This window comes from Desmodus rotundus, chromosome 1 (genome assembly GCF_022682495.2).
Source record: "Desmodus rotundus isolate HL8 chromosome 1, HLdesRot8A.1, whole genome shotgun sequence".
NCBI lineage: Eukaryota > Metazoa > Chordata > Mammalia > Chiroptera > Phyllostomidae > Desmodus > Desmodus rotundus.
Window position 1 is genome coordinate 200,815,501 of NC_071387.1, and position 144,179 is coordinate 200,959,679.

Genomic DNA, 144,179 nt, shown 5'->3' on the forward strand with positions numbered 1-144,179 from the left:
TTTTTACAGGTACTTTTTCCCCCCCCAGAGTACTTTCTTCAACAAATATTTTTACAGGATAAAATTTAATTTAAAAGCCATCCTTTTTATGATTCTTCTAAATGTTTAATCAAGTTGAGATTATGTAACATCACAGGCCTTCTCAATCTCAATCCATTCCAAAATGGAATATAAGCTTATCAAATTAAAAATAAAATCTTTATCAAAAGACTTTTTTCCACATGTTGAGCTATTTCACCATTTGAGCTCTCATTAATTTGTTCACTTCTTCCCTTGCTTTTGTGCGAATGAATAGCAATGCCTCCCTGTTTATAAGCTTTGGTTTTAATAATTGCAGTTTGCCATAAACTTTAAAAGCTGACAGTTTTGGTTGCTCCCTTTGTTGAATAATTTGATTAAATATTTCCAGCTAACTTTTCAAAAATGCGATAAAAATTTAGAGGATTTCTTTCCCATCATTGACATTTAAGTTGATTTTCCATGTAATTCTTCAAACATTTATAAGATGTTAAAAGCTCAAACATTTATAAGATCCCATTGATAGTGCAGAGAAAGTACATACTGCCAAGCTAAGTTTTTGTTTGTTTTTTAAGATCAGTTTCATCACACAAACCCACAAAAATTATAATTCAGTTACTCTGTGTACTTACAAAAATATGTGCAATATTTAACCACTATCAGCTTCTATTGTAATTGGCAAAATTTGTTTGGATGCAATTAGGACTTGTAAGTGCACCAAAATCAATTCTAAGTATATTTCTGCTCCACAGATTTGATTACAACATAGTCTTTACCACGGTTCCAGGCTTTGCCAAAATCGGTATTCATAATAGCACCACTGCAACAATTTCATCTTCAATGTTGAATTTTTTAAAAGATTTTATTTATTTATTTTTAGAAAGAGGGGAAAGGAAGGAGAAAGCGAGGGAGAGAAACATTTATCAGTTGCCTTTCGCACTCGCACTCCGCCAAGCGGGGACCCAGCCCGCAACACAGGTATGTGCCCTGACCGGGGTGGAATCTGCAAGCTCTTGGTCTGCAGGCCCACGCTCAATCCACTGAGCCACACCAGCCAGGGCTTCAATGTTGAATTTTTAACTGAATTTATCACAGTATTACAATGATGTCAATAGAAGTTCAATGACTTCTGAAAGCTTTACTTTGACTCACGAAATTTTCAGATGGAAAAAGAATTTAATCATTAACTGGAATTAACTTGACTGATTTTCTACTTGAAGTATCTGATGACCTTGACATAAAACTGGAATTATTTAACTGTTTGCAAAATTCTTCTATCACTAATGAATCCAACACTTTAACATTGCTTTGTACATGAGTAAGAAATCTTGAAATTGAAAGTGATTGAAATTAATTTAGAAGAACCAACACTCGATCTAAATGAAAAGTCACACTTCAAAGAGTAATGTGTAAACGTTACCTTTCCACAGCTGCATTAAGTTAAATTGTTTTCTTTGGCCACAATCCTCTTAAAATAACTTTTAACTTTGAAGTAGGTGCTGTTGCTTCTTCAGCAGATGTGTGTTCTCTGCTTTTTGTATGTTTAGTGATACCACTAAAACCCTGGATGGCCACAAACATTTGTGCAAGTTTTGTATTTATAATCAACTATCTTGAGAAAGGAAGGTTCAGGACATTATTTTTCATGAAATATGCTCTTTCAAGTCTTTGGTTTCACTTTGTTGTTGCAGCTTGTGCTTCTGAGCTTGTTCAGGCTGAAAGTACTCATTGCACATTTTGAAGTAGCATTCCCTTTATGGCAGGAGAGTTCGTACTATTTTCTGTATATCGATCTGTCTCAGGACTGTCCAGCCCTTATACCCAACACATACTTTGTATATACCTAACCTGTAATTTCCTATGTTTCCCATTGATGGACCGTCATGTGGTTTTGTGAATCTCTCTGGCCATGCTACGTGCTTGGGCGTAACTGGCTGGTTGGCCAAGTGGCCAGCAGAGGCATCCACTTGTCAAAGAGCAGAAGGAGTTAGCTCAGGTGGGGACGACTTTCCTTTCCACAGCTAGCCCTCTGCATGCTGTTCTTGACCAGAGGTTAATTGCATTGTACCTGGAAACAGCTGGGAAAAGAGACATCCGTTATCATTGGGCCTCTTTCAGACTTAGCCTCATGTCAAGTGAAAACTGTTCACTATGCATGTGTCTGAAAATGTGACATGGCAGAAGCTCAAAGCACAAGGCCAAGGGCTACTCTATTTGCTATCTATGCTGCATAACAAAGTTTCCTCATCCATGGAATGGGAGTAATAATAGATCTACTCATGAGGGTGTCGTACGGAATAAAAGAGTTAATACACATAAATATGCCGGGGGGAAAGGATACTGTTTTATCAGAATTAGGTATTATTATCATCATTATTACTGCTTTCTAGGAAAAAGAAAAAAAAAAACACTATGATTCCTTCAACAATTCCTCATTGTTGAGATTGTTAGAAACCAGCACAGTTTCCTGACCCTCCGCTGCCATGAATGCTCCCTTAGTGTTCTCTGGGCCAAGTCCTGCCCTCTGACAGTTGTATTTCTGCAGATAATACTCCTATTGCTGCAACCACAGGAATTAGCTTTCATGGGGAGCCCTGTTACATATTTGCTGGCTCGTATTAAACCTAAATTTTTTTTGAAAAGCAAGTGTATTTCACATAAACTGTTATAAGCCATAGTTTCTCTGCTTCAAACTCCAACAGCTGGTTTTATGAAGGTACACTCAGAACTTTCTATCTACCCCTGAATTTTCCATTTTATCCGATCTTCTTCGTTTCAGTCCATACCTCTAGTTCTTTCTAGCTCTTTGTGATCATCCAATTATTAGCTTTGGATTCTTTGTCATCAAGAACATAGGTTTTGATTCAAATAGTTGTAGGCTTAGATACCAGCTCTACCTTTCACTATGTGGACTTGGGCAGTTTCAACCTAAGTCTCAGTTTTCTCAACTGTCAGAGAGGAATAATAATATTTTTGCATCACAGGGTTCTTGGGATGACTAAATGACAAAATAGCTGGTATATCTCTTGATATCTTACTATAGAAATAAGTATTGCTATAAATATGTTTACAACAGTAACATAACATTAAATGTTTTATTATTATAATAATTAATAAAATATTATGATGGAGTGCTATTCGCCAGGCTAAGGGTGATCCCTCTGATGTTCTAATAGAGACTGTCTTCCAGGGAGGCAGGTGATGGTTGCATAGCTACCCATTGACCTATCAACCAATTTCAAAACCCTACCGGTAAGAAATAAGATCACTCTGTTACAAGAGTCAACACAAATTTTGGTTGGCGTTAATGCTCAGCTTTCATTTTTGAGGTGTTATTTTTGTATGCTTTATTCCCATTTTATTCTTTAACTCTTTGTGTCCAAATCAGTGCATCCACCCCAGAAAGTAAGTTCCTGGGCAGAAAACCTGTCTTCGGGCCAGCACCATAAATAAGCACAGGATGGGTGTTCAGGAAGTATTTGATACGATGATTTTCTCGACAGCAGTTAACATTTACTGAATTCCATCTACGAACCAGATGCGCAATAATAATGTCAGCACTTACACAGTTCTTGCTCTATGCCAGGCAGACGTCTCAGTGCTCCACATAAACCTGTCGGATCCTCTAACAATCCTACAGCTGACACTCCTCTTACCCCATTTTACAAATGAGGAAAGTAAGTTCCAGGAAAGTTCAGTTTTTGTCCAAGTGGCAGAGCTGGGTCACAACCAGAGACTGTGGGTACAGAGTCCATGTTTTTCGCATCTAACTAGACAGGCCTCCTACTGGCACGGACACAGTGCCTCACCCAGTGAGCTCACCAGGCATGGACGATACACTGGAGGGAGCACACCAGGACAGAAACCTGCGGTATGGAAAGAATACATAGTAAACACATTGCAAATGCTGCAAATACTATTCCAGTCAAAAATTAAAAAGCCCCCTATTTCAGCTGCACACAGAGAGCAGGCATTCCATACACTCAGAGACAGCATTCACTGCCTTGCTGGGCTGGCAGATTTCCTCCCCCGCTGGGGAGCCCTGTGAAAGTACCCTAGGATACCCCACACATTCCATCTCTCGGAGCCCACTTTCTCTCTCGTCTACATTGTTTTCAAAGCACCCCACACAAGTGAATCCTTGCTCCCAATGTCTGGGTGGACTTTGGGGGTGGTGGGAAGGAGGGTGGTGGGGAAGGTCACACTGGATCTTGTACACTATGTCTGGATGTACAAAGCACAGCACTTCTCGGGGCATTTCTCCCTCACTGCACAGGCCAAAACACTCAACGCAGTTGTCCCGTTCACTACTGTCCTGGCAACCCCTGCTTCGTTTATCTTTCCCTTGCCCTACTTTTTTTTTTTTCCAAAACCCTTTCAACACAGCTTTTCCCATTGCAACATAACGAGGAGGGACAAAGGTAGAGGAGAGATGACTGTGCTTGTCACATTCTCCACGGTGCTAGGTGGCCTGCACCTCATGAGCAGCCACCCCCATCCCTAGACCCCGTGCTGCCTGACTACCCTCCCCCGCTGGCACTGGGCCAGTGAGACTGCAGCAGACGCCATCCCCTTCCCCTTTGCTCCATTTCCCTTCCCTCTGAGTGCTTTCACCACCGCCCCCACAGCTTCGGGCCCTGTTCCAGCAACTGCCATGGATGGTGCCCTTCTGCCAGTGAGCCACAATGCCCGGTGAATGCTAGAATCTTCCTTAAAATGCCTACTGGGGAAGTCTGTTCTTTAGGATCCCAAGTCATACCTCCTCCCTGCAGAACCACAGCAATGCTCTGGCAGTGCCAGCACCCCATACGTATGACTGCAGCTGCACCCCTTCAAGGAGAAACACAGTACAATTCAGACCTTGGGGTGTGTAGCCTGAGACTGAAAGATCAGTAACTGGAGGAAGGGAGGAAGGACCATCTTCTTCAAGCATCTCATAGATACTCCAGCTCTCCCTGCGTTATCTCCAGGCAAGTGCTGCTCAGCTGTTGACTGAAGCCCACAGCTATGAACCTGGTACCTCCAACTCCAAACCCAGCATTCTTTCCACCAAGCCAGAAAGAATACTTTCCCAGATCTCTCAGGAAGAAAATCGGTTCCTCCTCAACTCTCCCAGAGCACATTGTGGAAACACTCCCACCTCTCACAACCTCAATTACTGTCATAGCTGCCTTTCTTCATTGCTCTCTGGGAGAGGAAGGCCAATGTCTTGTACATCTTTACAGACAACCCCCTCTCTCCCATCCTGGAGGTCCTCAACAGTATTTGCTATGTGGATATATAGTAAGACAGACAAGAAAGCTTCTATTAATATTCAGGACCAGACTCAGACATAAGCGGGTTGGGGACAGCTCGCCTTTTTTCCAAGGTGATCTGGTACCAATATGACCCACCCACCCAGCACCACTAAAAACGTAACAGGTATCTCTTCCTTCTGTCCTTCCATGGGATTTAGTAACAGCCTCTATTATAGTACTTATCACAATATGTCAATACGATTTTTGTCCTATTTCCATATTAGACTGTGACTTCATCAAGGATAGGAGAGCATGTGAGTCCTGTGTGATAAGTGAATAATAGTGCTGGATAAATGCTTCTTGAATGAATGAACGAACTGAAGATCGCGTAAATGAGATTCTCCACTTTCAATAGGAAGTAGCGTGGGTTGGTATTGGAGGGTGTCAGAGTCTTAGATCTGTAGAACCCTGGCGTTTAAAGGCACTTCAGAAGTGAAGCCCAGCTCCTCATTTTACTCAGGGGGACGCCCAGGGAAATTGAGCAATTTGCCCAAAGTCACACAGTTAGTCATGAGAAAGGAACCACAGGCCTTCCCAATTCAGTGAATCCCTTTGAGAATTTGAACAAAAAAAAAAAAGGGAAGATTTAGGAAGCTCCCAAAGTGACCTCCTTTCTCCATCAGGCCAAGCTTCCCTAGAAGCCAGCCCTAAGCTGCTGTCCTTTCCCAGAGGCCAGGCGTGGGAGGCAGCCCCAAGAAGTAGAAAGGGTCTGAGCTAAGATGGAAGAGGAAAACTACCCCACTGAAGTCCTCTTCCTTTTCCCCAATAATTCCTTCCACTCTCGAGATTCTTCCTGCACATGAAAGGTGGACGAAGTTTTTTAGTCAAGGAAGTTTCATCACAAAATTATTTACAATAGCCAAAATTTTACCCAATATAAATGTCCAAAGTAGGGGAACAGTTAAGTAAATCATGATACATTGTACAATGACATATTATTTCCTTATTGAAATATCATATTTGGATAATATAATGAATTCATGCCTGACATGAAAAATATTAATATTAGCTAACATGTAATGAGTGATAAGTCTATGCTGGACACGAACTAAGATATGTCTATATCTAGTCTTACAGGCATATATGTTATATAGAGATATGCATAATCTTATTTAGTCCTGACAGAAATCTAATGAGGGAGACACTGTTAGTACCTCCATTTTATAAATGCAGACACTGATTTTTACTTGCCCAAGCTAATACAACAAGTAAAAGCAGAGCTAGAGATTTTAGAAAATGTATTTATTATAATGCTAGGTTTTTAAAATCAGATGCACAACTTTATGTATTATATTATTCCAACCACCTATGTTATTAAAAGGAAATACCATCAAAGGTAATTGTCCGTGGCTAGCAGGAGTATATGTAGCTTTTGTTTTCTAAGTGTGCTCAACTTGTTCCAAGTATTCTACAATGAATACATGTGTTCTATTATTTGTTTGTCGTTTATTTATTTAAAGACACAATAAAAACTTTTGTAAAAGTATTGCTCCTAGGGAAAGGGCAGGTGCACCACCAGAATTTGAGAGGAAGAAAAGGGAAAATACCTCAGAGAAAGCACATGGGAAAGTGAGAGGCTGGGCCACTCTGGCTGCCTGTACCCCACACTCATCTCTGTCCCAAGATCAAGTTCAGGCCCTGCCCTCACCAATAAGAACTATCCCAACTTGGGACCTAGGGGAGGCAGACAGAAAACCTACACAAAATAATCAATATCATAAGTGGTAAATATGGAGATAGATATAAAAGACATTTTTAATATTTTAAGTTTTTAAATGATAATTGACTTTTAAAACAAGCCAAAAAAAAAAAGTACTGTGATGTTTATACCATATGGAGAAGTAAAATCCATCGCAATAAGAACAAAGAAGGGCAGGGGAAAGAGGAAGTAGTATATTGCTGTAAAGTTTTTAAATTTTATGGGAAGTAGTATAAAATCACCTTCTTACCTAACCCTCTAACCCTATACTTTCTTATTCCGTCAGGTCCCAATGAACTCAATCTTTGTCCTCATCATCACTTCCATTCCCTGTGCTTCAACTCTGCTAGAACTAAATCCCAGTTCAGCAGGTCCCTGTGACCACAACATAGAACCACAGATGCCGCAGTGCTAGGGCTGGACATTATCCACTGCAAAACCTCACCTGTAGATAAAGAAGGAGAATTCACACCCTCAGCTCCTTCCCCTGCAATGATGCTCTTCCCATGACCCTTTGCCTCCATGGCCAAGGCTCCACTTGCCTTGCCAATCCCTGTGCTATACAAGCATCTCCATTCACTTTCTCCAACTTCATCTTTTTATACTTACTGCTGCCATTAATTGCTTAAGAAATTCGCTAATAACATCATGAACCTCTATTGACATTTTCTACATCTGACCTTAGCCAAGCTTTTGAGCATTGCTTCACATTCCTTTTGTTCACCTCTACTTAACTTCTTTGTGGAATTTATAACTTCAGTCTCAGATGCTTGCCTTTCAGTTTTCCTGTATCTTCCCTTATCCTCTTTCCTCCTGCAGCAGACTTTTGTAAAGTTTTTGTTTTCTGACATTGGAATCTTCCATACACCCTTCTATGTTGGGGATTTTCCCATCGTGGTAGGCAGACTTCTAAAATAGCCTCCAAGATTCCTAGCCCCCGATGCACACACACCTTCTCCCAGTTGTTTAGACACAAAAGCTGTGACCTCCCAGTTATTCCAACACCAATTTCAGTTGTAATTAAATTCCCATGCCAATTGACTTTAAAATAGGGAGGTTATCCAGGTCAGCCTGACCTAATCATGGTCTAGACCCTTTAAACCTGGGTCGAGAGATCAGAGACAGAGAGAGTCAGGGAAATTTAAACCACTGAGAGGTTTTCAATGGTAGAGATACTCTCCATTGCTGGCCTTGATGGTGCCGGTAGCCTCTGCTCTCAGGGTGGTCGCTAGCTGACAGCCAGCAAGGAAACGAAGACCTCACTATCACAACCACAACAAACTGGACCTTTTGCACAACCATGTGAGTTTGGAAGAGGACCCCAAGCTCTAGATGAGAAATCAGTCTGGCCAATACCTAGGTTTGAGTAAAACCCAAAGCAGAGGACCCAAGGATTCTGACCTACAGAACCGTGTTGTTTTCAGCCACTAAGTTTGCAGTAGTTGGTTACACAGCAGAGAAAACTACGCCCACTTATTTCCTTTGGGTGAGAGCAGAACCCAGTCCTCTGTAGGATGTAAGCATGTGGTGCGGGTTATGTCTCTGTTAAAAACAAGTCAACGGGCCCAAAGTAGAGTCCCTTATGCTAAGCCTCATGTCACCAAACTAAGACTTAATTAGTTTCGTGTCTCCCAGAAATGGAATCTTAAATCAATCAGAAATTGCCTGATAAACACGAGTTAAGGTTCTCTACCTGATAGGCCCCCACCATCCCCTAAAAATAAAGTAAATTTGCAATAACCAACCTGCTTTTTTGCCTCATATAACTTTATTGCGTCCGTTCTCTTCCGCCTCTAAGTCTTTTGTTTTGTACAGCCCCTCGGAGCTCCTTTCTATCTGCTAGATAGGATACTACCAGAGGCAAATTGATTTTTGCTCAAATAAACTCTTAAATTTTTAAATAGGCCTCCGTTCGTCTTCTAACAATTCCAGCGTCAGAAGAGGGAACTGAAGGAGACTCCTGCGGCCCCAAGGACCAATGAGCAACCAGGCAGAGATACCTGTGGAGCCCCTTCCGCTCGCTGCTTTCTCTCTCTGCATCTGCAGCCAGTGGGGAAGTCCCTCTCGGACCCTAGCTCTGCAGCTTTTGCATTAGGAAATCTCAGACTTTATTTGAGCATTTCTTTTCCCAGACTGGTTCCGGAAACTGGCCAGAGTCAGATTGGGTCCGACTTAGAAACCAGTCCGGGTAGGACTGGGTTCTACTTAGAGACCAGGCTGGGTCCAGTGTGAGGCCTCAGGTGAACAAAATTTTAAGGCTGAACAATAGGTTGATGGTCCTCAATTGGTTTTGCTGGCTAGGATGTGGTAAGGGCTGGATCAACTATCTTGATTTTAGAGATGAATCTACATGCTGAAAAGGAAAGAGATACAGTCTGACCTCCTACCTCTGGATAGATGAAATAAGCTTCTACTATGCTATGCTACCGGTTCTGGGGTCTCTTTGCTATAGTAGTTTAGTCTATATCCTAGCTAATATTATGGCTAATCTTCATATCAAGAGTTTGTTGTGTGGAAGACATTGTGAGTCATATCCTTTAATCCTCTGAACAGTATTATGAGGAAGATAATATTAGAGATGAGGAAACTGAAGCTCAGAAAGGGTTTGCAACTTACCTAAGGCCATACAGCTAGTAGGTAGTGAAATTAGAACCCAAGTATAGGACCGTTGACTTTAGAAACTATGCTTTTAATAAGTACTTGTTCCTTTGCTCTGATCCACAGCCATAAAGGCATAGACAGACCTCACTGTGGTTAGCCAAATGTCCTCATAAATACTTGGGAAAATGGGTTGTATATAATGGATACTCAGTATATGTTTGTTGGATGCATGATTGATTGGTGTTAGGACAACAGTCTTTTTAGAAGTGTCTAACTATAATATGATACAGTTGTTTCTGGCTAGCCAGCAGCCCTGAATCCCTATTTTATACAACACTCTCAGAGAGAAAATTTTCTCTCTGAAGAATACCATGTTTGCAGCACCTTTGGTCCATATCGTTATCCATTCTATACACAATTAATAAAGAACCGCTGTGATTGTAGCAGGCAGTTGGGGGAAGCATTCAGCCTGTTGCAGTCATCTGTATTTATTTACACAGCTGTTCTTCCCCTTGTTCAAGCAGAAGACTCTGGCTCAGAAATCAGAGATGGAAATAAAATTAGGGGGCTTTTTGAAGACTGCTGTGCAGTATCCTACATCCTGGGCTCTCAGCAGGGATGTGGGGTTCAGGGACTTTCAAAGTCTTCCTTTGTGCTGTGTTAAGGGTACCAGTACAAAGTGAATAGTGCTGAGAGCTTGGGGCTGTGGGAGAGGTTATTATGAAGTACTGATGTCCTGCTGAGAGGGCTGAATGTGTTCCCTTCTTCAGGGCTCTTATCTGGAGCCCTTCGATAGAAAGGGAACAGACCAGAATGCCTGAACTGTTCTAGCATTGCCTTCAGGCCTCTCCTGGGAAAACTTGTAGCAATAAACACAAATCAAGAGGAAAGTAAAGAATGATTTTTTTAAAAGGTCTTCAAACAGCCAGGCTTTATTTTTTCAAGTGGGGCACTAAAAGAAGAATTTAGAGCCAACTTTCTTTCTAATTAAGTTCCACGGACCTCCCAAAATACAACGCAGATGCTGCAATGAACATGGACAAGCTCTTCAGTGGAGTGTGCTTGAACTCTGTAGCACTGAGAGAATGGTTTTTAAAACTAAAAACAAAAACAAAAGGAACATAAAAACCAGCACACACACAGAGTGAGAGAAGGACCATAAAAGCTTGTTGTAATCACAACTTGCATTAGTTCTCTGGGAAGTTATGCAATAAAGCTGACCTGCTTTTCATCAGTACATTCAAAGATAAATTCCCTCTTCTCTTTTGACTCTAATGATGTATAATTAAGATTGTTCTTTCTTTTCTAGGAGCACCTGCTGTATTAAGATATCAGTTTAAAAGTAAGCATTATTTTGTTTCAGAACATATGCTTGAGAATAAGGCCCCTGCCCTGGAACTCCATAGGCCCTGTGCCTCAGGACCGAGGAGCTCGGTTTGGAGGGGTACCAGGGATCTACCACCGAGAGGAACATGGGGCTTAGGAGGAGCTAGATGATTATTGAAGAGGCATGTTTGACCAACTGGTAGGCAGTTTTAGTGCAGCCAGATCTCCTGAGATAGGAGTAGAATGGATAGAGGGTAGACGACTGGCCCTGACTTCAAGTTCAAATTATCAGAGGGGAAACTGGGTCTCTCCCCCAACCAGTTTAGGATCCACAGCAATAATCCCAGAGATACCACCAAGGACATGGAAAACACACTGTGTAGAGCAAAGCATGCATGCAAGTTGGTATTGTTTGGGGGTCAATTAATCTGAGGTAAGAGGGTGGGAAGAATCAAGCTATGTGATAGATGCCAAGAAAGATAGATGATGCTGCCTTGAAATGAGCACCCTGGAAAAAGTCTAACTCAATGTCCGAGTCCTAGCGGGAAGAAGTTGAAGTTAGGACTGAGGATTATTTGCCTGTGAGATTGTATTCAGACATTTGTAAATCATTTCAATGAAGAAAAACAGTCAGTGGAGAAATGCATCTTTATGAGTTCTCTCAGGTTCACATTGGGCTAAGAGAATATACCGCCATAATTAATGCAGAAATTTGTAGAAGGCAACATAGGCTTTGCATGTGGAATGAACTGAGGTAGAAGATGTCTCTTCTTAACCTCTCAGGGTATTATGTCTCTCCTCTTAAAAAATGAAATAATTTACTCCTATTGGCATCAAACTATCAGAAGGGAAAAACATGTTTCCTTTTCTATGAAAAATAACTTTCAAGGGCTCTTTCCAACCCCTCACTCACTCCTCCTCTTCCTCTTCCCCATCCTCCACCTCCTCCGCCTCCTTTGGAAAATTTGGGAAAAATAAAGTAGACCTTATTGACTCCATTTTTCCTTGTTCTTGGAAGCGAGCGGGCCAGGAGGAGCCCTAATTCCAGAAGTCTTACCTGACAGCTGCCACGTCAAGAGGCTGTCCCCAGGCCAAGGTTGTACGTGACTCAGGCAGGAGGCAGGGGGTGCGGGGTATCTGCTGAAATATGAGTGTCAGCTCATAAGCCTGTGTGAAGGTCATTCTTAGCTATCCAACTCAACCTTGTTCTCTAATAAAGGTTATAGTTTGATTTCTCATATGCCTAATTCTTTAGATTTTTTTTTCTCAATTTGTTCAGAACCTGGACACAGAAAAGAAGTGATATATTGTATATTGGAATATTGGAATGTATAAGTTGATTTGGTATAAGTACATGTGGAAAAATAACAAAGCAAAAATAGCCAAGACAATTTAAAAAGCAAGAGTAGTTAAAGAAGGTCTTTAAAAAAAGGATGTCATGTTCTCTGCCATTCGGTGTGGCAATCATGGTTTCCTGTTGATTTCCACTATAATCTCAATAATCATGTCCTAATTTTTTTAAAGATTTCATTTCCTTTTCAGGGGGGAAAGGGAGAGAGAAAGAGAGGGAGAGAAGCAATTGATGAGTGAGAGAAACATCGATCAGTTGCCTCTCTCATGCTCCCAACTGGGAACCTGGCCTGCAACCCAGGCATGTGTTCTGATCGCAAATCGAACCAGTGACCTGTCGGTTTGCAGACCAGCACTCAACCCACTAAGCCACACAAGACAGGACCATGTCCTCATTCTTAATTGCTCTATAATTGACCACTTTAATTCATTATAACAAAACTAAAAAAAGTCTTTAGAAGTATTTATATTACAAATATAAATATATAGCATATATTGTATTTATATTATAAATATATATTATATAATATGTTATATTATATATTATTTATATTTATAATATTTATATAATATTAAAATATTATATAATATAAATTAATATAAAGCTATAATAATTTAAATTATGTAGCTTTAAATTAATTTAAATTAGTTTATATTATATTAAAATATTTATATATTTTGTGTCATATAATATATTAAAATATTTATTTATACAATATTAAAATGCTTATGTAATATTTATATTATATATTATATGATATGGCATATCATATTATATTTATATTATATTTATTTTATATTATGCATTATAATATGATATTTATATTATAAATATAATATAAAGCTACAATAATTTAAATTATGATATTGGCATATTGAATATGTGGATAGATCAATGGATTCGAGTGAAAAGTCAAAAAATAGACCTAAATATATGTGGAAATTGAATAGTTATAAAAAGTGGCATTTAAATTAAATTTAGAAAAGGAAGGTTATTTAACAAGTTGTATTGGGGCAACTGAGAGGAAAAATTAAGTTGGGCCCTTACTTTATGGACAGATAACTCCAGATAGATTAAATGTTTAAATTCAAGAAGTAAAATAATAAAAATTCAAGAAGAAACCACTGCAGTCTTTTTTATTATCCTGCAGCAGAAAATTTTTCTAAATACCTACAACTTCTCAGAAACCACAAAAATAAAGATTGATCATTTCAATTAAATAAAAATCAAAATGTATATGTAGCAAAGTCCTTCATAACCAAAACCAAAAGAGAAATGACAAACTGGTGGAAATATTAGAAATTCAAATCACAAAATAAAGGCCAAAATTCTCTAATACATCCATTCTATAAAACAGTGTGGGGGCTAAAATAATATTAATTCTTTTCCTCCCACATTCTGAATTCCCCTGGCTGGGCTAATCATCAAATTAACAGAGACAGATTAATAAGAGAAGACCAAGGTTTTAATACATGAGCACGGGGAATTCACATGAGCATGAAAATTCCAAAGACAGTGAGACAACATTGGGTATATAAGGAGTTTTGGACAGAAGAGAAAAGGTGGGACGAAGTATTCGATTTCAGAAGTGAGAGTGAGTGATTTACAGGTAGTTGAGGAAGAGGGGACCACACATGGCAGGAAAATTCTTGCTTGGCAACTCGGAGACAGTGGGACTGGGGTACCTAACAAACAGGCCCCCAGACTGAAGCCTCCTATTTACCATATTTAATTCAAGTGAGGCTAAGGCAGGCGGCATCCTAAGTTCTCCTTCCTCAAGCAGGTTTCTTTTTCTTTTTTTTTTTTTTTATCATTTTTAAAATTAATGTTCGAATACAATTATTTCCATTTCCCCACCACCACTCCCTCCCCCACCTCCCACCCTGAATCCGACTCCCCTTTGGTGAAGCAGGTTTCTTTGTCTAAACCTTTTGGGCAGGAAATGGGGGTGGGGGGGGCAGGTCAAAATTTCTTTCTTAGTTTTGTTTCTTAAACAACTTAAAATCAATATCCCAAAAAGGCAGGTTCAGGGTGGCAAAATTTTAATTCCATTCAACATAAAAAACAACAACAAAAACCCCCCTAACAATTCAGTGGACAAACAGGCAAATGACATGAAATAGAAATGGCTCTTAAAGATAGGAAAAGATGTCCAGCATCATTCACCAGAAGAAACATATAAGTAACTCTACAGTGACTTGGGGGTTTTTTGCCTGTTAAATTTTTGCCTATTAAATTGGCAAAAATTAAAAAACCTGCGTAGAACAGCGTGTGGAGGAACCAGCACTACCCACGTGTCATGGGCTGGAGCATAAATTGACACATCCTCTGCAAGAATAATTGGACCATATCGGTTATAAATGTGCATATCCTTTGAGCCAGAAACTTCTCTTCTGGATTGTATTCTACCAATGTATTTGGATGTGTGCAAAATAATAAGGTATTCACTACAGCACTATTATAAGAGCAAAAGATTGCAAACTATCAAAATATTCATTATTAGGAAACTGATTAAATAAATTATGATAATTCTCAATAAACCATAAGCTCTATGTGGAAAGGAATTTTTGTTTGTTTTGTTCACTGATATATCAGAGCTTAGAAAAGTGCTTCACACATGGTATTTCAATAAATATTTGTTGACTATATCCATACAATAGAATTCTAAGAAATAAAAGAGAATAAGGAACCTTCTAAATACGGATATGAAATGATGTCAAAAATACATTAGGGAAGAATAGGAAGGTGAAAAACAATGTATATAATATACTATTTTGTATGTGTGTATATACAGTGAACATATTTGCTTGTATATACATAAATATTTCCATTTTTGATTACTCAGCCTCTTGTTTACCATATTTTAGCAGCTTTGTATCTTTAAATTGATTTTGTTTTCCTCCCCAGAGGGCATGTTTATTGATTTTAGAGAGGGGGGAAGGAAGGGAAAGAGAAACGGCGAGAGAAACATCAATGGAGAGAGAAACATTGACCAGTTGCCTCGCATACAAGCCCCGATGGGGGACTGAGCTCACAACCCAGGCATGTGTCCCAACCAGGAATGGAACCCGCAACCTTTCGGCTTACAAGACAACACTCCAACCAACTGAGCCACACCATCCAGGGCTGTGTCTTTACATTGTGAACCGTGTGAACACAGTCACTACTCAGAAGACAAATACAATTTAAGCTCCTAAAAAAATAAAAAACAGTTCACCATCTTGATTGTGGTCGTGGTTCCATGGGTGTGTACAGATATCAAAACTTATCAGATTGTACAATTTCAATGTGAAGTTTACTGTGTATCAATTATATTTCAGTAGAGCTGTTGTAACAATATGGTAAATGAGGAAAACATTGACCATTCAATGAACGGTGTTGGAATATTTGGCTACCATTTTAGGAGATCGATTTAAAGTTAGATCCTTACAGCACAGTAGTCATGAAAACAAGTCCAACCGGATTAAAGTGCTAGATGAAAAACACAAACAAAACCCTATAAAAAATGTTAGAAGATGTCAATGTAAGAAACCTCCAAACCTGTGAGAATTTTTATGAGTTTACTTGAGCCAAATTGACAATTGCCGGGAAGCAAAATCTCAACGGACAGAGAACGTGCCCCACAGAATGGAAGTTTTGCACCTTATTTTATACATCACAATCACAGGAGGAGGCGTAAGGGGATTACATGAAGTTTGTTAGTGACAGATTAGGGAGGTGGGAGAAAGCAAAAAAAGGGAAAATTTCTGGGAGTGGATAAAAAGTAAAACAAATAGACACTACTTCTCTTACAAAGGTGGGCACCGTATAGTTAACAGTTAACAATTAACACGATAACAGTAACAAAGAAGGGCTTTGTGGTCTCCTGCTCTGGTGGGAGATTGTGCTCTGAGGGGTCTGGAAAAAGGAAATTACCCTGACATTCCAAAGGTATGTTATCATACATGCAAAAAGACAATAGATAGGCTCCGTTAAAGTAAAGATTGACCTTTGTCAAGAAACTCCCAGCCCAGGACAGGACTACCTGCCACATTCTGTTTCATTATGTTGCCAGTGGACATGGAGTGCTTCTACAGAGTCACAAGAAAAACATTTCCAGAGGCCTACACATGGGAGGATGAGGGGTGGTAGCAAGGCTCACTGAAGCTGCGGGCAACACAAAGGACTGCCCTCAGGTGCCTGGAATCTGCGTCTCCCCCACCACCAGGTGATTCAGCACTGGCCTGCTGTGGAATAAGTCCAGTCTTGTCTTCGCCAAGCCCAGAATAAGGGCCAGGGTCCAGAGATTCTGTGCCATCAGCCCAGTTTCGGTCCCTATCTGGTCAGCTTGGTCTCTGTTCCCAGCAGTGCTCTGGCCCTCATTGCTCTGCTGTACCCGGGCCAAGCTCACAGCCCCTGCTCGGGCCCTTGCTGGTGCTAGGGCCATGTGGCTGCTATGGGGAGAGAACACGTGAATGGAGAACGAACACCTGTTACCAAAGAGGGGACTTTGTTAAGCTTTGATTATATTACTTCCAGCTTTCAAACTGACCACTCCCTTTTCCAGTCCTTTGCAGGCTTGTGCTGTGCCCTCCCCCAACCAGTCCAGTCTTTTCCCCACACTAGATACCTCCCCTTTATGGTTGCCATCTTGGCAACTATACAGCACATGCCTCAAAGTAGAAGGACCTCCAACTGAGCCGTCTTGGCTTTTACTGGGCATGCGCCCAGCAAAGGGACCACCTCCTCATTCCCCCCACAGTCTGGGCAGGTGGACCAGTTGTACCCTGGGGAAATTGGAAAGCCAATCCTTCCTCCCTATGGGAGTGGGGATGAGAGAGGGATGTTAATCTCCTTGGCAGAACAACGCTGCTATCCCCCTGAATGATGTGAAGCTGTAGCTTCCAACCTAATTAAACTTAGCCTGTGTTGCTCCCTTCTCTTCTACTAATATCTAGCTACCTATGGTAACAGAAAGTGTTCAGACCATCCTGTGTGGTCAAATTCAGTTTCTGAGTTTGTAAGGCCTCCATGCTGGCCTCCCCTGAGCTTGTCAAGTTTAGTATGTGGCCCTTTTCATCCACAAAGAAAGCACTGGAGAATACAGACTTTTAAAACTTTAAACAGGGGGAGGTCTTTTCAAGAAATACTCAAAACACAGAAGCCATGGAGAAAAAAAATGACAATAGCAGACTTCACTACCTAAAATTGAAACTCTCAGCTGAAAAAGACACCATGAACAAAGATTGCACCATTGACCAAAGCATCAAGACACCCAGTAGAATATCACTGCCCTACCCATGAGAATCAGCTGGTGCCAAGAAGGGAAGTCTGTAGAAAGAAACCAAGAGACAGCGGGCTTTCCATCCTTCTGCACCGTTTTTCCTTTTGGCAGTCTAATGAGGTCTCATTTCAGAATAAAATTAAAAATATAAGTACATAAAAGAAAATGCGGTAGATAACAAAGGGAACCAATTATACTGAAGTACAATTATATTGTATATGTGCTTCTTTACTGGCATAATAAAACATAAGAAGAAAACATAATTAATAAAACATAATAAGACAGTGTCAGGTCTAATAACTACTGCAATTTTAAAGTAGTGAGGAGCACAGGTAACATTTTGAGATCTCTGAAACAATTGGAAGGTGATATAATATCTGTGTTTTTTATAGGTGGCAAAGTCCACAAAATGCTAATACTAATGTGGTTTGTTGCCTACATTCATAATTGAAGGAATTACTGAATTTTGATGAAAAGTTAATGAAAACAAAGTTGTGATACTTTGTCTTACCCAAGTTCACAGACCCCTGGGTGCTCTCCCCGGAAGTCCCTTTAGAGGGCTTCTCCAACCCAAGCTTCAGAATTCCAAGGAAATGTCTTGACAAAACCTCAAAAGATAAAGACATGCAAAGTCCAATCAAATGCTGTAGCTGTCCTATGGTTGCTTAAAAACTCCAACCTGACTTGAATGTTAGGTTTAAAAAAAATAAAAACAGCCCTGGCTGGTGTGGCTCAGTGGATTGAGTGCTGGCCTGCGAAGCAAAAGGTCACCAGTTTGATTCCCATTCAGGGCACGTGCCTGGGTTGCAGACCAGGTCCCCAGTGGGGGGCCCATGAGAGACAACCACACGTTGATGTTTCTCTCCCTCTCTTTCTCCCTCCCTTCCCCTCTCTCTAAAAATAAATAAATAAAATCTTTAAAAACAAATCTCAACTTCTGGGAGTCAAGGTACAAGACCACCCTGCCTCCTACTTTTCAAATTCATGGCACAGAGACTCTAACGAGCCTCTCAGTGTGGCAGGCAGGGGCTGAGAAGCCATGCCTCCTCGTCTGTGACGTCGCATGTCACACCCAGCCAAAATCTCTGGTCCATGGGCAACACCGACTAACTAGAAATGTAGAGCTGGAAACATAACTCCAAAATATTCCTTTGGGAAAGCATCCCCCAAATTATTTGGATGACATGATGATTTTCTTAGTAGACAAGTATGTATGGTCCTGGGGAGGTTTAGAATTAAAGTCAGAGATGATATAAATTAAACCTATGGAACTCTACACTTGTGCTAAGTCTAAAAAGAATCTGTGACTGCTTGATATTTGAAGTCTTTGCCATGTTTAAGATAATTTGACATATTAGGCAACACTTCAGCTTTTTCCTCCCTTACCTCACTGCCTCCCTCCGATTTCTCCTCATCTCTGCGTGGAGACGTTGGAGAGCTCCCAGGCCCAGTCCCTGCTGATCTGACTGTCCTTAATTATCTACTCTATGGCTACACTCACACCCTGTTAAGATGACATCCATGTCATTAATGTCAAGCTGTACAATAGCTTTAAACACTATCTAGATGTTGATAACACTAAATCTAATCTCAAACCAGACCTCTACTCTGAATTTCTTCTCTTATATCTAACAGTCTATTCAACAGCTTTATTTGATTATCTCAAGTTTTGATTTTCTGCCCTGACCACACCCCACGCAAATCTGTCTTGGTCTTCCCCAATCAGTAAATTACAACTATAGTTTTACAATGTATTGGGCAAAAAACCCTTGCTGTCCTTTTTGAGCCAATAAACGGTTATAAAAATTTGGCTAAAACATGAGGCAGACTAATAGAGATTCCATTAGAAATCATTCCAACTTTGTAATAATGTCATAGAACCCTCCTTTGCAATAGTGTATGAGCACGAATAATGTTCAACAAAATCACTGTGACTCTAAGTTTTAGTTATTCCATTCCATTTCCATGATGAATATTTTCTGTCTTTATGTGCTCTCACACATTCCCTTGGCACGCGCATGCGGAGCTGTAGCTTTCAATTCCATGTGTATGAAAAGTCCTAAAACATGGGGTTGCAGAGTCCTCTCCTTGAATGGCCCTGCCACCTCCATGTGGCAACCTGAGAAGGTCCAAAACAGAACTCCTCATTCACCGACCTCTAGCCTGAACCTTTGGCTCTGCACCCCATTTCAGTTAAGCTCTATTCCCCCAGGAGCTCAAGCCTAAAACCTTAATTTTATCTTTCACCACTCTCTTTCTTCCCTACCCTTTCTCCAATTTATTATAAAATCCTGACAGTTGTCTCTCAAACTGTACCCCACTTCTCACCTCTCTGGTTAGTCACCTTAACCCAGGCTACCATCATCTTTCATTGCTGCTTTTTCAGGAACCTCCTAATCTTTCACCCTATGAAGCATCCTTCATGCCACAGCCAGAGTTACCCTTTTATTTTATTCATGCATTATTATTTTGTTGTTGTTGTAGTTGTCGTTCCATTTATTTATGCTTTCATTAGCTGATTCTTGCATGTGCACTGACTGGGGATCAAACCCACTACCTTGGTGCATCAGGATGATGCTCTAACGAACTGAGCTACCCAGCCGGGGCTGTTTCTATCCTTTTGAGGATCATTTGTGCCCTTGCCCACTCTCTTGTTTGTTTTTCCTCCCTTTCTCACCCTAATCACACCATTTTCAATTCGTGCAGCAAACATGAGTTTGCAAATCTTCAGGCAGCCCTCTGCAACTTAAGACAACCTGAAGGAAGGACCTTCTTCCTTAACGCCCCAATAGCTCAAATAATGATTGCGACCTCATCAAGAAGACCCAAACGATATTTCTAAAAGGCCAGCAAGGAAGTAATGAATCCTCTGTGATGACAAGCTGGAAAAACCAGGTAGATGCTCCTGGTGGGTGAAAGGAAAGCCAGAGGTGTAGCTCCAGGACTGACAGTCAGTGGCTCCTGGAACAGGGCCAGTTCCAGGGGCGTGGTCATGTGTAGTTGGTAGTAAAATGTGCAAAGAGTAGTTAACCTGGGCCACACTTACCCTTCAAAGTGCCTCTTTTCCTTAACCCCAGTCCCACACGTTTTAACCTCGGGGCAAACCCTGGGGGCAGATTAGATTGGGACCACTTGCAGTCCCTAAACAGCTCCAGAACAATGGGCTTCACCTGATGGCTCCGATTCCCTGGAAGAAGTTGAAAACAGAACCAGCATTAAAAGTTCTCAGTCCTGTTGGATTTGGTGGAGAAGAGATGCAGGTATAAGCAGCCCTAGAGAAAGGGGAGACTCCGGCCACCAGGTCAAGAATGTGAGGAGTGAGCTCTGTCTTAAACATGACGTTTGAGAATCATGACAGACGTCTAAACCAGGATTCCAGCAGATTACCCAATAAAAGTATTTACTCTCACCCTCGCTACTGTGGACCAGTGGATTGAGTACTGCCCTGCGAACCGAAAGGTCGCAGGTTTGATTCCTAGTCAGGGTACGTGCCAGGGTTGCAGGCCAGGTCCCCAGTCTGGGGTGAGCGAGAAGCAACACATTGATGCATCTCTCACACATTGATGTTTCTCTCCCTCTCTTTCTTCCTCCCTTCTCTTCTCCCTAAAAGTAAATACATATTTTTTTAAGTATTCCCCGTCTCTTATACCTGGTGAAAGTTGCTTTTTCTAATCTTTTCTACCTGCCACACAAATGTTAGCACTTGTTATTGTTACTGGAGCTCTGTTCTCACCGATGCAGTCAAGAATTACAGATCAGCGAGATAAAAGTGGGTAAGAATTTTATTGGTGTGTCCTCATGGGAGAGGACGGGTCTGCTGAGAATGGTGAGAAAGGAGCAACAGGAGAGCCTAGGCTGGGCTGCCTTAGCTCACTGGGAAGTCAGAGAAAAGGGGCCTTCGGATGGGTTCAGAGGAAAAGCTTGGGACAAGTTCCCAGCTGCCCATTGCCTTAGAGTTCAGATGTGTGCCTGTGAAGAAAGGGGACCAAGGTCAGGGGGTGGGGAGGGAGGAGGGGAGAACAGGGAGAACAAAGGAAAGGGGATGGTGCCAGCTGCTCCCCAGAGGGAGAACACACCTGCAAGGGTCCTTTGTCCAAGGGCTCTAATCTCTTTCTTAAGGGCAGGAATCTCAGGAGAGGTCTCAGGGGAGGGTTTCAGTAGCTTATTCATCAGTTCTCCAGGGTAGCCCTTCAGGGTCATGGTCTCCACTGATCTGGCGGTGACAGGGCAGGGAGTCTTTAGTCATTGCAATTGGTTCTGGAGACCCCCCCCCTCACGCTCCCCCACCTGGTTTTGCTGCTTTTCTGGGCCTGGAGCTGAAACACAACAGGCCTAGATGTTATCTCTAGGGAGGAAAGGCCAGGGAAGGAAAGGTTACCCTGGGGGTGAAGTCCTGGTTTTCCCAGTTTGTTCCCCTGCTGGGCACTGGGGGCCTTCGCTCTGGTAACAATCCTCACCTGGCTGTAAATTGTTCGGCCATTGTGTTCAGCTGTCTGTTGAGTTCCCCTATTCTACTTGCAAAGGAATTTCCTAGCTTTTTACTATCCTGTCTCTCCCTTAGTGAATCTGAAACCAGAAAAGTCAGCATTCATGCTGCCTGTCACTACCGGAACTAGTAAGTAGAGACGAGGATTGAATCTTCATGGGTGCCTTATTTAGATGACAGTGATCTGAGAAGATGGTGATTATGTACCTTCAAAAACCAGTGTAACATCTCATTTCACACTGACCTATTTATAAGGAGAAGAAAGGGTAGGTAAGAAGTTTGGGAAAAGTTTAATTGGATAGGAGTTGCTCTCCAGGCAGTGATATTCCTAATATTCCTAGTATTTCTTTGTCTATTCAACAATTCTTTATATGTGTTCAGAAGTGTCCTTCCTGGAGCACAATGGCTCAGATATGGCTCCACCACTTGCAGACTCCCTGGGGCACGAAGGTTGAGTTTCTGGTCGATCACCTGGAGTCAAGTAAGTCATGCCTTCCAGTTCCCGGAATAACAGCTTTCTACCTGCATTAATCACTTAAGCCTATCAAATGAGGCTAAAATCTTTAACTCTTGAGTTCCCCTATCAAATCTATTGCCCCTGAAACGTCTCTTCCTCTAATGGAATAGAAGAAAACCAGGTTTTTTGATGAGAGTGAGGATGGAGGTGGGGGTGGGAAGGGTAAGAAGGCATTCTGTTTGTTTCTGCCGATACAGGTGCTGCCCTATGGACGAGTGATGGCCACCAGGGGATTGCTCCCCTGATGTCTTTGTGACATTTGGATACATTCCTTTTGGCCCATGAAAATTGGGTGGCCCTTGGAAGGTTTTAGGGGCTGATTTTATTGTGGTTGGTGTTATCACTTGTTATGACAGATTCTAGAAAATAGACTGAGTGTTCCACAACATACATTAAAACCAGGCCAGGGTTCACTTTGAAAGTCCCATCTACAGACTTTATCCAACCTAAGAAATGCTGTTTCCAACCTCTCTGCTCGTCCCAAACATCATATGCTGTATCCCTTCGGTCTTTTCTTCCACCTTTGCCAAGTATTCACAGCCAACCTCCCTGCTGGTCCCTCACACACCTCTGCGTCTGGGCTCCCGCTGGCGACTCCGCCTGCAGTGACTCTCCCTCGCTATTTTTAACTGTGGAAAAACTTCCTCATTTTCAAAGCTTCTTCTGAAATGCTGCCTCTTCCATGAAACCCTACCTTCCTCCGCCCCCCGCCAACAACTGCAATGAATCTTTCTCCTTACTGTCTAGAGAGTTTCATTTTTTAATCTCTCATCAGGTTTTATTTCGCCGTATATTTCACATACGTCTTCCCTACCGTATTGTAAGATCCTTGGAGACTGCCACGATTTGGCCCCTTTCTATGTATCCTACCTCCCCTCCGGTGCCTTCAAACCTGTGAGAGTTTGTAGAATTCTGAGAGCGGTTTTTCACGGGGTGTGTGACTTCCAGCTAAGCAGAACTGTGTGGCACTCAAGTGCCTGAGCTTTCCGTGCAAGTGGCCTGAAATGGAATCCTGGTCCAACCACTTAACCAGCTTGTGACCTTGGCTGGTTGCTCAGAACCTCAGTTCCTTCACTGGTAAAGTGGGAATAATAAAACTTAGTAACGATAGGGTTGTTGTGACAAGTAAATGAGGCAAATGTAATGCACTTGGCACAGTGCCTGGCACAGAGAAAAGACTTAATAAATGGTAGCCATTTTTATTATTATTACTCTTATCATTAGCATTAAACCTCTGTACAGAGACCAAAATATTCTCACCACATATTAATCTATTTAAATAAATTAGGAGAGAATTAGCTGGAGAGGGGATTTTGCTAGCTCTGCCAATTCCAAGCATTCCCCTATAAAGAGCAAAGATCTCTAGAAAGAGTAATCACTACATAGTAATGCTATCCAATAGAAATATGAGTCACCTATATAGTTTAAAATTTTCTATTAGTCCCATTAAAAGAAGTAAAAAGAACAGATGGAATTGATTGTATTATATTTTAATAATATATTTTATTTAACCCAATATCTGAAATATTATCATTATACTGTATAATCAATATGAATAATTATTAATGAGATAGCTTACATTTTTTTGGATTAAGTTTTCAAAATCCTGTGTACTTTATACTTACAGCGCATCTTTATTTGCACTAGCCACGTTCAGATGCTTCATAGCCACATATGGCTAGCGGCTACCATGTTGGACAACACAGCTTTACAACCCTGAAACATCAGTCTCGTAAGTGAATCAAATCATACCAGGCTGTCACTGAACATTAGTGGTATTAGAGGACAATGCGTTTCTCCCAAAGTGATTGGGGCTGGAATGAACACTGAGTTCTGGTCTTGACTTTGACATTCGCTTGTTTGACTTTGGGCAAACCATTAAGTGGGCCTGTTCATTTCCCATACCTCTCACGGGGCTTAACTAGGTCACAAAGTCATATAAAATATGACTGGTCCCTCAGTCCTGTCTTTTATCACCACCACCATCCCCACACCCCAGGTCTAGGGCTGAGACCTGAAGCACAGATTACCTGTGGTTGAATTTTCTAAAAGGAGTGACACCTCTGTAAGACTTATTGAGGCATCCACCTGTACTGTGTGGGGTTCTTAGTTTACTTTATGCCTTTTGTCTTTTCCTCAGAGAATGGTATTCTTAGAATCTGAGAACTTTTGAGTTATCTGATCTAGTTGTTTCCATATCTTGCCCCGGGAACCAGCTTCAAATGGAGGTCCAGACGCTGGCAGTGGGAACAAGGAAGAGTGACAGGGGAGGGAGGCCAGGGGAAGGGCGAATCTGGTGGCGCCGGGCTCCCTAGCCTAGGCGTATCCTTGATGTGCCACACTGCCCTTTGTTTCATCGTGAGATTTTATTTGAACAAAGGGTTAAAACCAGTTTGAAACCCAGTTTTTATTTCACCTTTCATTTAGAGGGGAGGACCACAACATTTGCCCAAACTTACACAACACAGTCTCGGTGTATTTTTCTTCAATGCCATAGTACCTCCCCTAATTTCACCTATTGATGTGAAGAGATTTTTGAAGAACTTACCGGACTTACTAATAGAAGCACCCTTTTTCAACCAAGCCCTGTTGACAGGAACGAACTGGCCACCCTGAGTGAATTTCACTTGAGCAGGTGTGATCTTGTGTGGGAAGGCAGGTGGATGAGGAAGAAGGCTTGCCTCTGCCTCCTCTGCGGCCCAGAGGTGACCTGCCTCACCACCTGACAGCAGTTCGCCTGGCCGAGGAAAATGGGATCAATAGGGTTCTAGAGGCTTTCTTCCCTGGTCTTTCTTACTTAGAATCAATCCATAAACACATTAGCAGAAGACGAACATTAACTCAGGAGCACAGCACAAATCTTGAATGTGTGTTTTAAAGCATACAATAACTTTATTCTGACCTTTCCCAAGATGACGATAATAGCATCCAATGACCAAAACTTATTTCAGCCATGAAGGTTGATTTGTGTTCAACGCCTAGACAGTTTCTACCATTCACCCAGTTTTCTTAACTCAAAGCTGCATTTTCTCTTGCTTAAAAATTTGCATATTTTCTCAGTGCCTGTTTCTGACTCACAATAAACAATGCCTAGACTTCCTGCCAAAAAAATGTCCAAATGCGAAATAGTTGCTATAATAGTCGTTTTTGTGATGGCAACTTTGAGCTGTGTGCTTTTAAATTATAATTACTTTTTTCCTTACAAACGATGTGCATCTGTCTTGATTGCTGTAATTATGATTCTATACGAGCAAATGCTTATAACAGATTCATGCCATTGCTGGGCTTCATAAAACCCATGCCCTTGAATAAGCTTCCTCTGGTGACTGTTTATATGTTTGTGTTTAATTTGTGGCAGAGAAATTTCATGAGAAGCTGTTAATCATTGAGTGCGTGTAAAAATTTGTGTCTGTAACTAAACAAACCAAAGTGAATAGGGCAAACCCACTGGTGGCATGACATGATTTAGAATCATAGCATGTTAATAAGGAAAGCAACTTGAGAGAAATAATCTAATCTAACCTCATTTTACAGTAACATTCAAAATGGAGAGGGAGGAGTATGTGGTTTAGTGATAGAAAGCCCAAGCTCTAAACCTGGACCAGGCACTGAGGAATCATAGCACAGGATGTCCTGGCTTCCTCGCTCATCCTTGTTTTCAAGGATGATGAGTTGAATCCACGAATTGATGAAGCCCTCAGGGGCCTCACCTGTGGTTTTGATCCCCACCTTCCACCCATTCAATTAGAGCAGCCTCACTTGTATCTATTTTGTATTATAATGATTGAAAAGGGAATCCCTTGGCTCTCTCTCCCAACCCCCACCTTTTAAAAGTTCGATGTGATTGAGATCCTTTCTCCAAGTCCTAGGACTGGAGATGGATTGATGAACTCTCGTAGTTGTGGTTGTGTTGTGTTCGTTTATTCCTGCAGCAACTCTTCACCGAGTATTGGTGGCTGAGTACGCAGTAGTTACAGACACAAGCTCTGCTCTCACAGACCCCACAGCCTAGGAAGGGAGAGTTTCAGAACAGGGCGGTAGCTCTGGAAATGTAAGTGCAGGGAGCCTTGGGAGCCCACAGGAGGGGCAATCACCTATCACAGATTTGAGGAGGAGGAGTTTCAAACTGACTTCCCAGAAGAAATAATTGATGGCAGGCCCTCCTTTTAATGTTCTTTGCTTTCTTTTCTATCTGTCTTTAGTAAAAGCTACCGGGACTTCTCTTGGAAAATGATGAGAAACTAAAGTTCCAAAAACTGAAAAGATGCTTGTCACTCGCCACCTGGAATCCTGGGCAAATGGCTGAATCCCTGGAAAACTCCATGTACCTCAAAGCATTGTCACAAAGATTAAATTAGATAATATGTGTAAAATTGCTTATAAAACTCTCAGGCCTTATAAAAATCTTGACTGTTACTGTTGCTAGCACTCTGCTGAAGACTTTAACTCTAATTAACCTATATGATCTTTCCTAATTAACCCAAAATTCTGCTCCTTCAGAGTGTTGGCTCATGTTGAGTAACTGGGGAAAATGCCATTTCCCAATGTGAATACCAATAATACCAATAATATACCAATTAAAACCAATAATATTGATACCAATAATATCGTCATTAAAAAAGATACCCTTTTAGTTTTAATATGGAGAAAATGTGTTTAAATTTCTTTAAACCTCCATTATGTCCAACTCTTAGCTAACTTGTGATAAAATGGTTAGTATAACTTCTCACCATTTGCAGATCTATTTAGGGGTTTCTCTTCTTCTTCCCCTTTATGTTGGGGTTTCCCAGGTCCCTGCCCTTGCTCAGACTGCCTCTTAAATTTCACCAGCAGTCACACACTAGAATGTGCTAGGGGAACAGACTGGTCACTGCAATGAATGAACTGGGCTGGCCAAGTGACCTGGTGAGCACACAGCGCATGTAATGGAAGTGGTCTTGACTTCCTGCCAACCTACCCCTTGAAGGGCCTCAATATTGTGAGATTGTCTGCATTTGCCAAAGGAATTTTTTTTAAATAAATAAATTGTCCCAGTGTACAAATACTCCTCCTCTCCCTTGGTTTCCTAACTCAACTCTTACTTGTTTAAAGGGTTTGCATTAACCTACAAGTAAAATGCACTCCTGTGCTTAAATCTTGTGGCTCCCTCTTGCCTAGGAACAGAGTTCAAACTCTTTCCTTTGGTGTTTGAGGTCTTCTGTGTATACAGTGTTGAGCCAGGCACAGTTCCTTCAGGAGCTCTCAGTCTCGAAGGGGACCTGGTATATAGGCCTCAGCACAGAGCACTGCAACTCTCCGTGGGGCCCTCCCACTTCACACTGCATAACAATGTGTTTGTGGGCTCCTTGAGGAAAGGGGCTGATATTTAGTACATGGAGCACAGTACTTGCTTATGGTTTGTTGAATGAATGAATGAAAATGAATGAAATAAAGGTTAATTATAGTTCACCTCTGTTTGGGTTTTTCAGGCTTCACATAGGCTTAAAATAAACCTGGTCAGTTAAAAATCCAACTAACCAGAGTTCACTGCAGATTTTTTTAAATATTCAAACCCAACAAGGAAAGAATTTTAAGACAAAATGAAAAACCAACTACCACAAGCACTACTTCTAGTCTCACTGTTTCTAGTACTTCCACCGAGGTTAAACCTGGCCCCGTCCTCTGTCATAGCAATCTATAACTTCCAACTTCTGGGAGAAATGACATTCTCTATGATGATTCTAAAATGCAATATGATTCAAGAAATGACAAGATCCCTCATGAAATTAAAAATAAAACTGGCAAATATTCGATAAATGTTAGAAGTTGTGCCAATCCATTTTCTTCCTCAAATTCCAGATTTCCCTTATCTTGAATGCTGAAATTTGACTGTTCTTTGCTCTGTTATAGTGTCTACTTGTTAATCATCATCACTCATACTTCAAACTAATGAGTTGGCGGGTCCATTCAGTGATAGGTTGGATTTGGTTATTTCTTGTTAGAGTGACATTTTTTCTCAAAAAAAAATAATAATTTACCTACAACATACTTTATAATAGTATTGACATATTCAAAGAAATTTCTTCAAAGATTTTTTCAAAAGGGGCAGTATTTGCCAACATATTTTTTCACTCTGAAATACCAAAATTAATGATTCCCTGGCTCTGTCTCCTACCCAGAGTAGCTTTAAATGAAATGAAGCATACAGAGGCTTGTTCATAATTTCTCGATCTTTTACTCATTTATTATTTCTGTGAAGGAAAAAAATGTTTCAATGCTCAAGGGCTTTATTTAAAAATAGGGCGGAGGTAGAAATACGTGTTGAGTAAATCCAGGTTGCCCCAAGGGCATTATTTTTAGAGCTTTCCAAAAGAGAAAGTGGAACTTAAGAAAAGTAATTCCCAATATTTCCCCCAGACTAAAACCTTGTAATTCAGATCGACTCTGAATGGAGACTCTTTGCATCTCATTTTCTCATTAGGTTTTATTACAGCCAACAAAACTTTCAGCGATGAATTATTTCCCTTCTCAAGGGTACACCAGACCCCCATAATGTGCAAATTCACATAAAGAAATGGCTTTTAACCGAACATTAGGGATTAGAAAAAAGGAGGAAAAAGGGGGTGCTAGAGCCTTCTCATCTCCGTGCTAACCAACGTGTGTTTTTACTAGTCCCTTTTCTTCCCTATGAAAACACAGAATTAAAAAGCAGAAATGCCATTTGGCTTGAAACTCCAATTAAAATCATTTAAAGATTTCTCTTTTAAATTCCCTTGAAATATAGGTTACATCCACAAGAAAGGTAGACAAATTAGCCTTAAACCCATGGCTCAGGAGGGATTTTGTATAGTGAATAAATGCTTTAAAATGCACACAGTGTTAAGAAACATCTGCGCCACACACCTAGACCAGAAGTGCCAGCATAAAATCCAGTAGTTTTAACACAGAAGGTTGAAAAGCATTTTCTTCTATACCCTTATATTGTGCCATCCATTTATGAGTTATTTAATGTTTATCATATATCAGGCATGACTGGTTCTTGTCCGCAAAGAACTTATAATCTAGGTGAGGAGCCAAAATTTAACAGGATTTTGTAAAGAAAGGAGCAGTAGAAGACTGTATAATTAAGCATTAAACAATGTGGTACGGATGCTAAGTGATCTGGAATATCAGTGGAAGAGAAAGATTGTTGAAGTCTGAGGCTGTCAAGAGTATGTATTTTCAATAAACTCTTAAAATTATGCCACATTTAAAAGTTGTTATATTTGCTGCTAATTTGTTGTTTTAAAGCATTTACTTGATTCACCAATTGCTTTCCAACAAGCAGCTGTTCAAAAGGGACATGGAACAGTGGAAGCAGACAGGAGATGGATCTTTAGAATCTCCCTTGGATTTACTAAGGAAGAAAAAAGCCGTACTTCCTTCTTGGGTAGCAGACACAAAAATTAAGTAGATCTTGCCTGGTGAATATGAGACTAAATGAACAGGAATACAGACCTCTGGCTATAAGTTTTGGTATGGGTTTTTGTTCCTATTAAACTTTTTTCTTCATGTTAAAGTTTTACAGCTGAGTCAGGATAAAAGAAAGTTTTCATCTATTTTCCTTCTTAAGAAATGCATACTAGAAGTGCAAGATATATTCTCAAGGCGATGAGAATTTTCTAGTTCCTAAACATGATGGGAGGGGATACATTGAGCATCCTTTAAAACTGAGGCACCTATCTGCGCAACAACATATCTTTTGAAATCACAAAACTTCAAATGTGTATTTATACTCTTGCTCATAAAATAATTTTGACTACAGTTTAGCAAAGATCCTGGTCTCTGTGTGTCTTAACCATTTTAGTCTTTGCAAACCAGATACCTTGAGCTAAATTAACTTGTTATAATAGAGTTTAAACTGCTTGAAAAGAGGCATGTCTCATCTTGTGTTTTGAGTAACTTTAGGCAACTTTAGAGAATTGTAGTAGGCATTTTCCCTCTCCATACTTGATTGCATTCCGAGTCGTCTCAAGAAATGCCAGTTATTTCCCCAATTCTAAAGAGGGACTCTTTCGTAACAGCTGTACAACCAGGCAAAAGAGCACACTCTCGTGTTTCCTTAAAGGGAGGAAACCTGCAATAATGCGGCATAATTAAATTTAGCCTCAGAAAAGTCTTCTTTGAAATGTTCTAATCAAGACTTGCAGCTTTCTGAGTGTGTGTGTTCGCTTCATTCTTCAATTCTTCCTGGTCCCGGTTTTGCATTTCTAATGAAAGTGAACTGGCAAAGCGTGAAAGTGGTCTAAGGAGCAAAACAAAGCCAGCAAGCATGCTTCTGGTGCGCCAAGATTAATCAATATTCCAGAAACCTCGGACTTCCCGGGTCCGTCCCGGCGGTGTTTTCATTTTTTCCCCACTCCCGCTTCCCGGGCACAGACTCCGCCCCTTTCCTTAAGTTGCCCCGAGAGTAACCAGCGGTCGCAGACCACATGCGCGCCTGGCTCGCGGCGTTGTGTTTCTCCGCTCTTGCCTGCTCCGGAGTTCACCTTGTCGCCGCCTGGGGTACCTCTCCCACCCTTCACCAGACCAGAAAAGGTGAGTCTAACGTCCCGGATTCCTGCTGGCCTGAGTTTCTCGTTCCACGTCTCTGCCCCTGGATTTGGTTGCCCAAGCAGGGGAGCAGCGAGAGTAAAAGCTAGCCATTTTGGTAGAGAATGTCCGTGTTGGCAATTTACTGCCTTGAGCGTGTGGGGTCTCTGTCTGCCGTGTCTTGTGTTAATTTGGAGTTTAGTCACTCGGGGCGATGGGGGGCAGGCAGTGGCTCGAGATCGAGAAAATGATCGAGGCTGAGCTGGTCTGTCTGAAAGCGACGGGCTGGTGAAGGGATCAGAGATTAGGGGGGAAACGCGGCTCTATGCCGTCTTCTCGTCATCACTTCTCCCTAAATTTTTCATCCGCTGTGCGGTGTTAAAAAAAGATTGCAGGTCTTATTATTCGCTGACCCCACCTTGTAACTTTATGTGAAAGCCAAATCTGTTAAGCAAGTCTTTTCCCGAGGAGTGTGCTTTCCAGTTACCTCCCCGAGCGTTGCCCACCACACTCGCGGGCAGCTTGCGCTGCCAGATAACGCGTCGCAGGCACCACTGGCGTTTCTCTCGACTGGATCCGTGGTAGAGATTAAGAATTAGACATCTTGTAAAGCAGCAGGAGGTATCCCTTGATTTTTCAAAACAGGGTTTCCACCTCTGGAAAGAATTACTTGGATATATTTTAATAACCTAGGAACACTTTTAAGAAACGAGAAACCACACACTGTAATGTTTGGAATGAAAACCGGCTTCATCTCACCTATTCTAGAAATCCTAAAATTTAAAATACTTACCCTTCGGTGATAGTTTCCTCAGAAGAGTTCAGTATGTTTGCCACAAAGACCAATACTACTTTGTACTTCCACCTGTAACAAAAAATGAAAATTAATTAAGATTTCCGATAACTTATAAATGTGCCCAGAGTGCTTTTCTTATTTTGCCAGAAAAATAAAATAAAATAAAAAATTAAACAGTTACCCTGTGAAATAGTCAAATGTGTTTCCCAAGTCCTGTGGCTTCTTGTGTCCTTTTCATGACCATATGTGTTAGTTGATATTATCATGATTATTTTAATGGAGAAAACAGTTGTTTTATTATATACGACAGAAAGCTCCAACTGAGGACTATCAATACTCATTTCCATTGACCTGGTTATGCCTCCCCCATGCATACGACAAAAACCATCAAGTAATTATTGAGTGTTTCCTGTGCATTCAATTCAATTGGGTGTTTATTGAGGGTGAATATTGTGCAAAGCATCCAGCTAGGTTCTGGGGGAGGGGGTACTCAGTCCAGCAGCTCTGATGAACCCTTTATAGCCTCCCCAGAGGGGGAAAGACACAATTTTAAAAATAGGGAACAGGTTTCTGCTCATATATTCTAAATTTGTGCACATTTCTCACACGTGGTCTGTAAAATATGCACATTCTAGACATCCTGACTCCAGCCCTTGATTCCTACTGAGATTATGCAGTTCGCCAACAGCTTCTCCTGGTACAGAGGTCACTGACTTCTCAACCCCAGAGGGTTAACTCTTACCTCTTTCTCTCCCCTCTAGCTGTGTTCTCCAACATCGAAGAGGTCTGGCGTTTTGGGGGTGATTCCTAGATATTGAAGTGCAAAGAAGAGACACTCTTAGAGAGGTCAACTATGACTAAAAGCAACGGAGAAGAGCCCAGGATGGGAGGCAGGATGGAGAGATTCCAGCAAGGAGTCCGTAAACGCACACTCTTGGCCAAGAAGAAAGTGCAGAACATCACAAAGGAGGATGTTAAAAATTACCTGTTTCGGAATGCGTTTGTGCTGCTTACTGTCACTGCGGTCATTGTGGGTAAGTCACTGAAAAACAACCGAAAAAACTGGATCTTGTTGCTCTGGGGCCTCTGGCTGCCTGGGAGTGTTATCAGATGGACTGATCGTAGTATTCAAAGTGGTAGCCCAGCCCAGCTTTTCTCTGACTTTCAAGATTTTTTTTTCCCCATTAAGTGACAGTCTGTTAGCATGTTTGGACCAATAAACTCCTGGGAATCTGAAAGAGGCATCATTAGGCATCATGCAAATCAATTGATTGTGTGGAAAGGGAAGTAAATCAAGTGTTTTCCCATCTCTTGTAAGAACAAAAGAGTCATCATTTAATCATTAGGCCTGAGCAGTTAAATAACAATGAAAAAAAAAGCACACTAGATTTGGCCAAAATGTAATTACTATACAATGTCACTTTCAGTTAAAACTAATTTATACAATGAGTACACCCAAAATGAGATACAGGTCCCTGAGAGTAATTATAACCTAACTGGTGCTAACTTGAAGCTGAGAATCCAACGTTTAGTCGTAAAGGCTGAATCTTTCAATGCGCTCGCACTCTCTCAGAAAGTGCCTGGGAAGGGGAAAGTGGGGAAGATATTAGCACAGATTTCCTTCATCGTTGCCTTGAAGGGCCTGCCATAAATAGTTATACCTTTTTTGAAACATTTTATCCTCACAAATTTAGCATGGTTGACAGCAATCTGTACTAATAAAACATTATTGCTTTGTTTGATGTATTGGTGTCTGAAATAATAGTTTATTACGTATGGGTGGCATTGATCCTACTTTATAAGATAGCTTAAAAAATTACTTATATACTTGGAACTTTTGACTGATCCCACATAGAAATCCTTTAGCTGATAAACATGTTAGGTAATGGCAGGATATTACAAAGAATGCCTTAACTTAAATTTCTAATAACCTGTCAGCAAAAATGGCATTTGTGTACAGTTTCGATCTCTACCTTGGTGTTTGCCAAGATCTCCAGCAAATATAAAGAGCAAATGACAATAAAAACTAAGAAAATTCTGTAGCATGTAAATGCATTTATAACTTTACCCCACCTCCCCCCAATAGGATTCTTAAATTGCAATTAAATCAGAATTCAGCAGAAGTGTTTGTCACAAGACTTTAGATACATTCCATTCCAACATATGTGGCTCCTCTTTTAAAAAATTCTTTTTCTAAAGATCTTATTTATTTATTTTTAGAAAGAAGGGAAAGAAGGGAGAAATAAGTGAAGAGAAACACTGATATGTGAGAGAAAGATCAATGGGTTCCCTCTCACACCCCCAACTGGGGACCTGGCCCATAACCCAGGCATGTGCCCTGACTGGGAATCGAACCAGTGACCTTTCAGTTCACAGGCCGGTGCTCAATCCACTGAGCTACACCAGCCAGGGCTTGGCTCCTTTTCTACTGGTTGCTGATGAATGACTTTAGTTCATTTTGGAGAGGTTCAAAGACAAAGTGTCCTGACTGAGTGAGGGAAGTAATGGCTTTCTTTAGTAGGTTCCCAGGTTCGAATACATTCCTGGAAGAAGTATTGCAGGACTGCGTCATTGCCTTGAAAGTTGATGTAAAATGTTGTATGCTCATCTCATTTTTTGCTTTGAATTACAGTCATCGTCAAGACAAGAAACAGCTGTATAATAATAGTGCACAGTTATATATAGTACTATTCCAGCTACTTTCTAGGGGTTCTGTACACATTAGCTTACTTAATCCCTAAACAAGCCTATGACGTAGGTGGGTACGGATGATTACTGTGATCTTCATTTTATAGATGACGAGACTGAACAAGGAGAGATCGAGTAACTTGACCTAGGACAGGCAGCTAGTAAATTCTGGAGCTGGAGTCCAACTCAGGCTGTCTTGTGCCAGAGGCCACTCTCTTAACCACTCTGCCTTCCCGCCGCTCTGCCCTGCTGACTAGCTGACATCTTGTTAGAGGTGCCAGGCCGGGAAACGCTGCTGCTTCTTGGTGGAGGCTGACAAGCAAGCAGTGCTAGATGCATTCGTGTAATGCCGTCATCTTACTATATGATTTATCTGTTTAAACTCAGCAGAAAACTTATAAATCTCCTACCAATGATTAAACCGCACCCCTCTCATTCACTAAACAAATACCCACTTATTTTGCGATCCTACGTGTGTAATAATAGAGCTCAGTGATACTGGAGTGTGTCTGGGAAAGGCGCAGAAACACTGATTCAAAGTGGTATTCTAAACACCAGGAGAGTTCAGTCTCTAGGATAGAAGTGTTTCAGTTCAAGAACAGAGGAATAGAAAGTGATAAAAACATGAGCATAGAAAGCAGACTGATGGAGAAGGAAGTTTGTGATTATGAAGAAATAACGGCTCTGGTAGAAGGAAGGTAATGCCAGGATTAGAGAACCCGTTTTCTCTCTGAGTTCTGGGATCGTTTCCTCGCACTGCGAGGACTTCCCTAGGATCTGTGAGAACCGCAGTGAGTTGGCTGAGCCGGAGTAGATAACTTGGCAGGATGCCCTCGTGGTTGGCTTTTCTAATGGAAACTGAGGAGGTAGAAGTAATAAGAAGAAGGCACTAACAAAGAAACAAATAAAAAGAGCTCATTGACAGTCAGAGAGACCACTGAGCCTACACCAAAGACTTGGAATCACAAATAGACAACTTAGTAGCAAACAGATTTAAGAGAGAAGGAAGAACCCTTCAGTTATCTCTCAGAGCATCTTCCATTGAGGGCCCAGGGGAAACAAAGGCTCCACTTAGCTTATCACTGACTACACGTCTACATCAGCCCTAAAAGAAATGATAGGGAAAGAACATGTCTAAACATTGACCTCCCAAATAATATTGAAACAATTAAACATGAAATAAATTTTAAAATAAAAATAAATTAACCTCAACTCCCTAATTTATTTGCTGCAGTATAAGAATAAACTGAAAAGAGGCTAGCAAGGAAGAATAAAATAATTAGTTTCCCCAAAGATGAGATACAAAGATGAGGTGAGAACTATAGCAATTTTTTTTAGTGTCCAATTATTAAGTTTTAATCACTTAAAAGTAAAAATAGACTGGGAAAACCTATATATTGGGGTAAACTTTTGTTCAATCTGTTTTGTTTTGTCTTTGAGAAATAAAGTGAATGTGCCTTCTGTATGTAGAAACGGAAACTAGAAAATGTTGTGGAGGAGTAGAGACATAGGAATCCATATATTCAGAATAAAGCAGAGAACTGTCAATATTTTATACCAACTCCTCTGCTAGCACAGGCTTAAAACCACCTGTGCAACTTGACGTCATCTCTAAGTGATGTCAACATCTGCACGTGCCACGCCCGTGTAACACAGCCCATGTAGTAGGAGCAGGTCAGCCACCGGAGAGAAGGCCATGCTAAGTGCCACGTCGCTTTAAGCAGGTTCATTATTAGAGCAGTAAAGTGCCTTCTGGGGCTGGTGCAGACATCTGTCCAACAAACCCACACTGCGGAGAGCGGTTGCTGTCTTTCTTCCTCCAGGAAGCACTTTCTTGTTTCAGATTGTGGTCAGTTGTGTCAGCATGACCTCAGACCTCTTGCTGAAAGACGTGGGAAGTCCTTTGGCATGTCCCTGTCACAGAAGGCCTCCTCTTCCCACGTCCAGGGAATCAGTCGCACAAGAAAGATGAAATCTCAGGCCACAGAAGTGGATAATAAGTTCAGCTGCAAGGGGAGGGAATCTGGAAATAGAATTGCATGGAACTGGATGGTGGTTTTACCTGCAGGAGTTCACCAACACGGCAGCTAGCACCTTTCCTGGTTGTCGGTGTACGCATGCGCACACCTGCACACACACAGAGGTTATGTTTGGGTTGTCCTTAAATGGAGTCCAGAGAAATTGGTGAATTTTCAGAAAAGAAAACTTACTGCCTAAATGTGCATAAAGCACCCTTGGCAACTAATCTTTGGCTAAAATGACACGAAATCCAATGGAATTTCATAATGTTTCTGAAGGATATGTGTAAGAAGCTAGTTTCCATGGCTGCCGCTTGAGATAGGAGTTGGGTGTTTGGGGACTGGGAAGAAAGAACTAGTACTTTCCTCTAAATATTTTTTTTTTACATAGTTTGACTTCATTAACCACATCCATGTGTTATCTTCTGTTATCTATTATATGCTAAATAAATAAGTTTTTTAAAAAAGGATTCACTGCTATTCAGCAATTTAACAACTATTAAATGTGGTGTGTCCGGCCCTGTGCTGCTAGGCAACAGGGAGTCTGCCCTCAGGTGCTTTAGTGGGAGAGATGGATGCAAATGAGATGACAAAGGAATATACAGGTTTGCAGGTGGTATTAGGGGAGTTTGTAATTCACTCTGAATGTCTTTTTTCAATGAGATCATATTATGCATGCTGTTTTATAAATGTCTTTCTGTACTGGCACTTCAGAAGTTCCACTTTCTCATTAACAACCTAAGTGTGCCATGTGGAAGAAAAAAAAAAAAGATATTGCTTTAGGCCTGGATTCATGAGCCAGCTGTATTATTTAGTAGCCTTGTGCTCCTAAAGAAGGTGTTTCACCGCTCCAAGCCTTGGTTTCCTCCTCTATGTTACACGTATAACACATACTGCAAACTTACACTGTGTGCCACACCCTGCTGTACATGTTGTTAGTACATTAGTTTATTTAGTCCTCACCACAAGCCAGGGAGGAAGGTACTTTTATTTTCATCTTGCAGATGAGCAGACTGAGGCTCAGGTTCTTACCCCACAGTTGCTGCGTGCTGACCGTGGTTCAAATCCACCGCGCTGGCTCCACATTCACACTCTTACCCACCACATAGTCCTGGGTGCTGGTCGCCGTCCTCAGGGAGTGCCCATCCTTGTGTTATTGAAGCAGCAAGTTAAGGGTATGCACCAACCCATCAGCAGGAGAATGGAAAGGAGGAGCTGAAAGGACATCTCTTTACCAGGGTCTTCCTGAATCCTGGTGATTGGTCACATGTGAGCATTGACAGAAAAGGTGTCCTGCCAGGCGATGGTCTGATTTCTGGCTTAGGTGACCAAGGGGTGATGGTGCCACCAGGAGAGGTAGAATACAGGACGAAATGGGAGGAGGGATAACAAGTTTGGTTGGGGGCATGTTGAGTTTGAGACATGGGTTTGAGCAGTGAAAATGCAGTGCAAGAGGCTCGCCATAAAGATCTGTGAGGTATTCCCGCTGTCTCTAGACTGACGAGGACAGGTGCTCTCTGAACAGTCACTGAATAACGGTCAATGAACAGGGATCTCCTACTGCACACACTACCTCGTGAGTCTGTTCTCAGGACCGTATGAACTCCAGGGCCCTCGATGACTAAGAGCAGTCGTCTCCCAGGAATGCCTCCATGGGGTCCTGTTTCTCCGACACACATGCAACATTTCAGGTTCACAGATGTGGTTCACTGTCAGCTGCTACTCAGAAGGGACCGGTACTGGGACCAGACTAGCCAAGTACTTGGGTTAGTGGTGTGGGTACAGACTGGTGCCCTTGCTGACATGCTCTCAGCTTACCCAAAAAAGGCATCTCCACACAGGCTAGACAACAGGAATTCAGGGAGTGGTGAACGGGTTTCCAGGTTCGGATTTATGGTTCCCTCAACACTTCCTGGAGATGAGAAGGGGCCGAGGGAGCTTCAGGACCAGGACCGGGGGATGGGGTGGCTCTCTTGGCAGAAGGCTGTGAGAGGAGCTGAGAAGCGGTGGATGTGCACTGCCCTGCCCTGGAGGAATGAGTCAGGAACAGGGTGTAAGGACTGGAGTCTGTTTTTTTCTTTCTTTCTGTCCTTTCCTTCTCTCTCTCTCTCTCTCTCATTCTTTCTTTCTTTCTCTCTTCCTTCCTCCCTTTCTTGCTTCCTCCCTCCCTTCCTTCCTTTTATTGTTTAAGCTGTTACAGCTCCCACTTTTCTCCCCTTCCCCACCTCCCCCTGCCCCCCTCTCTCCCCTCCCTCAGCCAATCCCCACATCGTTGTCTGTGTGCATGGGTTGTGTGCAAATAGAGCCTGATGTTTCTCTGCTTCGTCTTCTCCCCCAGGCAGTAGAAACACAGGAAAATGTCAGGGACAGCAATAGCTTCCATGCGCTCATGGCACACTTGGACCCCAGCCTCTCCTTCCTTCTCCTGACGCATTCTGGGGGGCTGCCGCCTATAGTGGGGGTGTGGTCCGGTACTGCCTCACAGGGTGGGCCAGAGCTATGGATCCTGGAGTCAGAAACTGAGGGTTATGTCCCAGTTCTAGAACTGAGCCTCTGTGTCTTCGTGTGTAAAATAGAGTAATTATAGCACCTCTCTGCCAAGATGTGTATCACAGTTCTGCCACTTACAACCATGTAACCTTAAATGATTTCTTAAATGCCTGGCAGGTAAAATGTCCACAGAAACTGTAAAGCCCTTGCCTTCTGCTTCCATCTCTGCATGGTGTGAAAATGCACATTAATTTGAAGCTGCCAGTCTGCCAGGGAACTGAGACTCAGGGGCATGGGGAGAAGAAGGGGAAGGAAGGGGAGAGGACAGTCACCTGGTTTAGGTCTGGAAGTGGCTACTATTTCCTCTGCTAGAGAAGAGAGCCAAGAGGGTTGTAGCAGAGACTTAATGAGTTGTAAAGGGCTTTGAGAGGCAGAGATGAAAGCCGCAGAGTAAGTGATCCTGTCCTTATCTACCCCTTCCCTACCCGGCCTCCGGGGCCAGAGCAGAAAGTAGTCCCCAGGCAGCTGCTGTCATGGCATAGACGGCTCAGTGGCGGGAGCGCCTGACGGCAGATTCCTCTCTCAGCAACAGGGGACATTGCTGAAAAAAATGTTTTCAATAAATGTTTTAACATACTCAGTAGTGCCTTTTCGTTCCTGCCACTTGGGACGAATGTGAGAGTCACCACCTCCCTGGTTTCTCCTTTTCCCCAGTGTCTGGTGTCTGCTGCTCCTTAACTGCCACCCCCATCAGACAGGATGAGGGGTTTGGGAAATGTGGGAGAAATGTCCCCGGTTTCTAGCAGAACTGGTAAAAGTTATTTTGAAGGCTTAATGTTCTGAGATGATCTCTGGATTTTATTTTGCTCTATTTTCTTCCTACTAATTCAAATAATGAGAAAACAGAGCAGGCGATTTCAAATTTGTTTCTCTTTCAAGTCGATAATCAGCTAAGCAGGTGTGTCCAGGACAATTACCTGCAGCAGTAATACCTTCCGTCCTCACGATGTTACAGTTTACAAGGCACTGCCCTCTAGGGCGAGGCAAACCCTTGGCCGGCGCGTCCCCCTTCTGATCAGTATCTGCGAGTGGCCGGGATGCAGCTGAGAAAGTGCGGAGAGTCTGAATCCTGGTCACAGATCCAGCTCTGCCGTCCACTGACTCCCTTTATGACTTCAGACAAATCTCTGGGCCTCATTATTTTTTCAACAGCAAAGTCCACTTGGACTTTTGTCTGCTTCCAACTACAGAATTCTATCGTTAAAAGTCTAATTTGCCTTGCTCTAAAGTAGAATGTGTGGGGTTAGATTGACAAGTGTTTTCTAGTCCATGGCACTATCCCATCGGAAGGAACTTTTTCCTCTGCCCAAGACCTCCCAACCCACCCTCTCCAATGTAACAAGCAGTCTTTTCTTCCTGCTTTGAATTCCTGAGGACCATCACATGCCTGACTCTGGATGGGATGACCACGGTTTGAGGACACACGTGAGGGAGGCACACCTCTCCAGTAGCCGCTGCTGCCCTCCTGCCTTCTGCCCGACCCTGTGAATCAGAGGGAGATCATGGGCCTTTGTTTTTGCTATAGAGTAAACAAGGTTGGGCAGAGCCCACGCTGCTTGGAAGAGGCTACTGAATGTAAGCCCTGCCTTTTCTAAGCTGTACGTTCCAGGTGTCGGAGCAGTCGATATTTGTGGGACACTGGGATGCTGTCAGTCATCGAGTATTTGGCCTGGCAGCTAGGTGAGTGTATCGTTGCTGAGAGATGAGGAAACACATGGAACGCTTCAGGTCACAAAGTTCAGCCCTTGTGCTCGCTGACGATAAAAATTATGTTTTCTGCCAAGCATCAGTGCTATTAAAGTGCCCAGAGCTTATAACCCAGACCAAGGATATTCCTACCACTGTGCCCAATCAAGAGATATACTGAAGCCCTTGCCAGGTAGCTCAGTTGGTTGGAGTATCATCCTGATACACCAAGGTTGCAGGTTTGATTCCCGGTCAGGGCACATACAAGAATCAGCCAATGAATGCATAAATAAGTGGAACAACGAATCAATGTTTCTCTCCCCTCACCCCTCTTTTCTCCCTTCCTCTCTCGCTAAAATCAATAAATTAAAAATTTTTTTAAAGAACAACAACAACAAAAAGAGATATACCCAAGTGGTTTTGAAACCAGAGAAGAGTAAGAAATGCCAGAACTAGATAAAGGAAGCTGTACTGTGGATGAATTAAGATAAGGTGGGAAAGGCAGTCCTTGTTTTCTGCATCAAAGATTCAAAGGTAAATTTAGGAGCAGCAAGTTGAAAGGCACACTTAAGTTTTGAATTTCAAGACTGAGTTTCTGTCTCCAGAGAAGGCCACTCCATTCTTCTTGTCCCCAAAGAGACTTCTCCAGTTCTCCAGCAATGCTTCCAGCCCACAGACTGCTGCTGCTTCCCAGGGAGAAAACAGTGGACTATCAGTGAGCGACTTTGTACTCAGAATCTTGTAAGATGAAGCTCATTTATCCCTAATGTGAGTAGAAGTGGACAATTGCTGCCCTTCTCATCCTGCTTTTAGACACATTGCATCACTTGAAATCCCATCTTTAAAGCAAGGAAGGCAAAACCCCAGGGATATGTACATGCTTGCTGGTGTCTTCAGCTTATTGATGAATGTGAAGGTGAAGGAGGTCTTTTAAGAAACTGCTCCTGACCAAAGTTGTCTTCTTATCTATTTTTTTGGTTTTGTGGTTCTTAGATTTGCTTTCTTAAGGCAAACAAAGTAGTCAGGCAAACAAAGCTGGGATTCAGTACACTTGCCAGGGTAATGAGATGCTCTGTACAAGGTGATGGGTGGTGAGCGATCGTGCTACCTCTGCCTGGTGGTCCACAGTGTGCGTCTTCAGCTCCCTGTTCCTGCAGCTCCAAAGGCCAACTGGCTGAAGCAGCACGTGAGCCTATAGGGATCGAGTTCAAAGTTGTTTTAGATTCACTTCCTTGTCTCCAGAAAAAAGCTATTTGGTCAGAAAGCGACCTGCTCACCATAAATTGGAGCAACCGTGACCTTCCTCATCATGGCCCAAATTAAGTAAACTCATTATTAAAGCAAAATAAAGCAGGGTTGAGAGAAACCAAGCCAGACCCAAAGTGACGCTTTAGAAAGATCAAAGTGTCTATAGCAGAAGAGATGTAGAATACAGTGCAGTCAGATTTATTTTTTAGTTGTGGGCCATTTCTTTTCACTTACTTATTTTGTTGTTTTACTTATGAAATAAGTGCATTTATACTGCCCCAAATCAAAAAGCACAAAACGGCACAGAACAAAAGAAGTGTTCCACCCACCCCTGTCCCAGGTATTTGGTTCGCCCAGTTATAAGTGTCTTGTGTGCCTTTAGAGGTATTTTATGAGCACAAAAATAGATACTTTTTTTTTGCCTTTTGTATACAAATGGTAGCATATTGCGTACAGCCCACTTCACACTTTGTTTTTCCACTTTACCGTAGTTCTTGGGTATTATTTGTCATTAGCACACAGAAAGCCTCCTCATTCTCTCTCGGGGCTACATTGCATGGGTGTACCGCGCTGTATTTCAGCAAGTCCCTGTTGATGGACACTTAAGGTGTTCCCAACCCTTAGATATTATTTTTAAAAGCACTTTTGTGTGGAAATTATTCATTCCAGGTAACTGAGACACATTCCTAGAAATGAAATTGCTCAGACAAAGGGTATGCACATTTGTGATTTGGATAAGTATCGCTAATTTTCACGCCATAGAGGTTGTAATTTACTCTCCCAAACTGTGGGATTTAAAAAAGAGGTTGGCCCCCGCCTGCCGCTGCCACGGGTGAGGATGAGTGGACTTCATCATCCGTGGGGGCTGCAACCAAACGACACACAGGCAAAACACATAAGGGGAACTTAGCAATTTTACTTATATTTCATTTCCAGTTTCTACTCACTCAGAACGATATTTTTCACCAGAAAGGAAGGTAACAAGGTTCTGATTGCTTTATTTCTGATAATTTTTGTTTCTCAAATAGAAGATATTTTTACAAAGATTTTATTTATTTACTTTTAGAGAGAGGGGAAAGGAGGGAGAAAGAGAGGGAGAGAAACAGAAATGTTCGAGAGATACAGTACATCAATCAGTTGCCTCTTGCACACCCCCTACTGAGGACCTGGCCTGCAACCCAGGCGAGTGTCCTGGCTGGGAATCGAACCAACAGCCTTTCAGTTTGCAGGCCAGCACTCAATCCACTGAGCCACACCAGCCAGGGCTAGAAGAGTTTATTTTGTTCTTTTTTTTTCCTGTCAGCAGTTTGAGTTTCAGCATCATGTAGAAGATTTTTTTTAAATGACAATGTCTTGGACCTTGAAAAGAACTGTAGGGTCCTCTGTGAGTTAAATCACCGTTGCACACAGCCTACGTCCGTGCAGTTTTAGGAAGAGAGCACCAGGCCTTTCATCTCCTCTGGCAGAGTTGTCTCTCAGGTGGCATGCCGCCTGCACTTGAGTCTGCACCCTGCTTGGTCATCAGTCACTGGGCTGGTTCTTCCGGGCACCACGGGTGGAACGAGGCTGCAGCAGGTGGGAACACCTCCAGCAACAGGAAATACCAAAGGACAAAAGAGTGAGCCAAGCCAGGGCCCAAATCTCTGAAGGACGTGGGAACTGGGTGGGGGTGGGGGGTTGAAAGGTTACCTCAAACACTAGCTTCTCACCAGAAAATGCCTGGAAGTCTGGGCTGAAACAAAAGACCAGGGGCCAGCAGACCCCTTTTGCAGGTAAATTCATTATTATGCCCTTGACCTCTTTGTAAAAACAATCTAATGGAACTTTACATCCACCAGCTTCATCAGGCTGGCATGAGACAGGCTTAGGACTTCTCCAGAGTGGGCTACAATCTAGTTCTGAAACAACACTTTTATTCACTCTCTCAAATAATTATTTATGGCATGCCTGTGTTAATAGCTGTGATGGCAAACTTGATGTAGCATTTTTGACTTACATGCTTTCATATGCATTATCCGGGACTTTAGAATTCATTAGAAGAAACGAGATGAATTCATATAAAGAAACTAAGCTTTATAATGCTTTTTATGGTTTATATGGTTCTTTTTAAGTTAGAACATTTAGCTGAGAATAGTGAAGTTCAAGAGGATCTTAGAGACTGCCTATTGCTATCAATCCCTCCTATTTTTCAGTTTTTTTTTTAAGTGGCCCAAAATGACTATGTGATTGGAAGATAAGGGCTGTGGCCACAGGCACATCAAAGTTTGGGACTGCCTTCTGCCAGTGTCACTTAGTGGCCATGTAACCTTGGAGAAATAGCTTATGCCTTCTGGGCCTCAGTCTCCTCATCTATCCGATGCTGATATTAATTAAATCCTGCAGGTTGGATATGAAGGTTAAGTCATCTCAGTAAAGTGTTTACCAGCATAATTTACTGGCAGTGTCAGCTCCAGAAACCTCATCTCCGACTCTCAGTCCATGATCGTCCTACAGCATCGGTCCCACCTGCTGGCCTTCACGTTCAGGAAACCTGCCTTATGAGAGAGTTAGGGATCGGAAGCTACCACTCCTCGTTTTGGAACCTAGAAATCTAAGCATAAAGAGAAATCAGAGTTCACTCAAGAACCAGCTTCATGGATCATGAGAGAGAAATTACAATGTGGAAGAGAGGGTGCTCCTAGGAGCAGACTCCCATGCTCACGGCGGGCAGTGGGGAATGAGACCAACTGGGTAACAAAGCGACCCCTCCCTCCAGGAAACTGTTCAACAGCAGCTGGGGGCCAGGCACTCGTGGACACTGGTTGCCCCAAAGGGAACAGTCCGCCTGTCTGTTCGTTCGTTCAACAGTGTATTCACACCTACTGTGCCAGGAGCTATTTTGAGGGCTTAGTACACAGTGAACGAAATGGGAAAAACAAAAAAACAATCAAAACCTCTGATCTTGTGGAACTTATATTTTAGCAGACAGAGATAATAATAAAACAGCATAATAAATTAGAAAATTATATTGTATTTTGCAAGGTGATAAGAACTACTGAAACAAGGCCAGATAAGGGAGAAGAAAGTTCAAAGTAGGCCTTATGAAGAAAGATGACATTTGAATTGTTTTTTTAATTATATTTAATTGATTATGATACTACTGTTGTCCCAATTTTTCCCTCTTTGCCCCGCTCTACCATCACACCCCACTCCCTCAGGCAATTCCCATACCTTCATTCATGTCCATGGGTCATGCATATAAGTTCTTTGGCTTCTCCATTTCCTATACTGTACTTTACATCTCCATGGCTATTCTGTAACTACCTATTTGTACTTCTTAACCCCCTCACCTCTTCACCCATTCCCCCACACCCCTCCATCTGGCAACCATCAAAACGCTCTCTGTATCCATGATTCTGTCTCTGTTGTTCTTGTTTCCTTAGTTTGTTTTTTAGATTCAATTGTTGGTAGTTATGTATTTATTGCCATTTTATTGTTCACAATTTTGACTTTCTTTTTCTTCAATAAGTTCATTCAACATTTCATATAACAATGGTTTGGAGAATGATGAACTCCTTTAGCTTTTTCTCATGTGGGAAGCTCTTTATCTGCCCTTCCATTCTAAAAGGTAGCTTTGCTGGGTAGAACAATCTTGGCTGTGGTTCCCTGCTTTTCATGACTTTGAATATTTCTTGCTAATCCCTTCTAGCTTTCAAAGTTTCTTTTGAGAAATCAGCTGACAGTCTTATGGAAACTCCCCTGTAGGTAACTAACTTCTTTTCTCTTGCTGCTTTTAAGATTTTCTCTTGTTTCTTTTAAGATTCTCTCTTTATCTTTAACCTTTGGCATTTGAATTATAATATGTCTCGGAGTAGGTCTCTTTGCATCCATCTTGTTGGGGACTCTCCGTGCTTCCTGGACTTGGATGTCTATTCCCTTCACCAAATTAGGGAAGAGCAATAAATTGGAAACCTATTTGAAAAAATAATAAAAGAAAACTTCACTAATTTGGTGAAGGAATTTGAGCTAATTCTTAAAGGAAGTAAACCTTGTGACTATATGGGAAGAATGCTCTAGGCAAAGAGAAGAGCCAGTACAGGGCCCTAAAAATGGGTCACATCAACAAGGAGGCAGAAGTTGAAACAGAGGTGAGGGGAAGTGGAAGAGATGAGTTCTGGGTATAGTGGAGCTAGGGAAGCAGGCCAGGTACAGAAAATTTGCATGGCCTGAGGCTTTCACTCAACGTGAGACGGGGAGCCACTGGAGAGAGCAGAGAGGAGTGACATTATGACCTAGGTTTTAAAAGGGGCCCTCTGGATATTATGTTGGGAATAGACTGTAAGGGGTCCAAAGTGGAAGCAGGGAAGCAGTTCAAAGGCTACTGCAGTAGTCCATGCAAAAAAAGTGGGGTGATGTTTAAATCTTGGAGACTTCTTTGTTTATAAGTTGGGGATCAGGAGACTGAGGCATGCAGAAGGTCACATAAAGAGGGAAAGGCAGGGCTAGAAGTAGAATCCGAACTTCACTCACTCACTGAGCATCTAGAGAGCACCTTCTCTAGGAGTTTGTGTACACCACAGGAGAAGCAGCTTGGTGAGGAGGCCTACAGACTTTGCAGGTTAGACAGACCCCTAACCACTCTCTGCAGCGCACTTGTGAGTGTAGGTGGGACCTGTGACTTTGCTTCTAACCAAGGGAATATGGCAAAGGTGATGGACATCACTCTGGCAATTTTGCTACATCGCACAACTTATCTAACACATTACATCTCATGATAGTTGTAACCTTGAGACAAATTAGTTCTAGATGTGTGTTGTTGTTGTTACAAAAATGAAAAAATTCCTAGCTGGGAACTAGTATTTTTTCGTGTAAAACCAGTGGTCCACTATCAACAAAAATATTTGATACTGTTATTTCCTTGAGCAGCATGGTGCCCTTTCTGGCTAAAGATCAATAGGCCAAGTTTTTTGTGAGTATGGGTTTGAGTGCCTGTTGACTGGTTTGCAGCGTAAGGCTGGCAGACTAGTGGGCCCATCCGGGTGGGCATTTGGTAGTTTTCTTATGGCCAGCCTCAGAATTTCAGGTCTTTCCAGATCAATGCATTATTACTTTAGATTCTCTTCTGGCGTATGACCTCTTTGGGGGCATCATTTCTTTTTCTGGAGAATTTTGCATTTCTAGTAATGATTCTAGAAGGCATTGGTCTGCCAGTCTCTTCATGATACAGTTTGAAGATGAAGTACAAACTTTAGTAATATTTCACTATTTCAAACTCCAGCATTTACTGAAAGACAAATCAGGTGGTGTGGTCGAATTTTCACTTCAAATTGTGCCACATTCTTTTACTTTTAAATATTTTCTAACTTTTTAATATTTTCAATATTTTTTTCAGATTAAGTATGGACTCTATTCTTCAAATAAGTCTTAGCTTTTAACTTGTGTGTGTTTGGCTTCCAACAGCAAGCCGGCAAGGTCTTCTGTCTGAGGCTCCAGTGTGCATATTGTGTCTTGGTTCAGAAAGCAAAGTGATATTTAATCTTCCAAAGAAGTGTTTGTTGTATAGACTCCCCAGGGGAAACAGTAAACCCCTGAGGAACGCTCTTCTTGAGCTTTGCACATTAGAAGAAAAAAAATAAAAATACATCCTTTTCTTTTTCATAGCAGTCAACCAGCAGAGTTAATTTTGAGCACCTTAAACATTCCAGTTAAGATATTTCCTAGAGTCTAGAAATCTTGTTAAAACATTAAAACGGGAATGAGCGAAGACTATTGACCAAGAGTGCACCGTCTGGACATTGCCTGTTCATCTGTGTATTGCATAGTGTCACGGAGATGGAAGCTTAGCAAAGTGTGCTTCAGCCCTAACAAATCCTGTTGGGAAGTCACTCGATTATTATTGTTATTTTTACAGAATAGTCAATACTAAAGCATCCATTCTTTTGCACTGAAGAGCTGGTGGCCATAAAGGTTTTTACTAGCTCTGGGAACAGCAATCCATGTGCGTGCCCACTAATGGAGCTCCGCCCTGCCGAGGCAATGAGCCGCCTTACCGAGACGAAGCAGGCCTCCCCTCTCTGCCTCGAATCCATCAGGAGGGCGCGGGAGACGGGGCTCTGAGAAGCCTGCATATCGGGCTGTGAGAACATGAGTCAGGGAAAGTTTTGGTCATGGCTGGCATAGAACATAATCAGAAACCTGAACTGCTTACCCCCAAAAGCAGGCTTCGCATGCAGAGCCCTTCCTCGTGATCTGACGCCCATAGCTGGCTGTCCTCATTGCACTGCTCACAGTGCCCGTTGGACAGGGAGCTGGGGAGGAGAGGGGGAGACTTTTGTGTATTCGTGGAACAGATGGATTGAAAAATGCTAGGTGTTGACTTCCTTAAATAAAATCAACTGTTTCCCACTTTAAGCACTACATTTACTGAACCTAATTCAAAATAAAGTAAAAAGCCAGGCATTCGCTTGGGCCCTTGAAATCAGTGCCATGACAACCGCGGGAAGGCCGTGAGCCCAGCAGGTGAGGGTGAGCGTGGGGCCTGGCGCTGGACGGCGCTGGACAGCGCGGGTGGAGGTGAAGACTACCTTGGCCCGCCCTAGCCCAGCCCAGCGGGTTCAGCCCACCCCTCTCGGTGTGGTTTGGGCAGTGTGCTTGGCCTCGCAATGACTCTGGTTTTTCCTCTGGGAGCCTGGGCCTCAGTGGGGTCTGGGAGGCAGTGCGCTTGTGAGCCTCTTGCATGTGCTGGGACCATTAGCTGTCGTCATTACGCATGGGAAGCACGGTTTTAGGTAATATCCCTTCCACCTTTGCTGCTGACGGTTTCCAAGAATTAAAGCATGCGCCCTGGAGGAAAAAGGCGGGCTATTTTAATTAACACATTTTATATAGGTTTAGTTAAATCATTCCATTAAAAGGGATTTAGTGTACCCTTTTTAACGGTGGCCTGGGACAGGTAACCATATTCTGAAGTCCATGTGTGTAGGAGCTGTGATGGGTCCCAGGTTGTGCTGGGTGCCTCCAGGACACCTCCAGCAGAGATGAGATTATTCCTCCAATGCTTCCACACTTTAGAGGTTAGAGATGCTGGGGACCCAGGAGCCAGGCTCATTTTAAAATTGTTCTTGGGCCCAGGCTGTAAGGATGTGTTTGTGTGTGAGAGGCATTGAAGTGGAGTCGAAGGCTCCGTTTAGAATCCCCACTTACTAGCTCTGAACCCTTGAGCAAGGTAACTAATTTCTGAGCATCAGTGTAATCGTCTTGCAAATAGACACGAAAATATCTACCTCATAAAGTGTGGGGGGGGATCAGGCCACCGTTAACCCATGGTAAGGGCTCACTAAATTTTCCCTCACCCAACATGACTGCTTCCCCAAGAGTGGACAGGGCTGCCTTGGTAAACCCAGACATAGTAAACAGGCCAAAAGCATAGTCAGGGAGAAAACTCATTTAAAGTATTAACATTGTTTATTACTCTCTAAACAACTCCTGTCTTCAAAGCATTGGACCAGAACTACCCCTTATAAATAAATGATGTCTCCTCGCCGCTCCTACTATGAATAGGAGCTTTTAGAAAATGTGGGTTCCATGCACTGGAGAAGGTAAAGAAATTAAGGCGTCCTAGAGTCGTTCATGCCAGGGCTATGCTTCCAAGCAAGACCAGCTTGTTGACTGGAAGGAGACATAAGAAAAGTATCACCACCTCTTGAGCCTTTGGCTCCCTGACCATCTTGCTGCTGCTCTGTTAGATGTTTAAGAGACGTTGTCACTCCCATGTTGCCCAGAACCGTTCACTGAGCTGGCTGACTTTCACTCTCAGGATGAAAAGCGGTTGCCCTGAGTCAACATGGGGTTTGCTGAGGGGAGGGGAGAGGAGGTGCATGGAGCACCCCAGCAGAGAAGGAGGCCACATACACACAGCCAGTGCCGTTGTAGAGAGGGGAGTAGAGTCAGTGTGGGCAAACGTGAGACTCGGGGGATGGGATCAGGTGCCCCTAGTGTTACAAAGAATAATCCCTCCCTCCATCTGCACTGACTTAGCTCTTGCTCCTGGAATCTGTATGATTAGTAGAGCAGCTATTCTATCAATCTTTTTCTAAATTATAACTTAAATAGGTTTACTGAACTAGCCTGGATCCTATCCACCCCTGAAAATGTTGTATACAAATAAATATATTTCTAGAAATAGCCAACATGGAGATGAATTTATAAAACCAAACCTGGTCTTAAATTGTTACTTGGAAGATATCGAAAATTCCTAATAGCTTGATGTGTTCAAATTCCAAATGACCCAGTGAGCTTCTTGTGTTCACTGTGCATATTTTTTGTTATGATTGAATGACAGAAATTTAAATGCATTTAAATAAAGGTCAGAAAACAGTCAACTCCAGTGAAATTACATTTGACTAGAAGTAAAGGAAAATTTAGGAACCTTTACTAACTGACTTCCTATAAGGTGAAGCACTTCTCTCCCTGTGACTTGGCCTTTATGTGAGCGAGCAGGGAAGACCCAGATGTAACCAGAGCCTCATATAATCCCTATGGAGCACTGCTGAATGTGCTCACTGTCACTCAGAATTCAGTGCCATACCGAAACCGAGTTCAGGAAGATTACAAGTTAAGTATGTTCAAACAAAGCAAGCAAACGATCAAAAAGGAAAAATTAATTAAAGATGTATTAAATTTGGGAGGGGGAGAGAAATTAAAATTTATAACTCGTTTTTCCCCCTGGGGATCAAACCGCCAACCTAGGTCTGTGCCCTGACCATGACTTGAACCTGCAACCTTTTGCTACCCAGTCAGGCATTTATAGCTCTTGAAGAAATCATCTAATAAAAAAGGTACACTGATATTATTTAATAAAAATGAAAAAATACCTGTATATTTTAAAATAACAATATATGGCAGGCAAATTAGAAAATAGTTTTAGCAAATATTTTATACATAGGCAAAGGGTAATTATCTTGATTATATAAAGAATCTATACCAAATACATACATACACATATAAACAAACTATTTGGTTAGGAAACACTTGGGGAAGATACAATTAGGAGAAATGGTCAACATTATTAGATACAAGTGATTTCAAAGGAAAACAAAAATGCATTCTGTTTACTCATCACATTTATAAATCTTGCTTGTTTTAACAATTTTTTATGATAATACTCTCAGCTTCTGTGGCATAGGAAGTAAAGCCTTCTCATTCACTAATGGAGCCCTAAACTGCTGGGGCAACCTGTTGGGAAAGCAATTTGATAACATGAATTGGGGAGGTCATATTCATTAATTCACTGGTTCCCCTTCTCTAAACTACACTAAAAATATATATTCCTAGATATAAAACAGCCTATATATATTCATCTTGGTGTTCTTTACAAAGGTGAAAAATGCTTAACAACCTAACAGTTCAACCACAGAGTATCAAGTAAATTTTAATACAATCATTGGGTCTGATGTCATGAGGTTGAAGTTGATTGTGACCATACATAGAAAAGTGTATTGCACATGATTTCCATGGAACATTCTGGAAAGAAACTCACAGAGGCACCAGCAGTGGTTGTCTTTCCCCTACTTGGAGAGGTAGGAAGTGTGTGAGGTGGTCCAGAATGTGAGATCTGAGTTCAAACCCCCTGGGTTTGAATCCCAGCTCTGCCACTTGAGTAGCTATTTGACTTTGATACCAAGTAGCGATTGGAACTGGGCAAGTTTTAAGTTCACTTAAAACTGAAGTGATGAGATTTCTCCACTGGTAAATTGGTAATTAAACAGTATCTACCTCCAGGGTTTTTTGTGAGGGTTAAATTTTCCAACACAAGTAGAATACCACCAACAGTGCCTGGCATATACTAGGAGCTCAGTGAAACATTAGCTATTTGCTGTTTAAATGGTGGAACCAATATGAGCAGACTTTTGCCGACACTTTTCTACATTTTCCAAATGAACTTAGCTCTCTTGAATGTAGTACTGTTACATTAGGAAAAAAAAAAAAAAAGCAATATTTTCCTAAAGGTCCTGAAAACTGGTTAGCTAGATTTTCTCGTCACATAAATTCAGACTCTTAACTGGAGTGTCCCAGTATGTAATCAACACATAGATACTTCGTGGTCGCTGTGGCCCAAGCGCTGACATTGGAGTGGCAGTGACAATTCAAATGAACTTGCGTCCCATTGCATAAAAGAAGTTGGGGTTGTTCGGTTTCCTTAAAGGACAGCTTGTATTCTTTGGAAAAGCTTGTGTTTACCCAGTATTCTCTCCCCATGCCCGAACCCCTACCTTCTAGACAACTCAATACCTCTCTATAACACCCATTTTAGGAATGGCTGTGCCAAAAAAAAAAACAATATATTTACAACAATGGAGTAACTAAGTTTTCTAGGGCAAGGGAAGTAAATTAGGGAAAGGGGAGAAAGAGTAAATGTATTCAGTACCTTTGTTAATTTCCAAACATTTCAAAAGATAGCATGCATAATTTGATTTACATATAAAGTTACTATTTTAGAAAAATATGTTTTAAATTTCCAAGAGCAGAAGGGTAATTAAAGAGAAAATTGCTTTCTCTTTCCCCTAATTTTCCCTAAGGTTTTAGAGAAAATTTTTGGGAAAAATCTCTGCACATTTTACAGTCTTCCCTTGCCAGCAGCTAACAAGTCTGTACAATATAGTTGCCAAGGCAATATCAAGACCATGAAGACAGAAAATGTGCTGTGCGGGGAGGGAAATGATGAAGACGGATTAGCAATGTGAGCAAGAAGAGGTTTTTTTTAATTGGAAAAAGATAAAATGATACTACCCTTTATAAGTGGTTGTGCTAGCCATTCTAATACCCTTTGGTAGGAAGGAACTTCATTATAACGAGGCTTTCATTGTTGTGTATTGCCTTGTTCAGGGATACGTCATTCTCTGTAGTGATGCCCCAATCTTGGTAACTCTGTGCTGAGCCATGTCAAAATTGATTCCACTGCATTCAAGTTAGACAAAGAAATTTTTCATTTGCTAAAACCAGGAAAAGTGGGGTGGGGTTTTTTTCCCTACAAGTTCTACTTGAAGCCCTGGACTCAGCCAGACCCGTCCAGACTGACTGATAACAAAGACCCGCCCTTTCCTCTGCAAACAGCACAGATATCTGTTGCTTAAATAAATTGACTCGTGTCAGACAGGCATGATCCCCGGGCAAGTGTTGTACTCATTTTTCTAGGACTGCTACTTCAGTTTCAAAAAAGACTCAACTTTTCTTCTTGTTCCCCCTCAGGTACGATCCTTGGATTTGCTCTCCGACCATACAAAATGAGCTACCGGGAAGTCAAGTACTTCTCCTTCCCTGGGGAGCTCCTGATGCGGATGCTGCAGATGCTGGTGCTGCCTCTCATCGTCTCCAGTCTTGTCACAGGTACCAGGCAGTTCTGTTCAAAGTGTGCTCGGAGATTGCTTAGAGAAGCAAGAGCTTTAGGTTTCTGCTGGATGCATGCTCTGTTCTAGAAAAAAAAAATTCCCTTCAAAATGATGGAAAGGCGGCTTTAGTAATGCATGAATGATAGAAACTTGTGTTTTACCAATCACAAGAGGAAACATTTAAACAAGTATGTAATCTGGTCTGCCTCCCTACGAAAGAGGTGCCCTGCTAAACACTACACAACCAGCCTTCTCTGCCCACAGCAATCTAGTTGACAACAGCGTACAACAGGTCTGTTTTCTCACCCTCTTATCCCACCCAGATAACATCTGGTTGGACAGCCTATTAGCTATTGATGCAAGAATGCTTGTTCTCAGAGCCACCAGGACTTGAGCGGGAGCCTTCTTGGAAGCCTCATCAAGAGGTAATGCTCACAACACACTCACCAACTCCGCTGCCACCAACACTGCCTTTTCCTTGTGAACCCGCATGATTTCATTTCCTTCTCCGGGTGTCCCCCACCCCCCCGTTACCTTTTACGCTTGTGGGAGAAGGGGGAGGGGGTGGGAGATGTTCCCATCCTGACACTTTGTCAGTGGACACTTGGATTTTCAGTGAGTGCAAACTTGGCAGGACAGGATTCTATCTTCTATGACAGCCAGGTAACAATTTACGCCTGCGTGGGAAATGGTTAATCGTTTGTATGTGTGATTGGTGAACACAAACGGAGCCGAGAAGTTTCAGGAAAATGTTACTGAACATTCCTTTCTGCCCACTCTTCTGCTTCCCCACAGCCCATCTCTGGCTTAGAGGAGGAATGCCCGTAGACCCTGCCCAGCAGGCTGGTTTCTGGGTCTGCAGCCAGAGCCTGGACCTCGGGGATTACTGACCCTGCTCTCTTTCCCACCCTTGGCTCACTGTCCCCCCTTAGCAAATCACTCCACCTCTGTGAGCGGGCTCTGCACCTCTTTTACCCTCGCAGGGAGTTCTCAAGGATGTGTACACCCTCCTTTTAAGATCTGTGCGTAGTAAGAACTTCATAGCACCACTCGAAAGTCACGGAGCAAAATTCTAGGGATACTTCATGCCTTAGGGGACTGGCCATTACTTGGTCAGAAACTATGTCAGAGTTTTCCTTAATGCCTAGCAGATCGCTGCTGGCTTCCACTTGCCCGGGTCTCTGAACAAGTGATCGCATGTACAGGAAGCTTGCCCATGAAACAATCGTGCGGACAGGAGGTTGCAGGGGGAGGAGCACTGGTGTTTGAAACTGTCCTGGCCCATTGCTAAGCAGGGATGATCTTTGCAGCCTCAGTTCTTATCACAGAGGCTAGATTAATGCTGATGTGAGGCACAACCTCATTTTATTATCCACATGTTGCCATTTTACTGGGAAACAAGTTCTTTGCAGGAAGCAATTAGAGGACAGAACTCACAGTGCCATTTTTTGTGGAACAGGAAGTCCCTCTTCACCATCCCACTGGCTGGCACCTGAATTGAGTCCCTGCAGTTCTCCAGGACGCAAACTGGGGGGTCCTGGATTCTTTATCCTATCTCTTCAAGGGTGGGGTTGGTGTTTAGAGGTTTCCACTCTCTGGTAATTGTGCTAAAACCCCCGTGTTACCCTTTATAAGGGGAAAGCCCTCATTAGGTATCATTTGAGGAAATATCATTAACACTTCCCCTTAGTAGCAATCCTGGTTGATGGTTACCTTGAGGTGGGATTTCCTGGTGTTTTCTACAACTTAATGCACTAAGTTTATTGAAGGAATAAGAGAGTTCACTTAGTAACTTAGCAGGAAAATGTACTATGATGCAATCCCTTTCACATGGTTAAAAGAAAATCTGTGGGCAAACCTCAGAGAAGTCATCAATGTTTATAATATTGTTGTTAAAGAAAAAGGAATTATAAGCTGCAAACAACCACTATGAAATGAGCTTTTAAAATGTAACCTAATCCCAAGTTGGGAATGCTGTCACTTGGGACCATTAAGAGAGTGTCAGCTCTTTTTCAGGACTGTGTTAAGACAAGGGGCATAATTATTTTGTTTGCTAAAGGTCTTTTTAAGGTGTTGGTCTCAAAGGAGTAACTTCCAAGCTGCACAACAATTTGGATACTTATGATTGATTAGAATGCATGGTTGATTCAATAAGAATCCCCTTCAAAGTTTTAAGTTCTGTGATTCTAAACCAAAGTAGGGTGTGACCCAGTGAGAATGAGAAAGAGGGGTATTGCTGCAAATTACACAGACCCCGGAGGATTCCTGGGTGTGTTGGAAGATGTCACTAGCAAATGCGTTGCCCAGGGAGGGTCAAAGTCAGGGTCCACTATTTTAGAATGGAAAAGCAAACTCAGATGCCTCCAGTGGCCAAGCAGGTGACCTCTATATATGAAACTGTCATTTCAAGCCACTGCTTGTTTTCCTCCTTTGCTAGAGTTATGCATACAGGGAACTATTTCTCTTCAGCAGGAAAAGTGACATGAACAAGTGTGATGATAAGTGGAAGGTGACCCAGCTTGCAGAACAGGGTAGACAAAGGGAGGCAAGGAGACTCTTGTGACCTGAAAATGACCAGCTCCCGCCAAATGTGTCCATGTGCCAACAAGGACCACGTCTTCTAATTGTTCAAGAGAATCCAGAAACCCAGAACTGTTTAAGAACCTCTAGGCATTCATGTGCTGATACAATGAACAGAACACAGCACTGCAGGCCAAACAACATGTCTGCAGACCAGTGCGACTCTCGGGCCCCCAACGTCAGGACGCAGGTTGGAGTGTTGGGGCTGAGGGACATGTGCCCCCGTCAGGCTCCTGCAGGGTTTCACACATCACCTTTTCCACTGTTGACAGGTACGTGTCAGAGCTTAACTCAACATGGAACAGCTATCAGACACCACGTTTATTGTCTCAAAACAAAGAACCATCGGAAAACCCCTCCCCTCCATCCTCTGGGTTTCTCCACGCTGTGTCATGGCTTAGCCGGTCTTTTCTGGCACCAGACAGGAACACGGGAATAAGAGCTCAGAGGTCACACTGTCACAGAGTGCATTTCCCAGTGGGACAGTGCTTGACAGGCGTGGTGCTGTGAAATCCAAAGCCCCAGGGTGTGTGCTGACATGGAATGCATGAAACCCTTGCTGTGTGTCTTGGATTAGGCATTCGGTTTTCGAAGATTCTGTGCATTTAATTGTGCTAAAGTCACACTTAAACTCTGAGAAACCCAAGTTAAGTGTTTGTACTTGAAACATCGTGTTTGAGTTGTAGCTCTAAAGCCCCTGCAAGCCGTGTTCTCTTCTTCCTGGATTTGAAAGTCGAATCCTTCTGAACATCATTGTTGGTGTGTATTAGCATCCCAGAAGCTGCCAGAGAGACCTGGGAGAAAGCCTAGTGGCTAGATTTGTAACTTTTTTTGTTAAACAAGAAGAGTATGTCTGTGCCAATCCACCACAGTAAAATAGGAATTTGGCACAAATTTCTATTGATTTGGTCAGGATAGACAGCCAAACGAGATATTTCATGCCGGAAATATGAGTTGGTTTGGCTGGCTGCATCTGATTAAATTCCCCAGATAATAATTAAATTACATTTCAGGTTGTGCTGAGCAGGCGTAGTTATCACCTCCCCTTGACTCCCAAATCTCAGAAAACTAGTGCTTTCTTCTTTTCTCATTCTAAGTGAACCTTCCTCCTGATCACTCACTGAAAAGGAAATCCTTTGTGTCTCCAGTTTTCCAGAAGGGGGTCTTCACTTTTGACGAGCAATCAGTGTGGAGTTGGGCAGATTGTAAGTAAGAGGTCGGTGGGGGGTCGTCAACAGCGGCAGGGAAAGGACCGGCAGTGCCGGGTAAGGCGCAGCGGAGGTAGGGTTACAGAACGCGTGAAGTTGATCTTCCAACATTCACTCGTTCACGTCAGACACTGAGCTCCGCACAGGGGTTACGCGAACACAAAGGTGTCATCCCCAAGAAGATGTATGTTTGGATGTTGGGCAGGGAAGGGGAAGCTTCCCTGCACCACTTAAATCATACAATATATGTAAATACCAATTTCAACCCGAAGGGAGGGAGTCAGGCGGGTCCTCTGTACTCCCACCAAAAAAGAGACAGTTTGATTGATTTTAGGAACATGACCCCAAATCTGATTTTTTTGAGTCACGGCATCTCCATCATTTACTGAAAATATTCTTTACATCAAAGTACATTTCTTCTGATGCCTCCGGTTATTATGGGAAATGAATGCCCCCTGTTCCTTGTCTTGTGATGGAGATAGTAAGAGGAGATAATAAATAATCGGAGATAATAAATCACAGTGGAAGTCTAGATGATACTATTGGCTGAGACCTGAGGGGGACTGCAGATGTTGTTGAGGTGTTAAATGCCCATAATCACCAAAACAAGACTTTGTTTTACCTGCAATCCAAAGGATTGAAAGCGAATGGAGAAGGATGGCTTTGACTGTGTGATTTAAGATTAAGGAGGGGTCTCTGCACCGCCAGAATAAATAAATACCATTGTATTCACTCCATTTTGGGGAAACAGTGATCTAGTCCAACCTCCCTTCCCAGTCATTGTTCAGCTTCTGCCTAAACATTTCCAGGGATAAGAGATCTTTGGAACTCGTTTGTCCTTGGAAACTTCTCACGGTTCTGTTTTGCATCTAAAATGAAACAAACACATTTAAAAAAATCAAACAAAACAGAACACCTGCCTGCCTGGAATCCCTCCTCCGTGGGTTAGGCTCTGGGATATGTCACATATTCCTGAGGCCGCTTCCTTCCAAACCTGTCACGGGAGACTTAACTCTACTAGAAGCCAACATGCTGTGGTCACCAGCAAAGGGCTCCCTTACCTGAGAAGGTAAGAGTAGAGACAGCAAGTGTACCTCAAAGGAGGGCCCTTGGCTTCAGAAAAAATGACAGTCGCAAGAAGAGTGTCATTTTTCTCATTTCATTTAACACAAGAGGACAAAAAATGAGCTTGAAAATTCTTAACTTGTGGACATGTGAAGGGTTTGTTAAGGACTTGCCAAAACTTAAGAAAAATTTGATATATTAAACTGTTCCCTGCCTGGCTCCCGTGTGTAGCGGAGGTCTGTTTGAAATGCCCCAGGCACTTTATACACGAGAAAAGGGACTGTCAACGATCGAGTTATCCCCTCTTCCCCACACAAAGATTTTCCTGGAGGAAAAAAAAAATCCTGAAAAGTATCTGTCCTGGGTGGGGAGGAGGTTCTTTGAGCCTCCCTTTCATTCTCTGTGAAATGAGGGTGAACATAGTACCTTTGTCATGGGGTTGCTGTGAGGATTCACACCTGGAACACAGTACCTGCTCGGTTAGTGGTAGCTACTGGCAGTAAGAGTCACTGCAGTAAGAGCTGTCCTGGCGGTGCGCATCACATAAATGAAAATTCTAGGGCAAGTAGAGAGAGCTCAGTTCAGGGGCCTGTCACTGAGTCTCCTGATCCCACGCATCTCATTTGCCTGTGGGCCTTGCAGCGATCACGTTCCTATTAAAGAAACCAGAAGTTTATTGAGTAACAACATGAGAGCCAGAGAATTCCTTCCTCGCCACTGGAAGGGACCAGTTTCTGCCCTGCAGCATGGGATGTAATTACCTTACCACCGCTGCATAATTCTAAATATTATCTTTTCTTATACAACTCCTCCATCTTCCAGAGAAACTGCAGCCCCAGTGTGTGGCACCTGGAGGCCATGTGGCAGCAAATTCCATGCACTGCTCTCCCACCAGATGCAGAGCCCTTCCCGCTCACTACGACCTCAGACAAACTGAGTCTCTGTCTCAGCACACGAACACTGGTCCTGGCAGCCTGGAAATGAGCCAGAAGGAAGCTCTAGCCCGGCTCATTTGAAGCCAACTGGCTGGACCTTCTCTATTTTCTCTCTAGCGCTATTCGGAAACCTGGGAGGGGAGGCCAAGTAATGCCCATGTGGAGAGGGAGGTCATAGGATAAAATGGGAAGACCCATCTGCAGGGTATCTGGCTTTTTCACTTCATATAAGAAAGGAGATCTGGGTAATTAAATGCTTTTTTGAACTACTTCTTTTTTTTAAGTGGATTTGGGCTTTGGTAAGGTGTAGACAGAGTCATTGAATTCTAGCTGTCCCAGAAAATGTCTACCTTTCCATTGCAGACAATCTAATTCAATGAGCATCACTGAGGTTTTTATGGACCAGCCACTTTTTTAGGACCCGAGGGTCCCAAAAGGAAGAAGTCAAGGTTCCTGACCTCAAGGAGGTCAAAGTCTGGTTGGGACATAGACTTGTGATTGAAACAGCACAGGGTAAGGGTGACCCGGGCAGGATGGGCCCCAGAGGGGGACAGAGCAGGAAACAGGGGACACCACCATCCTTCTTCCTGACTCTCGGGTTTTCTGCCTCCCTGGTGAGGAAGCAGATCTCTCAGCAAAGAAGGAGGTTTTGTTTGGTTTGGGGTTTAGGTTTTTGGTCCTGCCTTGTTTTTCTCACACCAGCCTTTTTCACCATTAAATGCAATAAGAGCTGAGGTGGGACCCTGTGAAGTTCCCAGCAAAAGTCACCTCAGGTCAAAAGTAGCCTCCCAGATGGGAAAGTCAGAGAGAAGAGGCTCCTAACAGGGTTTCAACCCTGGAAACTTGCCCTTCTGGACAGGAGCCACTCAGCTTTTACAGGGCGCGCCAGGCGACAGGAGGCTGCCTGAACTGTAAGGCAGGGAGAGGTAGAACTGGAACATGGCTCCTGGCACCCAGGCCCGGAAGGTGACTGTCAGCTGCCACGTGCACGTCCCATCCTCAGTTAGTCTGTGCCCTCTAGGGCCCGCCAATGGTCCTACTTGCCCATGTGGAACAACAGAGAACCATGGCTCTTAGATGCTTCAGGAGCGCACCTGAGCAGAGCTCAGGCATGTCCATTCTGGTCACATGGCCGACTCCTCTAGGCCCTTCACCACCCTGGTTATGCTCCCCACACCCCTTTTCGTTCCCAGAATTGAACCCAATGTCCCAGATGTCACATGACTGGTTAGGGACAGGGATCTGGACCCAACCCTCTGTGGACACCAGTGGGGGTTGGGGCAGCTGTTATATAAAGCGCCACAAACCATTGGCTCAGAGGATTTCAGCCTATGGTCACCTAACCCCTCAGAATGGGACATTTATGGAAAAAAAATTTTCTGGTAGAAATAGAATTGTCCTTGAGTTGGAAGATCAGAGGGCCCAGGCTCAAGGGTCTGTGTGAGATGAGACTTTCCAGAAAGCTTGGGCCTGCGCGACTTGGAATTTTCTTATCTGTAAATTGTAGCAGCTTCAAGTTTGCCTGTGGTTTTGATCAGTTCTGATTTGAAAGAAATTTCTGAAAGTTTATTTAAAAAAGAAAAAGGGAAATGTTAAAGCTCCCTTTAAAATTAAATTATTCCCTAAGAAAGATAAGATTTTACCAATTTGGTGATTTCCTTCAAATTGCTGCTGGAACTGCAGTGTTGGGAAGAGATGCTTTCCTTCTGTGGATCTAATGACGGCGGCCAGGAGAGCGAGTTGCCTGATGAATTCTGACTAGCCATTTGTGCTTAAGGGCTAGAAGTGGTGGGTGGCGGCTGAGGGTGGGGGATGCTTCTGCAGGAGCCACCAACATACGCATTTCTAACTTCTGGCGTTCACGTGAGAATTTTTATGGTCCTATTCAGATCAGTTACACTGCATGGGACGCAGCCCTTAGGCTCCACCTCCCACCCACCCCAGAACTCTTCAGTTAATCGGTCTGAAGTGACGCTTGGGAAATGATGTCTTGATGTGGACACCGGCCTGCAGTGTGCACGGCGTTGTGGCTGAGACGAGACAAATTCACACGGGCTACCGAGTCCTGTGGAGGAAAAGGCATGGCACGCCACTCTCTCAAGGGGAGAGCTCCATGACCCTTGCCTTGATAGGCTTTTATTGGCTTAATTTGCATAGGAATACAGGGCATATATGGAAAGCTCATTAATTATTGTCAGGCAGTAATAATCAAATAGATAACATTCAAAGAACTCTGAGGGCTTATTTAGAGTTAGGGCCAGATAGCTGAAGGACCATAAAACTTCAGGGAAACAAACTCAGTTCATGCTTGGACCCTTATCATTTAAACTGAGGGTATTAGCAAAACAGGTTTCACAGGATTTTATGCATTCTTTCTTAGGCCTGATTGCCCCAGGGAACCTGCCCTTTCCAGCACAGGGTCGCACCCACCTCCAGCATTGTTTCAGGCTTAAGTCAGGCAGGGGAAGTTAGGCAGTCAAGAGATTCGGAGACTTCTTGCAGACAGAATGAGGACTCAGGCCATGTCAAAGCCGACGGGCGAGGGTCCATCACCCCCTTTTTCTATAGCCCCCCAAGTCCTTCCCTGAGGACTCCCTCATGACCATGCCTGTCTTAGGTCGTCCCTCCCTTGAGGAATCTTACCTGTCATTGGCTAACTGATCATGCATTGGGGGCCGGGCAGGGTGAAATAAAGTGGGCAGAGGTGGTACTCCTGCCAGGGAGATAAGCTTTGTCTCCTTAGTGGCTTAGGGTTCCCAAGGTCTTTTTACTCAGCCTTAGCCGTGGGGGGTTAGTCTCTGAAACCAGGCAGGGCGGTTCCCAACAATGTCTCTTTATGGTTCTCCAGATAACTTCACTGTGCACCCAGGGTTGAGAGCCACCACTTTACAGTTTTTCTGTCATTGGTCTTTGCAGGGTCACCACTTAGTTCAGGTCCTTATTAATTTGGATACCCTCTCTCCCAGGAAGCCTTCCCTGGCTTTCTTCTGGCCCCTACTAATGCATGCTTCCACAGGAATAGCTTCATTATTCCATACAGTTTTCTTTAAAGTCATTTAAATAAAATGAGTGCTTACCATTTGTATAAGTAAAACAACATAGAAATACACAATGCAAACCACAAAGCTACTCCCACACACAGAGATACCAGTCCAGTGACTCAGATTTAATGGACTCATGCTGGGTGACCTGCTTATCTCAGAAATTTAGGGGAACCTGCACTTGTTATAAAAGACTTCTCAGTGTCTCATAAAGCCAAGTGAAAAGGTGCTGGAGCTTCTACCAGCAGAGAGACAGAGACAGACACAGAGAAAAAAGGTTCTACAGCTAGACAAGGCTTTCTGTGACAAGGTCATGGATTGTATGTTTCCAGAGGACAGTACCCTGCCTTCCCTGTATTCCAGGTGTAGTGGGTATTTCAATAAGCAGAAAGGGGGTTTGGGGTGGTGGTGTTCTCTGCTGGAGTTGATCTGCCACGATGATCCAGCCAGTTGTGAGTCTGCGTAGAATCTATATTTCTGCAGATTCCTTTCTCCAGGCAAGATAAACGTCTTGGTAGCTTCCTCAAGGAGAAGGTCTTTGCCGTGATTTCAGAGCCCCGGGCCTTAAGCCAATGCCCTGCCCACAGAGCTTGTTGTCCTCACCCAACAACCTCACCCCAGGGAGAACCCAACTCTGCTTTCAAATGTTCCTTTCCTGGTCTTCCTCATACAGGAGAGAGGTTTTGCTGACTTTGTATCTATTTAATTTTTTAAACAAATATTTGAGTTTCCATCTGAGTATTCTTTGGAGAGAAGACACTTCCCCTAAATTACTAAAGGGGTTTCCTCTCACAGGGCATTGGACTAAGAGTGGCCAGCCCCCAAGCTCTGTCTGAGGGCAAGTGAGACAGTCAGAAGGGGCTGCTGGCTAATCTTTTGGGATGAGTTCTACAGAGCAGGATGATGGAAGGCCTCCTAGATCCAGCCTATTGAAGTGGCATCCACATCACCAAGACTTGTCAGTATTGCACTACTGCATGCATGTGTATACACACACATGTACACACATACATACACAATCTTGTTTGATCTGTAATATCCCTGGGCCCCCTTTTACACATACATCCCCTCCAACAATTGGATTATTTTAAAGCAAATACCAGCTATTTCATAACATTTCTAAAAGCAAAGGAAACATAAGAGAGGTGTGATATTTTAAATGATTTTAACATATTTTATGTTTTTTTAATGTCCTCACACACACGCACATACACCTCAGCAGCTGTCAGTCTCGTGAATAATGTCTTGCCCACCGAGTTCTTTACTCTCTTTCCATTTCTGGCGCCCACGTCCCCACCACTGCATCATGGTGATTACCAACACTCCCCTGCAGCCAGAGCACAACGGGCCTTTAGTAGGAAATAATGCAATAAAGTGTACACTATGAAATTTGGGGACACAATGTGCCATTTTAACATAATCTGAGTGTGCATTTGCGCACACATAGCTATGAGTGTTTGTTCTTTTTCCAAAGTTCTGCCAAGTCTAAAAAGTACTGTAGTCTGACCATGCCCTACTGTTGGTGATTCTTCTTGAATGCACAACTTTTCTAGAATTTGTTTCTGTACTTTATAAGGTTTCACAACTCGATTGTTTCTAGTTAAGCTGTAATTTGAGTGCAATGCAAAAATGCAAAAATTTCCAGGATGCAAAAATTTCCCCAAATTGTTATATAATGAAACATACAAACAGTTCTTAATATCAGCATACCTAACATACACACACTAAGTATTTAAGAAAAAAATGGAGACATTAGAGTTTTTACACTGGAATCATGGGATCTACACTTAATGACAAATCCGGGAGCATTCCTTTGGTGTGCACCGCAAAGACAGCCTTAGGAACAAACATCAGTGCTGTAGTTCTTACGCATATTTAGGAATAAAACTAAAATCCTATCACACTGCTCTAGGTGCATTAAAAGTGTCTGCATGTTGAATTCTGTGTGACATAGGAACACATTCACTGTGAGACAGTGTGGCTCTCACGCAGTGTAAGAGCAGAGCTGCAAGCGCATTTCCGTGAACAGCGTGCACTGTGACATCTAAGCGTGACTGACAGGTTCAAGTTCTCCAATATCAGTGAGATGACCTATTTCGTAGTTTTCAAGCCGTGATTCTACCACCATTCAGGTGAGTAGAAGGCAAGAGAGGTTTTAAAGATTTATAGTGAAAAATGTATGAATTGTGAGAATTATTGACTTTAATCTATTCCTATTTTCCCTCTGAACTGGACGCAGTGTCATTACTTGCTTTAGTAGAAAACATGTGGGTTGAACTTGCAGAACACAGATGTTCTATGAGAACATGGCTTGAAGTCACTATATAATTTCCTGTTAAGTAAACATCTGAACAGTAACTTAACAGCTACCAAGGGAGGTCAAGTGCCTGGAAAGTGCTGTGTACATCACAGAAGCACGTGTTCCTTCTGTGACAGGCCAAGACGTAGCAGTGCATGTCAGACTTTCAACCTCTGCGGCATACTTATTACCCAATCTTGCCGTTCACTACTAAGCTCCTTCTGTTCCTTAGAATGATAGAAACCTATATGATAGTAGAAAGAGAGGTTCTCTCATTTATATAGGGTCCTGAAAGTTATTTCTTGGGACTGGTAGACAGGTTTATCTTGTTTCAAGATTGCACTTATTGTTTAACAGCTTTATGGAGATATAATTCACATGCATACGATATACTCATAATAAGTGTATAATTCAATGGCTTCATTAAAAGTTGTGCATCCATCACCACAATCGATTTAGAACAAACAATCTAGCTACAAACCCTGAAGGACCCCATTCCCCCAACACGAGGCAAACACCAATCTATTTTCTTTCTCTATAGATCTGTCTATTCAGGACACCTCATAGAAATAGAATCATACAGTATATGGTTCTTTGTGATGGCTTCTTTCACTTAGCATAATCTATTCAAGGATCATCCATACTTTTGCATGTATTAATATTTCATTTGTATATGAATTGTGTTCCATTGTGTGGGCATACCACATTTTATTTATCCATCCATCAGTTGGTGGACATTTGGGTTGTTCTTTTTTTTTTTTTTTTTTTTTTTTGCTGTTATGAGGAATGTTTCTATGAACCTGCTGGACATATGTTTTTGTGTCTCTTGGGTATGTACTTTGGAATGAAATTGCTGCATCCTATTGCTTAACCTTTGAAGAACTGCCAGGCTGTTTTCCAAAGTGGGTGCAATATTTCCATTCCCACCAGCAGTGTAGGAGGGTTCCGATTTCTCCACACTCTCACCAACACTTGTTTTTAATCTGTCTTTTTGGTTATAGCCATCCTAGTGGTTATCTGGGAGACACCATCCTCGTGGTATCTTACTGGGGTTTCGTTTTGCCTTTCCCTGATGGCTACTGATGCTGAGCATCTTTTCAAGTGCTCATTGAGCATTTGTATGTCTTCTTTGAAGAAACGTCTGTTCCAGGGGTGTACAACCTTTTGGTGTCTCTAGGCCACACTGGGAGAAGAAGCATTGTGTTGGGCCACACATTAAATACACAAACACTAATGAAAACTGATGAGCAAAACAAAAGGTTTTGAGTAAATTTATGATTTTGCGTCCAGCTGCATTCTCGGCCCGTGGGCTGCAGGTTGGACTATATTCAGATCTTTTGCTCATTTTTTAATTGGGTTGTCTTTATTACTGAGCACTATATATTAAAATTAAATTTTTTAAATGCTCTGAATACTAGACTATAACAGTGATGGCTGTAGCTTGTCGTAAATCAGAGTTCGGGTCGCTCTTGAGAAAGATCGTTTACTGTGATTATGTCCTATTATAAATAAGCACTCTTAAGTTCTTGTTTCAAAGTATAAAGCAAATGATAAAGCAATGGTAAAAATGACTAGTTCTATAATATTATATTCTTTCAAAATAAAACTTCTCCCTCCCCCACAAAAGGAAATAGTTGGATGGCAATTTCTACTACAGTGGCATTTTGTTTGTCTATGTCATAGGAGGACTCTTGCTTTTACCTGTAAAGTCTTGTGTTTTAGCTAAGCTTTTAAAGTCATAAGATATGTACTTATAGTATGTTATATTTGTACTGGGTATTGGGTACTGGGTATTTGTACTTGCTATTTTACTGTTACTGGGTAGTATAATTGTCCATGTTACATTTCAAAATGGTAAAATTCAAATATTAAGTCTTTGGCTGTACTAAAATAATTGTTGTAATCCTTTAAAATGTAGATATAAACACATCAATGATAAGTTGTTGGTACATTGAAATACAATGTGTTCATCTCTTTAGTTATAGTGAATACAAGTTAAGTTAAAGTAAGGCAGCTGACACAACAATGTGAATACACTTAACGTTTTTGGACTGTACATTTAAAAATGATTAAGATGGTAAATTTTATGGGGTTTTTTTTTACCACAATTAAAAATTTCTTTCAATGAGTTAGGTGTACTATTTTCATGTCAAGACTTTCGAAAGGGGCATTCCAAATGTTTGTTTGCCTATCGACCTAACCTCGCACAGTTAGAGTTTTACACAGAGCTTTGGAAGGACATCATCCACTGCTTGAGTCCCATAGTGTTTTTCCGATTTTCTCCCTAACTTTCCCTTTCGGAAACGTGGGGTACAGATACTTGGGTTATCCGGATTGTTAGTTCCTGAGGATGGTGATCAGATAATCTAAGTGGAGACCTTCCTCAGCAGCCCCTGTGGTTTGCCCTGAGGAGGTGGTTGGGGTGAGGGTGGGGGAAGTGACAGGAGAAAGCTCAAGTTCATCCCAGGTCCCAGATGCTAGATCACACTGATACAAGTCTCCCCGCTAGGAGGTGGATTTTAGGAGCTCTGCAGTGGTCGGTGCATCTCAATGTACAGAAAGGTCCCGTGACTGAAAGCAGGGCTTTTACAGTGCTGTTGAACTAGATAGATGTGTTATGTCTTTTTACTATGAGCTATGATTCCAGGTCAGCTATTTCCAATTCAGAAAGAAAGTAAATGTTTGCTCTCCTTAGGTGTCTGCGCCTGGGTGATTGTAAGAACCGCCCCTCAAGTTGCGTTCTTTTAGGACACCCCCCTTCGTAAAGCGCTAGCTAGACCTCAGATTCAGTTCTTGAACTCTGCATCACTGAAGAACGACTTCTGCTGCCTGTTGACCATTCCTTAGAGCCAAAGTGGAGCTTGCAAACCAACCATTCTCAGTGATTTGGAGATTTTTCATTCTGCTTCTGTCTCATGTCTGCGAATCCCAGCAGTGAGTTTTACTTGATGGGCTATTTTATCATGGTACTGATTATTGCTATTTTTTATGCCTAAATATGGCTACAGTCCAACCAACTTCTTGCATTGATTGTTGACATTATCTTACAGGTATCTAAGTAACACACAGACTAATTACAAGTCATTTCTTTGTGTAAGTCAAAGAAAACCCCCAAAGACTCTTTGGTGTAAGCTAAATGTAAGCCACTGGATAGTCTTTAAAGAAACAAAACTGTATTCGTAGGGGAAACCAAAGACAGCTGGGTCTTCTGAGGTCGATGCCAAGGAGGGCAACGTTGGTGCTGGTGCCAGAGGGAGGATGGATTATTGTCTGACAAAGGAAACTGGGATTTTAAAGAACACTGCTGAAGTACCACACAGACTATCCTCCATAACAAGGGCTGGCTTTTTTTCACTAACAGTTGGTTTCCTCTGTTTATTTTGCTGTTTCAGATTACCCTTTCTGTGTTGAAATCTACACGAGGGTCATAACATTAAAATCCTCAAAAAAAAAAACCCAAAACGAAACAAACTATCCCAAGCTTTTTGGAAAACTAACTGTTGCACATTGCTCAGGCATGTCTGCCCCTTCCTCACGATTGGACAGAACCACACTCCAGTATGCGTGTTGGTCTTATTCTTTGGCCCTGTGACTTGCCTTTGGTTGCTCAGGGCCAGAGAGTCCGCTCCAAGTGAGAGCCACATGAAGGCAGACAGTGCGTCTCCGCTCTGCTCAAGCTTTGGGGTCCGGCTCCTCGGCAGGGGCACACTGGCATGGCACCTCACAGTGCAGTGCAGCTGTTCGCACGTGTTCACGGCAACAATTTAACCTCCCTCCTGGGCAGTGGGGGTTGGATTTTAGAAGGAAAGTGATTTTCAGCATCATATTTGTGGTCTCTTTAAGGAGAAAATTCTACCGAGTGGTTTCTAAGTCTTTGAAAACTTCCTATTTCGACATTTCTAGTTCAAGTATACTCACAAATAATGCTCGATGGGGTATTTTTGAGGGGAATAAAAAGATTCCTTGAAATTTTGCGGGTACATGTCATTCCTGCCTCTGTGGTGTACAAACAGGTGGGAATTTACAAGTACACTGTTCCCCCTTGTGCTATTGGGATGTCAAGTTCAAGTAAGAGGCAGAATTGGCCCCATGGGAGGTTTCTCATAGAAATCGTCCCTGTCCATAGCCCCAGTGTCACTAGCCACAATGTATGTATTCTAATGCAATAGAGATCTCATGTGACACCACTTTATAAAACACACACTTGTGAAGGTTGTAATGGAATTAGACTCTGCCCACCTCATGCTCACCCACGAGACATGCAGAGAATGCTTCAAGATTCTGCACAATTAAGTTTTTGGTTTTCATGGGCTTTTGTTTAATTACCCTATGGGAAATGTGTAGGAGGTTTTTGTTGGGGTTTTTTTTGTTTTTTATAGTTTCAAGGAAGAGTCTAATGTGATCATGTGATCATTTTCCTCTTGAAATACTCCAGGAGCCCTGTGAGTATTCAACAAACACTCACTGTTAACCAATTTCTACGTTCAGCTACATGCCAGTCATAATGCAACTTATTACGAGGACTGATTGAAATCATTCAATCATTTTCAATGTACAAAAGGCAAAATTAGCTGCCGTGAATTTCTCAGGAGCAAAGCATACCTGATCTCTCCAAATAAATATCTTCATTTTTGACATTTAATCAAGATACACTCAAATTCAAATATCTCTTTTAAGTAGGATGTTTCTTTTGGCATTCAAAATGATTCCAAACTTTGCTCAGAAAAGAGAGAAGGAGAGATCAAGTGTATTGAAGCAAATTTAATCCATTTTACTTTGGCACTTCATTCCTGCCAGTCTACCCACCGGTCTGCTCATGTGCACCAAAGAGTACAGTACACATAAAAATTAAGATAGAATCAGTGATTCTTTCATGGAAAGAGGCTTTTGTCGGCACCAGAAAAAGGCAGATTTTGGTCAAATTCTGACTGAAAGACTATTTTCTTAACAAACATCCGGACTCCAGTCCTTCTTTTTTACTTTATTTTTACAACTGAAATCAGTTTTTGAGAAAAGGCAACAGTTATAATCACAATACTTGAAAGAGAGCAGTTTTTTCTATTGCAGTTTATCGCATTAACTTCAAGGCTTTTTTTTCTTTCTTGTTTTTAATTTGTACCAACCATTATGTGGAGGAAGCTAAAGGATGCTGATTGTGGTGAGTCTGTAGTGAGTATTTTAGGGTCCTGTTATTGGATCCTCCATTATTTCCTGTAGCATATAAAGTAGGGGTTAACATAAGCAATTCTGCATTTCCATGTAATCACTTAGAATTTTCTTTTAATTAAGGCATTAACCAGCATTCAATTTACCATTGGTTTATATTTATCCTTTTGGGGGGTGGGGGGACCAAGCATATAAACATGCAAGAAAGAGTATTTTATCCTTCTGAGCACTTTTCTATTATTGTTTTTAAAAATAATTATACTGTCTCAATGTTGAAAGGACGTAAAAAAGATTTGTATGTTCAATTATTTTATCAACAGGCAGGACTATGCCACTCTGATCAACAAACTTAAGTTTAAAAACTTGAACTTAGGAACTTTTCAAGGAAATTTGAGATTTGTGTCAATGAACCTCTCTTACTGATGACTGGTATTATTTGGAACACAAATTAATTTGAGCCTGAGAAATATACCATTTTTGCTCCCGTAATTAGTCCAACCTTTGGACAAGCTCCGAATGCTTTCTGTACCACACCCCACACTGTCTTCCCTGTATAGTGTAAGAGTTTGGCTTTTACAAGCTTCGGTTGCCTGTGGGAGGCATTTAAGGCTTGGTGGGCTTTGTTTACACAGTGCACTTGTAGGATAAACCCTGTGGCCTTCTTGGGACACTGGCTACTGACACCACTTCCCACAGGCACAGATAGTCAAAATCCTCATTCGAGAGTGCAGCCTCCTCAGCAGAGGCCGGAAAAGGATTTGCTGAGGCATGAACAGGCCCAGCGTGTGACTGGCTGTGAGAGAAAAGACTTCAACCACATACGCTGTGAAAAGACTCAGCTGAGGAACGTGTAGGCTTGATGTCTCATTACTCTAACTGCATTAATGACCTGTGTGGTTGAAGGGTTATTAAGATTTCAGTGGAAGAAAACAATACGAAAACAAACAAACAAAAAAAATTCAAAAGAAAGAGCGCAAATATACATTTATTTTTTTACTACATTTAATGAACAGCCTTACGTGTATAGTTTGGTCGTGTTCTTTATGCGTGTGTAATTATGAAAGTCACAAGTCTATCCTAGCTGAATGAACTTATCTGATTGGCTCTTGGGTAAAAGATTCTCTGAAAAGGTAATTGTGTCTAGCACAGAAATGGATAATAGATTAAATTCCTGTTTTTAGTCTTCCCAAAGGAAAACACAACCTTATCTTTGTTGGTCGACAAGAAAGTGAGCAGAGCTCTAGCCTTTCTCCAGTTTGTTTGCCTGTTAAAAACAAAGATTTTTCTATCTCTTTCAGGAACTTTTTCCCCGACAACTTTCTTCTAAAACAGTTCTTGACTGTGTTGAAAGACACGGTATGATATATACAGTTCACGTTGAGAAAATACCCAAGGAGAAGCCTAAATCAAGGCTTCTCAAAATTTTTCTAGTCCCGCCATACTTGAGTGATAAAAATCTCTCTTTTTAGTGAGTAACAGTAGCTACTATAATCTCTCACTTCTGTTTTCACTGGTGTGGGGAGGACAGAATGTATATAGTTTAAAAGGACACTGAAGATTTTTCTGGAACCCTGAGACTAATGTGCCTCACGCCCCAACCCTCGAGGGAGAGGTACCTTTCCAAATGAGCATAATTGTGTGAGTTTTCCAAAAATAAAGAATTATAAAATGCTCCACATGGATTACATCAGTGCATTTGAAATTTGACTCAAACTCTTAGGAACATTGCTTTACTTACGGTTCACTTTCAGGAATAAATTGCTGGGCAGATGTGAAAGTCGAGTTTGGGACTGTCAGTCTACCTCCCTGTTTTTATCAGGGGTGTTCAACTCTTAGTGGAGAGGCGAGTGGGGAACTAGATTAAATGTTGGGTGGACTTGTCCAGTGTCTCGCCCTTGGCCTCTAGCTCCAGGCTGAGAGTGAAAGCCTTCTGTCCTAGATACCGGACAGGGATTTCCTGTAGTCTAGGGGGAAGACTGGTTTGTGTTGCAGTCATTTAGGTCTAAAAAGATAAGGATTCTTTTCCCTAAACATGACCATAATCTCTATTATCACCTGTTTAAAAATTAACAATAATCCCTTCATAATATTATCCAGGCAGTTTTCAAAAATCTCCAATTCTTTTTTTCTCTCTTTTTAGTTTGTTGGTTTGAATTAAGCCACATTTGTATGTTGGATTTGCTTTACTTACCCTTTCAGTCTCTTCATCTACAGTCTCTTTCTCTTAGTCTTCTCTCTGTTTCTCTCTCTTTCTTTGGGTCTTCCCCACCCTTTTCTTTTGCAGTTTTTCCCCCACAACCTGGATTTTGCTAATTACATCTCCCTAGTGTTGCTTAACATCTCTCTCTGTCCTTGGGACCAACTTCTTTGGATTCAGGAAAATTCTTTCTTTTGTTTCAAAAGAGGAGGAAGCTGCACGATGAGTCACTAGGTGTGTGCTTACCTGAGGTTGCCTGCAAAGCGTGCTTAGAGGCACACTTCATAGTCCTAAACCCTTCTCCTTCCTAGAAAGGACCTACTGGTCTCTTTCCAGGTAGGAAGATTTTACAGAGCCGGTTCATTATTATGAAGATGATGAGTGCATGTCGAACAAATGTAAATTCAGCTATTTAGATTCAGAAAGACTAGGAAAACTACTGAAAAGTTGTTTTATAAATTAAAGGAAATGTAGAAGCTAGGGGCTAAGCAGGAACTTAGCCCCCTGCTGGGACTCCTCCCCATCCCCCCAGGCTGTTTGACTTGACCTCCTCGACCCTGACTTCTGACTGTGGCGCTGCCCACCTGGGTCCACACAGCACCATCTCAATTCAGCTCTGCAGCAGCAACTCCCTTGCCAGTCCCCCGCCCTCCCCTCTCTCCCCACAGTGACTTGTCCTTTTCCAACCTGCTGTTTCACAGGAAGGCCGTATGAACTTCGTAAAACTCAACTTGGAGCTTATCCCACATCGCTTTTGGACTAAAGGCCATGTCTCGTATGGCTCCTGCTTCTCTCTTTCCATCTCACTTCTCACTGCACCCCTTCGAGTCAGCCTGGATTCTTCTCCAACCTCTTCCCCAGAAACCCCTCCCCTTTTTACCCTCAGGTCTTACTCTGGATGTCACTTCTGTCAGGAAACCTTTCGACCCAGCAGGCGTCCCCCCACTGTCCTTCTCCATCTCCTCCAGCCAACTGCAAGTTTCATGAAAGCAAGGGACCACTTTGCTTGGCACTTCATCCCTGGGGGGGGTGGCATAATCATTTTCTGAGATCCCAGAGAGTCCTTGGTTATTTTAGAAAGAGTCATGAAAGTCTCCACTTTCACGTACAAACGGATGATACACTGCCTAGCATTTTGCAGGGAGGCTAACGAAGTTCCGGCTTCTCCTGAAATGGTTACACTGCTTCCTTGTGCACTCCCAGACCAGAGGAGCCCATGTCCCTCTGGACTCTTGACTTGGAGAAATATCGCACCCTACTGCCAATTTATGCGCTTGGCTTATTTTTTCTTCTTCTTTTTAAACAGGCAAAGAGCTTTGCCATGCTTTTTCTGGAAAGATCACTGATTCAATCTTTCCGTTAATATTTGGTGGAGTGCCTACTAAATCCATGGCATGCAATTCTGCCCTAGGACGTGTGTGCCGTTTAACACAGCGAGCATCCCATGGGCGTGTTCTGACTGCCGGCCAGTTTGCTTCCCTGATAGGCATTTCTGGATATGAGGAAAGATTTATTTTGGCACCCCCAGTTCCAGCTGGTACGCACGTGCACACACACGCACGCACTCACACTCACTCCATATTTTCTCCCTCACTGCCTAAGTTCAGAGTTCCGATAGTGAGTTCACACTGCAGTAGAATAGCTGGCTCTCGGTAACTTTCAAGGAGAGAAAGGGCATCTTTCCCTCCCCTGGAACTGAGTACAACAGCTTAAAAATAGAACAATGTGTGTTTGGTGTTTTCTTTGTATCCTCTGCATCAATAACAGGTGTACAGTTACAGACACAAAGAGCTAGATTCACGTCTTCTGCTCGCCTCGGGAGAATTCCCAGAGTTACCCAGGAGCGAGATCTGGGCCTAAAGTGTTTAGTAAAAAGAAAGTAACCCAATATAGCTCTGTGTTACTAACACTGCTGGATCACATGGCTTCATTATCCTCCCCCCAGAGTGACTCTACGGTCCAAATGCACAGTGGGAGAAAATGGGACCAAGACTGATTCCTAGGCACCAGAAAACGAAACACAGTTAAAACCCCTGAAAGCTGAATTACAGAAACTAACATGTGAATCGCCGGTTAGGGTGGGGGCTGGGGGTGGACATGCTTCCACTGGAGAACATAGGTACAGCTTTGAAAACCAAAGGTGAGAGGTCAGATTGATTTGCTAGCTGGCTTTCTAATGCCTTTTTCCTTCTCAAGTTGTAATACGACCTCTTAGAAGCGTTGACCTCACATGCACTTTGTGTTTCAGGTCCCCACTTGTCCGCTTTGTGGGCTTTGTGGCCTGTCCGTGATTAGTAACCGGTGTTACTTAATGAAGACATTCACACGTACTGTCAATTGCAGAGTGGAAGGAAGTGGCATCCCCTACTAGCACACTTCCAGGCAGCTGCTTGCAATTCTTTCTCATTTGCTCCCTGAGGAAATGGTTCCTAATAAATTTGAACAGATGCTAGGTGTTTGGCAGTGTTGTGAAGGGTACTAGTTTTCAAATTTGGGGTTATTTCATGTCTCATAATGAAAATTCAACAGCTTCTATGCCTTCGATGTGTTCCAGTGTTCGCTTAATAGCTAACATGTGACTCCACACTTACCCCTCAGGAGTTCTCCTAACCTATTTATTGGTTCTGACGCCACCACTATTAAATGCTTGGCTCTCAAAGTCCAGCTGGTAAACATGCACAGGCAGATCCAGTTTGGCACTAAATGTGACTCCTTCTTTCTAAGCGAGCTTTCCAGTTGCCCCTGACAGCCAAGTCAGGCATAGCCAGAACTCGAGCTTATCAGTTATTACAGTTCCCCAAGACCCCTCTCCCTCTCCAGGGCTCCTCTCTTCTCCTGACCCACGCGTGTCCCCCTATCCCAGACCCTCAATGTGGCTCACCCAACCCCACTGTGCCTACAGAATGCTGCACTCCCCAGGGGCTGAGCCCAGAGAGCAAGCCCTGGGTTGTAGTTCCGTCGACAGCCCTGGGCCTGGCACATAGTAAGTGCTCAATAAATCTACCTCAAATGAGCCAAGGATGATTATCGATGAAAAAACAAAAATGGCCACCTGTTCTTATTAATCATCTTTGATGTCAGAAGACAGATCCCACTTCTGAGGGGGTTCTTACACCCCTCCAGGGCTGTTAGGGAACATAGAGAAAACTGGGCATGAGGCTGGTGGAAATGTTCTCAGGCCTCAAAACACTCCGTGGTAGGTGAAGGGGCAGGTTTGTATTATCCAGCACACCAGTTCCCTGTGAATGGCGATGCCATTCATCTCACTTCCTTACACAGCTTATCTCCCTACTTGAAATATTTGACATTTCTGTGGGTTGGAGAGTTAGTCCAACAGCATTCCTGCAGCATTTACGCAGACTGTGGACTCACTTCTAAGGGCTCCCCTGCCCTGCTCCCCTTACATTCCCTGTCAAACCTTGCGCAGCTCTGAGTTTTCACTGCATATGCGGGAAACAGTCCTGCAGCATCTGCCATCTGTCTCCACACTTCACTCCCTTCCTTGTCCTCACTGTGTTGTGCTCTGGGCAGGTACAGCAGCTATGGGTATTCTTTCATTCCATGATGGGCTCCTCCAATCAGCTGCCCTAGGTGCTGAGGAAGGAAGTCACAGAGCTGTGAAACCACACAGACTTCAGACCCTGGATCTCTCCACCCCACCCCCTGTGGAGAGATGAGGTTTTACATCTGAAAAGTAGAGGAGGGTCCAGCAGAGCTAATGATCAAAGAAGAAGAAGCTGGCTCTGGCTGCATTTACTTGTGGTAATCCCTGTTTGGGTCTTAAGAACACCAACTTTGGAGCAACCAGACTCATTCTTTCTTTCCTTTTTTTAAAATATATAATCTTTATTATATTTTTCCATTGCCATTTAGTCCCTTTATGTCCCCCTCCCCCCAGCAATCACCACACTGTTGTCCATGTCCATGAGTCCTCTTTCCTTTTTGCTCAATCCCTCCACCCTCCACCCTACAGATTCATTTCTATGCCAGTCGCAGCACTGACTAGCTATGGGGAAGTCGCTTCAGCATTCAAGGTTCATTTATGGAGTGGAAATAATAGTGGTGATAGTAATAGAGCATTTGTCATCCATGCCAAATGGAGACCCCAAAGGGATCTCAGTGGCAATCATGGCTGTAAGCATGGTTATGAGAACCATAGGCGCTGCACTGATGTGAGTGATGATGGCCACTCTTATATTCCGCTTCAATGCAGTAAACGTCAAGTTCAAAGGCCCTTTTGGCTTCCTTGCTGGAGAGTGTCAGGGGTCAGGCCTGTCCTTGCTTGTCCACCTGGGATCCACCTAGAGAGGATCCTTTGCTCAGTCGTGGCCTAGGCCACATGAAGGCATTCTCCTTGACCACGCCTTGGCTTTGTCACCAGTAGGTAGCCTGTTTCTCAAACTGCGTTGCTTGTCACTTCCCCTCCTTTAGGCGGACTTGCTACTTCCTAAATCACACTTGCAGCAGCTCGTCAGTATTTCTAGACAAGAAAGCTTCTTGGGGATGACCCTGAGTAAACAATTAAAGTCACTCTATTTTCCTATGTTAGAATAAAAAACCCACTTGCCAAGAAAGCTCATGACCTCCCGAGACTGGGAAAACTTCATTGGTGGTAAACAAGTTTCAAATTGGTGTGCTGAAGGGAAGCTTGAAACTGCTTTGCAAAAGGCCGTGGTGAAGCTTCCATGCTGTCCGAGCCTCGCCACTAACTGCTGGTGTCATTCTGTACATCATTGAACCTCTTAATTTCTTGGCCTCACTCTCCAAAACCTGGATGTTCTCAGCCACGACAGCCTCAGTTTTAGGCATTTAATTTTGGCTTTTTGATAGCAGACTTGGTTTCCAAGGGTGTTTGCAGATTCCCTGTGGGATCGTGTTCCCTGCAATCAAGGTTCCATAGCTACATGGTTCCCTGAGCCTGGGACAGGGCCTGACTCATGGTTACTCCTCAATAATGAGCTGTAAATGTATGAGAACATCGGTATTGTCATTCAGATTGTGTTTACTCTCTTTCACCTGGAAGTAGTGGACATGATCATCTTGATTGCAGATTTATTCTTTGATGGATTAGTGACTTTTTTACATGTGTGATAATTGCTAGCAGTTATTAAGTATAAAAGGCATGCCTGGCATTGAACACACATACTTGTTATCCCTTCTGCAACATCGTTATTATCTCTGTTTTGCAGGTGAGGAGACTTCCCAAGTCTCCCTGCTAGCAAGTGGCTGAGCCTGAGTTCACACTCAGATCCATTTGTCACTAAAGCCCCCTCCCTGTAATGCCGATTTGCACTGGATCCATTGCCTTAATCCATGCCTATGATAAAAAGTCTATTCTCCACATGAGTTACATATGTTCCACACTTTTCTCATACTTGTGCACTTAACTCATGTCAAGTGTAGTTGAACATTTGGTTATTTGGTGAGAATATGACTTAATCTACCCAACAAAATAACTTTTTGAGAGTAGGAACTACTGTTGGTGTATTTGCATCCCAGCACTAGTTGCAATAACAAGTTCTTGTTATAGTGGAGGTTACTTACATAACCCATGGGTTCGTGGGGTGGGTATAGTTGCTTAACTGTTCTCATCCTCTGAATTTGCAGTTTGTCATTCATCCTTCATTGATTATATATCTATTGAGTCACTGCTGTGATAGCCCCTGGCATAGAGAAATAAATAGAGAGCATCATGTACATTTACCATTGAAGAACTATAATCTGGAAAACCACAGCTGATTTGTTATTGTGGGAGGAGTAAAGATAAGTGAAAGGCATTACTTTTTTTTTTTTCAGAGTTCAACTTTTTATCACATGTGTTATAGAAGAGGTTTGATTGAAAAGGCCAAAGCCCATGTGCTTATCGGACTCCTCAGATTCTTCTTCCTTTGCTTCCACTTTCTCTGCGTCAGCAGGGGCATCAGTGGTGGAGGGGACAGAACTTGCTGCTGGTGCAGCACCAACTTCTGGGGCAGGTCTGCCAGCCCCTCCATGACAGATGGGGCTCCTGGTATTGACATTGGCCAGAGCTTTTGCAAACAAGCCTGGCCAGAAAACCTCAACATCTACACCAGCTGCTTTAATGAGGGCATTGATCTTCTGCTCCCCGACCCTCACCTCATCACCCTGAAGGATGAGGGCCGAGTAGATGCAGGCGAGCTCCCAGACCATGCGCAACAAGGAATCTCTTTATAGTGTAAAAATACTCCCTACAATAACATTCTGCCATACAATTCCTGATACATTTTGTTTTGATTATTCAAAACATTTTTGGTCCTTCAGTAATACCTTGACAATAAAATAGAACCTAATAAAATGGTGAAGTAGATTTTCAACTGGCTGAACGTTTGGATCTACTGAGTGTGTAAGGCTCCATGTCAACCTGGAAAGACATCTGGTGAAGTACCTGGTGTGTTTTTTAAAACCCTGCTCTGTTCCATATTTTTATCAACAACTTAAAGACCTAGAAGACACACACATTGTGTTTTCAGATGGCATAAGCCCTGCCATAGTAGTTTCTACCACATATGTCTATGATCATGATTCAAAATGACTTCAGTGGGCTGCAATGCTGGATGGAAACCAACAAGATGAAATTGAGCAGGGAATAAATGTACATTTTTGCTTTTAGACTCAAGAGGCAATTGCATGATTGCAAGATGGGGAGCGACTGAGCTTGGCAGCAGTTCATGTGACTAAAAGCTCAATATGAACTAATAGTGGGATGTTGGTGGCTAAAAAGAATGAATATAGTCATGTGCTTCCTCAGTAGAATTAATAGTTCACCGTACTCTGCACTGGTCACACTGCATTGGGGGTAATTTGTTTAGTTCCGAGAATATTCAGGAACCACTTTGACAAAGCAGAGTGGCTGCTAAGAGGGTATTGAATCCAATCCAAGACACATTTATTTACTGGACTCCTGTTTGGGGCAGGCCATGTGCTAACTGGTGTGGAAAAGGAAGATGGGAAGAGACTCCTAGCCCCTAGCCCCAAGGAGTTGGGAATTTAAATACAAAGCCCAACAGGTACATACATGATGGTAAAACAAAGCAGGCTATGGAAGCCAAGAAGCACAAAGAAAGTTCTGTTGGAATCCAGGAGCTGGGCTAGTGGTAGGATTTCCACAGGAAATGAGGATGAGGGCAAAGGAAGCCTTAAAAGCAAAGATGCAGAGACAGGAAAACTCAACACGTCTAGGGAGCATTCAGTAGTCTAGGCTGCCTGGAAGAATAGGGTCAACTGTAGTAGGAAATGAAGCTGAGGAAAGAGGGTGTGGACCAGAGTATGAGGTACTGACTGGTAGGCAAGGGGAGGGATTGTAGGTTGGTGAGCATCTGGAAATAATGATACATGAGGATCAGTTGGAGAAACGATGTGTGTTTAGTCTGGAAACAAGAAGACCAAGGTCCCTCTGGGAAATGTGGACCAGACTTACTCTGCATTCCTCCAGAACCAAAAATTTTTCGCAGGAAAAGTGTTATAAAGAGCCAGATTTCAGTTTTTTCTAAGCATCATTTTTTTAAAAAATCAATGCTGCCCAACAATGGAGCGCTAGCCTGGGCGATGGTGAGTGTCTTCACAAATGGGCTGAGGGGAAGCTTGAGACTGACGTGCTGCAGGGCATGGGGAGGGGGGGGTTGCTGCAGCTTCACCAAAGGACCCGGGCGTTCTAGGAAGTGACCAAGGCCTACCAATGTGTAATTACGCATTGTGGAGTTTTCCCTTCTCCTTTGTTAGGTTGTCACATAGTATGTCGGCTTCTGAAGCTGGCATGTTATGACCCCCCAGTTCAATAAGATGTCGGACTAACTCCAACACAGGTGCCCAGTGCTTTGACTGTAGCCGCTCATCACCATTGCTTGACTTTCCGGCACATGCACCATCCTTTTTACTATGATGTATGGCGCCCTTTTAAATATGAATACAGATCTTTGTGAGAATTCTCCAGTAGGTGAATCAAATGCAAATCAACAATTGATAAAGTCCACTGCAAAGAAGCCTTAATTGACGAAGAATCTCCATGCCTGTGGCTGCAGGGATTGCGCAGTGGGTTCTGGAGGCAAAAAGGCTTGAGTTTCAGCACCAGCAATCCCAGTGGCTAGTGGTGTGATCCTGAGCAAGTGACGTAACCTCCCTATTTCCTAACCCGTAAGTGGGGATTGACCACTGTTAGTCCTGACCTTGCAGGTTGTTTGCGAAGATTGCACGGGATAACGCATTTAGCCTGCGCCTGGCAGCACAGGGTCCAATTTTACTTGTCGAGTTCTCCCATTTTACAGTGGTGTGTTCCAAGGAGCTCTTCCAAGCTAAAAATATTTTTGAAAACGGAAACATCACCATCCTGACGTGGCTGATTTATATGTGCCAGATATTGTTCTGAGGCATCACACGTTGAACTTGTTCAATCCTCAGAACAACCCCATAAAGTAAACTCTGCTATTATTCCTCATGACGGAGAAGCTGAGAGGTTACCTGTCTTGACCAGTCCAAGCTAATACATGAGGGAGCCAGGATCCAACCCAAGCCAACTACAGAGGTTATTACAACCATTTCCTCACAACTTCAAATTTGGGAAACAAACCAATTTTCCGACTGTCTTCCCAAGTTCATTTCAAATACTCTGCTGTATAATCTCATGCAGTTTTATTTGTTCAGGGCTATTTCACATTAATATATTTTCAAGTCATACTTATTATTAAAACGCAAGGGCCCTAAGGGTCATGTCTTTAGCCAGAGCACTGAGAAGGTCCTTAATAAAAGTGGAATGATGCATGAATAAGTGAAAAACTTTAAATTATAGAAGAAGTTCATATAGCCACTTGTAAAGGAAGCAAGTTATCCTTAATGTAATTTCACTACTTTACCATTGTGGGGGCTAAAAAAAAAGAAATAATAATGAAAACAATATTTTTCTTTTTTTAAAAAAAGGATTTTATTTATTTAGAGAGAGGGGAAGGGAAGGAGAAAGAGAGGGAGAAAAACATCAATATGTGGTTGCCCCCCATGCATCCCCAATGGGGGCCTGGCCTGCAACCCAGACATGTGCCCTGACTGGGAATCGAACTGGTAACCCTTTGGTTTGCAGACCTACACTCAATCCATTGAGGCTGAAATCCAGCCAGGGCTGAAAACAATAGTTTTCCTTCCAGCTTCTAAATTCTTGTAGTTTAGCTGGTAATAAAACTGACAGAGATAGATGGACAGGAGAAAATCAAATTTTAATACATGTCCACGGGGAATTCACATGAGCATGAAAATTCCAAAGACAGTGAGGCAACACTGGGTATATAAGGCATTTTGGACAGAGGGAAAAAGGTGGGTGGGACGAAGTATTCAATTTCAGAAGTGAGAGTGGGTGATTTACAGGTAGTTGAGGAAGAGGGGACCGTACATGGCAGGAAAATTCTTGCTTGGCGACGCGGAGACAGTGGGACTGGGGTGCCTAACCAACAGGCCCCTGCCTGACACTCTCCCCTCTGCCCTTCTGAATTCAAATTAGACTAAGGTGAAGATGTTAAGATTTCTTCTGTGGAGCAGGCTTTTCCATCTGACCTCTTAGGCAGGATATGGGGGAGGACCAAAGGGTCTTTCTGCATCTTATTTCTTAATAACCCAATTAAAATCAATGTCCCAAAAGGCAGCTGTAGTTTCCCAGAACTTGGGTTTCCTTCACCACCTCCTTCCATTATTTGTCTTCGAGCAGTCCTCGCCATTTGTATCACTCATTTGAAATCAATGTCTTGCACCCCGCACCTTTACCTTATTGATAACCCTCACAGTCCTTTTTAGCAACAATGTCCTCTCTCTGTCTCTGTCTCTGTCTCTGTCTCTCATTATTTAGTGTTACCAGATATTACTCAAAAATACCCCCCTACTAGCTGTGTACTTGTCAGACACGGGTAGCTGCATCGTTACCCACCCTATCCATAAATCCCAAGTTAAAGAATAATTTTACCAATCCAATCCATGCCACATCAGTCTCAGGTCAACCAAACGCCATTTCTACACCCCTTCTTTGACACCCTCCTAGACCCCTGAAGTCTATTCAGAATTAAGTGAAGTTTGATGGAAGGGGCTGCCCATGATTTTCTTTGGAGTAATTTGGGAATTCCTAAATACCCCCTGAGAAAAACATCAAGAGACAAAAGTGAGAGTCACATAGAAACCATGTACCTAAATGTTATGAAACTGAAGCAGAATGTGCGGAAACAGCCCCTTTCTGTAGAAGGAAAAGAGCCCTGAGCATTCAGTCTCTGCTGGTGGAATATATCAGCGATCATTCCATTCTATTGTCGGGGCCAAAAATGCAGCTTTTCCTGTTCCAAGGAGAGCGAGTTCTCTTACTACAAGTGAGGCAGAGATGAGGGAAGCCAACCATTTCTAGACTTTTCCACAGTCTTTTCTACTCTGTGAAGGGGTACTGCTGCATTGTTTGGGTCAGGTAGCTGGGAGCGTAATCTCCCACTCTGTGGGTGCGACTATTCCTTTATAGATTAGATAAGAACAACTGATGAACTTTTAAATACTGAGAAAACTAATCAGAACTGAAGGGGTGTGGGGGTGTTGGCCACAGCCCAAGAAATATGCTGACTGAGATAAAAGCACCCACTGAACTTTTTCCTCCATTCCCTGCTTCTCTGCTCTTCAGTCTCCCTTTTTTCTCTTTCCTCTCCTCCTATCTGTCACTCTCTTAACTCTCTTGTCACCAGAATCTTCTCTTCCTCCTCTTGTCAGCCCCAACTTTGTCCCCAAAGACTTGATTTTGCACCCTTTCTTAACTAGCCAAAACGTGGACTTAAATTTTTCTGATTTATTCTTTTATATAATATATAAGTTCTACATTCTGGATTTATTTGGAAAATAGCTGAGGTGAACGCATTTTATTCTCAATCATTTCTTTTTTATATAAGAAATGTATCTTTTTAAAAATATCTTCATTTCAGTCTCAAGCAACAGCTTTAACCTCACTCGGTCCATTGCAGAGCTGTTAGGTTGGGTCATGGTTCCCGAATCTTTGATGGCAAGGCATTGGGGGTGGAGATGGACTTTGGGTCACATGGTGCACATGCCTTCTCTGGCCCCAGGAATCTCTGCTGCTTCCCAGCCTCATTTCAAGGCCTGGAGTCACACTCCAGCTTCAACTATTCTTCTGGGAATCTGAACCAGGCTGCACTGGTTTTTAATGTCTACCTGATGCTTTCATTTTTCTATGAGCCCTTCAATTCCGTCTCTTCTGTGAGGGGCAGACCTTCCGTGGGAAGAAAGGGCACCCCTTGAGTCTGCCGTGTTCTGTGGTCAACTTGAGACGCCTTTTGATGGACTTGAGCAAGCCTGGCCCAGCGGTAGAATTGGGTCCCATTCAGCATCTTGCCCGCTAGGACACATGCTGTCTTCACCACCATCTTCCTAAGAAGGTCTCTCAGGACCCAGCACATGAAGGTCTTCTCCACAGCAAGTAAAAGGGGCTCTTTTGGAAACAGCAACCTATTCATCTAGTGATTGGTTATAAATCATGATTCTTTGGGGGGGAAAAGGCAGAAGAGATTAGAGCTCTGGCCCTCAAAGAATTTACTCTCATTAAATCAAAGCACTTTGCTCTTCTCCATGCACTCTTCTTACTGTGAAGTCACCTAACTGTCCCTGTTGAGGTCACTGCTCCAGGTGGGTGCTGGTTGGTGACCCACCACATGTTGGCGTGTCTTTCCACATGATAGAGGTTTCTTTTCCCATCCAGGCTTCACAGGTGTAACCAAGAGTTGGTCCGATCGTCCCTTTGCCCCCACTGCCCAAGCCACACTTGTCGCTGCTATTTTCCATGGTCCTGAGTTTCCCGGTCCTGGCAAGAGGACAGTGATGGCTTTGTGCGCGGCTGTTACAATGCAGTAACCAAAGAAAGGGTCTCGGTCTGGGGCTGTCAGCTGTTACTAATCACACTCCCCAGCTCCTCCTGGGTCCCGCTCGCCTCTGCCTCCTGCTCCGCTGAGCACACATAAAGAAGATGAATTACTCCCTGGTTGCTCTTCAGAAAAGCATATTGTGCAGCGCATTCCAACACCGTGAGCGAAGGGCGGGCTAGTGGGAGGGGTGAATGGGTGTCTAAACCACACTCAATGGGCCTTGCGCCGGCTGCTGTGGGCCAGGGAGAAGGGAATTTCGGAGCTGGCCCTTCGGAGAGTTTCCTGAGACCTTGCTGAGTGGAAGAGGAAGTCCCTGCAGTGGGCTGTCAGGCAGATCGCCATTCTGGACCCACTGCAGGGCTGTGTTGGGCTGTAAAGAGGTCTGATGGGTGGGTAGGACTAGCGTAGAGAAAAGCAGAGCTCAACCACTCAGGACCTCAGCAGCTGGTTACCCAGGAGCAGCAGTCTGCAACACAGAATGAAGAAGGGCCTTCGAAGCTCTTTGTTATTAGAGGCACCAACACTTGAAGTTGAACTTGAATCTCCCCACTCTGCCTCCCTGTATGAAAGTTCACTTTCAAAGGACCACTATAGCCAGGGAAAAAAGATTGGCTTGTCTGCTTAGTCCTACCAGACAGAGGATAAAAGGTGATTTATGTGATTTTTCCACCGCAACTACTATTGTCTGTTCCGCTGATGTTTTTATTTAACCATCTTTCAAAAGAGATCGGTTCCCTTTCACCTTTCCACCCTTCTTTTTAATAGTGAACATTACAGCTCAAGGAAAGACTTTTGTTGACAAGTTTTTAGGGCCAGATGAAAAAATCAACTCGCCTGACAAATAATATGCCATCATCACAAGCAGTGAGTTTGTAAGGAGGCTTCCTGGTCATCCCCATGCACTACAACCTTGTAAAACTAAGCAATGTTACAGGTGAATGAAATGTCAAGTTCTGGGATTCTGGGATCAGCCACAATAGGGAGGAAACTGTGGCGAGGGTGAAAATACATGATTTAATTGACTGTGAATTCCACAAACTCGTTCTCTGCTCTTTGTGGAGATGGTTTAACTCTCTTCACTAAGAATCACTCATTAAAGTAAAAGCCATCTTTGCTCAAAATTCCAGGAAGCAAGCGTTTTCTGAAACTTTTTCCCTCGTTACAATGCATGAAAATACTAGTCATGCCCACTTAATTGATTTATGACTTGCATCACAGCGCTTGGTAGACCACACGCCTCGCTTCCATTCCCTTCTCTGTGCTTATTTGTTAATGTATTCACTCATCCTTCTGTTAACATGTGGACAGATGGGACTATAGCAATTACTCACACAGGCTCATCTGCAAGAGTGAACCAGGTTAGCGAAAGAGGGAAAATAATACGGGGGTGGGAGAGGGAGAAGGCAGCAAGAGAGGGAGGGGTGCCCCTGGTGGTGGGAGCAGAGGTCTGCCAGCCCCCTGCCCTCCTGACCAGCCTGGAGGCACCTGCTGGGAATGATTGCCCTTCTCTGCAAATGAACTTCCAGTGGTGCTGGGTCACTCTCTCCATAAGGGCTATCTCTCATTCTTCAAGACTGCATGAACCTCACTATTTTGTATTAATTGGGGGAAGAGCAATCAAAATTGATGAGTCAGAATGTCCAAGTATTTTGTAACAAAAGCAACATTAGAACTTGTAATTTATAACCTAATCTAAATGTTTGTATTCTTTTAAGTGTGTGGCCTCTACCCAGCACAATAGCAGTAACAGGGACAAGAATGACTGTCAACACATATCTTGGGGGTGCCTCGCCATGCAGGCATTTCTCTAGGCATAAGGCTGCGTCAATAAATCAAACAGCTGGTTCTGCTCTCTTGGCACTCATATTCTAGTAAAGAGAGGCATGTAACAGTCATAACTAGCATTTATCCGGGGCCAACTTTGTGCCGATTCGTGTAAGTTTTCCCTAGGCGTACAATGTAGGCATGATCAGTTTCTTGTCTGGAGGGAATGGAGGCTTAGAGAGTTAAATAACTCTTAGTAAGTAGCTTGTTTATTATTTATCTGTTTAGTTAATAGTAACAGCTGACATTTGCTGAATGCTCACTATGTGCCAAACACTAGGCTAAGTGCTTTCTGTATGGAAGTTTTTTATTGCAAGGAAAGCCCTATGAGGAGCTTTCATTCTTCTCCTTCTACAGTTGAGGAAACCTAGGCTCACAGAGCTCATACAAGACCAGAGACAGTAGCAGAGTCCAAGTATTCTGTCTTCAGAGCCTGAACTCGCAATCACTGCGCTATAATTTAAAAAAAAAAAAAAATGTGCTTCTAAAAGTGCATGAGGTTGGCCATGAGTAGTTTGAAACATTACCTTTTGGATTAAGTTCAGAGACTATACCCTGCTTATTAATTGTGATTCAAAACTGAGACGAGATACAATTACTTCTTACCAACAGTTTTCTAACCTAACTTCTAAAGCTTTGCCTTCTGCTCCAGAACCCACAGAGGCATAGAACTTGACTTTTTTTTTTTTTACAGTCTAGTCTGTAAGGAGTCCAGAAGAAGATATGTTAGTGAAAAGAACAATGCAATATATAGACAGAGATTCTATGTGACTTGCTTGTCTCATGCTATCTCCCTAGCCCCTTGCTCCCTTTCCTCTGAGCTTTTTGGCCCTCCTGCCCATCCTCCTTCCTGAGGGCCCAGTGTACACCTGCTCTAGCACTGGACAGCTGCTTTAGGACACTTTTTCAATCTGTAAATATGAAGCATATTGTATTTTTAGAGTTTAACTTTCTTTTTAAAAAACTATCCCCTTATATCAAATGAATACAGTACATGTTAGAGCTCACCCTTATTTCCCTGTTGTAAGCTGGCCCTCCTGAAACTCCAGGAGGACTGAGAATAGGCAGCTCTCATCAGAGGAGTGTTGGGGAAGCCCATCGTGGAGAAGGAGTGCATCTAAAATGCACTTCCGGCCAAGATGGAGGTGTAGGTAGACACACTGTGCCTCTTTGCACAACCAAAAGGACAACAACAATTTAAAAACGAAAAACAACCAGAATTGAAAGAAAATCGAACTGTGTGGAAATCCGACAACCAAGGAGTGAAAGAAGAAACATTCACCCAGGCCAATAGGAGGGGTGGAGGACGGCAGGCAGGCAGGGAGAGAGGACTCAGGGCAAGGTGGTGGCTGGAGGACCGGGGCAGGCAAGGCAGCAGCCGGCGGATCCAGCGACAGACTGCGCAACCCAGGGCTCCAGCGTGGGGAAATAAAGCCTCAAACCTCTGATTGAAAACACCCGTGGGGGCTGAGGCGGCAGCAGGAGAAACTCCCAGCCTTACAGGAGAGTTCGTTGGAGAGACCCACAGAGGCCTAGAGCATGCATAAGCCCACCCACTCAGGAATCAGCACCAGAAGGGCCCAATTTGATTGTGGGTAGTGGGGGAAGTGACTGAAATCCCGCAGAGAGTGGAGCAAGTGCCTTTGTTACTTCTCGGACCCCTCCCCCACATACAGCGTCACAGCACAGGGACATGGGCTGCCCCACCCTGATGAATACCTAAGGCTCCGCCCCTTTACAAAACAGGCGCACCAAGACAAAAAAAAAAATGGCCCAAATGAAAGGACAGATCAAAGCTCCAGAAAAAAATACAACTAAGCGAGGAAGAGATAGCCAACCTATCAGATGCACAGTTCAAAACACTGGTAATCAGGAAGCTCACAGAATTGGTTGAATTTGGTAAAAAATTAGAAGAAAAAATGAAGGCTATGTATGCTAAGAGAAACAAAGGAAAATGTACAGGGAACCAATAGTAATGGGAAGGAAACTGGAACTCAAATCAATGGTGTGGACCAGAAGGAAGAAAGAAACATCCAAGCAGAGAAGAATGAAGAAATAAGAATTCAAAAAAATGAGGAGAGGCTTAGGAACCTCCAGGACATCTTTAAACATTCCGACATCCAAATTATAGGGGTACCAGAAGGAGAAGAGGAAGAGCAAAAAATTGAAAACTTATTCGAACAAATAATAAAGGAGAACTTCCCTAATCTGGCAAAGGAAATAGACCTCCAGGAAGTCCAGGAAGCTCAGAGTCCCAAAGAAATTGGACCCAAGGAGGAATACACCAAGGCATATCATAATTACATTACCCAAGATTAAAGAGAAGGAGAGAATCTTAGAAGCAGTAAGAGAAAAGGACACAGTTAACTACAAAGGACTTCCCATAAGACTGTCAGCTGATTTCTCAAAAGAGACCTTGCAGGCAAGAAGGGGCTGGAAAGAAGTATTCCAAGTCATGAAAGGCAAGGACCTACATCCAAGATTACTCTATCCAGCAAAGCTTTCATTTAGAGTGGAAGGGCAGATAAAGTGCTTCTCAGATAAAGTCAAGTTAAAGGAGTTCATCATCACCAAGCCCTTATTATATAACATGTTAAAGGGACTTATCTAAGAAAAAGAAGATAAAAAATATGAACAGTAAAATTACAGCAAACTCACAGTTATTAACAACCACACCTAAAACAAAAACAAAAGCAAACCAAGCAAACAACTAGAACAGGAACAGAGCTACAGAAATGGAGATCACATGGAGGGTTATCAACAGGGGAGCAGGAGAGGGAGAGAGGGGGAAAGGTACAGAGAATAAGTAGCATAAATGGTAGGTAGAAAATAGACAGGGGGAGGGTAAGAATAGTATAGGAAATGTAGAAGCCAAAGAACTTATAAGTATGACCCACGGACATGAACTAAAGAGGGGGAATGTGGGTGGGAGGGGGTATGCAGGGTGGAGAGGAATAAAGGGAGGGAAATGGGACAACTGTAATAGCATAATCAATAAAGTATTTTTAATAAATAATTGTTTAAAAACTGAAACTGAACAATAGTTTTGAACCAGCAGTTGCCATTGCCCCTGTTCCGTTCTTTCTGGGCCTGATCCAATGGCCCTGGAAGAGCAATGGAACACCGTGAGGATGAGTAGAAAGACGATTCATAACAGACAACTTTCATTAGAGTTCATGTTTCAAAACCAGAGGCAGGAAGTACTGGAGAAAATATAGTGAGACACATTAATATGTAGGACATAGGTTTTTAGCAGAGGGAGAATAAAATCCATGCAAGCAATAGAGCCTTGGGAACTTGACATTATTTATATACTATTCTTTAATACTTGGCTGAACACATATTTCATTTATCCAGGAAGCCGTGCAAAAGATCACACCAAAAGAAATCTGATTTAAAATATAGACTAACAGAGTTCCACATATATATATTTATAAAACACTTCTTCCCCACCCCTCAAAAAAGCCATGTATTTGGTGTATATTTGCTGTGCTGAACTGATTGCCAAAAGGCTTTCTTCATAAATAATGAGGTAAGTGAATATTTACCCATTTGCATCAAGAGACTCTCTTCCTCTCTTTTTAAAGTGACTGCTGCCTACAATACCCAGATAATTGAAGCAAGTCTTAATCTTGTATATTCTGGAAAACGTCTTGTTTGAGCTCCTTTAGATGCTTAACTCATTGATGAACTTGTAAGAGGTTTGCAGAAATGATTGACTGATTGGTTTCTTGATGACTGGTTATCACTGGGCTGGTTTTTAAAAACGAAAATAAGACTGGTGTGCCCATAGCCAGCAAGTGTTCACGGCTCTCCACACTCCAAGCTCTGGGCTGTTTTCCTGGGAGGGGGAGGAATTTGATCTGATTGACCAGCTCTCCAGCTAGCCTTTCTGGTGACCAGGGTTACTCACTTCCCCTCAAGGTAGGGAATGCTGAGGACTGCGTTAGAGTTTTTCCATAGTTATCTCCTCCTGGAAATTTTCCTCCAGCCAGCTGGCTCATCTCAGCATTGAACTCAAATGCAAGAAAGTTAAGAAAGCTAGCATGGAAAACAAGCAAATGAAATGTGGGTAGCTTCTGGCTTGTACATAAAAAGAGGTATAGTAGAGGGATATAGAGAGGTATAGGAGAGGTATATAGAGAGGTGTAGTAGAAAGTGGGTTCAAATCCTGCCTCTGCCATTTACTAGCCATGCAATACTGGGCTTCTCTGGCCTCTTTATCTTCATCTTTAAAGTGGTATCGCCAGTATACAATATCCAGTTCTCATGAAAATAGATGAGTATGCACCATTGGTTGGAGGTAGAATTTGGTGAGTGAGTTAGTGAACCAGCATTAAAAACTCAACTCAAGATATGCAAAACAGCCTTGGCTGGTGTGGCTCAGTGGATTGAGCACCAGCCTGTGAACCAAAGGGTCACTGGTTCGATTCCCAGTCATGGCACATATCCAGGTTGCAGGCCAGATCCCCAACAAGGGGCACATGAGGGGCAACCGCACATTGATTTCTCTCCCTCTCTTTCTCCCTCCCTTCCCCTCTCTAAAATAAATAAATAAAATCTTTTTAAAAAGACATGCAAAACATTTAAACATACAAACATGTCACTGTAATTGGAAGACCAATCACAGTGCTTGTAGCAATTGTACAAGATATTCTTTCTTTGTGTTTCAAGCTGACCGATTGTTTTCATGGTAAAGATGTTAGAATGTCTTGAATGTCTTGAATGTCTTAAATGTCTTGAATGGGGCTGGTTTCTTCCAGATCAAAAGAAGCAAAAGAGACCCGTGAAGATCATTATCTTTACGACTTGCTCTGGAATGCATTTCTCCAATTCATGAACACTAGCTGTTGTGACACACTCCGTAAACACCAACATACCCCAGAAATCTCCTAACTCCCCCTTGCCTCGTGCCCTTTTCTTCCATGTATTCTCAAGTGACAAGGCGCAATGCAAACCTTCCCCTTTCCAGGAATGTAGGAGACTTCCTGCAACAGTTCCTTTTCTACAAAGTGACTGAGTACTTCTTGTCCCCAGACACTCTGACGTTTGTGTGTAGCCTCTGGTGTAGAGCTTCGTCTCCAATCTCATGGGGCAGGGGAGAGGAGGTGGTCTGTTTGTAGAAGGGAGAGGGGTAGTGATGCCCTGCTCATTTGGGGTTTTGTATTCTAGAGCTCTTCCTCCGTTTCACATCTCCTATCACAGCCATTCTGCCTCAGGCCTGGTGTGTAGACACATTAGCCACATCTGCCCTGCCCTTGCCCTGAAGACAATGTGTGGCCTTGTTTCTGGTGGTCCCTTTGGTTTTACAAGCCTGTCTCAGAGAAAAGGGGAGTGGTTAGGGTTGGAAGGAGGGAGGAGGAAGATGCTGGGGTTCCAGGAACAGAGGTGGACCAGCAGCTCCTTTTAGAGGAACGACCTACGTGGAGAATTGGTTGATGAAGATATCCCCACCACACATACCCCTTCCTTGAAACAATAGCAGCTGCTGCTTTATTTTCTCTCAAAGGGAAAAAGCCAATATGTTGAGGTCAGTGTGGCATCTCATTTGACTATTGAGTCTCCTTCTGGGGTCACTGCTAAAAAAAAAAAAAAATGCCTCGATAGTTGTCTTCAGCTGTTTTGGAATTAGAAAGTAGGGAGAAGTCTTTCATGTTGGTTTTCATTTAAAAAAGTAAACTAAACCCCTGTGGACTTGGTTTCCTAGAGGGTGGGATAACCTCCCCCACCCTCCGCCCTTGGTGGGAGGGAGGGAGGGAGATTGGAGCCTCTTCCTCTTTCTGCCACGTTGGTCCCAGTGCCCTGCATTGACTTGGTGCTCTCTCTGAATAGCTGTAGGTCGGGAGTAGTGGGCAAGAGCAGCAGAGAAGAGCTGGAGTGAGGACGGAACAGCCCACAGAATAGAAAGCAAGAGGGAAGGAAAGCAATCAGAGGAAGAACATACTGCTGCCTGTACCCCCTAGCAGAGCTACCCAGACCACTGTGCCCACACCACTCACCGCCCAAGAGGTTCAGGCATCAGTGGTGACAAGTTTGGGCAATGATGGGAAAGAGAGTGGGCACGTTCTGAAAGGAATTACTTCAGGCACAGGAAAGCCAAGATGCGTTTGAGATGGGATTCAGGCCTGAGAATGAAAATGGGGGATGGGACACTCAGGAAACAGTTAGCTCATTTTTAATAGTGATGTGTGGAAGTGGCCATCCCAACAAATGGATACTTATCCCTTGGTTTCAAGAAGCCTAAGGCAAGGCTAAAAGAAGCTTGGTTCATGCCTTAAAGCCAGAGTTGGCCTCCTGGATTGTGGGAGCTGCAATTGTTTTTTTGGAGAAAAAGGAGGGCAGAAAGTACACTAAACTTAGTCACATAAGATCTGGGTTCAAGCTTCCACTCCATTTTCTTTGGTGTTAACAGAGGCCTTAGGCAGAGGTGTCCAACCTGCCACCTGCGGGCCACATGCGGCCCAGGATGGGATGGCTGTGAATGTGGCCCGATACAAAATCATAAATTTACTCAAAATATTATATATATTTTTTATAATTAGGTGTCACTGTGTATTTAATGTGTGGCCCAAAACAACTCTTCTTCCAATGTGGCCCAGACACACCAAAAGGTTGGACGCCCCTCCCTTAGAGAGTTAATTAGTTGTTTTTTAATCTGCCTTTTAGAAGGTTGTGGTTAATAATAAGAACATATCAGGTATTAAGCTAGTGCTTAATATGAAAATTAAAACAATATGATTCAAATACAAATGAAATTATAAATTGAAAGTCATGGCTTCAATTTCCACATAAGTTCATCGCCATTGTATTAAGATTGGGGGCAAACCCGGCCAGTTGTCTGACAATCATAGACACTATTTTCTCAATGCTTTACCCTACTCTAAATATTTTGTCATGAACAAGGTCACAGCCTGAACATTAAACCATTATTAGAATCTGATACTGATCATTGAAATAAAATACAAACTTTTAGTATATTTCTAGAAACATAATTTTGAATAGTAAAGAAAGTAGGAAACTGAACTACAATTAGATTCTCCTATGATTGGATTTTACCATTTTAGAGGGAGGAGAAAGGAGGAAGTAAGAAAAAGCTAATGAAACAGAAGAGCCCATAATCTTATCTTTTGAGATGTTTGGGCCCTTTACATTTTTTTCCATTCCAGAGGCACTGAGATAAGTTCTGTTTGCTAGAACAGTTAGGAAAATCTTAAAAGTCCTGCTCCTAAGATAACACCTTGCCTGAGGCAAACTTTGAAAATGAGAAGAATGTTTAACAGGAGAGGAGGTACTCCAGGCCTAGGGAACAAGGTGGTGGAAGGCAGGTACAAAAAGGAGAAGTACCCCATCCAAATAATTCTTTATAAAAAGTTTTGATTAAATGAGATTAAATGAAACAGCAGAGAAGTTATTTGAGAACTTTGGTCTTGTAACCCAATGTCTACCTGAAATACAAAGTGAAGATAAATCAGTGGGTGATGGGAATAATTGCTTAAATTTTACAAAACCAAAAAAGGATTCTCCAGTACATTTATAAAATCCTAATTCTTTTAAAAGAACTTAATGGCAGTTCATCTGTGTGAGTCACCACAGTGCTTGGATTTGAGCGATGCTTAGATTATCTCGCCAGAAAGTTTTTTAAGTTCCTCTCTCTTCGTCCTGACATACACAACGCACTACTATCCACACTATAGCTCCCCCAACTAGTAGTAACCTGGGAAAGAACTTGATTGCCCTTTCAAATCATTAGGGAGACATGTGAAATCCATTCTTAAGGCAGAACACAGGTGCTGTGTGTCTGCAAGCACCGTTGATACAGAGCCTTTCTGTGGCTTTTCCCTTTCATCTTGTGTGATTCACTGACTACATTTCTCATAACGTGTGTAAAATCCTGTGGCAGGGTGGGCTGAGGGTGGGGAAGTGTAGAAGGAAATACGGTTCCCATCACCTTCCACTGGAGAATTCCCTGGACTGACTTCCTGAAAATGTCCTTCTGTTTGCCTTCCCCAGGAATGGCGGCCCTAGATAGTAAGGCGTCAGGGAAGATGGGAATGCGAGCTGTAGTCTATTACATGACTACGACCATCATTGCCGTGGTGATCGGCATAATCATTGTCATCATCATCCATCCTGGGAAGGGCACAAAGGAAAACATGCACAGAGAAGGCAAAATTGTACAAGTGACAGCTGCAGATGCCTTCCTGGACTTGATCAGGTATGTCCTTGCAAGCCCATCCCTTTGGGTATATTTTGACCACCCAACCCCTCTTATTCGGGGGAGCTAATCAAATTCTGAAAATGGTATCCAATCTGAACCAGCTTTGCTGGGCTTGAAATGAGAATTACAACTTTACTTCCTTCTAACAGAAATTAAAGGAAGGACCCATTATTTGCTCTCATGTGAAAGTGGTAAGAAGAGCAAGGAGTGGACATGGATGAGTTCTGAGAGCCCTGCTTTTAGGATTCAGCATCTGATCACTCAGTTCTCCTCTCAGCTGTGCAACTCACCCTGGAAGAGTAATAATCCTTCACTTACTTTTCTCAAGTCTTGCTCTTTAAGGCTAGTTTTCATTCAAGTGCAGCCTGTTTATTAGACTTAGAACTTGTGATCTGTATTATCATCCATCGTAAACAACAATTTCCTTCCAACAGGGACTTTACAATCATCTGGTCATACCGGTTTTTAGGTCTCTTTTTTTTCTTGGTACTATTTATGAAGATAGAAGTGGGCAGATCAGTAATAAAAGATTAAAGGATGGCTTCTTTAGCATTGTTTTATGTACAAACCATATGCTGATTATAACTGAGTCTTATCTAATATTGAAACAGTCTTTATGATAGAGTTAATCTTACACGGAGCTATGACATAAGCCAAAGTTTGATCTGGAACCTTCCTGCTTGCTCTCTCCACCCTTGCATCAGTCAGGTCCTGGCAGGAAGCATATTGCATTTTTGAAAAGATCATTGAAAAGGGCTTGCAACAGTGCAAGGAGGATTAAGGGAACCTGCAAGGGCTAGTGAGGTATCAAAGGACTAGCAGCGATAGGAAGCTGTTTCATTACCACCCTTAGCTCTGAGGGGTAAAAGCATGAGCTGCTACTGAAACTCAGGAAGAGCTGTGGTCTTGGGAGAAGGCCCTGAGGAGAAGGGACTAGGGCTCTGGTTTGGAGGGAGGGAGCTGCTGCCCAACCTGTCAAAGAGAGAGATGGGAGGGTATGAACATCACTTCTCTCTTTCCTACCCTGTGATCATTCAGAGCATCCCACTAGACAAACCCAACAGGAAGCCATATAGCAAGAGAACCCACAGGCTGCAGGAGTCAGGCCCCCAGGGCACAGAGAGAGTGGAGAGTGGATCTAGAAGGGTGAATGGAAGATATCCCAGCATAGGCTCTTGATTCCCCTGCCTAGCTTCGTACCACCTGTATGTAAGCTCGACCCAGCCCCACAGAGCCTCCTCCTGAAAGCCTTGTTCAGGGAGTCAGTCACAATGATCTCAAGGTAACAAGCTACCCTATAAAATTCCATATCAAGTTGTCACCCAATAACTGTTTGTATTTAGTTCGTACTGTTCATTAAGGCTTTTCACCGTTTTTTCATAACTTTACTTATCCTCAGTAGTTTGAATTAGAAGTATTTTTTTCCTTCTTATTGAATTTATTGGGGGGTTGACACTGGTTTACAAAAGTACTCAGGTTTCAGGTGCACAATTCCCCAGCACATCATCTATACACTGTATCGTGTGTTCACCAAACCAAGTCAGGTCTCTTTCTAGAAGTTTTTTATTATATTCTCTTTCTGTATCATTTCTATTCCTTGTTTGAAGAATTGAGATCTTGTCATTCACGTCTAGATGATTCTTCTGCCCTTCCTTGTCCCAGCGGCAACTGTATGACGAACCTGTCCCCACCCAATCACTTGTCTTAAGCATCTATCCTGGGATCTCCAGAACTCACATTTCTATGGAGGTTTATAGAAACAGATCCATAGAGTGTGGATGGGAAGGAAAAGGAAACAAGATGATCTGGGCAGTAGGAAGAAAGGGACAAGGATTTACAACCTTAAAGTGTGACTTTGACAGCATGCAACTGCTAGTTTCAGGCTCTGCAACTGCCGGGTCATGTCTCCTTGCCCCACAGTTTGCAATCCTGCAGCGCTTATGCAAGTTTAGTCCAATTTCCTCTTTAACAGTTGAGTCAGCTGAGACCTAAATGGGCACCACAACTTGGCCAAGGTCATTTGTCTGGTTCGGGACTCCCCAGCTAGAGTGTTGCTCCTTATCCTCTCTCCGCCATAAACTCAAACACTGCTCTGAGGAAGTCACAGATCTTGCTACATAGGCCTCAAGGTCAAATTTTGCGGTCCTTCTTCCCAGTAGTCAACAGAAGAGCCTCAGAAGCTCTAGCAATACATTATCAATGTCCCATCCCCCAGGCGACCTTTAGGAGGACTTTTCAGGGAGCAAAATTCCACAGTGTAACCATGACTTTTAATTCAGAATACCGCGTTTGGTCCCTAGACATATGGCACAATACCAAAGTGGCCATTGTGGAATAATACTGCGATTAACCAGAACGCTTTTGGCAAAAGACATTTCCATCCTCACTTTGATTTTTCTAAGGAGCAAGGTTTTAATGACAATGTCTGGACAAAGAATCCCATTGTCTAACAAGAAAACAGGTGACTTGAATTTGGAATTTCCCTGAAAAATATGAATTACTTGGGCCACTGTTAGAGATGGCCATATGTCCCATTTTAAGTTATAAAATCCACCAAAATCTTTCTCATTTGCCATTTGCTGCTTCGTTCAATGCAGTCTTTGCCATAAGCACAATGAAAAAGTGTTTAAGGAGATAACTTGTTATTTGGGATTTTTACAAGTAACTATCATCTTCTTTGCAGGAATATGTTCCCTCCGAATCTGGTGGAAGCCTGCTTTAAACAGGTAAACGCTCGACCGCTACCGATTTACCTTAGTAATGCCTCTTTGTGTACTGACAGAGTGGGACCCTTTTTTAATTTTATTTTGCTATTTTATTTTTTTCCACTTCTCTGTAATAAGAAGCACTTCTCAACCAGAAGGGAAAATACGAGGTTTTCTAATGAATTTAGAAGGCAGGAGTGGGTCTTACCTTACACTGAAGGCCTGTTCGTTGCCAAACACTGCATGTCTTACGTACGAATAGCTTCTTGAATCTTTGCTGGTTTATAGAAGGCTGATCAGGAGACTTCCTCTCTCTCCCTGCCCCCACACCCCACAAACAAAGTCCCAACAAGCAGGCAAACTCCAATATGAATACACCTACAAGCTGTTTTAAAGATTAGGGAGATTAGTCAAGTTTCTGGGTTTGATTTTTTTTTTTTTTAAATCAATGGGCCATTTTTAAAAAATGCATTCTAAAGGGGTAACTATATCGAAAAGCAAAGGCATCTTCCTGTATTGAATGCCAGCGGTGTGCCAAGCACTAACGTCATATTCAGTCCTCACATGAGTGTGATGGATGTCCTTGTCTTCCCTTCATTGATGAGGCAACTCATCTGCCATACCTCAGAGGGATTGTACGTATAATGGGCGCGAGGTCTCCCCAGGAGTAACTGGCAGACCCAGATTCAAATCCATCCCTGACTCCAAATTCTATCATCTTCCAGCTCCAACAGTCTGCTTCCAGAAAGGGGTATCCATAGAGATGAGACCCCTGCCCAGAGACTATAGTGGGATCCAGGGCCTTTGAGCCCCCGATATCCAAGCAACTCGTCTCTCTCTGTGTTTTGGATGCAAATATATTTTACTATTAGGGGATAACATTGGTAAAGTTCATTCTAACGTCACTTGAATCAGAAAAGCTTTGTTGCCCAGATATTAAAAGGAAATAATTAGACGTTCTGAGTTCAATTGTAGCTCCCTAACATTTTTCCAGATGGTGTCATTTCACCCTCCTTGTAATTCCCTAACCTTCCTGCTTAGGATGTGTGAAGCAAACAAAACAACCCCCAACCTCATGGAGGACCAGGTGTTACACATATAAACCACCCTTTGTGTATTCGCCCTTTTTAAACATTTTAGTGACCATTGTTAATAGGTAATGCATGCTCCCACTGCAAAATTCTGACCCAGCAGCCCCCAACCATTCTGGCACCAGGGACTGGTTTTGTGGAAGACAATTTTTCCGTGGAGGGGGTGGGGGAGGAGGATGGTTTGGGGATGATTCAAGTGCATTACATTCACGCTCACCCCCTGCTCTGCAGCCGGGTTCCTAACAGGCCCAGATCGTACAGATCCAAGGCCCGGAGTTTGGGGACTCCTGTTCTAACAGAATCCTTTCTTTAAAAAAAAAAAAAAAAAAGCCTAAGAGGCCAAAACCTAACTTTTTTATTCAAAAACAACTGTAACCACAAATAATAAACCCTTTTCAGTCTGACGAGACAAGCCCAGCACCATGGGGCTAGCTATTCCAGCTAGCCAGCTGGCTCTGGGTGACATTAAAGTGCTGATTTCCAGCAGCACTGGGGGAAGTACAGACTCGTGCAGATTCCTTGTGTTTGGTTTTGGATGGCATTTACAGGATTTTGAAGGGGAAGCAAATGTACCTTCCCAGATCTGTTTGTCTTAGACCAGAAATCACATGCGGCTGCAATTTCTGTGTAGGCTATAAACCGTGTCTAAGGAGAAACCTCTGGAGGCAGAGGAAAGGCTAATCAGGATTGAAAATCGACCCCAGACAATACATAAAATGCATCAACACTTTAATGGAATAGAGGTTTGAGAGTTGACCAGAATAGGAAACGACGAGGGGCCAGTTTCTTTGTTACTTGAAATTACCAGCAGTACCACTGACTGTTCAGGGCTATGTCCCTGGTATTGATAGCTGGCCATGTCCGTGTTTGGGAGTAATCTGTTTCCTATTGGACAAGAAAGTCTCCCATTTATTCTTGGTGAAGAAATGGCCCAGCACTTCATGTACAGCTGTGCTTTCGTCCCCTACTCTCTAGATCCGGTCAGTGTCCGTATATTACTCTCTGCGATGCTTTACAATCAGCGTGAAGGCCAGGAGTTCTGCTTGCATTAAAATCATGGAGGGATTGGTTCAATGGTTTTACTTGGCCTCAGTAATATACTCCTGTACCGGGCATCTACGTAGAATCTACGGGAAAAGACCGTCTCTTGAATAAGAACAGAAATGCCACTATGGACTTGAGAAGTGGGCTGTCGTCTGTTGATCAACTATTAATCAAGCACCTCTTCTTAAGAACTGATGCCATCAGGAATGCCTTAAAGACTGTTGTCTGGAGAATTAACATTTTTAATATCCACTGAAATTTCCAGCTAAGTCTAGTCCCTGAAGGGCTTTGGTATTGAACACCACTAGCCAACATTAACATACGAGTGTGCTTTAATGTATATTTTAATACACATTAGTACTGAAACGTTTACAAGATGTTCTGATGTACTCTGTTTACTTTGTGACAACAATCCTGTACAGTCACCCCTCTTTCACAGCCGTGGAACGTGAGCAAAAGGATATTAGGTGATTTGTCCATGATCCTATACATAGCATGATCCCATTGAGAATAAAGGGACTCTTGTGAATATTTGGATTTGTAGTTTTTTAAAGCCCATTATAGTCATTTTATTAGGGTTCCAGAGCAAAGCAAAAACACCTGTGTATGTGCAGTCAAGCATCTCAACCAAATATGGCTTTCCTATTATGATTTGTTTTATATATATATATATATGAGTGTGTGTGTGTGTGTGTGTGCGCGCTTAGGAAGTAGTAGGGCCTTATCACAGATTAGATGATAGATAATACATAGACAGATGATACTTTCTGTAACACTATTATTTGAATGCAGAATAATGTCTATCACAGAAAAGTTGGACAACAGAAAAGTACAAAGAAGGAGAAAATATCACTTATAATCCATGCTGTGCCTTTTCTTTTTAAGTTTAAAACCAACTATGAGAAGAGAAGCATTAAGGTGCCCGCCCAGTCCAACGAAACGCTCGTGGGTGCTGTGATAAACAACGTGTCCGAGGCCATGCAGACCCTCTCACGGATCACGGAGGAGATGGTCCCAGTTCCAGGGTCTGTGAACGGGGTCAATGCCCTGGGCCTAGTCGTCTTCTCCATGTGCTTTGGTTTGGTGATCGGAAACATGAAGGAGCAGGGACAGGCCCTGAAAGACTTCTTTGATTCTCTTAATGAAGCCATCATGAGACTGGTAGCGGTGATAATGTGGTATGTATCTCCGTTTGCTATATGTGCTGTATACCAGGGGCTAGTTACCGTCGACCTGGGTTCTGTTCTGAGGGATCTCTTTCTGGTAAGCGCAGGAAAATCAATGACTTTCCAGGCTGGCGGCGGTCTCGAACCTATCTGCATGCCTCTTTCAATAAATTTGCTTCCTGGCTTTTGAAAGGTGTCGATTCTTTTACCTCTGTGCTGATGGAATCCCATTCCTCATTCCTCCATTTTATATCTATTTAGTTTTTCATTTAAGGCATATTCATCGAGTGTCTGCTATACACCCAGCATGTAATGCCAGGCACTCTGCACACAGCAATGAAGACAACATAGAAGAATGTCCTGGATCTTACATTCTTTTAAGGGAGACAAGATAGACAAACAAACAAACCAACTATATGCTTTAGTCACAGGTGCTGTGGAAAAAATAAAACAGCAGGTTTTATTTTATGTGATGTGATGCGATGTGATAAAAAGTGACGGGGGAGGAGGCACAAAATTTGCCTTGAAAAAGGCTCCGAGGAGGTGACCTTTTCTGCTAAGACCTGAAAGACCAGGAGCAGCCAGCCACACAATGTACAGAAGAAGAACATTCCCAGTAGCAGGAGAAACAAATGCAAAGGCCCCTGGACCACCAGAAAGACTGAGCCGCCCTCCTCTGTTTGAGCCCTAAGAAAGAAAGCAAGCCAGCATTGGTCCCGCGGCACGCCTGAAGCCCTCGCGGGAAGCAGTACAGACTGCCAAGCCACAGCTTATAACAAACTTCCTTCAAATAAAGTCAAGAGCAAGAGACAAAGGGAAGACTCAATCCAAAGAGGGGCATTGCCCTTGGAAAATAAATTCACTCCAGCAGGGAAAGAGCTCTTTCTCTGGATTAGCTTTCATTTCCAATCCAGACCCGTTCCAGGCACCTGGGGCAGGAAGTCATCCATTTCTAAGAAAAATGCTCACCAAAATGATTAAAAATATTCTTTGTCTTTATTGCCACCAAAGCCCAGAGAGTTCATTTTTCAGAAGTCTGTACGAGACGGATATGAAAACTTGGGCACAAAGACGGATCAGAATATAGTCTCCACAGGAGCCCCCAAACGAAATCCTGGGGGCCCTCCTTTGAATTCTTAGCAGGGCTGAAAGTGGACATTTATCTTCATAGTATTAAAATGCCTGCACCTTTCACCTCTTTTGTGAAAGAAGCCCATTCAAGGCTGCTGAATGAACCTCACATGCAGCGTTTCTAGCTGTACTTTTTGCCTGCACATTCGACATTGAATTATTACATTTCTGCAAACAGGTATTCTTATAATTTCCTGGCCCGTGTTTTAAAAGGACTTTTTAAAAGCAACATTGTATTTTTCTATTTGAAATAAGTCCTCCACAGTTTCCAGCAGACCAGGGTGACAGCCGCTCTGGTTTTGGGAATGGGAGTTTGGTTGTAGTTTACTGCACCCACCAGACAGGGAGTTGAATGCCGGGCAGCGGGGCCTTTAAGCAACGGGGTCGTCTCAACATACACAAGTCATTTTGTGTCTCAGTTGTTCATTTCTGCCGAGTCTGCAGGGGAAAGATCACCAAAGGCAGTAGCAGCCTGTGGGTAATGATGACTTAATTAGAACACCTGTAACCTGACTGTATTAGTACATACATGCACCTTATTAATTTTAATGGCTCTGAGTTTATTTTATGGTTGCCTTCTATTTATGGCAAATGGTACTAGTTTTCCATTTGCACTGTAACAAAATTTCCTCTTCGGGGAAATTTACTTAAATTAAAGAGTTGATTTTAAGACTACTATTAAGTCACATTGGAAGTCGTGTAACATGGGACAAAAAATAAAAGCGGTCCTTGAACAGGAGAGCTGACTGCAAATCTAAAACACTGACATCGCATCGTTAACTTGGGCATCGGCTCTGATGTGGGAAAGATCGTTTTGGTGGATTCTGGCGGCCCAGAACCTTTAGCAGGGCAGCAGGAGGCAGGGCTGTGAGTGGCATCTGAGGTCCAGAAACGGGACCCAGGGGTAGTAAGAGCCATCTAGAAAAACAGAGGTGGGTGACAAAACCTCCGCACCTGTCTTTTCTCACAAGTTCAGGGGGAAACAAATGCAACCTAGAGAAAGACTGAGTGAAAAGAAAACCTAATTCTGTGGTATTTATATTTGAGTTTCTATCTAAAAAAGAAAAGAAAGAAGTTCACAAGTCCAAACGATATCCTGGGCAGAAAAGTTTGGAATCAACTCTTTCCCTTGTTCTCAAACAGACTTCTGACTGTGCCTGTGTTGCTTCCACACAGGTACGCCCCTCTGGGCATCCTCTTCCTGATTGCAGGGAAGATTGTCGAGATGGAAGACATGGGCGTGATCGGGGGCCAGCTGGCCATGTACACCTTGACGGTCATCGTGGGCCTACTCATTCACGCCGTCATCGTCCTGCCCCTCCTCTACTTCTTTGTAACTCGGAAGAACCCTTGGGTGTTTATTGGAGGGTTGCTGCAAGCGCTCATCACAGCTCTAGGAACCTCCTCCAGGTACGTGTCTGTGCGGCTTACTCCCGTCAGAAGATGTGTCTCAAATGTTACTTTGAACCAGAGCCCTCAGGTTCAGAGTAGAGGGACACGTTGGTGGGACGAGGGGAATTTAAACTTCCAGGTTATAAGAATTGCCTTTGGCACTTCCAATGCTAATCAGACTTGTTTGGGATTCAAGGAATGCCTGGGTACATGCGAAGTGGAAATCAACTCTCCTTCCCTGCACACTGTCCTCTCCCTCTGCCCTCTGACATTTGCCTGAGGGACAGAGGACAGTCACTGGGCACTGGCTGTTGTGAGGGGGAAATAATGACAAGGGATGCTTCACAGAGGAGCCCAGAAGCAGGAGCATTGCCAAATGACCCAGTGAGGGGCCCGCCTGCTTTCTTACTCCTTAAGTGCTGACTCAGTTCCCTTTAACAGGAAGGAACTCTCTGTCCAAACTACCAAACATGCAGGCACCGTCTGCACTGGCGGGACAGTCAGCTGACATACCCTGTGTTACTGTTCTCAGTTCTGCCACCCTGCCCATCACCTTCAAGTGCCTGGAAGAGAACAATGGCGTGGACAAACGTGTCACCAGATTCGTGCTCCCGGTGGGGGCCACCATTAACATGGATGGGACCGCCCTCTATGAGGCTTTGGCTGCCATTTTCATCGCTCAAGTTAACAACTTTGAGCTGAACTTTGGACAGATTATTACAATCAGGTACAAGGGAAGTTCCGCATGATGTTTTCTAAAGAATCACTGCAAACAATGAGATGGTGATCAGGTGATCAGGGATTAAGGGAAGAAGGTGGTGAGGAAGGGCTCACCTATAAATAGGAGGTTGGGGTTTGTGGAAATGGTTTGATGTTTTGATATTTAGATATTTTCATTTATTTTTTAATTATGGATGTGCACATTAATTAATAATGAAATTCTAATAGTACAGAAACCATAAGGTAAAAAGTGGAACTTGCCTGTTGCCACCTCTCCCCATCTTTCCATAGGTGATGCCTGTCGATGTTTGGGTTATAAAGACCTTGTCTTGTGCATAAACATACACACACCTTTCCTTGTGATTAATGGAATCACACCATCCATAGTGCTTGCCACTTGACTGATTTACTTAGCAATATATCATCCATAAATACCTCTAGCTCTTTCTCTTTGAAGAAATACAAAGAAATAGAAAAATACATCTTTCTACAGAATATACAGTATGGCTATTTCTCTTCTTAAAAAATGTTAGGTTATCCTTGAATTTTAAAAGACATTAAAATATGTTAGCTTTTATTGACAGTATTAGAAAATAAAACTATACTTGAAAAACTGGATTAATGTGTTCTCCTGGGTTAATTTTGAGGCAGTATAAAGGGGCTGACAGACCACACTGACAAAGAGGCTGAGAATTTTACTTCTGGGGACTACTTTTTTAGCTATTATATTTGAAGCGTCTAGTGAAAGGTAGTTTCCCCACACCCCGCCCCAATACCTTCTCTTAATCGCCTACTGTCCCTCGGAGGCAGCCACCCACTGTTGCCGGCTAGTTTCCGTAGTATTCTCCTGCAGAGTCCGAGCATCTCCACGTGGCTGTGGGCGTCATCTCTCTGAGGTCAGCCTGCATACGGACCAGTGAGTAATCACAAAGGAGAGTTTGAGCCTCAGTCCAGATCAGACCTGCTCATCATTGTGTGTGTGTGTTTAGCATTGTTAGCAATTTATTTCGGAGATCAAAATAAGTCAGATTTTTTCACAAGTTTTTATTATAAAAATTGCCTCATATAAGAAAGTTGAAAGAATATTAAAACAAATATCTTCTAACCAGATCCAACAATTGTTAACATTTTGCCACTTTTGTGCCTCCTCTCTCTCCTCTCTCTCCTCCCTCTCTCTCTCTCTCTCCCTCTCTCACTCTCTCCCTCCCCCTTCACGACGTTTCCCTTGTACACAGTTCAGCATGCATCTCCTCAGAATAGTGATAGTTTTCTACAAAACCACAATAGTAAGAATCTTAAAAATACTTCCAGAACATCTATCTAGTCTAGACATTTAAATTTTCCCAAAATATCTTTTATAGCTTTTTTCCCTAGACCAAGATCAAATTCAGATTTATGGCTTACATTTGGTTTTTATGTCACTTTAATCTTTTTAAATCTCTACCAGCTCCTACACATTTGTGTGTGTGTGCCATTGACTGTTTTAGAATGTTGTGTTAGAAACCGATCATGGCCGGAGGGGACAGGCCTGGGACCTCTGGGAGCCCCAGGCCCCGCCTAGCCACGCTGGGGCCGGGATATCAGTGCCTCAGCTCACTCTGCGAGCTGTTCTCAGGCGTGCCCTGGCACATGGGTCGAAAACCCCTGAGGTGCAGTTGCATGTGACAGAGTGAAAAAATAATACCAACAACAACAGCGACTTCAGTCAGATCAAACTGTATTTCTCTCCCGTGGAGCAGCTCCCAGGCTTGTGGTTCCGTCTCCCCTGGGGTGTTACCCTCACCCAGATGGTCCAGCATAGCTGGTTGCCATCTCCAAATTTTAGCCACAGGGAAGAGGAGGAGTTGCACAGCCTGGAAATTGCTCGATCACTTTCATTCATGCCTCATTGGCCAGAACTTTGTCTAAAGGGGTTCCAAGGGAGGCTGGAAAACGTAGCCTTCATCCTGGGCAGCTATACGCCAGCTACGAATTCCAGTACCGTGGAAGGGGGACAATGTGAGGGAACCATGAATGGTCTCTTCCACAGACCTGTTACTTTATTAATACTTTATAATTACAAAGTATTACTTTACTAGATAATACTTTACTATTTTTGAAACATGCTCACTTTCCCACATCAGCCTATCAAGTAGGTATTTAACAAACTGAGTCCCAGACAGGGTATGTGCCTTACAAAGTAGGTCCACACTATCTCCATAAAAAATACTTATAGTGCTGCAGAAATTTGCTCATGATCCTTTTGCTTTGTAGTTGATAAATCTGATTTTTTCTGACCTCATTAACCATGCAATCCTCTACTTGGACAGAGGAGTTACTAGAAGCAAGTTGTCACTGAACTATACAGTGTTTTAGACCTCACAAAACGCAGGGCCCGGCCCAAGGAAGGCCTGCTGGAGGGTGGTCGGCAGGGTACGGGCATGTCTCACACGAGAGGGATAGCAATTTGCACATTTCACCTAGAATGTCACATGCTGTGCTTGAGGGTGATAGTGTTATGCTACAGAATTCCATGCTTAGGATTTTGTAATAAAAGGTTTTGTAATAAAAAGGAGCGTTATTTGTGCCAGACCCTGTATTTTCAGGTACGTGAAGAGTGTGCCGCCACCAGTCTCTTAATTTAGAAAGGGCTGTCAGAATAGGACCAACTTCCTAGGGGTGTTGCGAGGAGCAAATGAGACAAGCCATGTTTAGCATATCAGATGGCACTTAATAAGCAGTTAATCAATATTCGTTAGTATGATTATTAGTTTGGTGGGGTTTTGTCCATCTCAGTTACATTTTTCTAAAGCACATCCTCTTCCATTAATCTGGTAAGACATTGCACTGTGTGAGTTTGCAGGGTATGCTTTCCATTTGGGGAGATTTGTACAAATGTTTTCTGTTTGGGGATTTCTTTAACAGCATCACAGCCACGGCTGCCAGTATCGGGGCAGCTGGGATTCCTCAGGCGGGTCTGGTCACCATGGTCATCGTGCTGACGTCAGTGGGCCTGCCCACCGACGACATCACCCTCATCATCGCGGTGGACTGGTTCCTGTGAGTATGCTCGGATCATGTCAGGGCTTGTGGTCATGGGTGCCCCTCTGCCGTTCTAGGGCACCACGCAGCCTGGCATGCCTGACAAAAAGGCTCCACAAAGAGGGGCAGCTGGGCCAGAAATTATATTGTCTTTATTGCTTGATCCCACCCTTATCTGGAGACCAAGCCCCAGACGCCATGTGCGTTCACTCCCTTATCAGCCTGTGGGGCACACTCATCTGGCTGCTACACCTCTCACTCCATAAAGCCATTCAGGGATTGGGAAACCCAGTCTGCAAAGCCAACAGCAATCCGCAAGGCCAGTCTGAATTGCACAACATCCCCAGAGCGGCTGGGACAGAACTGCAGGCCCCACACGCTGGCTCTAGCCCTGTGTCCTTGTGCTTCCCGTTCCAAAGGTGTCACGCAGCACGGATCTTCCCATCTGAGCCCAGCAGGGAGTCCCTGCAGACAGTGGGAAGAGAGCTAGCCTCCTGAGCGGGTTGAGTTTTGGCTCTGTGGAAGGTTCCAAAAAAGTACCCTCTAGGGCCCTTCCCTCTGCCCTTTTCCCCTCACCCTTCCAGCTGACATTCTCTGCCTCTTTTCTCTCATAAGTTCCCATCCCACTTGCAAAAGTAAATAATCTCTACCCAGGATTTCTGGGCAAAGTGAATGCCTAGGACACAGTAGATTCTGGAGCCAACGTATGTCGACTTCACTACATCTAATGACCACGAGGAAGAGCCCGAGAGTGTGTCCAAGGCAGAAGTGCCGGGGGTGGGGGTGGGGGGGATCACTGAGAGCGGGTGTTCCAGAGCCATTTGGGCCTGCGTTTGCATCGCAGCCCTGTGCAACATGGGCAGGTTACCCAGCCACCCTAGTTTTCTCCTCTGTAAAACGGGGGCGATAATGCCATCTGCCTCCCTGTGTTGCTGCTGTGAGGATTAAGATGCATGGAGAGCATACAGTCACTGTCTGGCCCGTGGTCCGCACGCAGCTAATGGGAGGACTTTTATCGTAGGAAGCTGTGCTTCTCAGAGTTCAGTCCCGGGGCTCCTTTGTACTTAAAAATTATTGAGGACAAAAAAAACATTTATCTATGTAGGTCATATCTATCAATACTTATCATATTAGAAAACCTTCAAAATTGTTAAATGTTGAATTCATTTATATGTTATAATAATAAATCCCATACCTGTCAACATAACATTTTTATGAAAAATATACCATTTCCAAACCAAAAATTTACGGAAAAGAATGATACCGTTTTACATGTTTGTAAGTCACCTTAATATCTGGCTTGATGCAAGACAGGTGGAGGCTCCCACCTTCGTCTGTATTGTATTCAGTCAGCTGTGGGGTCTTCTGTGTTGTGTCGTAGTCTTTGCAGAACTCTGCTAGACATTCCTGAGGAACTGAGAGTAAAAAGGGCAAATGCCATCCTAGCATTATTATGAAAATAGTTTTGACTTCAGGGATCCCCAGGGGTCTCTGGACCACACTTTGAGAACTGCTGGCGTAAAGAAAGATGAGTTGAGGAAAGAGAGGCAAAGAGAAATTTTAAATAAAAGGAGAAAGGGAGGGTCATTCCCTGACTAGTGGTACTCTACTAGTAACAGAAAATTCATCATCTGTATGTCCTTCTAATTTCTAATAACTGCTATGATAAAGGTTGTGTGTCTGTTATTTAGTGATGCATTTGGAGGATACGCCAAGTAGAATTTTAGGAGATGCTTCCGAATACTTCCCGGGTGGTTCGGAAGGTGAGCGGGCGTCACATGATGTTGTTCACAGGAGCCTCACTGTCCCTTCTTCCCGCCCTTCCCCAGGGACCGCCTCCGCACCACCACCAACGTGCTGGGAGACTCCCTGGGGGCCGGCATTGTCGAGCATTTGTCTCGACATGAGCTGAAGAACCAGGATGCTGAGATGGGCAACTCCGTGATCGAAGAGAATGAAATGAAGAAACCCTATCAGCTGATTGCCCAGGAAAGCGAAACTGAGAAACCCGTCGACAGTGAAACCAAGATGTAGACTAACAGAAAGAAAGACTTTCTTGAGCACCAGGCATTTGAAACCCACGACAAAATGCTTCCATCCTGTTACAACTCCTCCTCTTCAGTAAGCCCCTCACCTCCCTTTTCCTCCCAACTGTCATAGGATTTGGGAGTCTGCATCCAAAACCAAGGGAGGATTTTGCAGTGGCCAAAATGTATAGTTTTTATCCCACCTTTGAAAGTTTGAAGTCATTTCATGTTAGCCTTGCCTGTAATAAGGTACTGAGATCAAAAGTAGTCTTGATCGGATCTTGCAAGTTCATGTGACGCACTCCTGTAAATGTGATATTTTTTATAAGTTAAGGAGCCAAACAAAGAGTAGGCTAAAAACATGCATTTAAATCAGCATTCAGAATTTAGAAATCCTTCAGATTTCTTTAGAACACGCATCAGTTTTAGTATAAAAACAACACAACTTGATCGACTGCCTTCAGTTGGACGGGGGGGGGGAGGGGGGTCTCCCCTTCCTGCTCTAATTTGCCTTCTTGTTTTACTAGCATCAGGACGATATGAATACACACCCAGCACAGCTGTGAGCGGGTGCATACAGTGAAATTTCCACGTGGCCACGGGCAAGCTAGGTCTTAGCTCTGGGCCTCAGTGTCCTCATCTGTCAAATGGGTGAGCTCCCTAAGTGCCTTGGTGGTCTCTTGTAGCCCACTATCCTGTGGCATCATTCCAAGAGCCTGTCCTCGATGCCTCCTGGGAACACCCTAAAGCAAGCATCATCCCACGGAGCATGGGACTTTCAGAAAGGGCTTTATTGGAAATGAACACGTTTAAGTAAGGGCAGGATTGTGGTGTGGTTTACTAGGTCCTGTGTCCAAAATGTCAGTCGTACAAGTCACCAGGCCAGAGACCATTCTAGGAGTGGAAAGATTCACAATCTCTTCACTCACTTCTTCCCAACAGGGAAGTTTTCCCTTCTTCCTACCCTCCACTGGACTGCTCTGGGAAGGATGTCTCCCACCCCTCCTCAACTGACAGTAGACTTTTAGAAACTAAAATGTAAGACTAGCGACTAGCAAGGGTGCTCGTGGTCTTACTACGGAACACTAAAGAGCCAGCTAGGAAAGAATGAAGCACGGTTGACGTGATAAAGAGAGGATTTTAGAACACCAAGGTTATATGTAGGTCATCTTTAAGGAAGAATTTTTTAATAAAAGAGGTTTATTTTTTTTAAGCTGGAAACACTTTTTTCTCTTCAATTCAAAACCATTCCCCAAGGGCGTCTGCATATCAAAATCTAAGGTTACTCCTTACATATTTTAAACAAGTCAAATGAATGAGCTCTCTCTCTAATAGGGGTCTGTGAGCTGGGTGGGTGGTCTCTTATTTGAAAAGGTTTTTGACTATAATCAAAAGTTCTTAGAATAAGGGAAACAAGATACTTCTTTGTGTTGGAATTCCACTTACCATATCATTCAAAACCTTCAGCTGGAGTGGGGTTCGGTTTTGTTTTCTCTGAGTCCCTGAAAGAAATGGTGGAAGATGAATCAGCACAAAGACATTGCCAATGTGGTCCCAACCAAAAAACTGCAGGGACATTGGTTTCAGGCGAGTCAGCTCCCAGGTTTAGAGATTAATTTTTTACCCCCCAAAGGAATATCCAGTCAAAGACGTGGAGTGGGAGCTGTCAGACGGTACCATCTGTGTTTGAGTTGCTGACTGAAAGTGGTGAAGAATGGACTTAATTATGCTAACAGACTGAAAATCCAGACACATCCCCTCCTATACACAATTAGAGATATTTTTATATAGACCCCGAGCATTCTGTGCATACAGAAGTTAATGTTAGGCTGCGGTGGAGTAGCCCTGTTGAGGATCGGTTTGGGAAATACACTACAAAAGTTACTGTACGTGGATGTCCTCTTTTGACGCCAGTAGGGCAAGAATTAATCATGTCAATTAATCCTGTTACACAGTGTGATCTTTTTTTATACTAACCATTTCTTATGGAAAGCAAGTCCTTTAGGATGACCCTCTCACCAGCCCATCACAGGCTCCGTGTATACATGCACCTGTGTGGACTGAGAAGCATTACCTTGTAGATGTATTTTCAATAAAGGAAAAAAATTAGTTTTACATTATACCTTTGCATGTTGTTGTTGTTATTCTCCCAGGAGGAAAATAAATTTTCTTTTCATGAAAGCATTGCAATGAGCTCAGGGCAATGCTGGGAAAGGACACCATGCAGATATGTTTCGGTTTACTAGGTAAAATCTCAAAAGGACCGGATGGGGAAGGCAGCCACAGGAAAATAAGGACCACACTCTCCCCGCCCAACTCCTAGAATTGGACTGGAAACAGGAGGGGGTGAGAGAAGCCCTTGGCTGTAACAACCTGCCTTTACTTGTCCACATCAGATTCACATTTCTCAAATTGAATCATTCCAGTGTTGGCATCAAAAAAGTGAAATGTCGCCATGGGTTCTTCCGGAAAAAAAAAAACACGCAATTTCCTGTCTTACCTTTAAATTAGGTAGATTTATCTATGGGATTACTACTGCTGTTAGTGAAGAGTTGAACAAGATCTCAAGGATGTATCAGAAACAGCCACCCTGCTAGTGAACTGCTCTAGTCAAAAAGGATGACTTGGAGATGACGGCTCTTTTCCATCATGCTTTTTAATCAGTAATTGGCAGCTAATATCATGGACTGCCCTGGCTGAAGTACCTGGAGACTCCTTCATCTGACCCTGGCATGCAGCAGCCTCTCATAGGACACAACCCACAGGACATCCACATGGAGACGTCAGTGAGTTCATGTAGCCCTTGAAGTTATGGGAAAGTTTTGTGCATTTGCCTTTTTCTGGGGTAGAAGTCTTTCATTTCCATCCATTTCTCTAAAGGATCTTTTGACCAAAAAATGTACAACTCACAGTGTGATCAGTGCATCCTGACGTTCCCCAGGCATCTGTGATGTCTGAGTGGCTGATTGGGACAATGGAAGGAAGCTGCTCATGACCTGAGGGAACCAAAGCGGCTCAGACCAGCCTACGGGGATCCACAGGGCACCCCTGTGCACACCTGGGACCTCCTGGACAGCGGCCTTCAGGGAGGCGCCCAGAAAAGATAAATGCGCTGTTCGGGCACGCTTCCTGCTGTGGTCACCAGTTTCCTTCCCGTGCACAGAGTCTGAGAAGCCGGTCATCCACCCGTGGAAGATGTGTGGAGACGCCGTTGCCCCGAAGGGACAGGGCAGCTCTCTGTCACTGCGTCACTTGGAGGACGTGGAGAGAAGCCCGCGTAGATCCGCGTGTGGGAGTCCCAGATCTGCCCACAAATGGACCCGTGGACATTTTTCAGATTAACATTTGTTAAATGTTTCTAGTAAGTAAATACCTTCCTGACAAATGTTTTAAGCCCTACACTTCGAGAAGTGGGGGTCTCTGTGCTCCCCTGCCCGTATTCATCCATGAAGCACCCCTTGTCCACCCCAAGCAGGATTCCCTCTCCCAAGCGGAAAAGCCCCACTTTCCCAGTGAAATCCTTTTCTGTAAAGTTTTTGTTCCTATGCACCATGTGGGAAACAGGGATTTTAACGCTATTAATTGCACGGGTCTGAAGAGCGCTTGGAGGAAGGGCTCATTTCCGAAGGCTGGGGCCCGATGGAGGAGAATGCTACCGGGGCTGAGCGCACGCCCCCTTTCCGGACGCCTGCTGGGCACTTGACCCGAGGCGGCTGTCAGTCCTCCGGCCTCTGCGGCAGCGCGCGGCCCCTTCTCCACCCGGGTGGTCCCAGATCTGGGGCAACAATGACCAACTCTGTGTGGCCTGTTCCGGGGGGGAGCCAGAACAGTTGGGAGGTGTCACCCCGAAGGCAGGCTCGGAATGAATAAGCCGACAGAAAGACAGCGAGGAGGAAGAGCGAAGGAAACGGATGGTAGTGTTCTAAGAGGGAGAGTGGGAGCGGCGAAATCTCAGGGATAAATGAGGTCGGCTCGGGGAGGGGGGCGATACCTACAATAGCCACCAGGGGGAGCTCGGAGCCCTTCCAGAGACAGGACTGTATTTCCTCTTAAACAGCATTAGCTTTAAGCGCCTATGGAATTCCAAGTCTGCACTGCAGAGGGATAATCAATATGCGAAAGCCATCAAGGAGTTTAAAATTCTTCACTGTCGCCATTTCCCTTTCCCTCTGGTCACTCCGCTGCGGCAGCAGTTTCTGCCAGGAGTCCCTTCCTTTCTGTTTCCCAGACACAGACAGGTACTCAAAAAACAGCATGCAAACATTTTCAGAGGGACTTCCCCCTCAACCCCACAAGACTGCCGTCTCACCTTCAATTTGGGAACAGTAGCATGTTATTGAACTTGCACACACAAGGAGGGGTGTTCCTAAGATACAAGACGCCCAGTAAAATTTGAATTTCAGATAAATAACAAAAAATGTTTTTGAATAAGGATTAAATAACAATTGTTTTCATGTACTTCCCCTAACATTGCATGGGACAACCTGTATTTTTCCGTGTTAATCTGGCAGCCCTTCATAAAGTGAAATGAAGATTCAAGACAATAGTCAATGAAGTCGGTATTATAGGTGAAAGAGTTTGTGGCATTATTAAAAATGACTATCTAATTTTTAATTTATCTCTGCAGGCAAAAATAAGCTTTCAAAGGCAGCCCAGATCTGGGACACTTCCTACTATTTATTTGTTCTGGAGACATTATCACTCATAATGTACTTATAAACCTTGTGGTTGCACTTAAAAAGCCTGTTCAATCACCTCTAAGACTTCACAGAATGATCTTAAATAAGTCGAACACCGTTTCAGTTATCCATGCTTGAAATATTTTAAGACTTACATCTGTTTTCTCCTTTTTTCCCTTTTCCTCCTTTCCTTCTCTTGCTCCTTCCTCCTGTCCTCCCTTTCTACTTCAAACATAAAATGCTTTCTGTAATGGAAAATTTGGTATCCACATATTGTTTTCCAATGGCAAACACATTGTTTTTGCATTTGGGGCTCTCCTTTTACAAAAGCTCCCATATTTTTTTCATATTGCACTATTCAGACACCATGATTTTCCAGTCATTGTAAAGGTGGGAAGGAGACATTTTTCAGAGTCTCTCCAGGGAACTCCAGCATCCATGGATGGACACTACCCCCTTCAACGCCCCTTCTTCAAGCCCAAGCTGAAGAATATGAACTGGTACTGCGGAAGGTGGACAAAATATGCCCCTTAAAATCATAAACATTTTTCCAAGTATGGCCATATTAAAGAGAGTGGTGAGTCTCACAGAAGATGGTGTCAGATGCCAATTGTTGAATTTCTTTTCCAACTCAGTGGATTCAGGGCGTCACACCACGTCCTGAAGGCAGCCAGCCAGGAGCATACAGACATGGCAGGAGAAAACGAAAACCATCCAGGAGTCCCAACAACCCCAGAAGGAACGGAGAACGCGGCTGCCCCGGGAAGAACTCAGCACTCAAAGACTCTGTCAGCAGCCCACGTCTGCAAACTGTCACCAGATTCCACGGCCTCGGCACTACAGTGTCTCTGGGAGGTAGTTTCACTGAGGCTAATACCGAGCTGTTAGCCAAACAAGTAGAAAACTCGAAAAAGTTTTCAGGTGTGTTAGAACACGAACACAGCTAAACTGAAAATAGCTTCCCACTTCTCAAACCTAAAGGCCCTGAGCTCCGGAGTGGAGGTTGAATCCAAACCCGTGCACAGCGCTGGGCGGAATCCTTGAGAAGTCTCATCAGGGTCCCCGGACCGTCTTGGCTAACTTAGGACATCTTTTGGCATCACGGTAATGGTAGTTTTAATGGGGCTTCTTCACTGGGCAGATAGAGTGGGAAGCAGACTTGGAGGAGGAAATGTGGGTTTTAGACTCTGACTTGCTTTAAACCCGCGTTGGTAGCCTGACCTAATCATTCCGTTTCCCTGGGCCGCAGCATCAGCATCTGTGCGTGCAGGCGGGGTTGGGTGAGAACTGCAATCTCCAGCCCAGCCTACATGCCAGGTCCCCGGATGCTATAGGAGGTGGAGTTAAAGTGGGGATCCATGGCCAGCTAAGAGTGGCAAGTGCTAGAGTGAATCAACTTCTTCATCATGAGTGGGTATAATACTTTTCAAAGAGGATGTAGTGAGAATTAAATAGATGATAATATACAATTCTCAGCACAGTTCCTGTCACTTGGGAAAATTCTTAAGATGTTTAGAACAAAACAGGCTCTGGGAAGGAGGAAGAGGCTGTGGACAAGACGCTGTGGGCGGAGAGGTGGTCCGGGCTCCCTCCGGCTCCACTGCACGCAGGACGGAACTCCCCTAGGGAACTGCAGAGCTTCATCTTCGGAGAGGGAGGCTTTGCAGGGGCCTGTCACCCCTGGAAACCAGCATCAAGAGGAACTGCCAGGCCTCTGGCCCGGGACAGGCGGACAGCCCCTGCCAGACTTGTCCACGGCCTTTGTCAGGCCAGCTCACCCAGCAGCCCCACGCTGCATGGAGGCTTTGTGAAGGAGACCACCCAGCTTCCTCCAAGTGTCCCAGAGAACAAAACTGCCCCTCTGTGTGCCAATGACCTCCCCTCGGCCAGGCCGCCGCCCCGTCCTCCCTGCCAAGGAGAAATGGAGAGGCAGTCCTACCCACTCTGTGGGAACCCAGGGCGTCGAGTGTTAATGAGCTGTCGCCAGCCACCCAATACCTGGGATGCTGCTGCCACCGTGTGGCAAAGGTCTTCCTGCCAGACCAGACTTCGGGAAGCACAGAGCACCTACAAGAAGCTCATCACTCTGGACTCAAGCAACGGCTATAGAGACAGAAAATGGTTCAGAAGTCTGAAGAGAATAAAGGAACTTGAAGAGTTCTGTGTCCGCAGCAGTGATTCTCACAGCGTGGTCTGCCTTCGAAATGCAAATTCTCAGCTCCCACCCAGACCTACCGAACCAAAAGTGGAGGCAGCGCCCAGCGACCGACCTTCACAAGCCCTGCAGGTGGCTCTGGCCCCATGGAAGTTTGAGAACCGCTGGTCAGGAGTGGTCCGCAGACCAGGGCTCCGGGGTTTATTCCAAGTGTGTTGGGACGTCACCAGCAGTTTGAGAGGCAGGACATTGTTTGTTTCATCTCTAACTTACCTGTTCGTGCTGCAGGTGGGCAATCCCAGTCTTTGCCCCCTCGTCACCTTTGGGTAACTTTCTATTTAAAGTTGGGGTAATTCTCTACTTGAATGCTTAGCATCTTTCCATGCAATCCCCAAGACTTTCTGCTCCCTCCCCTGTTCTCCACATGCTTCCTCCAGCCCTGAAACTTGCTCCCACCAAGGCAGGGTCCCTGTCAAGCCTGCTGGCTCTCCACCCGATGTCCCTGTGGCACAGGAAATGACAGAGGTCTCGGACAGGCACATCACCTCTCTGTGGGCGCAGGCAGCCAGCACAGTGAAGGTGTGGGCCAGAGCTCTGCGCCCGTAGGGCTCTTGGTTCCTCAGCTGCCATGACACCTGCACTTGTGGGCAAAGATCTTCTCTTCTGAGACCTTCGTTTCACAGCCACCCCACAGCTAGAAGGGGTGTGTGTCTGCTTCCCACTCCTCTTCCTACAGGAATTCCCAGAGAGTATCCTGTGCTCTGCTTCTCCAGGCCAGGGTCTTCCTAAGCAAAGGAAGAAAATGGAATTTAGAAAACCTTCTCTGCACAATGTCTGCCCTCAAGTCTATTGCCTTGAAATAAGATCCTGTTCCGAGAATCAGAACCTGACCACAGTCGGTTTCTTTCTCCCGTAATTATGCTCATTTCTTGAGGCAGATGAGTGTGCCCTTGGCTGGCATGGCAGAAAGTACGGGGTGGGCAAAAGTAGGTGTACAGTTGTGAGTGTGCAAAACACAGAGTTCATTCGTGTATTATTATTTATTAATTATTGTATTATTTTCCATATGAACAACTGTAAACCTACTTTTGCCCCATCCTGTATATTCAAAAAAGCAAATGAGAAAATCATGACTTTTCCCACCAAAATATTCTATGCTTTATTATTATTATTATTATTATTATTATTATTATTATAGAAAACTGAGGCCTAGTAGGAGGGAAATTTTATCGGGGTTATCAGGGTTCTTTTTCATTCAATGGATTTTTCCAGTGTCTTTTCATAGACTAATGTTTTTACTTTTGCTTAAAAATCCTTATTTCTCCGTTTGAGATTTGTCCACTCATGAAATTCAAACTATTTTGGGCTTATATGTCAGGCCTAGGTTTTTTCACCCCTCAATGTCCTCCATTTATCTTTCAGTGAGGTTGTGACTTGCCCCAGGTCACGCTGCCAGGTCACCCTGGGCCTCCTGGCTGCGTTCAGGGGCCCCAGGAGAGGAAAGACTAGGGCCCGAGGCAGAGGAAGAGCTGAGCAGCGGTAGAGCTCAGACCTTGTGAAGGAACCTAGGCTGGGGCTACTGGCCCCCCTGCAGGGTCGCGCCTGAATCAAGTCTGGCCATTTCCCGTGGGTAAAAGCCCTGCTGACGTGGGCAGAAGGCTGGAAGTAACAATAATGGAGATGGTTTTCAAATCCACCCCAAAAGAGCGAGGAAAACCTGGACGTGGGAAGGAGGTCCCCATTCGTTTCCTGCTCAAACGGGAATCCGAGACCAGGACGGCAATGACATTTCGGGGCTTTTGTTGGAAGAAATTTAGGAATCTAAGGATCTAAGCAGAACGGGAAAGATCCCCTCACTCCCGTGCCTCAAACTCCCAGACTCCAAGCAGGTGCTTTCTGTCGCCGCCTGGTCCCAGCTCTGCGCTCCGGGCTGCTGCGAGTCTCCCCGGAGTGGGTGGGCCCGAGCGTGAGCTTCGCAGCGAGGAGCTCCCAGTTCGAACCAGCCCCCTCCACTTAGCGCGCTGTGTCCTGGCCCGCACAGGAAGTTCACTGCTCTGACCCCAACGTCCCCTCCTCCGATGAAGTACCCCTGGGATCATCATGTCTTCCTGGGATGTAATTAAGCGGCCCTTAGCTCAGGCTCCGCACGCACGGGCACTCAATACGCTGGAGCTGTTCCCAGAGCTGAAATGCAGCCACAGATCAGTGCGCTGATGTAGCCTGGCCAGTGGCTCAGCATCCACGCGGCAGCAATCGTAAAAGATTTTTACTACCACCTCTGGCTACTGTTACTATTGGATGTTATTGTTAATTTTGGTTTCACACTGTGGGTCCAGCGTGGCTTTATCTCGGGGCGGGGGGGGGGGGGGACGGGGGGGGGGGGGAGGAAGAGAGAGAGGATCCTGCCACAGGATGGCAGCAAATAATCTCCAAAGTCTTCCCCAGCTTTTAAGTTTCAAGAGTTCATGAAAATGATCTATAGGTGGAATGGCGTCAGGCCAGAGGATGGAGTTGTAAAACCAGCTGACTGTGGGAGCTGGAGGAGCGTCCTGCTCCTTCCCAGGCATCTGCGGGTGTCCTTTGGAGAGTCTGGGGTGTTCCTGGGGCTTGGAGGGTTTCTCCACCTCCCTGCCTTTCTCCTCTTGAATCCTCCGCACTCCCCTGATTGCATGCAATCACGCTGGCTTTGTCCATCACTATCTCTCCTTAGATCTCAGCCCGAGGACCCAAAGCCTACTGGCTTTTCGTTTCTCTTCCCGCTGTGACATCCTCCCTCACATCACCATTCCCCTGGCTTTGTGCTCTGAAGCAGTGCTCCCCCCCACCCCTTCCCCCGGCCCTCTCTGTCCCCCACCAGGCCCAGGACCCTGGAACAGCAATTCCAGCCTGGGCACAGCGATCCAGGGCCCTCCTTGTCTGTAGAGAAGAGTCCTGGGTCTGTCAGCCAACCACCCACAGGTGTCTGTTGGGTGTTGCCCAGATGCTGGCTCTGGGTTCGCAGCTGGAAAACACCAAGAGGAAGGGAGGTGACGTGAGGGCTGCAGGTGTGGGCCCCAGCGTTGGCCTTAGAGCTGCGCATTTGAATCCTGGCTCTGCTGTTTGCTCTGTGACCTCGGGGAAGTTTCCTAGCCTCTCTGAGCCTCGGCTTCCTCATCTGTAAGATGGAGCTATAACACCATCCACCTTACTAGGGTAGCTGTGTGGGTAGGTGCTCAGGCGCACCTAGGGCAGTAATCCCCAAACAACAGGTGCTTATCTTAAAATGGGTTCAAGAAATTTGCAATCTAATGGGGATGAGAGATATAAGTACATCACAAGAAAACAATGCCAATGGCGATATGAATTCTTATTTATGCCAAGGATTCAAAGGAGCTGAAATTCTAGGAAATCAGTCTCTTCCTCAGGTAGCAACCATGAGGCTCTGCAGATGGAAAAAACCTACATAAGCAGCTCCATGATAAGAGAAGTCAGAGTACCCTGTGATTAGTGTTTTCACCTGGGACCTTAAAAAGTCAGTCTTCCAAGCTCCTCCCTCAGCACCTCACAGAGCTCTTGGCTAGAATTGTCCAGATGGGATCTCTGGCCCGCAGTCCCACACTCATTCATAATTATGCATTAATTCAGCAATATTTTGAGCACTTACTGTTTACCAGCAAAGCACAGATTTTTGCAGGGAAAATCATTAAATGTTTTTCATGCAGTAAGTACCAGGAGAGCGACAGATAGGGGAATTCCAGTAAAAGGCATCACTGCAACCTGGACAGACCTTCCTCCACCCACACCTCTGGGCGGCGTTATTCCAGGCCTCTGCCTCTGAGTGCGCTTATGCCGGAACTGCACCCGCAGGCTTGCTCTGTGCTAAGGATTTAGTGCTAACCCCCCTTAACACTAAAGGACCTCCCTTAACACTAAAGGATCACAGGTTTTAGTGTTGACCCCCATTCTACATCAGAATGCCTTCATCCTGTTACACTGGAAAGTTCTCTCACCACACACAATATAAAACCCTTCAAGGACAGACGGGCAGGCATATGCTGAAAACCTGCGAGGTAGCAGACACCTCACAACAGTCCCGTGAGGAGGCACTATTATATCCATTTTACACCCGAGAAAGTGGAGCTTCAGGGAATATATAACTTACTCGAGGAAAAGTTGCAATTTGAGCCCAGGTCCACATCCAAAGCGAAAGTTTTCTCCCTTAGAATACTCTCATCCTGGCCATTGACCGTGATCAAGCATCGCGAACCCAAGACTTACGATGCTCGCTCCCAGCTCGCCGTTCTCCAAACTGGGGGTCATCAGTTGGTGGGTCTCAACTAGTCTTTTTTTATTGAGAGAACAGAATAGAATAGAACAGAATAGAAAATATCAGAGTACTTCTCCCATGTTGTAAAACCATCATTACAGGAAATTTTTATTTTAATTGTGTATCTGTACGTGTATAGTTTGGCATTGTGGGTAAATTACATTTTATGATTTAAAGATATTTAAAGCTACAGTTCCAAGCCTTTGCTGATTAACAACCAATAACCAATCAACAACTTTTTCACTTAGTGAATCCATAGGTTTGGGTGACTTTCAATTTCCACGGCTGACCTCCCTCAAGGAATTTCCACCCTCCAAATGCAAATGGTCCCTTGGGAAGTGATGATTTGGACTTTGATCTTAAAGAGCCAAGTGCCCCACCACCACACCTTCTCTGAATTCAGCCCAGGCTCCCCTGACGCAGGTCCTCTCGCCCACCCTCTGACACCACTCCACGCTCGGTGCATTTGAAGATGAGCTCTACGGCCAGGTTAAACTTCCCTGAGACGGCCAAGTGTGCGGGCGCTGCTTGCCAGATGGAAAAACTAGTGCACCCTGGCACTGAGCCCTGGAAACAGACACAAGGGGAGGGACTGGTTGTTAGCGCTGACACCCGGTGGCCATCGTGGGGCCAGCACTCCAGTTTCTTGAACTTGAAGGAGAGCATCAACCTGGTACCGGGGTCGCAACCTTGACTGCAGATGAACTGATTCCTCACCACAACCTCCCCAGTAATGTCCCTTCTCCTTGTAGCTGGACACAGCAAGGGGGAGGGGAAGGACAGGTCCAGCACCTACCACATGATCCTGGGCAAACTGCTTAAACTCTGTAAGGCCCAGCTGTAAAATTGGGATAAGAAAATGACCTGCTTTGGACAAGGGAGTATCTGATTTTATTTGACCCTCAAAGCATCTCCTTTGATATTAAGTTCCAAATACTTCTTAAGCATTCTTAAGCAAAAGACATTGGTTCTCTATCAATGGCTGCCAGAGGGGAGGAAGGCTGCGGGCTGGGTGGAAAAGGTGAGGGGACTAAGAAGTACAAACCTGCAGTTACAAAGCAACCACAAGATGTAGCATACAGCACAGGGAGTATAGCCCACGAAACTGTAATCACTGTATGTGGTGTCAGACGAGTACCAGACTCACGGAGCAGATCACTTTGGAAGTTATGTAAATGTCTCATCACTATGTTGTGCATCTGAAATTAATAGGCTGTTATGTGTCAACTGTAATTGAAAAATATATCATATAAATTATAAAAAGCATATATTGGTTCTCTTCCCCTTCCCGTCATTTTATGTGTGACACTCACTAGTTGTCCCTCAAAGTCCTGCTTCCTTCCCAAGTTGCTTGTCTGGCTTACTCTACTAAAACAATAATGAAGATTTATAGATGTCTTACTATGGCACCTAAGAGAAATCTACATGTGTTCTTAGAGGTTTACATGGTTCAAATCAAGTCACGTCAGCCCTCTGATATAGGGACTATTATTGCTACCCTTTTACCAGAAAATGTGAAAATGAGGTGCAGTGGGTTTAGGTAGGGCGCCCAAGGTCCCACACTAGGGGACTAAACTTTAAACGCAACAATGTGGCTCTGACTGGCACCCTTTTAATCTTTGAGCGAAACTGGGCTCTTTGCCTCCCGTTATAATAATAGCGAAAACTTACTGAGTGCTGATTAAGTGCAGAACTCTTTACGTAGCCTTATCTGATCTTTGTTAAAGCCCCGTAAGGTACTTATTGTCATTATTCCCATTCTACAGATGAGACAACTGAGGTTAAATGAAGAGCTGAAGGTCACAGAACTGCCAATCGGTGAAGCTGGAATTCCAAGTCAGAGAGTTTGGTCATAACCACTCTTCTCCCTCAGACTTCAGGGCCAGCCTCCCCAACTAGCCAGTGATCTGTGACGGTGAACACCGCAGGGTCTGCCCATAGAAGGCGCTCCTTCCAAGGTGGACAGGCGAGGATGGTGGTGCCGATCCCCACCCGATGGGTGAGAGAGGCTGCCGGTCCTGTCTTTGTGACTATAAGTAATGCAACCACAAGGATAGAGAAAGCCCAGGAGACTCCACGGATTTCCCATCCAGTGTCCGAAGGCAGATGATACAGAACTGACACTGAAGAGGTCCTCAGTTCAGTGACACCATCTCCGACTTGGGGTCCTGTCATTCCCTGTTTTAAACTCCCCAGGGGCTTCTCTCGACTCCAGGATAAAGTCCAAGCTCCTGACCAGCATCTCAGGGCCCTTTGTCATCCTACCCTACTTCCCTCCCCAGACTCAATCCTGAAGCCTCCCCCAGGTCAGAATCCTCCACCCCCCACCCTGGCACTGTGCCCTTCGACACTAGGCCTTTGCTCCCTGCCTGGAACCTTGGCTCCCGACCCCACTGCCCTGCACACTGCTCTGCCCACCATCTCCCTGCTGACTCCAGTGCTGACGTCAGGGAGGCCGCACGTGCTGCAGGAAGCCTTCCGGACCCTCATTTGCTCTCCTTGCCCCTGGGTTACGGCTGTCATCGCAGAATTGGCCTGTCGCCCACCAAACTGCATGCAGCTTGCAGGGGCGGGGGCGGGGGGGGGGGCAAAAGGGTTTCCTTTTACCATGTACCCTATTTCCTGACACAGTAAACTATGTATAAAGTATATATTACATATGTAAAATACACATAAATAATGAATTCCAAATAGCCTTTGTTACCATCTATTTGAATACTATCTACCTGAGCGTCCCCTTCAGCGTCTCTCAGTGGAGACGTTATTCTCATTTCAGGTGAGACAGTTCCCAAGCTGGGATTGTCCTGAGAACCACAGGGATTGGGCTTGCTGGACCCCGACACTAAATGCTGTCATTCCCCACCCCTCCCCCTCCCCACCACCTGTGCTCATTTTCCACCCTCTCATCACCCTCTCATCCCCCTCTCATCCCTGTTGCTATAGCAACCAAACCACCACCCCCGCCCCCACCGCCCCATACATTTCTAAATGTTCCCTGGAAAGTACCTTCCCCTAATGGAGAACTGGTGTAGCTGAAAGGTGGTTTTGCTCTAGACGGACTATATTTTCCTCAATCAGGCATTCACCATGTGTGCTGAATTAGGGTATTCTGTCTCTAACACCTTTGCTTGTCCGTTACCTGCCCCTGAAGGCTCCTCCCAGCCTGGCGTTGTGTTCTGTTTTATGAGATACACGGTCTTATGCAAGATCTTATTTTCATTTATTAAATCACAGAAAACAAGTTCTCTTAATTTTGTACTTCTGTCTGGGTCTTCTAGCAGTGCGGTTGATACAGTGTATATGTGTATTTGTATATGCATATTATATGTTCATATACAAATATATGTATATATATACCAACAAATAGATTTAACGTAAGAACAATTCAACAACTTTTTAAAAATTGAGGGCTTCATGACGTTTTTGACATAAGAGAGCCCCCTTAGGTGTTATGAAAAGAAAGGGGGGGCGGGAATCATCAGCTGCAGTGAATGAGGACAGCAGGTGGCCAACCTAACCACCTGGTGACTGTTTCCTTTTTGTTAATAAGCTGTATTGTTTTCCTATGGCTGCTGCAACAAATTACCACAGACCTAGTGACTTAACACACCACAAACTTATTCTCTTACAGGCCAGGGGATTTTAGTCAAAGTCTAAAATCAAGGTGGGTGTTGGCCAGGTGGCATTCCTTCTGGGACTTCCAGAGAAAACCTACTTTCTTGTCTTTTACCGTTTCTAGATCCCCTGCCTGATGGCCTGTCCTAGCTCATCTAACCTCTTGCTCCTACTGCCACGTCTACCACTCACACTAACCATCCTGCCTCCCTCTTATAAGAACACTTGGATTACATTGGGTCCTAGCATAATTGCCCCACCTCAAGATCATTAAAACATCCCTTTTATATGTCAGGTGACGTATTCACAGGTCCCAGGGTTTGGACATGGACATGGACGTCATTGGGTGACCGTGAGCCAGCCCACCCTGTAAGCCTAGGCAAGGTCTCACAGGATAGTACTGGAAGCTCCATGAAGCCCCGCCTCCACTTCCACAAGGTGAACCTTCATTCTCCCCAGTGAAGCCACAGGGTGTGGCACTTTAAAATCCAGGTTCAGCTCTGAGTTCAGGTCTTGTCACCTTTTACCAGCAGGGTCACAGGGAACTCACTGCACCTCACTTAGCCTCAGGTTCCTTGTGGAAGTGGAAATGCCACCAATGCTCAGGGGTGATGTGAGGATTGAAGATCGGCTCTGGAAAGGGCCTGATGCATTGTAGGATCTCCAGGAGACCCTCTTGGATGACAGTGAACTTGAGCTTCCCAGTAGTAGCATTGTCAAGATGAGTCTGCCCGTGATAGGGGTGAAGGGTGAGAAGAGGAGGAAGAATCCAGAGAAAAGAAACTGTTGGTCGCACCGCCAGGGCATGAGTGAGGTGGCATTCTCCTTTTTCCACCTGCCCTACTTTGTGAAGACAATGAAAATCTCCCTCTGCTTTCCATTATCCGCTGTTCACATCACATATACAAGCAGTAGACATCAGGTTTGTGTCAGAGCAAATGGCTAAGCCTGACGACATGCTGTAAGTGCTTTGAAGATGGGTCTGGGATTTAGGAAGCTTCGAAGTTATGTTGAATATTCAGTGTTGCTGATACCCAGCTGGATTGGGAAAGCAAACAACCTGAAGATTGGTGGTCTTAGTTTCCTTCTTTGCAAATGAGGATTTTTTTAATGCCTCTCTTTCTAACTGGGTAGAACACAGAGGAACCTCAAAAAATGTAAGTAGTGAATGTGCCCTTCACCGTTCTATTTTGATGGGTAATCATTGCTTCCGTCAGGACTTGAGTCTTCGTTATCGATGTCAGCCCGTGAAAGGGTTAAGTGTGGGGCCTGTTATGAGTAAGACTTGTGAAACTCGACTGTGGTTTCTTTTATACCCTCAGCAACTGATCACTTTCATCGAAGACAAGACACCTTGCTTAAAACAATTAGCTTTGACAATGCGTGTGTATTACATTAAATTGGATGTTCATTTTCTTCTTCCCTGCCACACGTTTTACATAATAGAGACAAGAAAAGTAGGTGGAGGACGACTCCAAGCAATTTCAGAGCATTATGACGAAGTGGGGCTGCTGGGATTTGGGGTGGGGTTTTGGGGGGGTTTTTTTGACAAACTGGAGGAAGCGGCCAAACAAATCTTTTTTCGGGAGCGCCTCTTCACTTGGCTGTCCTCTAACTGGGGACGCATTGCCCCTGGAAAGGAAAATCAAAGTTCTTCAGCCACCGGAGGTAAAATGACAAATTTGACTCCCAGCAATACATTCTGGACAGCGACTAGAGTTCTGGGAAAAGAAAATGAATTTGACAGACATGAAGAGGAGGAAAAAGGAAGAATGTTTTTCCGGTTAGCATCTCGATGCCTTTGAAGGAATTTTAGGGCAATTCGATAACAGGCCACTTAGAAGTCTCCCCCATTTTATGCCATGGACACGAATGTCACTTTAACGGCGCTGCCGCCCTCCAGGCCGCAGTGGCGCCTCCGCACTTAGCCCGTGGATTGATCGCGTGCTGACTCGCTGAAGACCACTTGAGGACAGGTGTGAGCGGCGGCCCGCCTGGGAATGAACTGCACGGGTGTCCGTCAGCCCTTGTTTCTGCCCTTCAGAGCACACTTCCGCGGAGTTCTCGCAAAAACCTGTTCTTCAGTCAGCCTTCAGGTTGGGGAGCTTGTTTGTTCCCCGTTTGAGGAGCTGTGCTACCCAATACTGTAGCGCTCATTTAAATTTAAAATTCACTCGTGCTAGCCACATTCCAAGGGCTCCACAGCCACGTGTGGCTAGGGGCTACCACGCTGGACAGCACAGGCAGAGGACGTGAGTTACCGCTGAGCTCCAGGTGCTGTAGGTTGATAGTGAAGGGTGAGAGCTGGGCCAGGGTACAAAAGGGATGTGATTGGAGATGGGGGTTGCAGTGGACTTTTATGAGCAACCAGAGGGGAATTCAAGTCCGAAGTGACTGCTACTTACCTACTCCATGAACACCAAACCCAAGAGAAAGATAAATAAGATGTGCTTCCTATCCTCAGGAAGTTCAGAGTAGGACAAAAGAAACACATCCTCATCGCAAAACCACTGTGGTACAAATTACCACGCCCAAAGGGACATATGATAAGAGAGTTATATATAGGGGCACTCAGGGGTCATTAATGGAAAGTAAAGGTGAGAATAGTTAAGAGTGGCATCGCTGATGAACACAGCCCAGCAGCCAGGCTAGCGGAGGGTGCAGATTCCCAGCATCACCAGCCACCATGTTCTGAAAGATGAACATCATGATTACCTGAAACGAGAGGTGCAGGCGTGTGCTTTGGAGTCAGAGGACTTGGATTTGAATCCGAGCTCCACTACTCACCAGCTGTGTGACCTTAGGCAACTGGCCTAACCTCTCTGAGTCTCTGTTTTCTTCCTCATCTACAGACCTGGGGATGATAACAGCTACTTCTAAGTACTGTGATGAGGACTGAATGAAATAGCGTATGTGCAAGTCGCTCACAGGGTTCCTGGCACACAGTAGATCCTCAACAGGGGTTCGTTTCCCTCACCTTTCCTGAAGGCCGAGGCTAAGCCTACTGGCTTCAGGGCAGACTGCTTTGTTCAACTCCCAACTCTGCCTCTTACTGGCTGTGTGATACAGGCACACAGCATTCCAAGAGAGGCGTTCCCAAACGACAGGTGAGTGTGGACTTATCCAGCTTGAGCCTGGGCATGCCACTTTTTGCAGCAGAAATGAGAACTATTGGCAACATCACTTGGTAGGACTCCATTCACACTTCTTATGCTAAAGCTAAACACTTGCCAATTAATCTCACAGTAACAATTTGAGAATGGTGGTAACAATATTGAAGGAACCACTCAGAACAATTAGGAGGAGGAAAGAGCTAAATAAGTTAAATAGGGTTCTCTTATATTTACACTTATATGGTCAGCTCTGTTTTCATCGACATAAGTAGTGACAGCTCAGAGCATTTCCTATGGGTTTACACTTTTAGAGCTTAATTACATGTATGCTGGGCATATGGTGTTATCTCTTCTATAACGGATCATCTGCCTTCTTTTGATTTATCTTATCTCCTATGTCAGTCTGTAAGTTTCATAAAAGCAGGAGCTGAGTATGTGTTCTTTATATCCCATGTGATACCTACAATGGTCCTTCACTTGTTGTCAAAGGCAGGGAAGGAGGGAGGAAAAAATGCAGAAGCTCATGTTAGTGTTAAAAATCTGAAATAAACATGTATTTGACAATAAAATGGCCATGTTGGGTGAGAATCACATGGTCCGTGACAGCCTACTATTTGGGGTCTGACATGGTATTATGATATCAAGTGCTCTGTTGTGGAAGACTGGTCCTTCTTCATGTCAGTCTCAAATAATCAAGACTGTATCCTAGAAATATGCTGGAGAAGTCCTTTTCAGGTTCTGCAGCCATAGCTTCTTCTAAATTATTTTAAAGAGATATATGAAAGTGTTTTGCTTATATTTTATATTTTTTAAATAGTACATGAGCTCATTCTCTTGTAGAAGAGTTGAATGACAGGGTGACAGGGAAAGAGAGTAAGCCCTAGAAGTCGCCTTTGCCTCCATGTCTCACTCCCCACCCCCCACTGACAAGCACCGGTAGCTATTCGTGTGTTTCCCTGCAGCAATTTAAACATTATTCCTGCACCACGTTTTGGGTTGCTGACTTCTTTCTGGATCAAAGATTTTATGATTTTGTGATTAAAAAGGGGCCACTAGATATATTCACTCATGTAATAAGTACCTACCAGGCTAGGAGAATACCTTGGTGGATTAAGCATAGGTGCTGCCTTCTCTTGCTGTTGACATAGAGATTCCAAGAACCCTCCCTGAAGCAGCATTTGGGAGGGGGTACGGGACCGACAGATGCTGGAACGCAGGAAGTGGGGGCAGCTGGGAAGGAGGGCTGAAAACCATTCTGTTGTGGTTTTGTGAAATTTTGCTCTGAAAGGAAAGCTTGTGATGAGACAGTAGCTCGTGGAAGTAGCAGGCTCAAAGAAAGATTGTTCCAACGTGGGAAGAGCCTGTAAATTCGTGTAAGAAATGTTTTGTGAAAACCTACCAGAGCCAGGCACTAGGCTTACATTCCACAAAAGCACGCGTCACTTATGCTCATGCAACAAATGCCAATGTGCCTTTCACACTTGGCTGGACACCATGAAGTGTATAACTGTGCATAAAATACCTGCTGTCCGTTTATGAGCACCACCACCATGTTTGAAGGCAAAAGTTGGGGAGGAAATCAAGCCTCGTGTGAGTGGGGCGAATTCCAGGGAGATACTAGGAAGGTGCCTTATGTGCCCAGGTGGGAAGATTTGTTTTGGACCAATGAGAGAACATCTTTTCTTCTTATAGGAGGGAATGGCCCATTGGTACAAATTTTCTAAAAAGTCGTTCGGGAAAATATATCAAAGGCCTTAAAAATGTCCATACCCAGTAATTCCTCTTCTAGAAATCTTCTCTAAAGAAATCATCAGTACATGGTCAAAGATAAGAAGTATATAGTGATGGTTATAGTATACGCACCATAGGTTCAAATCCTAGCCACTCCACTTACGAATTATATTACCTTGAGCAAGTTCTTTAACTTTATTTTCATCAATTTAAAATAGAGAAATACTATTTATCCACAAGATTATTGTGAGGATTAAATGAAATAATATGTAAAACATTTGATACTTGGAAAGCACAAAATGTTAAAGATTCATCATTAAAGCAGAAGAAAATGGAGGTATCAAAAATCTCTAGCGGCAGTATTTGCTTTGTGTAAGTGGAAGATAGCCATACAAGGTGTGACAGAGCCTGCTGGTTGACCCTCAACATCTGTCTTCTTCTTCTAAAGTAATATAAACTCTGGTTTTGCACTGGGAACATAATCACCTAGAATAAATACCACATTTCCCACCTTTCCTTGCAGCTGGTAATGGCCTTTGACTAGGCCTGGCCAACAGAATGTGAGCAGAAGTGACAGGTGTACTTTCTGGGCTGTGTCCTTAAAGACTAAGGGTGCACTTTTCCCAGCTTCTTTTCCCCCTTCCTGATTTTCACAGAGAAGGGGACTGAGGTTTTTTGGGCCAGGCAGATGAGGCCACACCTGGGGAGGGCAGAAGAGCACAATGAAGGAGCTAGAGCCTCTGACAGCGCGCCAGGGCAGAGCGGCTGCGCCGGCTCGGACAGCCACGACGGGGAAACATACTTCCACGTTGTTTAAGCCGCTGATTTTGTGTCTCTTTCACAGCAGCCAAACCGATTGCTATTAACACGGAAAATAGAATGCAATTATTTTCAATGATTCTTCAAGAAACAGTCTGGACGTCATGAAAGAATGTTTATGCTACATTCAGTGGAAAAAAAACCTGGACACTATATTTTATGTATAATATCATCTCAGCAATTTTTTTAATTCATGGTAAAAAAAAACACTAGAATTAGTGTAATTCCTTCTAGTATGCCAAAGTATGAATATACTTAAATATTCTCCTTCTACTTCTCTACACTTTTCCAAATTTTCTGTAGTGTGCATCCAATATGTTGATAATCAAGAAAAAATAAAGAATAAAAACTCTAGCTACCTGCATTTCAAGGCAAAGCTGCCTCAGCTGCCAGGAATACCCTTTCGTCTTCTGCATTCCCAGGTCTTAGTTCCTGCCCATGGTAGATGGTAAGCAGGCACTGTGTCTTGTAGAACTGCGTGTCTTACAAAACTTCACCTCTAGGAGGCACTAAGTCAGTCTCTGATGGATAACTTATCACAGAAAGGCACAGATGCTTATAAATCCAGCAAACTTAAAATAATAATTGGCTGCTTTATTTTCACAAACAAATTAGTTTGTCTTCTGATATTAAACTTAAGAACATCACAAAATTTATTATCGCTGTATTGAGTTGTACACATGCTTCCTTTCTTAATTTTCCCCACCACCCTATTAAGCATATATTATTATCCCCGTTTATTATCTCAGATGTCAGTTCTGAGGCTCAGAGGGGTTATTTGGCCCAGATGACAGAGCTAGCAAGTGGTAAGGCTGAAGCTGTCATCGAGATCTTTCTGACTTCACCACATTACCCCACCTAACATCTGTTACTGAAACATTTATTTTAGTATATGCTTTTAACCTTTTAACTTCACAATAGCAGAAGCAATAATAGATAACACTTATGCAGTATGTACTAAATAGTGAACAATGTCCTAAATTATGTGTATACTATATGTAGTATACACACACACACACATTTTAATCCTCATAATGATCTACACAGGTATTTTTGGTGTACTAATAGTATATTTCCTTTTTAACTAGTTTTTTTATTAGAAAAGACATGTCTCATTCTACTTATGAGAAAAGCATCAGACAAATCCCAGTTAAGAGATAGTCTCCTGACGCGTAGGCAGTACCGAGCAGTGGTCCTCAGAACTGCTAAGGTCATCAAGAACAAGAAAGGTCTGAGACACTGTCACAGCCAGGAGGAGCCAAAGACCTGACAACTAAATGGGATGGGGTGTCCGGGAAGGCATCTAGGAACAGAAAAGTGACATCAGGTAAAAACTAAGGAAAGTCAAATAAAGTATGAACTTTAGTTGACAGTAATGTATCAATCAATACTGGTTCATTCTGACAAGTTGTGACAAATGTACCACACTGATGTAAGATGCTAATAAAAGGGAATTTGGATATAGGTGTGTGGGAACTCTCTGCACTCTCTCTGCAATTTTTCTGTAAATCTAAAACCCTTCTAAAATTAAAAGTTTACTTTTTAAAAAAGAAATACATGCATTTGAAAACATTTCGAACAGAACCAGTGTATAAAATTAAGAGTACGTCTCCCTTTTACTTTAGATTCTTTTTCTTTTGGTTCCCCTTCCAGAAGCAACCATGGCTTTTCTTGTTCATCCTTTTCTACAAACAGGTAGGTACTGACCTATTTTTCAGTAGAGAGACCTATATTGATGACTTAAGAGTCTAACTTAAGTAGTTTCAAGTTCGGCACATGTATTGGAGCCCTATGACTACTATAATATATTACCACAAACTTGCTGGCTTAAGGCTACAAAATGTATTCTCTAACAGTTCTGGTGGCCAGAAGTCTCAAATCAGTATCACTTGATTTTGATCAGTATCAAAATCAAGGTGTTAGCAGGACCATGCTCCCTCCACAGGTTTAAGGGGAGACGCCCTTCCTTGCCTCCTCCAGCTTCTGGTGGCGGTCAGTATGTCTTGGCTTGTGGCCACATCCCTTCTTCAGTCTCCACTTCTGCGGTCACATTGCCTTCTCCTCTTCTGTGTATGTCAGATCTTTTTCTGTTTCCCTCCTAAAAAGTATTATGCTGTAATTTTGTAGTGCCTACTGGATTATATAGGATAATCTTTCCAATTCAAGACCCTTAACTCAATCACACACCCACAAAGACAATTTTTCAAAATAAGAAAACATTCACAGGCTCCAGGGATTAGGATCTGATATTTGGGGGGACCATTCTTCAGCCCACTACCATCAGTTGTGTTTCATGTGTTCTTTTTAACATCAAGGTGTTCATTCCCAAATGAATAACAAAAAGCAAACTGCAGTTCAGACCTTACTCATGTTACTAAAACTCAGAAAGGCTAATGTTCTAAGAAATCTCTAACATCCCTCAAAACTCGTCCTCTGAGTGACTTAACTATATTCCCTTTCAGGTCACCTTAAAAGATGTGGGATAAACTCAGGTCATATGCAGCTGGTAATTTACCTTCAGTGCCTCAAGATAGTGTTTTTAATTTCCCTTTCTGTCTTCCCTTTCACAAGGGCGACTTAACTCTCAGGCTGCCAACCCCTTCTGCCCTGTTGCGTCAGTTTTCAACTGTGGTTGTTCCAGCCTCATTGTCAGAGCAACATGATGAAAGATCTCCGGTATCTGATGCAAGACGGTGCTCCCTCGGTGCCCTTGTGCCCCACGAGTTGGCCCTGTGCCCCCGCACGAGAACCGGCTGCCTGGCTTGGGAACGTTGCCAGTCCCCAGAGCCCCAGATTCTGGCTTCGAAAGCAACCTATAGGGCTTAACCTGTGAAGCAGAAGAACTCTGGAGATCTCTTCACACAGGTGGCTTCACTGGGACAGAGAAGAAGGTAGGAAGATGATGTACACTCCAAGAGGAGGTAAAAGCAAAAACAAAAACCCCAGCCTCCCCTGACCTGCCGTCTTCTCCTGACATGTTTGTTCCAACCCCAAAGGTCAGACCTTCCAGAGACAGCCCAGAACGTCCTGCCTGCAGGATACATAGAGGTCTGGTACTTTTGTTTTCTCATACGAAGGAGCATTACAAACGATGGTTAATCTTCAGCCTATCTGGAGGAGTGGAGTTCAAAATTTAGCACTTTCCCACATCTTAGGCGCTCATCTTTGCTCAGTCTCACCAGTTTTTGTTTCATTGCAGGGAGGGAAACAGTTAAATTTCAATGTGAAGCAACAGATCCCAGAACTTTCATTTACCACCAGTAATTACTGCTCAGGGAAAGGATTAAAAAAATATATAAAGCATTAACTCCAATTCCCCACAGTCTGCCCACTACTTCCTTTCTGCAGCCAGCATCCTATTTACCAATATATTTTAGGCCGAGCACAAAAAAGTCGAGAATACCAGTGACTTTGTTATTTGAGTGCTGCCAAAGAGCACCATGGAGCTATTAAACACGGGTCTGCCCGGGCTCATTACACAGCATGCCCATCCTCCTGGAGGGCCCCTGGGAGGAAGGGGTGAGGTAATGGATCTAGGGTGCTTCGCACACCCTGGCAAGTGGTAAAGGCTTGACAAATAGCAGCCATCGCTATTATTAGCACAACAGTGGGGCCCAAATGGAAACTCCATCCAGTGTAGGGAGGAATGCCCAGCATGACGTGGGGAGGACAAGAAAGAGGAGAGAAAGAAAAGAGAGGAGGAGAAACAGACAAGTTTTACAACTTTTCCTCAGGCTAATGTCTACTCAGGTGCACAATCCAACGTGACCTTTTTGATCTGAGCGTTAGAGACTGCCGCGTGAGATAAAATTGGGCACTTTTTATTTATGTCAGAAAAAATTTTGCAAGAGTAGGGATTCAGCTAGCTATATTTCATTTATTTCTTCACGTTTTACCAAAATGAAAGAGCCACGTGACTATTTTTTCCACCGACTCAGTTCTGAGGTTAAATCCTGGTGTGTGTTATGGATTTGTGGACCGTGTGCCTATCTGGGATATTTGGAAAACACGCCTGACTGGGTAAAGCTCCCTTCTTCTGACTCAGGCAGCAAGATCTCCCTTGATCAACAGAGTGAAATAGGGGACATTTGCCCCAGCCCCCTGCCCTTCCACGTGATAGAGTGAAGTACACAGCTCATGGTCATCACCAATCTCTCCCCGGGGAGAGCGACATCAGTGTCACTATTCTCTATATTTGTGTCCTGCATTAGTCCTTGGAGGACTTGAAGAGCTTTTCAACAAGAACACCTACAATGACATGATGACATGATGTAAATTAGAACAAAGAATCAGCAGCAGGGACCATATAAATAAAAATAGAAAGAAAAGACTGGGGAAAGCTCCTGACAAAGCTTATAAAGAGCCTATGATTGTGCCTCAAATTTAGCTAAGGACAGCAGTTTCCAGGCAGCCAGGGCAGCTACCTAGGAGCCAGGGCCCGTGAGGCCAACCTCAGGCCCAGAGAGGAGGGAACAGCAGGAGCCACTGGAACCACAAGGAGGATTGTGGGGCAAGAGCACCCCAAAGGGCAGGGCTAAAAGACCTGCACATCTGGTCTGGGGGCAGCCAGGATGCCAGGTACCCAACTTTGTTTCCATGATTTTATTTATTTTATTTTTTATTTTTTAATATATTTTATTGATTATGCTATTACAGTTGTCCCATTTCCCTCCCTTCACTCCACTCCATCCTGCACACCCCCTCCCTCCCACATTCACCCCCTATAGTTCATGTCCATGGGTCATACTTATAAGTTCTTTGGCTTCTACATTTCCTATACCATTCTTACCCTCCCACTGTCTATTTTCTACCTACCATTTATGCTACTTATTCTCTGTACCTTTCCCCCTTCTTTCCCCCTCCCACTCCCCTGTTGATAACCCTCCATGTGATCTCCATTTCTGAGTTCTGTTCCTGTTCTAGTTGTTTGCTTGGTTTGCTTTTGTTTTTGTTTTAGGTGTGATTGTTAATAACTGTGAGTTTGCCATCATTTTTATTGTTCATATTTTTGATCTTCTTTTTCTCAGATAAATCCCTTTAACATGTCATATAATAAGGGCTTGGTGATGATGATCTCCTTTAACTTGACTTTATCTGAGAAGCACTTTATCTGCCCTTCCATTCTAAATGAAAGCTTTGCTGGGTAGAGCAATCTTGGGTGTAGGTCCTTGCCTTTCATGACTTGGAATACTTCTTTCCAGCCCCTTCTTGCCTGCGAGGTCTCTTTTGAGAAATCAGCTGACAGTCTTATGGGAACTCCTTTGTAGGTAACTGTGTCCTTTTCTCTTGCTGCTTCTAAGATTCTCTCCTTCTCTTTAATCTTGGGTAATGTAATTATGATGTGCCTTGGTGTATTCCTCCTTGGGTCCAGCTTCTTTGGGACTCTCTGAGCTTCCTGGACTTTCGTGGAAGTCTATTTCCTTTCCAGATTAGGGAAGTTCTCCTTTATTATTTGTTCAAATAAGTTTTCAATTTTTGCTCTTCCTCTTCTCCTTCTGGTACCCTTATAATTTGGATGTTAGAACATTTCAAGATATCCTGGAGGTTCCTAAGCCTCTCCTCATTTTTTTGAATTCTTATTTCTTCATTCTTTTCTGGTTGGATGTTTCTTTCTTCCTTCTGGTCCACACCATTGATTTGAGTTCCAGTTTCCTTCCCATTACTATTGGTTCCCTGTACATTTTCCTTTGTTTCTCTTAGCATACATAGCCTTCATTTTTTCTTCTAATTTTTTACCAAATTCAACCAATTCTGTGAGCTTCCTGATTGCCAGTGTTTTGAACTGTGCATCTGATAGGTTGGCTATTTCTTCCTCGCTTAGTTGTATTTTTTCTGGAGCTTTGATCTAGTCTTTCATTTGGGCCATTTTTTTTTTTTGTCTTGGTGCACCTGTTTTGTAAAGGGGCGAAGCCCTAGGTGTTCACCAGGGCGGGGTAACGCTGGTCGCTGCGCTGTGATGCTGTATGTGGGGGAGGGTTCTGAGAGGGAGCAATGGCGCTTGCTCCACTCTCTGCCTGTTTTCAGTCACTTCCCCCACTACCCACAAGCTGAGGGGGCCCTTCTGGTGCTGATTCCCAAGTGGGTGGGCTTGTGCATGCTCTAGGCCCCTGTGGGTCTCCCCAACAAACTCTCCTGTGAGGCGGGGAGTTTCTTCTGCTGCCACCTCAACCCCCACAGGTGTTTTCAATCAGTGGTTTGAGGCTTTATTTCCCCACTGGAACTCTGGGTTGCGGGGTCTGTCACCCTGTCCACCAGCTGCTGCCTCGCCGGCCAGCTGCAGCTTTACCCACCCAGCTCCACAATCTGCCACCTTGCTGGGTCTGCCAGCCGCCGCCTTGTCTGGAGTCCTCTCCACCCGGTTGCCCGTCTCTGCCCCTCCTACCGGTCTGCGTGAGTGTTTCTTCTTTATCTCCTTGGTTGTCGGACTTCCATACAGTTCAATTTTCTGTCAGTTCTGGTTGTTTTTTGTTTTTAAATTGTTGTTGTCCTTTTGGTTGTGCAAGGAGGCACAGTGTGTCTACCTACACCTCCATCTTGGCCGGAAGTCTGTTCCCATGATTTTAACCTAACTTCACTCCAGGCCCACTAAGTGTGGCCCCAGGGAAACAGAGACCACTGGTTTCCAGTCAAGGACCCTGTGGGTGTAGAGAGTACAGATGCTGGTTAAGGATGGATCCAGATGCCTTTGAGATCAGAGGAGCAAGTGGTGATGTGAGCATCCGCAGGGTACCTGTGGACAAAACCAGAAAACTCCTTGAGATACAGGGTCTACTCTAACATGGCAACAAATCAGTGCTAAGGTTGGGGCATTCTATACCATGAATCATGGCTCTGAGACTCTTGGCATGGAACATGTGTAAAGCAGGTGCTAGCAATCATTCAGCAAGGTCAAAAAACAATCTCAAAAATATCCTCATGAGCAACAGCTTCCCAATGAACCTGTCTGGTTGAATTAGCTGCACAATGAGCCCCTACTGGAACTAGATGAATTCATCTGCAGCACTGGTTACTAGATACAAAGCAATAAATTTTGGAGGATATCTGCCAGAAGAATAATTTTTCGTTTTGGAATGATTAATGTTTAATGTCTCTTAACAAAAGAAAAACAATTAGCTGGCAGGGCCACCTGTTCATAGTAGTCCCCCTCCTGGTTCCTAACAAGAGGCCGCAGATCAGCAAACTGGAAGCTTTGCATATTTATTGTCTCCTGTTATCTATAGCCAGGCATCCAGGTGATTGCAAAGAACTTTCAAATCATTGGAATATAATTTTGCAAAAAAGTGGCAAGACTTAACAAGGTCAAATTATTATGTAATGTCTTAGCAATCCATTCCAGCTAACCCTGATTCTATGTACAGTGTGAAGGCTTCCCATCTCATCTGAATTAACAGTATAAAAGTTTTTGATACTCTTACCTCTTCTGATTCAAAAACTGTGGAGAAAGAATCCAAAGGGTGTTTCTTCCCCAGGGCCCTTGTCCCTTATTTCCTTATGATAAACAGAATAATGGCCCCCACAGATATCCACATCCTAACCCACACAACCTGTGACTGTGTTAGGTTACAGAGCAAGGAAGAATTAAGGTTGAAGGAGAAATTAAGTTGCTAATCAACCGGCCTTGTGATGGGCAGATGAACCTGGATTATCCCAGCAGGCCCAGGGTGATCACAGGGTCCTTAAACACGACATCAAGAGAAAGATTCAACCAGCCTTTTCTGGCTTTGAAGATGGAAGGAGACCAAGAACCAAGGAAAGCAGGTTACCTCTAGAACCTGGAAAAGGCAAAAAACCAGATGCTTCCCTAGAGTTTCCAGAAAGAAACCCAGTCTTGCCAACACCTTGAGTTTAGCCCAGCAAGACCCATTTTGTATTTCTGACTGTGAGATAGGAAATTTCCTTCTTTACTGGTATGTTCTTTCCCCTCAGCCACAACTGATACATAAACTGAGAATTCACCTCTCTCTCCCTCTTCCTAAACTGCAGTGGCTATCCAACCTTGGATACACATTGGAACCACCTAGAAGATTCTGATTTAATTGGTCTGGGGACAGCCCAGGAATCAGGAACCTTTTAAACTCCCCAGTAGTGTTATGTGCAGGTAAGTTTGAGAACTATCATAGAGGGTGTGACATACGTCCTTGTGAACCCCTCAATGTCTCAACAGTTTCCTGTTGAGTTCCTATTCTTCAGACCATAACCATTTTCTATCAGAATCAAAAGCTGATGAAAGAGAAATAAAAGACATGAACTGACATGTAATTTTTGGCAGATTTCTCTCAAGAAATAACACTCAGCATGACGAGTGTCAGTGCAGAAGCCACATCTGAACCTTGCTTGTTCCTCATGTAACATATTGGCACAGGACATGGGCTCCTGGATCCCTATGTGGATCAGAGGCTCCTTGCAAAGGACAGAATCTATCACAGCTAGTTTCAGTGGGAGAAATATGTATGACAGGCTTACTGTAAAGGCTCGCTGAATCATTGGGAAACCTGAAGAAATAGCCTCCAAGTCAATCTTTCAGGAACAAAAAGCCACAATGCAGAAATGGGTCACCAAAGGAGTTTCTGCCTCTTCTGTAATCAGGAAGCAGCTGGCTCCAGAATCACACTCCACGGCTGTGATCAGGAAGCCGCAGCAATGAGAAAGCCACCACCCCAGGGCGTTGCACCAAGCCAGCCCTGACACACACCACACACCAGCAGAAGGGAGGCCCTGGGCTCTGCCTCTTAGCCCTCAAGCCAGCTGAGTTACTAGACACTGGTATCCATGTTAATGCTGCTGCAGGGGGTGAAAAACACAAATCCCTCTGTGACTTTCTGAAAAGAAGTGAACACAGCAGAAGTACAGCCTCCATGTCCTCTGCCTTCCAAATCTTGCTCAATTGTGTTTGATTGGCCATAACAGCATTCAAAATTAGCTGCAAGAGAGTCTGGGTAAAATAATTTTTTTACTTTCTAACTTCTTCAGGTCAGGAAAATTCACGGAAGGAAATGTGAATGGATATTGAGCACCAACCTACCATAAATGCCATAGACTGTTCCTCTGGCTTTCCAACATCCACACTTGCCTTCTCTCCATATTTCAATTTCCAAACAATACTATCATAACTGCCTTTTGTAAAAACAAAACAAAACAACAAAAAAAAATACACTTGCTTTTGCCAAAGTTCCACAAATCTCTGCATCTATCTTTGGGTAATATCCATTCCTTCTCTAGTTCAGTCACAATCCCACCATGATATTCTATAATAGATAAATTAACTTTAAAAAGTAGCCAACACCAGTAGACCTTTTATAATATTGTGAGGAAAGGGAAAGGAGGAAGGAAAAGAGTTACTATATAAAATATACATAACAGAACAAAGAAGAAATCATGGGTGGTTATGATAGTTCCACGTTTAGTCACAAGACTATCTATAGTTGGTATTTACAACTTTTTGCGTCCACAGCTCAATATAGGTCACTTTTGACCTCAGCACCACAGCTGGGCCAGGTAATTAATGAGCTGGTAGAATCACCCAGATCATTATTGCTAGAGGATCTGAACCCTTGGTGATCCTGATTATACTAGATTTCTATATCCTTCCATTAAAAGTTAATATTAAATATATAATTTAAATAAATATACACATTAAATGTATATTTTGATATAAGATAACCTTTACCCTGGGCATGGCACTTCTATGTAATACCCCAGGGAATCCCCTGGGTTCCAAAAATACCTCTCCCTGCTCTCACTGCACAACGGCAATCTGTTTCCCCTTGATAACTGGGCGTATTTACCCAGCTGACGTAGTACTGAGCCATCTCCGGCTTGTTGGTTCATTTGTACAAGGTGCCCAAAATGGTGAGTGGCAATCTCAAATTCCAGTTTAATGAGACAAACTGATATCATGTGCCTTCTGATGTTTTGATTGAGAAGGACACAACATTAGTTACATGGTATTCCTGCCAAAAAATGCATAACCTGAATCTAATCATGAGGAAACAATCTGTCAGCCTGGGGAAAGAGGCTTACAGATATCCACAAAATAGGTCAATGTGTCCAATTCATTCCCAGCAAGCTCTTCTCAAAACATGCTCTATTCTGAGCAAATGCATGGGTCATACATATGCCCATATTGTGTGCCCATCCTAAGTGTTCAATTCACATGCCTCTTTCCAGTCCTTTTTGATAGAAGTCCTCCAATCTTCCTCCTTCCAAATGTCTGACCATCCAGGTGACTTGGTGCCCATTGACTATTACCAATGAATCTGTGTTGAGCTGGACCTTGGAACACCTTTATTTTCAGGCAACGTTGACCTGCTCTTCCCAATGAGAGGTTTTCTTTCCCAAATGTCCTTTAAGGTCACTACTAAGCAGGGCTGTAAGGCCAAAGAAGTTGATTTCCAAGTGATGCAAGCATATCATACAGGACATAACAATAAAGCAGGCTTGATTTCTTTCCCTTCTCAGGTGACTTGTTTATTGGGCCTATCTTAAGGATCTATAGGTACTGACTGGGGGAGAGTCAATGCAGCAGTAGGTGATACCCCCAGAGCATGGGCTCTCTGCTCATTCAATGTCCTTGTATCTTCAAGACCACTTGGAGATGATGGGTTGAAGAATGAGGAGACCCATTCTGTTAGCTTGGTGAATGACACCCAGCCTATGATAGAAAGCTCAGGTGACATGATCACTTGCTGTTCCAGAAGAAGCAAGCCAGGCTTGTTTCTTAAAGGGGAAGTAATCCACTGACAAATGGCATGACTGTGTTCCCAAACCCCAGGGATCTGTACTGTAATACTTCTATAGAGGCTTGCTGTAGGCTCCATGCACCATCCTCATCAGAGAAAAATGCTTCAGTCACCATTACATCAGCTGGCTTATTATTAGGGCCAGTGCACTGTTTGCAATGCAGCCTGAACCATTGGAAAAGCCTCTCCACACTCCAGGCCCCACACAAAGCTGGCAGCCTTACAGGTTACTCAGTAAATGGGTCCGAGCTGCACCCAAATGTGGTATATGCTGTCTCCAAAAGCCAATATATCACCTGCCAAGCTGTGCCTCTTTTTTAGTGAAATGTAGAACAACTAGCCTTTCTCTTTGGATGGGATGCCTCAAAATGCTCCAGCCAATGGACTTCCGTGAATCTAACTGAGGCAACAGAGCCTCACAGTTTTGTGTGAATTTTTAAAATATCTTCTGTCATGTATGCATCTTACCAAGAAAAGAGCATGTCACTTCTTTTTCACCAGGCCCAACCTAATGTCGTCATCAATATGGTGGACCAGTATGACGTTCTATAAAGTGGTGTGATGACAGACATCCCCCAAAACTAAAATATGACTGAGAATCTGAGAGTTGCCATAGCCCAGAGATAAGGGCAGGGGAAGAATACTACTATTTTCATGAAGTAAAAGACAACTGTTTCTCTGTTTCTGGTATTCTGTACTAATGTTTTTAAAAAGTATTTGCCCAATTTATAGGTCCATACCAGGTGCTAGGAACTGTGTTAATTTGACATGTGAAACAGCAAATACAATTGGAGTTGCCATGTGATGAAGTTTACAGTAAGCTACTGTCCTTCTCTAAGACCCATGGTTTTTCTGTAGAGGCCAAGTAGATGAATTGAGTGTAGACCTAAGGAGAATCATTACCACTGTCCTTTTATTTACGTCCTCTACAAAGGCAGTAATCTTTGCGATTTCCTCAGGGTATTGTGGTTTACTATTTTGATAGAGAGAGTTGCAGCTTCCACCTGATCCTTTGCAGTTAATAGCCCTTCCTCCAAGAGCCACTGCGGCAATTCTGCAGGTGCTGAAACATCTACGCCAACTATGCATTTACAAGTAGGGGAAATAATTACAAGAGGGCTTCACAAGCCCACTGGGGCCACTGACAGATAAACTCAGACCCAAATTCCATCTGTCACTGTTAGAGAACAACAGTGGTATTGTGAGCCTTAGGGGACTCGTGTTATTGGAAGATAGAACCCAATAAGCCCTCAGAAGTCTTGGTGGTTTCTTCTCCCACTGCAGAGTTCAGCTATTAAAGAGTTGTGGGTTTCTTTGAGGAGGGCTAGGAGAAAGATTGACATTACATTTTCTTGATAGGATCCGGGGTCTGGTGTCCCCTTTATTCAATGGCTCTAGGTTGATGACTGGTCTGGAAATTGAGTGAAGGCCTTTGACTTCTCACCAGTGGGACTCAAGTTGGGTTTATGTTTTTCAGATCTACAGTATTTTGGGATATATATATATATCAAGTACGGTTCTGACAGAATGGCCCTCTATTCATTCTTAGAAACATCATGATAAATTAACTGCCAGTAAATATCAGATACCGCTCAGGCTCTGCTGCTAGAAGCTGCTTCCGCCTTGCTTCCAACATGTAAGTGTTGTTACTTGTCCACTGCCACTCCAGGATCCCAACAGACCTACTGCAATCAAAATGTACATTTCAATGGCAGCATCTCTCACCCTCACTCCCTACTGACCGAGGACTCCACTGCAATACTTTTCAAGAGTGTATATCTCCCAATTTTCTTTCTCAAGGCCTTGGTAAAAAGAGTATCCTCCAGGCCCCCTTAGTGAGTTACTAGTTCATACATGAAATACCTGCTCCAATAGTCCTTTCTCCTAAGTGCTTGGATTCTCCCGCCTACACCATACCATGGATTTCCACACGTCACTTTCCTTCCACATAGGCTACCATTAAGGTCATTTCTGCCCAATCAGCCAGGCCAAGAGTTAGAACCATTTCCAACTGCATACACTAGAACAATCAATTCAGAATGTTTGGAAAGCACACTTACAATAATAAATTAATCCAGGTTTAACATTATGCTTTTTTCTTTTCTGGTCTAGGTTCTCATAATCCATCCCCACGACTACTCCCTAGTGTTTTGCTGACATAAATGAGCAAAATCTTGCAACTCCTTGGGTATGTAAATCCTTGCCTCATAAGATAGACACTGTACTTGTCCTTCTGGGGACATGCTGGGTGTGTGACTCTAGTCATAGACCTAGAACAGTGAGTCGTGGGAAATGGGGGCAAGAGGAAAACTGGCATCTCCTTGCAAGGAAGCTACCGCAGCAAAGTCATTACAGAGCCTCTAAGCCAGGCTGGACCGGCCTCACCAGATGAGGGAGGAGGAGGTGCTTCTATTGTCAACAGAGGTTTAATGGAGTTTTGGAGATCTTGGTGCTCAGGCTCTCTTGAACCCACCCAGAGGGCCCCAGTTCTCAGGATCCCAGTCTTTCCCAATTAATACCCAGACTTTTGCATAAGAGGCCTAGTGACCCTGTGAGTTCAGATTATCTTAATCATCAATTCACAGGATCAGATGGCATTTGATGTTAGAATGTATCAGCCCTGCAGTTGCATGAAATGAATGATTCTTCTAGAAATTCATAGGATCTTGGCCTTTGGGTCATGCCTCATTCAGGTAACTTTAAAATCCTGAGCATGTAATTTTCTTTCTCTGAGTTCTCTAATGTAGGCAGAAATAGCTACCCTACCCCACGTTCCCTGTGTTCCCTATTCTCACCATGATGGTCCACAGGCCCTCAGTCTACCAAAGCCTTGCCAGCACTGGGCGCTTCATTCCCAGGGATCGATATTTTAAGTGACTTCTTTGCCTCTCCATGTCATACAATTCCAGGATTCCATGTGCTGATGCTAACATAATCATTGCTCCTTTACGTCCAATCAAGTCATAAAAACAAATCCAATTTTCTAATTTCTTTAGTCTGTTGCCTGTAACCCTCCCGGTACCAACCGCAGTCATGGACAGAGTTCAGCTGCAGGGCACATAAGCCATTCTAGCAAGCCGAAGCACAAAAGGATTTATTACAGGGAGTTAAAAAGCTCACTGAGTCATTGGGAGAGCAAGGGAAACAGACTTAGGTTGTTGGCTCCTAAAGCCACTCCCAAGACGAGGAAGCTGCCACCTCCTAAACAAAATTTGACTGCCACAGTCAGGAAGCCACTCCAGTGTGATGACCCTCGTGGACAGGAAGCCAGCTCCACACGAAACCAGCCACGATTCAATCCCTGCCTGCAGAATGGGCTCCCTGTGACCTGCCTCTTGATGCCCACGAAATTCTGTGAATGGTGCCACAGAAAATAGTAGTTCCTCCACCACCAAACTTATATTCTTTTTTTTAATCTTCACCCAAGGATATGTTTATTGTTTTGAGAGAGAGAGAGAGAGAGAGAGAGAGAGAAACATTGATCAGTTGCCTCCTGTACGTGCCCTGACTAGAGATGGAACCCACAACCTAGAGAGGTGCCCTGACTGGGAATTGAACCTGAAACCTTTTGGTGTATGGAATGACACTCCAACCAACTGAGCAACCCAGCCAGGGCCCACCGCCAAACTTTTAAAAGTAAAATCAGAAACAGTGAAAGCATGGCATCTGCTTCATTTCCGCCTCCTGAACCTTGCACCAGAGCAACAGAATGGCTGGATTTCGATCACAACCAGAGCCCTGGGGGCAGGGGAGTCTGGAGGATGTGGTGTTTGGCTCTCCAGGCACTACTGTGCAGGGAGGTATACTAGAAGCGTAGTGGGGTGGACACAAGGGCCAATGTACCACACCCATGACAAATCCCCACAGCTGAGTTCTCATCTTCAGCTCTGACAAAGAACCTATGTAGACGTTACTCTATTTACAACCAATGAGTTCACTGCTTACACTGCTTTATATTCCCCACATACCTGTACAATCCCTTCACAGTCATAGGTAAACTCTAAATTCTAATTGAGTGAGTGGTTGGTTTAGATGAGAAGAATATAACAGAAAGGGGCATTTATTCTTCTATTTCTGACTCATTGCTGGAAGTCTCTCAGAAATAGCCCCTCTACACAGCTGCAGTAGGAAATACTTGCTATTTGTCTTGATCCCAGGGGGTCTTATGAATCATCTGATTAACGGTAAGTTATATTTGGTAGCAGCGTAGATTGAAGTACATTGTACAATATACTCATTTCTGGAAACTGATATAGAGAACCAAAACACCCCTTTTCTCCACTCACTTAAAAAAAAAAAAGTGTTTACTCTCAAAAAAAGGCACACTTTCATGGCCACTTGCCATGAAGTCAATAAGGTGCCTCACAGAAGTGTCCCAGTGGGGTGAACGTCTATCTCCTCCTAGATATCCCCTTTCTTATCTTGCATTCGGTTGTCTCGAAACCCCGCGAGTCTCTGGAGTAATCATTTTGCCTGAAACAGAGAACATCTTTGTGAGTGTCTTTCAGAGTAACAGCTCACCCAGAGAACTACAACCCCTCCTTCAAATTCTGCTCTCAGCACCAGGACCTGTGGATTTGGGGTGTATAAACACCTAATTCACTCAGTGTGCCACGTGCTAGCCAGAACCCACACTTTGCACAGACCACCAGCCTACTCGGGGTTTGGGAAAGCCACGGCCATCACGTCCATCCCCCTGCCTTGAGTCAGGACTATGCAAAATCGCTCCTGGACTAAAAGAAATTGAGTGTGACTTGGGAATAATACTAAATAGCCATATTCTTTTCAAGTCAAGTCTTTCCTGTTACTTCCTAAACCACTGATTGAAAGAG

General features: G+C 43.6%; 1 protein-coding gene and 1 pseudogene across 1 annotated transcript; one reads left to right on the forward strand and one right to left on the reverse strand.

Moving 5' to 3' along the window:
• Positions 1–30,961: 30,961 nt before the first annotated feature.
• SLC1A3 (solute carrier family 1 member 3) lies at positions 30,962–110,310 on the forward strand. Its single transcript, XM_024578459.4, has 10 exons — positions 30,962–31,114; positions 32,666–32,938; positions 53,321–53,458; positions 93,686–93,890; positions 96,577–96,619; positions 99,619–99,911; positions 102,207–102,440; positions 102,955–103,149; positions 106,047–106,181; positions 107,993–110,310. The coding sequence occupies exons 2-10, from the start codon at positions 32,758–32,760 to the stop codon at positions 108,195–108,197; spliced, it is 1,629 nt and encodes a 542-aa protein (XP_024434227.1). The 5' UTR covers positions 30,962–31,114; positions 32,666–32,757; the 3' UTR covers positions 108,198–110,310.
• LOC112320915 (large ribosomal subunit protein P1 pseudogene) lies at positions 77,751–83,643 on the reverse strand (annotated as a pseudogene).
• Positions 110,311–144,179: the final 33,869 nt, after the last annotated feature.

Bases quoted from the DNA above. Each gene is read 5' to 3' on its own strand.
- SLC1A3 (XM_024578459.4), top strand. From the start codon at position 32,758: ATGACTAAAAGCAACGGAGAAGAGCCCAGGATGGGAGGCAGGATGGAG. The intron at 103,150-106,046 runs GTACAAGGGAAG...TTTCTTTAACAG, and splicing joins GGACAGATTATTACAATCAG to CATCACAGCCACGGCTGCCA. The intron at 106,182-107,992 runs GTGAGTATGCTC...GCCCTTCCCCAG, and splicing joins ATCGCGGTGGACTGGTTCCT to GGACCGCCTCCGCACCACCA.